The 144,179-nt window shown below is 35.2% G+C and overlaps 1 protein-coding gene and 1 pseudogene across 1 annotated transcript; both read right to left on the bottom strand.

Moving 5' to 3' along the window:
• Positions 1–31,412: 31,412 nt before the first annotated feature.
• On the bottom strand, positions 31,413–95,307 carry Rbbp8 (RB binding protein 8, endonuclease). The gene is made up of 18 exons (XM_077792284.1): positions 95,199–95,307; positions 83,420–83,462; positions 79,157–79,252; positions 70,466–70,578; positions 68,148–68,214; positions 60,682–60,857; positions 58,515–58,619; positions 55,413–55,510; positions 53,530–53,642; positions 51,548–52,430; positions 51,342–51,468; positions 49,004–49,092; positions 47,727–47,841; positions 44,168–44,311; positions 41,724–41,793; positions 39,695–39,791; positions 33,137–33,278; positions 31,413–31,604 (listed from the first exon to the last, which is right to left on the bottom strand). The coding sequence occupies exons 1-18, from the start codon at positions 95,305–95,307 to the stop codon at positions 31,507–31,509; spliced, it is 2,685 nt and encodes an 894-aa protein (XP_077648410.1). The 3' UTR covers positions 31,413–31,506.
• LOC113182217 (acidic leucine-rich nuclear phosphoprotein 32 family member E pseudogene) lies at positions 36,389–37,127 on the bottom strand (annotated as a pseudogene).
• Positions 95,308–144,179: the final 48,872 nt, after the last annotated feature.

Raw genomic sequence — 144,179 nt, forward strand, 5'->3', positions numbered from 1 at the left:
TTTTTATCCATTCATCCACTGAAGGGCATCTAGGTTGGTTCCATAGTTTAGCTATTGTGAATTGTGCTGCTATAAACATTGATGTGGCTGTGTCCCTGTAGTATGCTGTTTTTAAGTCCTTTGGGTATAGACTGAGGAGAGGTTTAGCTGGGTCAAATGGTGGTTCCATTCCCAATTTTCCAAGAAATCTCCATACTGCTTTCCATATCGGCTGCACCAATTTGCACTCCCACCAGCAGTGTACGAGTGTACCTTTTCCCCACACCCTTGCCAAAACTTATTGTTGTAAAAAAATGTTCATCATCACTAGCAATTAGAGAAATGCAAATCAAAACCACTCTAAGATTTCATCTCACTCCTGAGATACCTTATTATGTTTATGCAAATATTCCAAAATCAAAAAACAAGACAAAACAAAAAAATCTAAAGACTGAAATATTTCTGGTCCCCAGCATTTGGAATAAAGGATACTCAACCCATGTTTACCTTTTATTATAAAAGAGTTGAAAAAGCAATGGACATTTAGATTTAGCCAGATTTAGCAGTAACATAACAATTGTGTTTCTGGGGAACAGATCAGAAAAGAATATTTCTGGGCAGAAGTTTCCTTCTTGAACATTCACTTTAAAGGGGTGAACCCAAAGGCTGGTGTCACAAGGGCATACAAACGGTGGCTTTGGAGTTGTGAAAGAGAAACTCTTTGAAAGGAGGGCAGACGTCAGGACATCTGAGGATAGCTGTTGATGATGGAAGATTCATTTAGCTCCACCTATTAAGTCGAAAAAGTTGTTCACTCCCAGGTTGGGAGGAGAGCTATTTGTGATTTTTTTTTTCATTTCCCTTTGCCATGTTTTCAAGTTGTATTACTTTAATAATCATTAAAAAATCTAAAACATGCAACATCACCACTTTTTTCTGCCTATAAATTCTTCTCATTGATGCCTCCACATTCCCATTCAATTTGTCATCACGGCTCTTTTGAAACTGCTTCTCAAAATAATGGCAAAAGGAGAATTCCAAGAATTACTCTGGCCGCAGGTTTTGGTCAGACTGATCGATGTTCTCTGTCCACACAGCCTCGGAGAGCTCCAAGGATTAGATGTTCCAATTGTGCTCGGGTGTGGACAGGTTGCCATGCTTGGTTTGATTGAAAGAGACAGTTGGAATTGTTCTTGGAACGGTTCTGTCCCTGTTTGGAGACAGTCCTTTTGTACGATTCCCCTCATTCTTACACTAAAACACCACAAATACTATGCTTGTTGTTTACAATCTTGTCTCCTTTATTGGATTGTGGAGGAAGAGGAGCAGGAGGGATTTTGTCTTCCTGTTTCAATGCTAGTGGAGAAGGAGCGAATGAATAGGGACCCCAGGACATGGCATCCATGTGAGGGACTTCCCTGAGACCTGGATAGGAAAGGAGAGGAGTGTTTTTACCGATGTACTAAATAGATACATGGATTCAAAAATATATTTTTAAAAACCGTCTTTACTCCAATTCATGTCTCATGGGAGACCATGCAGATGCCACATAGGGTCCCTCTTTACTCAACTGTAGGTAAATATTTGAAGATTATCTATCTTTCAGATCATAGGCATGTACCGTTTGGCACACTTTCTCTGACTTTCAAAACCTACACTTAATGGGCTGGGGATGTGGCTCAAGCAGTAGCGCGCTCGCCTGGCATGCGTGCGGCCCGGGTTCGATCCTCAGCACCACATACCAACAAAGATGTTGTGTCCGCCAACTAAAAAAAAAAAAAAAAAAAAAAACCTACACTTAATATTGTTACCATGAAATAGGCCTCTGGGGTCAGTATCCATGTCTGGAAGAGGATAGGAATATTTTACTATCACTGCAAGTTGCTGGCCTAGCTTCACTTTTGAGAGCTACAATAAGGGTCTAATTACCAAACGAGACCTCCCACTTAGCCCTTGCTTACATCTTAGGACAATGATAGCACACGGTGCTGTTATAGATTATGGGAGGGCAGGGGGTGGGTGCCCCCCAGGCCCTGGGGCAATCCGTTGTTGGTGTCACTAGCTCAGGCTGAAAGGAGGCTAAAAGCTACACAATATCAAAATAATCCTGATCTCTCCTTTTGGATATTTACACTTTGTGATAATGTTATTACTGTCTCAGTAGTTCCAGTTTCAAATCTTCCACCAGGAAGACTTGTTCAGGAGTGGGGGTTCCTGTCCTGTCCAGAGCAGCAAGAATCCTCACCAATGCATTCCTAACCCCACACCTCCTGGGCCCCTATGGACTGGGACACGTCACCTGTCTTTAATGGAATGCACTCTTGTATCCATTTCCAAGTCCTTGAAAGTAAAGCGTATATGATGAGGACCACTGGAGTTTCCTCAGAGACTGGGTCCATTTGAATTCCATCTCATGCCTCTGTTCAGCTCTGGGTTTTGCCTATTTGGAGTCTTGCATCCTGCAAGGAAATCACGACTTTGATAAGCTGCTGGGGTCATCCAAGGGCTGGAACAGATGAGCTCTGTTGTAATCAAGACAGTTTCGGAGAATCCAACCATGTGTTTCAGAAGCCTGGCACCCTTGGGGTGGCTCTATGTTGGCAGGATCACCATGTTCAAGCCCTTAGCTTTGCAAGGTCAGATACTCAGTTTCATTGGATCCCCCAGAGAATCAGGTGTTGATTCTTAGTAGTTAAACTCACAAAAGACTGATGGCTAAACCTACCTCCTAATGTTAGTGAGGATTCAACGAGAGAGTGGATATACAGCTTATTTACCTCTGCCTGGCACATATGGTAAGTGCCCTGTAAAAGCTGACTTTTATTTGACACAGTGACTTGTCAAACAGCATTTGCAGCACAGAATAAATACCAATAACTCTTTACTCTTAATGGCACCTTCCCCTACATTCTGGCATCCATACAAAGCACCGTCTACCAGGCAGTCACCATGTGATAAAATAGGTCACTTCAACAAACTGTTGAAGAATGAAATTTAAGGATGCAATCCTAAGGATGCAGTTGGCCCACATTGTGGAGGCACTCTGGTCACTTTGTCAGCTCAAGATGTGGTCTTGTCTGCTGACTATGTTTGGACCATGTTTATGAGGATGCTTGAAGTGCTTGGCTGCAGCAGATGGCCAATCGTAGGCATTTTATGTTGATTCTTGTCAACTTTCCCCTGTGATATTGACTGAGTAGGTGAGTTTCCCGTTTGTGTGACATCAACCAGCTGTGGTGGCAGAAGCCCAGTACCTACTAGTAATTGCTCACTACCTGGATTCTAGAAATCATCATGGTGCTAGGTTCACATGTGGAACCAGAGAGTTTGGTGGTATTCGCTCTCATACTCATGAGTCTGGAGAAATTCTCCATTCCCAATTTCGGTTGTGCATCAAACTCCAGCACCTTCCTTTGCCTCCTGGTTATCTCCGCTGAGATAACCAAACAAGCCCTTGGGAAACTGGGCCCTGATAAACTGAGACATGAGACTGGTTATCCTTCAGGGGAATATGCAGTAAAGGGCAGGTTGGGAGCACAAAGCTCTGTCCAGGAAGACAACACCTGCCTACAAGGCTGGGGTGGGGATCAGGATGCTAGGGTAGCTGGGGATCAGCAGGAAAGTACATCATACCCCTCGGTAGACTGAAGGGAAATGGGCCCGTTGGAAAGAGGTAGAAATTAGGGAAGAAGCTGAAGTGGACACTGTTCTTTACCAGGGCCCCAGGGTAGATTCTGTCTATGGAAGAGGTTTAATCATGCTTCCTGTCCTGGAATAAGACAGCTGCAATGCATTTGGAAGGAAACGCCAACCAAGACTAGCATGGCTTCACTCCACCCCTCCTTGCTTTCTTTTGGGGAAACCAGAGCTGAGTGTCTGCAAATGGTTAGCCTCTGTGGGTGGGAGGAATTTATCCTTCTCTTCTGAGCCACAGGGCAATTTTTCATCTAGCTGTCTGCAGTAACCGGATAGATGGATGGGTTATAACTCTCTCCATCGTCTCGAGAGACACTCAAGAAATAACAACTTCACTTAGATTCTGACTTGAAAAGAAAGACACAAATTTTCTTATCTTTGAGCCAGGAAATCCATTTGCCATGTTACCAGGGAAGTCCTTCCATAGTCTCGGTGGAATTGATGTTATCTTTGGAGAAGGGGGTGTGGAAAGGGATATAGTGTTGCCAAAGGTGCCCTATTTCTCTGTCATTAAACCCACAGAGGCCATTTGGGTGTCTGTCCCAGGGAGCCAGGTCAAATCCCCAGTCAGAATGTGCTGGAGGGGCTGGAGATGTAATTCAGGAGTAAAGGGCTTGCCTAGCAATGTGCAGGGCCCTGGGTTCAATTCCCAGTCTCAATCCATAGACAGCTGGCTGCATTCCTCAGGGCTCCAGGTGAGGCAGAACATCATGGCGCAAAAGTGTGGCAGAGGGAAGCAGCTCACGTGAAGGTCAGAAAGCACACAGAGAAAGGGGGGAGAGGGGGAGAAGGGGAGAGAATGGGGTCTTCATATATAAAAATATATACCCCAAAGCCACACCTCCAATGCCCACCTCCTCCAGCCACACCCTACCACTCCATTACCACTCAGTTAATCCCTATCAGGGGATTAACTCACTGATTGGGTTAAGACTCCTGTAACTCCATCATTTCTCCTCTTGCACTATCTCACACATGAGCTTTTGGGGGACACCTCACATCCAAACCATAACAGGCAGTTACAAGCATGACCCTGTGGGCGAGGATGATGTGGAAGGGTCCGGCTATACTCTGGATGAAGGTGGTATCAGCCTTGGTGGGACTCTGGTTATCTAAGACCCTTGGGACTCAAGTGTTATCCTCTGATCACTCTAAGTTTCCTCTGATCACTCAAAAAGAAGCCCTTGATCTTCACCTACAGGCAAATTCCCTTTCCTCAATTAACTGTTTCTAAGCAGTTGTTTCTCAGCTCAAACTCTCCCCACCTGACACACACTGCCAGGATGCTGAGACCGGAAGTCTGCTCTCTGCTGCAGTCTGCTGAGACCGGAAGTCTGCTCTCTGCTGCAGTCCCCCTTATCCAAGGCTTCTTCGCTTTCCATGGCTTTATTGACCTGAGGTCAACTGGGATTCAAAAATCCAGTCTCGTGCAATAAGACATTTTGAGGGAGAGGAGTGCAAGCACAGTCACATAACTTTTATTACAGCATATTGTAACTGTTCCAGTTTATTATAATCTCATTCTGTGCCCCTAATTTATATACTAAACTTTATCTCATATATATGGATGTCTCCAACGCAGGTGTTCACAGGGGGTCTTGTAGCATCAACCCCTGGAGGGGACCGACTGTATTTTCCCCTTTACCAGCGGGTTCCCTGCTGGCTGTGTCTATAGTGGGAGCTCCAGGGAGACTGGAGGGGAAGTGGGACTGGCCCTTTCCCACATGGTTGGCTGGGCTGTCATTGTCCTCACAGCAGTGATTCTTCACCTTGGCAACAACAGTTGACTTCAGTAGCTGGAAGTTCCTGTTTCCAGTTTCTGCACCGTGGCTGACCTCAGAGGTGCCGGTCTCAGCGGGGCGCCCCTCCAGCTCCAAATCCCCCTCCAGCTCTAAATCCCCCTCCAGCTCCAAATCCTAGTGGCTGCAGCCTCCTCCATCTCCCCCAGCCCCAGGGTGGTAGCTGCTCCTCAGTTACTCTTCTTTTTGAATTACTTCATGCTTTCCCCTCACATTTTCAGTGTTCCAAAATCCAATTATAAACGATTTTTGTTAATATAACTAATAGAAGTGGCTCTTTTAAGAATTAAGATCTGGAGGGGGAAAGAAGATGGCGGCGAAGGGACTGCATCACCCCAGGGCGCCGCGTCACTAAGTGGGAGAAAGACGATGCAAAACGGTTGAAGGATATCTTTGGGACGTTCAAGTGAAATTGAGGTGCTCCAGAATCTAGTGGACAGATTTCCATCGTGCGAAGTTCGGCTCTGAGAGCTCCATTTCCCCGCACGGAGGGTCGCATAGCCTGACAGGCGATCGCCCCGCGGCTGGAGTCTGTGGCGCGCGCCGGGGAGCGGCAGGGTGCCGGAGCGGGGGAACAGCGATACGGATCCGGGGGGGCTCCCGCCAGTGGTACATCGGAGCCCTTAGCGCTGAGTTCCTGCTTTGAAACAGAGGAGAGAAGAGGCCCAGTTTGGCTCCAGACACCGGTCGGACCACAGTGGAGAACAGCAGCCGCCATTTCGGAGAGATGATGTAATCATCCCCGTGTTCTACTGATCTCGGCCCATTCAACTACGAACAGGTGATATCAGGCTGGTATTTGCCTGCCTCTAGCAGACAGATTTTCTGCTCAGGCTCGGGGCGGGGGTTCTTGTGGAGAATACTCCTAGAGGCTCGTGCCTGGCAAGGCGTGCGCCGGGCACTGAGCAGCTGGATTCGGGTTCCCGGGGCTAACCTGGCCCAGATCTGAGGAAACTGCGGAGACTGCCGGCGGAGGCCAGCTCCAAGTGGAGCGTGCGCTGAGCTTGGGGCGACTGGGTTCTGACTCCCAGAACAGTTTTGGCCTGGGGCTGGGGAACCCGTGGGGTCGCTCCCTGGAGCCAGCTCCCAGCGGAGAGTGTATCAGATCGGAGAGGCGGGGTTCCGGCTACCTAAGCTGCTTTGGCCCAAGGCTAGGGAACCGGCGGTGACTGCTTCTCAATCAGGGTCCGGCGGGGTGTTGTAGGGACAGAGTGGATCTTCCTCCTGCGCCCAGAGCAGGCCAAGTGACCCGCCGGCGTGGTGCCATGACACCCCAAACGCAGCTGGGGCTGAAGAGAGCAGCCGCCCACGCCTAGAATAGGACCAGCGATTCCGCGGTGCAGTAGCCAAGTAACCTCATTTGGAGTAGGGGCTGTGCGGAGCTGCCATCCGAGCAAGCAGGGCAGGCAGACCTGCCGCCAACTGGCAAGACAGGCCAGGTAGCTTGCCAGCGGGGTGGACACGTAACACCGAGGCAGTCGCGTCACACTGGTTGGAGTGGGGGTGGAGCAGGGTCGCCGCCCGGGTCCGGAGGGGGCTCAGCGACCCGTTGGAGAGGTAGTTAGGTACCCCCATTGGGAGTGGGGGCTGTGCAGAACTGCGACCCACCGGCCTAGAGGTCTGCCAGCGCGGTAGACTCGTCACACCAATTGGAGCGGGGCCCAGCTGAGCCGCCACCCACATCCAGATCAGGACCAAGGATCCCAGGGCGTGGTAGTTACGTTACCACAATTGGAGTGGGGGCAGAGCAAAGCCACCACCCGTGCCCGCAGCGGGGGCAGACCTGCGACCGATCAGCGGGGTAGACAGACCACCATAATTAGAGGAGGAGCACAGCCAATACCCGCCCTGCAAGGGAGACTTCCCAACTATACAAGAGCAACATAAATAAATAGGGGGTAAATTTCAAAAACACAACAGTGGCACCAAGCAGAAAGAAACGTCAGCAGTATGAAAAGACAAGGAAAGAAAGGACCACAAGCAATGCAGGTCAACTCAACTTTAGAAGAGGTAATAGCTGCAACAGATGGAATGTCAGATAAAGATATCAGGATTTATATGCTTCAGATGATCTGGAGTCTCAAGGAAGACATGAGACAGCAAAATCAGACAATGAAAGATCACATTGACAAACAAATCCAGGAAGTAAAAGATCAATTTCACAGGGAGATAGAGGTAATAAAAAACAAACAAATAGAAATTCTAGAAATGCAGGAAGCTATAAACCAACTTAAAAACTCAATTGAGAATACTACCAGCAGAGTAGATCACTTAGAAGAGAGAACATCAGACAATGAAGACAAAGTATTTCAACTGGAAAAGAACATAGACAGCTCAGCAAGTCTGCTAAGAAACCATGAGCAGAACATCCAAGAATTATGGGATAATATCAAAAGACCAAATTTAAGAGTCATTGGGATACAGGAAGGCACAGAGCTCCAAACCAAAGGAATAAAAAGTCTTTTCAGTGAAATAATACGAGAAAACTTCCCAGACTTGAAGAATGAGACAGAATCCCAAATCCTAGAAGCCTACAGGACGCCGAATGTGCAAAATCATAAGAGATCCACACCTAGACACATTATAATGAAGATGTCCAACATACAGAATAAGGAGAGAATTTTAAAAGCTGCAAGAGAAAGAAAGCAGATTACATTTAGGGGTAAACCAATCAGGATAACAGCTGATCTCTCAACACAGACTCTGAAAGCTAGAAGATCCTGGAATAACATATTTCAAACACTGAAAGAAAATGGGTTCCAACCAAGAATCGTGTATCTGGCGAAATTAAGCTTCAGATTAGAAGATGAAATTAAAACCTTCCACGATAAACAAAAGTTAAAAGAATTCGCAGCTAGAAAACCATCTCTTCAAAAAATCCTTGGCAAAACATTACAGGAAGAGGAAATGGAAAATAACATTGAAAACCAACAATGGGAGGTAGGACAGTAAAGGGGGGAAAGTAGTCAAAGAGGATAACAAATCAGGTTTAGTAACATCAATAAACAAATATGGATAGAAGAACAAACCATATCTCAATAATAACCCTAAATGTTAATGGCTTAAACTCACCAATTAAGAGACACAGGCTAGTAGAATGGATCAAAAAACAAGACCCAACAATATGCTGTCTACAGGAGATGCATTTGATAGGAAAAGATATACATAGACTGAAGGTGAAAGGTTGGGAAAAATCATATCACTCATATGGACCGCGGAAACAAGCAGGAGTGTCCATACTCATATCTAATAAAATAGATTTCAAGCCAAAGCTAATCAAAAGGGATATAGAAGGACACTTCATACTGCTCAAGGGAACCATACACCAACAAGACATAACAATCATAAATATATATGCCCCAAATAATGGTGCAGCTGTGTTCATCAAGCAAACTCTTCTCAAGTTCAAGAGTCTAATAGACCACCATACAATAATCATGGGAGACTTCAACACACCTCTCTCACCACTGGACAGATCTTCCAAACAAAAGTTAAATAAGGAAACTATAGAACTCAATAACACAATTAACAACCTAGATTTAATTGACATATATAGACTATACCACCCAACATCAAGTAGCTACACTTTTTTCTCAGCAGCACATGGAACCTTCTCAAAAATAGACCATATACTATGTCACAGGGCAACTCTTAGACAATACAAAGGGGTAGAGATAATACCATGCATCTTATCTGATCATAATGGAATGAAACTGAAAATCAATGATAAAAGAAGAAAGGAAAAAGCAAGCATCACCTGGAGAATGAACAATAGGTTGCTGAGTGATCAATGGGTTTTAGAAGACATCAAGGAGGAAATTAAAAAATTCCTAGAGTTAAATGAAAACACAGACACAACATATCGGAATCTATGGGACACATTGAAAGCAGTTCTAAGAGGAAAATTCATTGCTTGGAGTTCATTCCTCAAAAAAAGAAAAAACCAACAAATAAATGATCTCATACTTCATCTCAAAATCCTAGAAAAAGAAGAGCAAAACAACAGCAAAAGAAGTAGAAGGCAAGAAATAATTAAAATCAGAGCTGAAATTAATGAAATTGAAACAAAAGAAACAATTGAAAAAATTGACAAAACTAAAAGCTGGTTCTTTGAAAAAATAAATAAAATTGACAGACCCTTAGCCATGCTAACGAAGAGAAGAAGAGAGAGAACCCAAATTACTAGCATACGGGATGAAAAAGGCAATATCACAACAGACACTTCAGAAATACAGAAGATAATCAGAAATTACTTTGAATCCTTATACTCCAATAAAATAGAAGATACTGAAGGCATAGATAAATTCCTTGAGTCCTATGATCTGCCCAGATTGAGCCAGGAGGATATAGACAACCTAAACAGACCAATAACAATAGAGGAAATAGAAGAAACCATCAAAAGACTACCAACTAAGAAAAGCCCAGGACCGGATGAGTATACAGCAGAGTTTTACAAAACCTTTAAAGAGGAACTAACACCAATACTTTTCAAGCTATTTCAGGAAATAGAAAAAGAGGGAGAACTTCCAAATTCATTCTACGAGGCCAACATCACCCTGATTCCGAAACCAGACAAAGACACATCAAAGAAGGAAAACTACAGACCAATATCTCTAATGAACCTTGACGCAAAAATCCTCAATAAAATTCTGGCGAATCGGATTCAAATACATATCAAAAAAATTATACATCATGATCAAGTAGGATTCATCCCTGGGATGCAAGGCTGGTTTAATATACGGAAATCAATAAATGTTATTCACCACATCAATAGACTTAAAAATAAGAACCATATGATCATCTCAATAGATGCAGAAAAAGCATTCGACAAAGTACAGCATCCCTTTATGTTCAAAACGCTAGAAAAATTAGGGATAACAGGATCATACCTCAACATTGTAAAAGCAATCTATGATAAGCCACAGGCCAGCATCATTCTGAATGGAGAAAAATTGAAGGCATTCCCTCTAAGATCTGGTACAAGACAGGGATGCCCTCTCTCACCACTTCTGTTCAACATAGTCCTCGAAACACTGGCTAGAGCAATTAGACAGACAAAAGAAATTAAAGGCATAAAAATAGGAAAAGAAGAACTTAAATTATCACTATTTGCAGATGATATGATTCTATACCTAGCAGACCCAAAAGGGTCTACAAAGAAGCTATTAGAGCTAATAAATGAATTCAGCAAAGTGGCAGGATATAAGATCAACACGCATAAATCAAAGGCATTCCTGTATATCAGCGACAAATCCTCTGAAACGGAAATGAGGACAACTACTCCATTCACAATATCCCCCCAAAAAATAAAATACTTGGGAATCAACCTAACAAAAGAGGTGAAAGATTTATACAATGAAAATTACAGAACCCTAAAGAAAGACATAGAAGAAGACCTTAGAAGATGGAAAAATATACCCTGCTCATGGATAGGCAGAACTAACATCATCAAAATGGCGATATTACCAAAAGTTCTCTATAAGTTCAATGCAATGCCAATCAAAATCCCAACAGCATATCTTGTAGAAATAGATAAAAGAATCATGAAATTCATATGGAATAATAAAAGACCCAGAATAGCAAAAACAATACTAAGCAGGAAGTGTGAATCAGGCGGTATAGCAATACCAGACTTCAAACTATTCTACAGAGCAATAGTAACAAAAACAGCATGGTACTGGTACCAAAACAGGCGGGTGGACCAATGGTACAGAATAGAGGACACAGTAACCAATCCACAAAACTACAACTATCTTATATTTGATAAAGGGGCTAAAAGCATGCAATGGAGGAAGGATAGCATCTTCAACAAATGGTGCTGGGAAAACTGGAAATCCATTTGCACCAAAATGAATCTGAATCCCTATCTCTCGCCGTGCACAAAAGTTAACTCAAAATGGATCAAGGAGCTTGATATTAAATCAGAGACATGGCATCTGATAGAAGAAAAAGTTGGTTATGATCTACACGCTGTGGGATCGGGCTCCAAATTCCTCAATAGGACACCCATAGCGCTAGAGTTAACAAATAGAATCAACAAATGGGACTTACTCAAACTAAAAAGTTTTTTCTCAGCAAAAGAAACAATAAGAGAGATAAACAGGGAGCCTACATCCTGGGAACAAATCTTTACTCCACACACTTCAGATAGAGCCCTAATAACCAGAATATACAAAGAACTCAAAAAATTAGACAATAAGATAACAAATAACCCAATCAATAAATGGGCCAAGGACCTGAACAGACACTTCTCAGAGGAGGACATACAATCAATCAACAAGTACATGAAAAAATGCTCACCATCGCTAGCAGTCAGAGAAATGCAAATCAAAACTACCCTAAGATACCATCTCACTCCAGTAAGACTGGCAGCCATTAGGAAGTCAAACAACAATAAGTGCTGGAGAGGATGCGGGGAAAAGGGCACTCTTGTTCATTGCTGGTGGGACTGCAAATTGGTGCAGCCAATTTGGAAAGCAGTATGGAGATCTCTCGGAAAGCTGGGAATGGAACCACCATTTGACCCAGCTATTCCCCTTCTCGGTCTATTCCCTAAAGCCCTAACAAGAGCATGCTACAGGGACACTGCTACATCGATGTTCATAGCAGCTCAATTCACGATAGCAAGACTGTGGAACCAGCCTAGATGCCCTTCAATAGATGAATGGATAAAAAAAATGTGGCATTTATATACAATGGAGTATTATTCTGCATTAAAAAATGACAAAATCATAGAATTTGGAGGGAAATGGATGGCATTAGAGCAGATTATGCTAAGTGAAGCTAGTCAATCTTTAAAAAACAAATACCAAATGACTCCTTTGATATAAGGGGAGTTAACAAGGACAGGGTAGGGACGAAGAGCTTGAGAAGAATATTTACATTAAACAGGGATGAGAGGTGGGAGGGAAAGGGAGTGAGAAGGGAAATTGCATGGAAATGGAAGGCGATCCTCAGGGTTATACAAAATGTCATATAAGAGGAAAGGAGGGGTAAGACAAGATAATACAAATGGAAGAAATGATTTACAGTAAAAGGGGTAGAGAGAGAAAAGGGGAGGGGAGGGGAGGGGAGGGGAGGGGAGGGGGGATAGTAGAGAATAGGACAGACAGCAGAATACATCAGACACTAGAAAGGCAATATGTCAATCAATGGAAGGGTAACTGATGTGATACAGCAATTTGTATACGGGGTAAAAGCGGGAGTTCATAATCCACTTGAATCAAACCGTGTAATATGATGTATTAAGAACTATGTAATGTTATGAACGACCAATAAAAAAAAAAAAGAATTCTAAAAAAAAATTATTCTGTTTTAGTGTTTAAATGATTACTTTTAAATATTTACTTTTATATTGGAAATAAACTTTGAAAATTCAAAAAAAAAAAAAAAAAGAATTAAGATCTGGAATAGGTTCTGTGCTGGAGGCTGTGGTTCCTAAACAACATGTGTTTTTCTTTCTCTTTGAGGAAATTCACATGGAATAATTAGCAAACATTGTATAGAACTCTAGCTTGCAAATCATTCTTTTTTTTAAAAAAAAATTTTTAGTTGTAGACACACAATATAACTTTATTTTATTTATTTATTTTTATGTAGTGAGCAGGATCAAATCCAGTGCCTCACATGTGCTTGGCAAATGCTCTACCACTGAGTACAACCCCAGCCCCACAAATCATTCTTTTACATAAAATTTCACTTAATCCTTACATCAGCCTTATAATGTATTATTTCCACTTAGAGATGAAGGAATGCAGCTAATTCACGCTAACTAACTTTTGCAAAATCACAGAACTAACTAGTAAATAGAGAATTTCCTGGACTTGACCCCAGACTTTTCCCAGTTAGCAAAAATAATCAGTGGTTAGGTTAATTGGAATCTGATGTCTCTATCATGTTTCGCTTTGAATTATTCTTCACCATTTAAAGTGAAAGACACTTTGAGGGACCTCAAACCGTTCGCTGACTGTTCTGTCTGTCAGCATAAGAGAGATGGGGAAAGGAGACAATTTGCAAGTCACCAACAGATAGCTTATTGTTTTAGTCAGCTTTGTCCCCCATCTGTTACTAGAAGACCTGACAAGAACAATTGTAGAGGGGGAAAAGTTTACTTGGGGGCTCACAGTTTCAGAGATCTCAGTCCATAGACAGCAGGCTCCATTCCTTGGGGCTCCAGGTGAGACACAACATCGTGGTGGAAGAGTGTGGCAGAGGAAAGCAGCTCACATGACGATTAGAGAGCAGAGAGACTCCACTCTCCAGAGACAAAATATATATCCCAAAGGCACACCCCAAGGGACCCACTTTCTCCAGCCACACCCTACCTGCCTTTGGTCCCCACTCAATTAATCCCATCAAGGGATTAATTCACTGATCATGTTAAGACTTTCATAATCCAATCATTTCTCCTCTGAACCTTCTTGCATCATCTCACACATGAGCTTCTGGGGGACACCTCACATCCAAACTATAACATTTACATATAAGATTCTCTTATGGGCTGGGGATGTGGCTCAAGCGGTAGTGCGCTCGCCTGGCATGAGTGTGGCCGGGGTTTGATCCTCAGCACCATATACCAACAAAGATGTTGTATCTGCCAAAAACTAGAAATAAATAAATAAATATTAAAAAATTTAAAAAAAAAGATTCTCTTATTTTTCAGTTTCCGTTTGGGTTCTTAAGCACCTCGGGTCCAAGAGTCAAAGGACCAGTGCGTCTGCAGCCCACTCTCTCACTGCTGGGGTCTCCCAGTAGATTGGAAGTTGGAGGATGTGGGACCGTACAGAAATCTGTTCCCATAGCCTCAGAAGAGGCAGCAAGAAGAGGCGGGGCTGGGCCCAAGGGGTGAGCATTACAGACACATCTCCTCCTCTCCCTGCTGTGGCCCATAGCTGCAGAGTAGAAGGGCCTCCCCTTCTTCCAGACCTAGAATGTAATCTTATGACATCTTAAAATGAGGTTAGGTAGTGCTGTAGTTGGATCTGCAAAGGTGTTCTGCAAAGGTCCATGTGTTAAAGTCTTTGGTTGCCAGCCTGGCACTAGTGGAAGGTGATGGAACCTTTAAGAATGGGGGTCTAGTTGGAGTAAATTAGGCCACTGGGGGACATTCCCTCAAAGGGGATGTTGTAACCCTGGCTCCTTTTATTCTCTTTTTGCTTCCTGATGACTCTGAGCAGTTTCCCTGGCCATATGTTCCTGCCATGGGCCCAGAGGCCATGGGGCCAAACAACCATGTACTGAATCCTCTGCAGCTCTGAGCCAAAATAAATTTTTTCTCCTTATAAGTTGATTATCTCAGGTATTTTGTTACAGTGATGGAAAACTGACTAGCACAGGCACCTAGTTGCATTTAATGAATGCATGTGCTGAAGCCGTTACATTATTAAATGTGAACAAAATGTATTGGTAATAACCCTGTCTTTAGGGATTCTCCTCCCTCCCTGCTTCTCTTTCTCCTCCTCCCAATTCCCCTTCACTAACCTTATGAGGCAACCTTTGTTTTAAGTTCATGTCAGTTTGATAGGAGTTTCTTTGTGGAGCCTCTATTGGCGATATAGTTGCTATTTCAAGCCATTAAAAAAAAAGCTGTATGTGAGTGGTGGATAATATTTTGAGATATTGAGGTTCCCCCCCCGCAGGCTTTCTGTCTCCATCGATCTCCCACCACTAGGGACATAGAGATAGGTTTCCAAATACACTGTTCTCAGAAGAGGATTGACAAAAGAGACAAATTCTTGGCTCTGAGTTTTAAAAAGGGTCTTTCAGTGTACAGCAAGGAGAAAAGTCCCGAAAGGGAAGGCTGTCCACTGTAAGTCCTGGGTTTTTCAAAGAGATGAGAAGGATTTTATATTCTAAAAATCTGGCCTTGGCGATAGCCAGGAGTGTGTCTGAGCTGGCAGATGGTGAACTTCTTCCAAACTCCCTGATCGGTGACATCACACTGGGAGCTTGCCATCGAAACCACTGGAATCCTTTACACCATGAACACTGGCCAAGGAGAAGCACTTTTTAAACATTTACTAATACATCACAGCTTTTGTCTATAAATCGATTCAAAGCAACAAATAATGATGTAAGAGCCATTTCTATGCTTGTGTAGAGAAAGAGTCTCTATCAGAAGAGCACAGAAGAGTTGCTGGACCAGATGCTTTCTGAGCTGAACTCATGGGGACTGGGGGGATGGGTACAGTAAAACCCCCCAGATTAGGCTGAAGACATGGGGACAGAGGGGCTCGTGTGCCCCTTTCCACCTGCAGCCCTGTGAGAAGATGCAGCTAGCTCTACCAGAGCGCTTTGTGTGAAATGAGCAGAAAGAACAGCAGGGCGGGTGGGGGCTTAGAGATGCCTGGGAGAGATGGCTTCCCCACCGCCCCTTGCCCAAGGCCTGTCTCTCTCCACCCAACGAAGCCAATGAGTTTACAGACTTCCTGGGCACCACCAAGACTGGCAGAGACTGACTCAGGCACACAGAGTGCACAGGCCAGTGGGACTGCTGACCTCTGGTCAGGAATGCAGGGCAAGTGCTACCTGTCAAGACCCCTGGGACCAGCATATTACAGAATAAGACGACAGGAAGCCAATGAGTGTAGAACAGGATTCTCTTAAGACCTGGTTCCCCTGCCACTTAGCCAACTTCTGGGAGAAGATGGACATTTCCCATTGCTGGGTAGAAAGGGCAGCTCAAGAGAGAAGGTCAGTTAAAGGAAGATAAATTTTTCCCCCCCGGAAACTTTTTTTTTGGGGGGGGGCAGTATTAGGCATTGAACCCAGTTCCTCACACATGCTATGCAAGCGCACTACCACTGAGCTCTACCCCAGGAAAAGTAACACTGTAAAATTAAATAGTAAAGCCATTTATGAACTATCCTGTGAGTGTGATTTTGTTGGTTTTTCTTTTGTTGTTGTTGTTGTTTATTTATTCACAGTGGCAAACATGGGAGAACAGAGCAGAGAGGAAATACTTCCTAATTTCACTCCTTGACAATCGTGTGGCAGAGAAGAGCCCGTGAGGGCTAGGGACCACAGCGGTGCTATAATTTGCCATCTATTGTCTCAATGATGAGATTTATCCACTCACTGATGAATCAAATATTGTTTTCAACAAGCCAGCTACTTAACCCAACAGTGACAACTTGCTTTCAAGAACAATATTCATCATATGAAATTAATGCTCCTCGTTAAAACATGATTGATTTCTGTGGTTTTTATATTCCAATGCATTTGTTTTTATGTTTATGTGAGGGTTATAAACATTCAGGCTTTCTGTCTACTTTATGTTTGGACTCTTTAAGTACATAATAAAAATAATTTAAAGCAAGACTCGAGGTTCACAAAGATGAATTTTTCTTTAAGAAGGGTTTAATAGCCATCTTTTTTTCTTTAAAAAGGTACATGAATTAGTTAATGTTTGATGACTAGCTATTGAGGTTTGTAAAAAAAAGACATTTTCTTAATCAGCCCTCTAGAAATTTGCACTGTTTTTATTGTCTCGTTTTATTATAGGGCTTGATGGCTTTCCCTCACGACTTCCTTGCTCTGCTTTTCTCATTAATGAAAAACTGTGTATCGGGTGAGCATTACAAGGATATAACTTAAGATGCATCCTGGGTGGCTCAGGGTAGAGCCCTTGCAACGTGCCCTCTGTTTGGTCCGCGGCCCTGGAAAAATAATCCTGTGAAACTTACCCCTCTCCTCTGGTTGCTGAGATCCTTAAGATGTGGCACTTAATATCAAAGAAACCCAAAGAATGCCCCCAAAAGGCTGAGCCTGCAACAGATTTCCTTTGAGTCCTCTGGTCCCATTTTAAAATTATGCTCTTCTGAGCCAGAAAAAGGAAGAGAAGAAAAATTGGCTATACCCATATTTTATTTATTCATTCATCCATTGATGGACATTGGAGAAAACCATGGAAAATGGTAAGGGAAAAATTGTGTGCTACCAGATTGGGTGGCACATACCTGTCATCCCAGTGATTTGGGAGGTTGAGTCAGGAGGATTCCAAGTTGGAGGCCAGCCTCAGCAAGTTATGATTGTGAGACCCTGTCTCAAAGCAAAAGTAAAAAAGTTTGGAAAGTATCTCAGTGGTAGAGCAACCCTGGGTTCAATCCCCAGTATCAAACACACACACAGACACACACACACACAGAGACACACACACACAGACACACACACACACACACACACGGAAAAAGAAAAAAAAGCAGATTGAGCCTATAGCTCTTACATTATGAAAAACATAAGAAATTTGGGAAATATTCATCTGGTATTTAAAAACTACTATCTAATGCATCAAAAAATTGCTTACATCATTGATGGAGAGTGACATTCCAGCATGTCTTTGTCATTTCTGTCTTCCTTATTAAGTGAAAATACCAAGCCAACATTCATGTGAGAGCTACCCTTGTATATCAATTGCAACCATTATTGGCTGCAAATACAAAAGAATTTCACAAGAATCCATACAATCATTCCCTGAAAATCTATTGGTTGTGTGGAATTTAAAATAAAGAATGCTGTATATTTTTTATAATGTATCAACTATGTAGCTCACTTCCTTTTTATTAGCAAAATTTATAACAGACTTGTAAACAAATGTTTTCATTCATGTATGTTTTCTTCTTGTGGTGGAGTCAGTTGTTGAACGGGGACCCGCATACCCCGGGCAGCCTGATCACCGTCCATACTTACCATTGAGGACACCCACAAGTCTTCTTTAGCAAAGGCCTCAGGGTCAGTGAAAAGCACAGCGTATTTTCCTGCCTTTTAAAACATTGTTGTAAAATACACTTAACATAAAATTTGCCATTTTAAGTGGACATTAGATGTTGTACATTGCACAATGACATTAGATATTCACATTTTTGTGCATGGTAACCTCTGTTCTATTTTTTTTTCTCGTGAATTTGCCTATTCTAGGTACCCCATATAAGTCGAATCATGGGAATCGTGTGTGTGTGTGTGTGTGTGTGTGTGTGTGTGGCCTATTTCTCTTAGTATGATGCCTTTGAGGTTTATCCATGTTGTTGCATGCAAGAATTCCCACCCTTTTTAAGACTGAATAACATTCCATTGAATGAATATACTCATATTTTATCTATTCATTCATCCATTGATGGACATTTGGGTTGCTTCCACCTCTGGCTTTGGTGAATAATGCTCTTATGAATGAATGAGTGCAAATATTTGTTCTTTCCTTCCTTCTTACCAATACTTTTAACTGTGGATCTCCTATAGGACCTATGAGAGCTGGATACGCCAAAATGGAGCCCTGGGACAAGTTTAACTTTTGTTCTCTCTCATGTTCACTGTCTGTGTTAGCTCCCTATTCTCAAATGAGAGGATTGTGCTATGGGAACAGTACACAAAGATGCCAAGTTCAGCTGCAGATATATGATACTGCTGATGCTTTTGCCAATGGCGAGGGTGAAGTACAGTGCGAACTACTACCACAATGCAACCACAACAGTCCCCAGGAACTGGGTGACAGATACCCCAGGGAGGTGTCTGGTGAGCAAACGGTCTTTGATATTGTGAGATGTTGACCTTAAGGGATGAGGGAAACAGCCAAGGGATTAGCCCCTCTCAGGGTCAGGAAATGCCACTGACCCTGAGCAACTAGTTATGTGGATCTGGATCTAAATAAACTTTTTTTTTTTTTAAATGCTGGAAATAATTTATCCTGATGTGCGCCTCATTGCCGAAAATGTTGATCAGCCTTTCCCAGATGGAATGAATTATTTGCCACTAAAAATTCACTTAAAAAATAGCATGCCAATCATCATGTTTCATTGTCAGCTTATCTTCTTCTCAAAAGAGCTGAAAATAAAATGGAACATGGAAAAAAGTTTCCTTTTTTTTTTTTTTTCCCTGAGGGAGAAAAATAGACTTTTTTTTTTTTGACTCCTCTAAGCAAATGGTAGAGCCATGTTCAGCAGGGCAAGGTCACTATGACAAATGTTTTTAGGTGACATCAAAGCTTGGAATGGAATCAAAAACACTGAGATGAAGAGCACTTCCAGATATATTTTTAAATCTTTTGTAAGGCTTAGAAAAGCTTCCTAAGTTGTAGCGTGCTGGCCCTTGTTGATATGCTAAGAACCTTGATAAGGTGCGGGTAGAGGACTGGAAGGTTAGGATTGCTGACCAAGGTTGAGTACTTACACAGCAGCCACCTCTCTACCCTCTGCCCTGTGAATTCCCATCTACCAAGGCCCCCAGTTAGAGGTATTTGCACTTTTTCTCCTTAACTCTTGCCCATAACTCCTGGTTATGGGACTTGTCTGGAAGATCCCAAATCTGAGTACATGCTGGGCACAGTTTCTACAGGGGAAGTCAGTAATAATCCCAGAACTCCTCTCTCAGTTGTGCCCAGGTGATTCCCAGGACTGTCACTGTGGAACAGGGATAGTGCTCTGGACTGAAACTAGTTGCTTCAATCTATGTCTTCACCTGAAGTAGCTCCTACCCCAGCCAACACCCTTGATAACACCCCAGCTAACACCTCCAGGAGCCCAGCTCAATTCACAATAGCTAAACTATGGCACCAACCTAGATGCCCTTCAACAGATGAATGGATAAAGAAAATGTGGTACATATACACAATGGAATATCACTCAGCCTTAAAGAATAATGAGCTGCTATACACATTGATGTGGCTGTGTCACTGTAGTAGGCTGATTTTAAGTCCTTTGGGTATAAACCAAAGAGTGGGATAGCTGGGTCAAAGGGTGGATCCATTCCAAGTTTTCTGAGGTATCTCCATACTGCTTTCCATGTGGTTGCCTCAATTTGCAGTCCCACCAGCAATGTTCATACATACTCATGTGAACCTTTTCCCCTACATCCTTGCCAACATTTATTATTGCTTGTGTTCTTGATAATTGCCATTCGGACTGGAGTGAGATGAAATCTTAGTTTTGATTTTTTCATTTCTCTAATTGCTAGAGATGTTGAACATTTTTCATAGGTTGTTGATTGATTGTATTTCTTCTTCTGTGAAGTGTCTGGTCAGTTCCTTAGCCCATTTATTGGTGGGGTTATTTGGTTTTTTGATGTTAAGTTTTTTGACTTCTTTATATATTCTGGAGATTAGCGCTCCATCTGAGGTGTGTGCGGTAAAGATTTTTTCCCATTCTGTAGGCTCTCTCATCACATTATTGATTGTTTCCTTTGCTGAGAAGAAGCTTTTTAGTTTGAATTTATACCACTTATTGATTCTTGATTTTACTTCTTGTGCTTTAGCAGTCTTGTTCAGGAAGTCAGGTCCTAAGTCAACATGATGAAGATCTGGGCCTATTTTTTCTTCTATAAAACACAGGGTCTCTGTTCTAGTGTGTAAGTCTTTGATCCACTTTGAGTTGACTTTTTGTGCAGGGTGAGAGATAGAGGTTCAGTTTAATTTTGCTACATATGGATTTCCAGTTTTCTTAGCACTATTTTGGTGAAGAGGCTATCTCTTCTCCAATGTATGTTTTTGGCACCTTTATCTAGTATCAGATAACTGTATTTATGTGGGTTTGTCTCTGTCATCTACTTTTTAAAAAATATTTATTTTTTAGTTGTAGTTGGAAACAATACCTTTATTTCACTTATTTATTCTTATGTGGTGCTGAGGATCGAACCCAGGGTTTCCCACATGGGAGGCAAGCGCTCTACCGCTGAGCCACAACCCCAGCCACTCTGTCATCTATTTTGTACCATTGGTCCCACGTGTCTTTTGGAACCAATACCATGCTGTTTTTGTTACTATTGCTCTGTAGTATAGTTTAAGGTTTGGTATTTCGATGCCTCCAGGTTCACTCTTCTTGCTGAAGATTGTTTTGGCTATTATGAGTCTTTTATTTTTCCAAATAAATTTCATGATTGATTTTTCTTGTTCTATGAAGAATGTCATTAGGGTTTTAATAGGAATTGCATTAAACCTGCATAACAGTTTTGGTAGTATGGCCATTTTGACGATATTAATTTTGCCTATCCAAGAGCATGAGAGATCTTTCCATATTCTAAGATCTTCTTCAATTTCTTTTTCTTGTGCTCTGTAGTTTTCATTATAGAGTTCTTTCACCTCTTTTGTTAGATTGATTCCCAATTATTTTATTTTTTTTAGGCTATTGAGAATGGGGTGGTTTTCCTAATGTCTTTTGTATGGATTCATTGCTTATGTATAGAAATGTATTTGGTTTGTGGGTATTTATTTTATATCCTGCTACTTTGCTGAAATCACTGGATATTGATGATCAATCCAATCTCTAGCTTCTCTCCTAAGAATTGGGGTTGAGGTAGGAAATAGAACTGAAGGTCCAACTTCCAATTATGCTTTGTTCTTTCCAGTTAGCAGCCCCCATCCTGAAACTACCTAAATACCAGCTATCTCATTAGTATACCAAAAAATATTATCACTCTGGAAATCCTATGGTCTTAGAAGCTCTAGTGTTGGGAACTAGAGACTAAGGGCAAATATTATGACCAAATAAACAACCCTTCTTTTCCTCCTAACACCAAGGAAATAACAAGGATTTTAAGAGCTTTGTGTGAGGAACTGAAAATGAAGATATGCCTTCTAGTACCACAATATCACAGGTAGAAATTCTAAGGATTTATGGAATTAACTTTATTTTTTTTCTGACCCTGTTTTAAAAACCAGCACTCACCAGGTATCTATAAAGAACCCTTAGTACCTCTGAAAGTGCTGTGGGATAAAGGCTGACTTCCACTTAAAATAAAATTTGCTAGAATACAGATGGACTTCCTATTGGCAAAAGTGAATGAATTTCCACTTAAATATAAACCAATACACAAAGACAAGGAAAGTTTTAAAGGTCAGTTAAAATGTGGAATCTGAAACCACAGCAATGATTTTTTGGGTACCCCGTTTTATTAAAAATCATATCTCTCTCTTGCAATTTGAATCTTTTACCCATGCATGATTATTTAACATCTTGCTTTGGTCATCTGGAAAATATTGGTTTACTGAGGTATTCAGATCTCCTAAATATTGACATATTTATTATATAATAAAACATCACCTTCATTAAAACCATCAATAAGCTCATCAGAAAAGTCTTAAAGTATTGGGGAGCTGTCAAAGTTCATAGTATCAGATACAAGTTTGTGAAAGTTCCAATTTTTACTTTAAAGCTTGAATTTTATCATTTCCTGATTAAGGAGGCTTTCCCCTGGTTTTGATGCAGAGTCAGATGGTGGGGTGCAACAGGGAACATCTCTGGTTACCTAAATTCAGCAGCTCTGTCAGTTAACCTGGCTCCACCTCCACACCACGTGGAACAAATGAGGTGCAGGGGAAGGTACACTGGGGGACAGCTAGCTCTGCTGAGTGGACACCTTGTACCTGAAATGCATACCTCCCTTCCAGCAGAGGTATCAGTGCTCTGGGCGCTGCATCTGCAGAAGGCCAAACTGGCTTTTCTTTCAAGCCCTGAATTATGAAACAGTGTTGAGCACGTTTTGGAAAATCCCTCTGTGTTTTTCTAGATGTGCTCACTTGGTCTTTCACTTGTCATTTGGTCCCAGGAAGACTTTTCTACATCTGCCTCTTGTCCTTGCTGACTTCATTCTGAGCAATTAAGAATGGCCAATTGACATTTAGGAAATAAAATCCAATCTTCAAAAATGACAGCATTTTAAACGACTCTGTCATTAAAAGGAGTGACCGTGTTCTGTATCCCTCCTCCAGGGTTTTAACCTTTAGAAAGCAGGGAGGAGCCAGGGGCTTAGAATGATGGGTTTTGGAGCTCACGTGGTACAACTTCAGAGCTCCTGACTTACCAGTGGACGTGGGCCCTGATGGGTTGTGTCTGTCCTACTGGACTGTCCTGCGAAGGCCAATTATTGTACCATCCCCTACAACCTGCAACATCCCTCCTGTTCTTCTGCCTCCAGACTTTTGGTCATGTGATTCTCTTTCCTGTCTGAAATCACCCTCTTGTGCCTTGCTCCCCTAGAATACCTAAATCTTTTTTTTTTTTTTTTTATTGATTGTTCAAAACATTACAGAGCTCATGATACCTAAATCTTACTGTTTTTCATGGCCCAGCTCTGAGTCTGACTTCTCTGAGAAGTGTTCTTTCTGATTCATCAACATCTCTGCAATACAGATAATGCTGACGAGGACTACCTGTTGCTGAATAGCCTCTGTGTACCAGACACTGTAGTAAGCCCCTATATCATCTCATTTAATCTCCATAATAACCTTGTTACTTGTGGGTATGAAAAGCTCAGAGAATATGAATGCACTACTCATATCATACCCTGAAGTGACAGAACTGGAACTCTAGCCTGGTTTATCTGGCTCTAAAGAGCAGGCTGCTAACTGCTTTTGAGTCTGCCCTCCTCAAAGATGCTAATTATCTAAGCGTAGGAAGCCGATGAAGCTAGATGGGACCTCAAGATCATATCATCCCATCTCTCATTTTACAGATGAGAAACTTAAAGCCCCCAAAGGAAAAAATACTTGACCTGGGTAAAACGGTGAAGTGTTGGCAGAGCCTAGACACATACCAGTTTTCCTGGCTCTGACTCATTTATTATTTATTTACTCAACAAACATGCATTAGGTCCTACTATATTTAAGGTACTTTATTGGGTTGCTGTACCTTCATTGGGTACACTCCTTTTGTAAGATTAAAGTACATCATGCAAATACACAGTAGCATGGAGTTAACTTGAGGCAGATTAACTCAAATTTCATGGCAACTCAGATTAAAGTATTCCTGATTATTTTTGTATACTTATGTTAGAAATTCATAAAGACGTGGAATCAGAAAGGCTGTGCTTCTGAACAGTATTTTTATTTTTTTTTATTTTTTTTTTTAATATTTATTTATTAGTTATTGGCGGACACAACATCTTTGTTTGTATGTGGTGCTGGAGGATCGAACCCGGGCCGCACGCATGCCAGGCGAGCGCGCTACCGCTTGAGCCACATCCCCAGCCCTGAACAGTATTTTTAAATATTTGGTTTAGTTACTTCTAGTTACAGAGTAGGGCACAAATGACATACTATGTATCAAGTATACTATATACTGAAACAGCAAGCGAGGCTTCATTGCATTTGCTACCTTCAGTGTAATTCCAATGGATATTAATGCATAGTTCTTGAAAAATTTTGGCTACTTACATGATGTCAGACATTGCAAATGACTCAACTTGTTCCTCTTAATAGATTTAATAGATTGTTTAATAGATTGTTTTACAATGCAAGATAGATGTTAAGAATATTTCCCACTGGCAACAGTTTATTTTTGTGACTCAACTTAATCTTGATGTTGAATTACCAGATTATTGAAAATAATTTTATTACTAAATTTGGTATAACACTGTGGCTGTCATTTGTAATTCCAAATTTCAAATTTACCTGTTAATCTAAACCTCCAGGCTCAAACTTAAAAAAAAAAAAAAAAAAAAAAAAACAGAACTTGATTATTTCTGGCAAAAATTTTTAATTTTTTTTTTTTTTTTTGGTAGTGGGGATTGAGCCCAGGGGTGCTTAACCACTGAGCCACATCCCCAGCCCTTTGTTTTTTTGAGACAGGATCTAAATTGCTCAGAGCCTAGCTAAGTCGCTGAGGCTAGCTTTGAACCTAGTATCTTTCTGCCTCAGCTTCCCCAGCCGCTGGGATTATAGGTGTGTGCCATAGCACCTGGCAAATTTTGAATCTTTGATACTATGACTCTGTCAAGCAAATGCATGATTGGCTGGACATTTTTATAAAGCTTGTTATCTGTGATTTTTCTTGAGCTTAATGCTAACTTCCTATAAAATCTATTAGTAAAATATCTGATAATATGTTCATTTAAAATACATTTCCATTGTTCTTCATTTTTTTCCCTTAAAATTCCATGTTTTTGTTTGGAACCATTTTCCTTCAATCTTAAGAATTTAGGATAGTATTTTAGGGCAAGACTGCTGGTGATGAATTGTCTCAGCTTTTCTTTGAACATGTCTTTATTAAAATTTTGAAAGCTATGTAGAGTATAAAATTGTAGGATGTCAGTTATTTTCTTTCAGCAATTTAAAGATGTCATTCCATCGTCACCTGGGTTTCAGTTTAAGAAATAGGCCATCTGGTTAATTATTTGAAGGTAATGCATTTTCCCCCCTCTTCTGGCTGTTTTTAAGTTTGCTCTTTATGATTTTCAGCATCTTACTCCTATGTGTCTAGGAATGGTCTGTTTGCATTTCTGCTGCTGGGGTTTTGAAGAAATTCTTGAATTTGTGGGTTGATGTCTTTTGTTGTTTCAAGTCTCCACATTGTTTTCACTATTGCTTCTGCCCATCCTCTCCCTCCCATTATTCATATTAGAAGTTTCCAGGGTGTTCCATGTATTTCCTATGCTCATTTCTCTTTTTCAATCTCTTTAGTTTGCATGTTTTCTTTTGACCTGCATCCCAGCTTACCTATCTTCTATTGTATGTAATCAACTGTTAAAGTTCAATTGAGAACCTAAGTTTGGATTCTGTTTCACTTTTAGCATTTCCTTTTTATTTATTTATTTTTTTATTAGTTGCTCATGACAATACAATGATCTTGACATATCATACATTTGATTTACATGGGGTATGAATTCTCATTTTTCCACATGTACAGGTTGCAGGATAGCATTTCCTTTTAATTTTAAAAAGATTTTAATTCTCTAGTGCAATTCTCCATTTTAAAGTCTACCCTCATATTTTTATTTTCTTGAGTATAGTAATCAGTTAAAGTTCTTCTCTACTAACTCCAATGTCTAGATCACGTGTACAACCTGCTATCTGATCTGCCCCCGAATCGCTGGTTACATGATTATCTCTGGTGCGTCTTAACACTTTTTTTTTATCAAATGCTGGACATCGTGAGGTTTCAGACAGGTTTATATTCCTCCAGAGATGACTCACTTTCTTCTGCTAAGCAGAGGGGGCTGATTGTTTTAATCCAGTTATGGGCAGAGGCTGGGTTGTAGTGTTGGTAAGGTATATATGTAGTCTATCTGTTTAGCCCCGTTGCTGAGTCACAGCCCTCTATATCTTTCAACATGTCTGGTGTGTTTCCCAGCGCATCTCTCTATGGTAAGTCCTGAACTTTATTATTGGTCTCCTCAGCAGTGAAAGCAATTTTTGTAGAACTTTCTTTATTGTGATAAAAATGAACATAAAACTTACCATTTACTCATTTTTTTCACAATACCTTTATTTACTTATTTTTTATGTGGTGCTGAGGATCAAATCCAGTGTCTCACAAGTGCTAGGCAAGCCTCTAGCACTGAGCTACAACTCCAGCCCACATTTACTTTTTAAAAAGTATTTTTTATCAAGGTTTCTTAGCCTCCTTTCCTGTATAACTTCAAAATCCGACAAACATTTTAAGGGGAAAATTGTGAATAAGGCTTCCTAGGTCTCTAGTTTTGTCACTCAAGCATGAGTTGACCAGTTTTTTTGGGTCCTCTGTCTCCTAGTGGCCAACCTCAGTTCTCAGCATCTGGTCCCCAAGGAAAAACAAAATTCAGCTCACCTCTTGGAAGCTTCTTCTCTCTCCCTAAATTTAGGACTGCAAGCCATTGTTGCTTGGCAGCTCTCTAGTGCATTTAAAGAGATGATTTTTGTAATTTATCTGTATTTGCTAGTTGTTCTTGATGGAATATTCATTTACAACAACCGAATCTATCCTATGGGACAGCTGAATATCCTTTGACTTAAATTCAGAGGCTTTCCCTAGCTTACCTACCTTTTTATTTCAAGAATTATTGATTTAGGTTGTGAAAACACTTGGCTGGATCAGTGGAAATACATCTCCCTCAATTTCTAAGTCCATTTTCCACTTTTTTTCTGTCAAATATCTTATCAAGATACATTGATGGCCTAAATTTCATCTTTTATTTGTTCTGTCAATATTTGGAGAAATGTTGACAGTGAAAAAGGTCCAGACATATGAGTGAACAAATGGTTAGAAGGAAAATAAACAGGTTTAAGAAAAAGCAAATCTTTAAGTGGATAATAGAAACACTTGAATGAAGAGAATAACATGTTGGGTAAATACATATTCACTAAGTAATTGCTATTAAATCCTTTACTATTGCTTTTCCCCCTCTTTAACTTCAGAGTTATAGATGAATTCATTCCTATTTTTTCAAGTTTTGCAATTATAAGTGACATGCTGAACAAGGATCTCTCCTCATTTCCAGTGGAAGAATATAGTCCATTGATTCTTACTTTGTAATGTATCTTGTAACCACTGAGTTGACTGTAGTCTCATTTAGAAATTGTGTTATATTCATCTTTGTATTATTAGCTGCTAGTTCTGGTATGAAACACATAATCATGAAGTGGCTATAGTTTCATTTCATGCATCCTAATTTTATTTCTTTTCCATTCCATTGCCACCATCTTGGCTCTGGTGCTTTCTGTACTTGGAATACAATAGATTACTAAATTTTTCTCTTGCATACCCATCCTCCTTGCTCCACCTGCCAAATACATTTTATCTCTCTGATGATTCTATCTAAACTAATTCATTATTACCTAGCTTAAAAATTTTTCTGTCAGAGGATGCTTGAAGCTTTTAATGATTGCTAGTTTTCCCTGTAGTTATAGAAATATTTAATTTGCTTCATACTAATAACTTGGGAACTTGTTAAAAATACAAAAACTCTGGATTACACCTGGATCAAAATTCCCAAAGGAGACTGAGAATCTTTACCTATCAAGCATCCAGGTAATTTTTACTATATTGAATATAGATTCTAACTCCAGCCCTTTGAGACCACGGCAGTCACTAAATTTTTGTCCTTCTATTTATTCATTATAAATTGAGAGGCTAAGTTAAATTATCACTAAGGCTCCTTCTGACAGCATTGTAGCATTTCCAAACTTGGTTTAATTTCCTGATTTATATTATCCCCCCTCACCCCCCCCGCCTTCTCTAGGTTAACTTATCCAAATGCTGTTTGGGTTCTAATCATCTTTTAAGATTTCATTGGCACTCAGCTTAAGCTTCTTTGACCTCTTAGGCATTTTTATATGTGACATCTGCTCTCCCACTGGGTAAAAGGATCTCACCAGTCTCCCTGTATTCCTAAATGCCCAGCATAAGGTGGATATACAATGTTTATTGATTTTTATTTTCTGCTCAAGACCATGAACTCTTGCTTTTGCCATTTGCTTTATTTCAATAAAAGCTATGCTGAAAATCTTTTTAGCCCAATGAGCTTTCTTTATTGAACTGAAGATATCCAACTCATATTCTATTTACCCTATAAATTTTCTTTTGTGATTGCTCATCCTCTAGTTTCCCACTGATTATTTCTCCAAAAGTAGCTCTCTTCTGGCCTCTGCTGGTGTGAAAACAGAAAAATAATTCATGAATTCTTTGCTTGACTGTGTGCTAGAGAACTCAAAGTGTAAATTCACTACCCAACCATTCTAACATCATCAAGTTCAAGAGAAAGACTCTGAAACTGCTACATATGTTGAAAATAGATAAATTAATGGTAGAATTCGAGATGCAATTCAAATGTTTATTTTTGAATGAAAGTTTTCAAAATTAAATTCATGCTTATTATGTTAATGTGCCAGAGACAATGGAGTAAGACCCTTAGAGTGTTTCATTAATGCTGGTAAATAAATGAGTTTGTGCTATTTGATTTAAGTAACACTTCTTTTTTTGTAACAAAATTGTGACTTAAAGACAATCTTCAATTTTGTCCAAAGTTATTATTTTAGAGCATCTGAGAATACCCTGCCTTCATCTTAAAATACACACCTCAGAAGCAGTTTATTTTGAGTTACTAATATACTGGGTGTAGTAGCAGCAGACTTTTCAGATGGACTGTGGGAAAATATTTCACTGCATGAAAGGTTTTTAGGGTGTGTATGTGTTCCATTTGGCTTTTCTCTCAAGGTAACATATTATGTCTTCTACATACATTTGGATACCCGCGATGAACATCTTCAATCTATCTCCTTTGGCAACCTTAGATTTCAAATGATTTAATTTAAGTACCTGTTAATCAAAGGCATGAAAGGTGTTAAGTGCTAATATAGAGGTTCTGCATGTCTCCGAAGTTTAAATCAGAGCTTTTCAACATCAAAAAGCTTACAACCTGGGCTGGGGTTGTGGCTCAGTGGTAGAGTGCTCTCCTTGCATGTGCGAGACCCTGGTTTTGATCCTCAGCACCACATAAAAATAAATAAGTGAAATAAAGGTATTGTGTCCAACTACAACTAAAAAATAAATTAAAAAAAAAGTTTACAACCTGAAATTATATATAACTATATATCATCAGCAAAAATATGTATTTGAATGAATATACAAATACTTTAAAATGTACAAAGCCTCTTTATATACACTATTTTTAAAAGAAAAGTTTGAGAGTGCACTATGTCATAAACTGCCACTTGTATTTAAATGTAATTCAAGTGGTCTAAAAAATGTCTGTTTTGGACTGGGCGAATGGCTTGGTGATACAGTGCTTGCCTAACACGTGTAAGAGCATGGGTTTTTGATCTCTGAAACTTAATTAAAAAAAAAAAGAGCCTATTTCATTACTCCATTTAAGGGTAGAAGTGGTCAACAGCAGATAAAAAGAGAGAACTCAGTTCCAAACACACAGGGTGACTGAAGATAAAATGAAAAATACTAGTTACAAATGGGTCTGAAGTTACAATCAGGTAGACAATCTATTCCTCTCTCTGCTTAGGCTGCCTTCTAAAAAGCAAAATCTACTGAAGGTATACAGTGGAAACCTACATTCTGTGGTGCCCTGTTCAAATCTAGGCATCTCTCCAACTCCTGGCATGGGCACTATTCTATTGGGGATGTGAGCTCTGACTCTGGAAGTAGGCAATTAGGATCTAATTCTAACTTTCTAGTTATCAGAGGTAACCATGTGACAATTATGGCCACTGAGATTTTTAGGAACCCTGAGAAGTAAAGACTGTTTATAAGGTTATTTAGGCTCAGTGAAGCATTCCATTCAGTGTCTCTTCTTATTTCTGCTTACATAAGACTGCCAACATATGGATTAAAGGAACATGCAAAACAGACTCTGGTTAAAAAAATCCCATGAAAAGGTGACCCACATGTGATCAGTTACCTTAATGACTGAGTTACTACCACTGGGAGGATCAGAAAGTTTCTAAATTGGTGTCTATTCTGAGGCCAAATGGAAAGTTCATAACATTAGTCAAACCAGAGAAATAAAATAAATGAACCTGAACACATGGGCAGAGAACTCAATAAAATCAGCTTGAAAAATGCACCAGAAACAAAACAAACTACGATTAAAAGAAAATTTGTGAAGGCTAGAATATTATGAGCAGATTAAAGGATAATGTTAATTTATAGTTTTCTGGTATCTGTGAAATACACTGAAAAGAATGTATTATAGAGTAATATGTCATTTCCATTCAAAAGAAGCTAAAGAGTTAAATGAGGGGCTGGGATTGTGGCTCAGTGCCAAAGAGCTTGCCTAGCTTGTGTGAGGCACTGGGTTTGATTCTCAGCACTGTATGTATCAATACATAAAAAAATAAAGGTCCATTGACAACTAAAAAATTTTTTTAAAAAAAAGAGTTAAGTGGGTTACTAAAATTTAGCCTTTTAAAAAAATGTCACTGGTATGAACTACCAAAGAGCAAATGATTAAGAGAATGAAAATCTGCAATGATTAACATGAAGTCATGCTGAATGTAAATATAAGGTTGATGGAGTAAAAAGAAAACATCTGTGAGGAACAAATCATGGACAACAATCATCATATTTTCAAAACTATAATTACCAAATAAAGTAAATAACAACTCTTAAGTTAGAGTGCAAAATGCACCTTATTATTTTAAAGGTGCAAAAGCAAGAAATATAAACACATCCACCTTTTAAATAGTTGTATGGTAAGGTAATGACATTTAGAAACATTTTTAATAGAAAAATGATTTATAAATCAATTTACAAAAGATCAAAAAATCAATGTTTAATACCAACTTAACTATAAATAACTAATAGGGGAAAAACTGTTCTCTATCCTTCTGTTTTCGCTTCAAAATCTATGTCTTCTGCTCCTTGCCTTTTGGAGAAAAGATTGCGTTGTAAGGCTGCCGTCTTTTTGGACGAGGACAAAGATCAAGATCTTCCTTAATGTAACCTTAAAAACAAATTATAAATTTAGAAAAGTATATTTGCAACATAAATTTATTTCTGTACACACCCCGTAACTATTTGTCTTTATATAATGCCTTTTAAGTTTGTGTGGTTCTTGTGATTTTTTTTAGCTGTGCAACACAATGACTATATTACTTAGCACCAGTCTGCTCATTTATAGTAACAGTAAAAGCTGCTAACATTTATCAAAGCTTTGATATGTTAACTCAGACAACCCTCACATTCCTGTGAAGCAGCTTCCACTATACCTATTTTACTCATGAGGTAATAGAGACCCAGGGAGGATGAATCAATTGATCAAGTTCACAAAGCTAGGAAGTGGAAGAGCTGGAACCTTGCCTAACCTCTAATTCCAGAACCAAAGTTCTTAGGTATGTTCCTATTCTGCCTCCCAGAGGTTGTAAATGGGAACAAAACATGAACTATATTATGGTAAATTCTAGGTGCTTATTAAAAAGATTTTTTTGAATTAGTTGTTTATTAGATGACATGCATTTATACTCTTCAGACCATTAAGACTCTCCCACGGTGTTTCCACTCATGTAATTTTCAGGGAAGGACTGTGCTCTGCCACACTTCTGGACCTTACCAGGGGTACAAACACAGGTTCTAGTCTGATTGTATGATCCAATGTAGTGACCGGGCAGACAGAGATTATATCAAGGAGACTTATTCCAATTTGTTAATGAGGAAAGTGAAAATATGATTAATAGCTGTCTAAGACTTTGCATCTTTTGGAAAAACTATCTCACAGTCATTAGACAATTGTATTGTGAGGACTCCACAGAGTGTATGAACACAAACTAAGATGGGAACATCATTGCTGGGCAATATAATCCTATGGAACCACTGTTGTATATGTGACCCATTGTTGACTGAAAGGTCATTATGCACTACATGGCTGTACTGAGAATGATTAGATTGATAGTCTCAGCCTGAGCACAGAAAAGGGAGTATGCTGACCCAGAGACAGTATAACATGAGGACTTCAGAGCACTACAACTAAATTTGAGAGAAAATTAATATAAACCAAGAAAGTTCAAGTATGAATTTTTTAAACACTGCACTTCTAGTGAGTGATAATGCTGACAAGATAGCAACAAAAATCATTACTCATGATCTTTTACTGGCAGTTTTAAAGATGTGTACATTCTTAAATGTAAGTGCCATATTTGAAGGAGCCAGCAGCATGTCAATAATCTAACAAACATCTTTTTTTTTAAACTCAGATACAGTTTTTAAACACCTGGCATTCTGGATTAAGTGAGGTTTCAAAATATAAACTTTGTAACAGATTCTTTTATTAAAAAGTCTCTGATTCAAGTAATCATAAATTATGTCTGATCTCAATTAAACTATCAGAGGAGTTGAAGGCAAGTCTTTTATCTTTACAAATTTATTATTATGGTACATAACTAGTACTTAATTTGCAGCAGAAAAAGGTTTATGTCCAGACTTAGGTATATACAATATTAAAACAATTAATTCCAAAAGTTTTACAATCTATACTCTCACCTCTTTCCATACAAGTCTGTGTGGAAGGAAAACCAACTTCCCAGAAATTCTCTGGTGTGTTGGGTGGAATGTAGCGAAATCGGTGTCTTGAGCAGGCAGCTAACTTCTTCTCTCGTTCTTCTGCTGGCATATCTGCATAATACTAATAACAAAAATTGGAAAGTGTTTTCAATTAGGAATAAAAAAAAAGAGTGTCATGCTAATTTATCATAAACTAGAAGCCAAACATGTCACTGTTTGAAATATTAAGTATTCTAAGGAAACTTAATACTCACTGATAATAATATCAGTAATTAAAACTTGTAGTATTATTACAGCAATCAGTGCTGGTAATGGTCTGTAAAATGTTCGCTTCACAAGTCAGAAAAGGAGCTTGCATTACAATATAAATTAATATACTACCTATTTCATCAATAACAACTTGCAATAAAAAACAAAAAATGTATCTGGCTCAATAATCCAACTCATTCTCATGAAAATGGCCTCTTATTGTCCTTATACAAAATTTTTACGGACTTGAGGTACTACATTGACTTGTTTACAGGTGTCCTACCCTGTATTTTCCTTTAATGCAAAAAAAAAAAAAAAAGAGCCATTTGAACTTTACCATGTGCTTCACGGCATGTTAATTTGTGTACAAACTCTTCTTTCTGCCAGACCAGTAAAAAATTAGAGGTCTACAGTTTTCTCAACTGTTATTTAATACAACATGTGTTTATTTATTTATTTATTTATTTATTTTAAAAGAGAGAGTGAGAGAGGAGAGAGGGGGAGAGAGAGAGAGAGATTAGTTCTCGGCGGACACAACATCTTTGTTGGTATGTGGTGCTGAGGATCAAACCCGGGCCGCACGCATGCCAGGCGAGCGCGCTACCACTTGAGCCACATCCCCAGCCCACAACATGTGTTTAAAAGAAATTTATTTTTATCTCTATAGAGTTTTTTTTAAAGATAACAAATCTTCAACTTATGTGAAGCAATTCTGTTTCAAAAACTTTTAAGTTACAGCAGTCACAGGAAAAACAGGGAATAGTCAGAAACAATCAAAGAATGATCATGAGTACTGCTTTTTGATTTGTTTTTAACACTGTCATGGCTTTATTAAAAAACACAGTTGCACAAAAGTATAAACCTCAAAGTTTAAGGACAGATTCTTAAAGAACTTAACACACTATATACATATTAGAATTCAAAGAGCATTAAAATAGGACCCCAAACTTCTACAAAATATAACCCCCCTTACTTATTTGCATGAAAATACCACCCACAAAGCTAAATAAGTTCTTAAAAGTTATCTGGAGGTTCACTGTGTGTTGTTTTCAAACCAAAGAACTCTAATTTTGATTGGATAATAAGATGACTGATAAGAAAGTCAATACATAGATTTCATTTTAAAAATAAGTATTTTATAATCTGGCATAGTATTGTAATAAGAATTCTTAGAGACTAAAGAAGGGCATATCAATTGTTAACAATTAGGAGAAAAATGTTAATCTTTTGTACTTTCTGACCCCCCTACTAAATTTATTCCAAGTGTTTTATTTCAGTCAGTTGTGCAACTTTTTAGTTTCTCCACAAATAACCTTTAAAATGCCAAGTCATACATTCTAAACTAAAAAAAAAAAAAAGACAAAAAAACAAAACAAAACAAAAACAAGCAGCAGCAGTACTACATTCAGTAATTTAAATGTGTCCCAGTAGAGAAGAATAGCTTCAATTAGTTTACTGACACTTTTAAAAACCTGCATTATAAATATTCAAAACAAAGAAAAAATTTTTAGATAGTCAAGCTAAACCAAGAAATAACCTTGAAAATGGAGACTCCATGACAAAAACAGAGATGTACTTGTCTATTCATTATATTTTATTTAGTAACCATGTAAGTAAGCACACACCTGTACTTATTCCAAATATTCTTCTATTTTAATGGACAGTCACTTGAAAATAAGTCTTAATTTTAATATTTAATCTCAAATATTTTTCCAACTACCTACAATATTCCAATTAAATGTTATATCTGGTAATGTTTTAAAACTATAGGAACAACTAAAGGTTCTACTCAGAAAAATTATAAATACTGCACAGGGTTGGTACCCAAATAATTTGGGATGCAAACTTAAAAATTAACTTAAACGTCTCATTAATTATCAACAGGCAATGACAATGATGCTAATTCAAAAATCCTCCCCTGCTTCTTTACTTTCTTCATCCTACTTATATGGTCTTACGTGTTGTCAGTCAAGAAAGATTTACAATAAGCAGAGCTTGCTGCCTAAAATTGAATCAATAACATTATTTGTATCTCAGAAAATTCTCAGTTTCTTCTACTCTGTTTAAAACCCAGAGAGATCTGAAAAGGTGGTTGAGGTATAAAACTAAAGGTTTTCTGGGTATCCAGAAGTTCCCAGCTTTCTTTTGGGATATAGAGAGAGGAGTCAACAAGAAGGGAAGGTGATCATAAAGAAATTGATGAGAAGAGAAAAAAATGCATACCTAAAACAAAAGAAAATAAACAACCACTGGTATGTCATGATCTGCAGCCTACAGAAAGGGCTCAGCTGCGTGTCTCACTTAGTATAGGCAATTTTTCCTTCAAAAATAAAATCCTATCAATCACCACAAAATCCATGAATTATATTACTGACTAGAACCTTCCCCAAATCCATAAACTATCTTGCTGAATAGAACCTTTGTTATTCTGCTTCTACTTTCCAACTTAACTCATGTGACAAAAAAACCCACCCAAATATCCTTAGCTATTTTAAAAAAAGTCAATGCCTTCAAAATAAAGATCCCTGGATCATCTCTTAAAAAAAAAAAAAAAACCCAACTTATTCAAGACACTGTCATTTCATATTACAGATGACTGTAATTTCAGTTAATTTATAAATAACTTTAAAAATCTTATGAATGAAACGCACCAAACTTCACTTGTAAAAGCAATCATGTTTTTAGACTAAAAATTACTAATACAATGAACCTGAACTAGAAAAATTAAGCTTCTAAATATAATTGCTAGAGAATGTCTTAATGGGGGGAGTGTCAATGAAATTTTTTCTCTACATACAACATGATCATTAACAGACTAGTAAATCTTAACTGGAATGATAAGGCAAAAATAGTAAAACCACACTTTTCTATAAGATGTTACACAATATCTTCTTTAGGGATAGCTATCGTACATGAAAAAACAAAGATGTGATCACTCTACTGCAAACCCAGGAACGCTGAGGAATCTGGTCTTAGAATGATCTAGTTATCTTCTTCCTCTCCATCATCTTCAGCATCTCGTTTCCTCTTCTCCCCCCCCTTGAGACTTTCTTCTTCCTTTTCCTCCTCCTCCCTTCTTCCATATAATCATTATCTTCATCCTGAATTTCTTCTCTGTCAAGTAAGAAAAGCCCACTTCTTCTTCCTCTCCCAATTCTGATCCTGATTCATCATCTTCATCCTCCTCTTCCTCATATCCTTCAGGTGGACCAGCTTCATCTTCCTCCTCATCTCCATTCTCCTCCTCCTCCTCTTCAGAGTCAGGTGCTTCATTATCCTCCTGATTAAATCCATCTAAGAATGTGATTTGTTGCAGCTATTCAAAAATACTTTTTCTGTAATCTTCCAGATTTGTGATCTCACAGTTAAACAAGTCAAGACTTTCAAATTTTTAAGATTTTGCAGAGCTTCTACCGTACTGAGATCTTTGTTTCCACTCAGATTGAGGTAGGTAATATTTGGACATTTTTCTGTCAGAACTTCCAAGCCTCCAAAAATTACTGTCACTAAGTTCCAACTTTCAAAGTTTGTTTAAGCTGGGAAGTTGGGCCAATAAACTTAATTCCACAATAGCCATACTCAGAAACTCTAGTTCTTTAAAAGTGTCATTCAGGTCTTCAATTTCCCCATCGACACACAGGCAATTATCAAGAACTAACTCTGTCACCTCCCCTGGGGCTCGGTTCCTTAACTCCATGTTAATCCTCTTCTTTATCTCCATGTCCTCCTCCTGCTCTTCTGCTCCTCCTTTCCCCTTTCCTGCTTTTCCCACTACCCCCAACCCTAAAATTTTAAAAGATTTGAAAATGAATGAAAAGAAATGCAAATTTAAATGCCCACTCCCACCAGACAGATGTGGGGGAGAAAGAAAAGAATAGCAAATGGAGTCCAAGGAGTTGGAACTCTAACTCGGCTGCCCCCACCTCCTTGTCCACACACCTGCGTGCGTCTACACACGCATGCATGCACACACACACATATATACACACACCAGCAGTTCCTTCCCCTTCAATGGCTGCTCAGAGCATCTCTAGAGTTTTTTTTTAAATAAAGATTGACACTTAAATGCTGTAGGATTCATGAATTCCCCCTTTATATTGTATTTTCAATTAGGATCAAAGGCACACTATTTTTTGCAACCATGATCATAAAGAATTTGAACTTCTCACAGACCTGGATAAAACTTGTATGTTAAACTATACAGGTCTTCAAGCTCTAGACCTCAAGAAAACAAAGCAGTAGTTTACAGCTTAACAAAACACAGGTGGTAGTCATACACTCTAGTCAAATACTTGAGGAGATGAAAATCTACATGATAATTTACCAAAGGTATCTACTGAAAGTGATAGACTTAGGGGTAGAAGTTAAGTTGAAAGCTCTTTTTTTTTTTTTTTTTTTTTTTACACATTTTAATTTTACACAGATTAAAGGCTTCAAGAGAGTCTCCGTAACTTTTTTTTTTAAATATTTACTTATTTTTAGTTGGACAGCATACCTTTATTTGTTTATTTTTATGTGGTGCTGAGGATTAAACCCAGTGTCTCACACGTGCAAGGCAAGCACTCTGCCACTGAGCTACAGCCTCAGCCATGGAACACTTTTTTTTGAGCATGTTTTTCATCATTCTCATTGCTGTACAGCTTTTATTACCCGAGTCTAGGCTTTGGAATGAGATGACCTTACATAATTAAAGCTTATTCAAAATAGTGATTTCACTATTTTGAACTATGATCATAAAGAATTTGAACTTCATGCAAACATGGGTAAAATTTTTGTGTCAAAACTATAGGGTTGGGGTTGTGGTTCAGTGGAACAGCACTTGCCTGACATGGGTGAGGCACTAGGTTTGTTTCCCAGCTAAATTAAACAAAGATTCATCAACAACTAAATATGTTAAAAAAAAGAAAAACAAAAACAAAATAAAACTATAGTATTCCCACTATGATTGCATATTTTCATCAAGTGCTTACCTGCATGGCAATATATTTATTTATTTATTTATTTATTTTTTTTTTTAAGAGAGGAGGGAGGGAGAGAGAGAGAGAGAGAGAGACAGAGAGAGAATTTTTTTAATATTTATTTTTTAGTTTTCAGCGGACACAACATCTTTGTTTGTTTGTGGTGCCGAGGATCGAACCCGGGCAGCACGCATGCCAGGTGAGCGTGCTACCGCTTGAGCCACATCCCCAGCCCCATGGCAATATATTTATACTTTCACATGTAATTTTAATGTGCTTGCTCACCAAATTTTTTAGCTTGTTTTGGTTTGGATCACTTTTTTAATTTTTTGAGATAGGGTCTACTAAGTTGAGGGAGTGGATCACAAACTCCTAAATTCAAGTGATCCTCTTGATTGGTACTAAAAGGTGTGTGGTACAGTTCCTGGCTGTGGTTTGGATCTTAAATGTCCCCCAAAAGCTCATGTGAAAGGTTGGTCCCCATATGACATTGATACTAGGAGGTGGTGGAACTTTTAGGAAGGTAGGAGCTAGCTGGAGGATGAAGGTCACTGGGGATGCATGTTCTTTAAGGATGTAACAGACCCCCTAGTCCTTTCCCCTCTCTCTCTGCTTCCTGTCTTGTTATAGCTCAAAACAAAAGGGCCAGTGACTACGGATTAAAACTATGAGCCAAAATAAACCTTTTTTTCCTCCTAAGTTGTTTACCTCAGGCAATTTGTCTCAGTGATGAAGAGCTGACACATAGTCATTAAAAAGGAAATTTAAATGGGGAAGTAAATTGCTGGGGGCAGCCATCTGACAGCTACTACATAGTGAGAAAAGAAATAGAAAACAGTATATTTTAATAAAACTACAACCTGCTTGGGACTATTATTTAATTAACACTAACTACTTAAACATCCTTCTAAGAATGAAGCAAAGCTTATTCATCACATTTTGTACAGCGAAAAAAGCTTATTATGTAACTAATCTTCTGCAAGTGCTGGTGAAAGGAATAATGTTATAGTAAAAATTTCCTATTGAAATCAAAAATTTCCCTGAATAGTACATGTATATGAACCTTTCAAAATAAATACAGAGAAAAAAAAAATGGTACCAATGTTTTAAACTGGTCATAAGAACTAAGGCTTAGGCCTCGGATTTGTTTAAGAGAAATTGAGGGCTTTCATTTTCATTCATTCTCTCAGGTCATAGCTCACATATATATATTTATTTCTTCTATTATTCCTGGCTCAAACATGGTTTCTGGATATAAATATAATTTGTATCTGTGATTTTTAAATCATGCACTTATAACCTATAAAAGAGTGGTTACATTAGTACTTACAATTTCACATTCTTTACATGTGTGTCCAAGCAACTTTCTTCTCTCTTCTTTCTTCCGAACTACCTCAATATGAGGGAAATTTTGTAAGCTAGTGTCTCTGGGGGAACAAAATAAACTGAATTTAATATTAACTCATTTGCTACTGCAAAAATCTTTGGCTTAAGATTTAAATTAACAAAGGTTTAAGCACAGAGGAGAAATAATCCCCAAACACTAATTCATTATATTTGAGATGCACATTCAGTATATTAGAAAAACAATGACATACATGCCTATTATATGTCAAGTCCATTTGTGGATATTTCTTTGTAAGTGAAGGAGAACTATTACTTCTTATTTGTCTCTGACAGAAAATAGTAAGCTAAAGCTAGAAGGTAAAATATAACTAATTAAAAAGCTAATAACTATATTGTTAAACTCAAATTTCAGGGCTAACCTATTCCTCCCTGAAGAACAGATTTATCCATTTGTATGCCATTTGCAATTGTGTACAAAAGAAATATAACCTTTTGCTGCCTCTACTTATCCTGAGTTCTTCAAAATATTGGGCACAATTAAAATTTGTACTTCTCTTGAATGGCCAGGATCCTATTGTGAACCACTAAAAACTTAGGAAGGGTCCAAGCCAGTGAGGTATAGGTATAGGTATGCAGAAAAATTAACACTTAAAAGACAGTAAATGAAGAGTTGGTAATTGCACATATATTAAATTTTAGCTGCTGTTTTTACAAGTAAATGAAGTTACAGGTCCTTTTTGTTTTTGTTTGGCAGTACTAAGGATTGACCCCAGGGGTGTTCTACACCAGCTCTTTTTATATTTTATTTTTAGAGTGTCTAAGTTGCCCTGGATGATCTTGAACTTGCAATCCTCCTGTCTCAGTCTCCCCAGTAGCTGGGATGACAGAGATGTGACACGCACCTGGCTTCCTGTTGTGTTTTAACCTAAAAACTCTCAACTCTGAAGCAATCCAACAATTTAAAAAGAAAGATCAAGAAAGGATGATTAAAAAATATTGCTACAAATATATATATTTTTTTCAAAGAGTTTCATGAAATTGTAAACTTATACAGAACTTATCTTGGCTCTATCCTTTCCTTTGAATATTAGCTATTCTATTTTTGAAGTAATTGCAATGTACTAGGGAATCTACTATTAAACTGCCATCAGGAGCAAGACCTTACATAAAGCATCATTTAGAAGGATACTAAGTTTTTTGTCCCTGACACAACACAATGCATTTTGCCGGGTTTGCTAGAATTCTCAGTGGGGAAAGTAACCAAGTTAAATTGATATCTTTATCATCTTTTCTTTATGTATATCTTATGTATCTGGCTATTTAGTAGCTTCAGAATAAATAAAAATACATTTTTTAAAAATTAGTGCGCCTCTAAAATGACAATTATTACTCTATAGTTCGACTTTCAGATATCTATCCCAAAGATACATAAGTAAAAATACAAAAAGGAGGAGTGCAAAGCTATTCATAGTAGCAATTATGTGTGCTAGCATGACTGTAAACAAAGTGTCCATTGCTAGGGATAAAACATGAAGTTACTGCACAGCAAAACAAAAACAAAAACAAAACAAAAACTGTAACTACCTTCTTTTAAAAAATGAGTGATAGCCGGGCATGGTGACGCACACCTGTAATCCCAGCACCTAGGGAGGCTGGAGGCAGGAGGATTTCGAGTTCAAAGCCAACCTCAGTAATTTAGCGAGGTGCTAAGCAACTCAGTGAGACACTGTCTCTAAACAAAATACAAAAAGGTCTGGGGATATGGCTCAGTGGTCAAGTGCTCCCAAGTTCAATCCCCAGTACCAAAAAACAAACAAAAAAAGTTTGGTGCTAGTAAAAATTCCTACATTCGTAAAGTTTGTTATTTTTATTCTTGAGTCCTTTTTGGTTATATAATTAAGTAAATGATTGTATTTTAATTAAAATGACAATTTAAGAGCTTAGAGATATTCCAACAAAGAGCTCTGTTGTACTTCTAATCTCCTTGCTTGTAGTAGTAAAGACTCACTTACCTTTGATCATCTTTAAAATATGGTTCCACAAATGCTCTCTGCTTGACCTTATCTTGTTTATCAACATGTGCTATAAACAAAACAAGCATGTAACAAAATGAGTGTAGAATTTAATGAGAAATAATTAGCTTGTTCAGAAAGAAATATGACATGTATCAAAGCTTCCCTTTTTACTGAGTTTCGTACTCTAGACCCCTGGGCAACTCATTTAAATTTTCTATCACTACTTTTTCTTTTTCATTCACATAATGAAAATGGTGCTGATTGAACCACATCTCAGTTACTAAACACCTACATCTCAGAAAGTATTTTAAAAGAACTACTCAGATATTCATTATTATCATCTGGCAAGAAAGAATAATAGAAGGTTGCTTTTAGTACATCTCACTTACTTGTCCTGTTTATTTTTCATAATGTGTCTTTAAAGTAGGTTATAACTATAAAATAGAGCATTTGATCAGAAAATGGGGACAAAATTTAAGAACTAGAACTCAGAACATGGGATCTGAATTTCAAGATGTCTAGACTCAAATTAGTACAACTGTTATCTAATCTGAAACAGAATTTACTCAGCATTGTGTTAAGTTCTGGACACATAAGGTACAACAAGAAAGACCTCATCTCTTGTCCTTATGGAGTCTACATTACAGTGAGAGAAACAGAACTTAAGAAAGAAAGTGGACAGTTAACATTAAGCAGGTGAATGAACAGTTAAGGCTTACCTGAGAAAGAACACAGAGGTAGTAACTGATAAATGAAAAGTTAGCCATGAAAAGAGGTGGGGTGGGGATGTTACAGGTAATGGTCTGGAAATAGGGAAAAGTATGGTATGTTACGGTACTATGAGAAGGCTAGTATAGTTGAGATTTAGTGAAGAAAGGGAAGGTCTGGGAGAGATGAGGCTGGAGAGGTGGGCAGATATCAGAACACGATGGGCCTCAAAGTCTAAGAGAAGGAGTTTCAATTTCCCACAGTGATTTTTCTCTCATTAAATAACTGTTATGCCTGTTTTAAAACTACATTATTATATGGTATGTTTGTTTATCATTTGTATTTTTCTAGCTCAACAAAATGGAGATTCATCCATGTTGTTGGGTCTAATAGTTTCTTTCCTACTAGGTAAGTAATATTCCATTCATGTGTTGATAATTGGGTTGTTTCCAGTTTTGAGCTATTTTAAATAGTATGGTTAAAAACATTTTAAACACATTATTTTGTATATTTTATATTTTCTTGGGTAATCCATCTAGGATTCAAATTGCTGGGTGATGGATAGATATATAAAATGAACAAACCTCTATGAAGCTATTAAAAAAAATTGCTTCCCAAACCATTTTCAAAAGTAGTCTTAACAATTTTATATTTCTATCCTCTGTATGTGGAAGTTTCAGCTGCTCTTCAACCTTTCCAATATTAGGCATTACTAGTCTTTTTAATAATCTCAGTGGGTGTGAAGCGGTATTCGTTCGGCTATTCAAATATCTTCTAATCACTGATGAATTTTAAAGTAAAAAGAATACAATCCAGTCTATATTTAAAGTAAATCCTTCTTGATATTCTGTAGAGGAGAAACAACTGATACAAAAGACAAGTTAGAAGGTCTATGATAAAATAGGTGAGACAGTAGTGGTTTGCTGCCAAGGGGGAGAGAAGTGAAGAGAAGAGAGAGTTAGTACTGCTACCTATGGTATTAGACAAGGTGAGGTTAAATATGAGATGCCCCCACTTCTATCTTTAGCAATGAAGTAGAGAGGTACTATGGTTAATGAGATCTGGAGAAGCAAATGAAGAGGAAATTCGGGTAGAAAAATAAAGATTTCTAATTTGACTATATTAAGTTAAAGATGCTTATCAGATGTCAAATAGTCAGCTGGATTCAATAGGATTTCAGAAGAGAGGGGACTTGGACAAGTATAATGAAGATACAGAAACATGTGCACTTGGCTTCCAGAACAGTACATCTGTCTTTCCCTTTTACCACACAATCTAAAGCTTTTTCTCACTTTCCTTTGTTGGTTCTTTGTTTCTCTGAGATATTAAAGTTGCCATGTTGTAGAGGTCAGAACCCTAAATGTTTCTTTTTTCTATTTGTTTTTTAATATCAAAGTGATTTCACTCATTTCATGGCTTTAAACACCATCTACTTGCTGATGACCTTCTGCCCCCAGATTGTTTATTCTGGATTTCTTGTCCATACTCTAAGTACATGCCAACTGCCTTCTAGATACTTTCACTTGCATGCCTAATTAAGTATTCAGCTATTACCTCAAAAAAAATGGTCTTTCTTATGAAGGAAGACCAAATAGGACTTTGTAATATAGGGTTGAGAAAATTAAATAAATGGACAATAATGCATTATTAAGCCTTGGTTAATTAGCTTTATGAGTTGCTTACTGAACTCAGTTTAGCGGAGAAGCCATAATTTAAAGAGAAAACAGCCTTACTATTTGGTTTCTTTGTGGCAGCAGACAATTCCTCCTCTTCATCTTCCATCTGGGAGAAATTATCTGTCAAACAAGATTTGTATTCTTCATGTGTTGTCTGATCAAACATATCTTCCAAGCTATCGTTCATTTTATTTTCTCCATCTGTGTTAAAAAAAAAAAAGCACTGGCTTAGAACAAAACTAGCTTTCTGCTTTCCATGTAGACCAAGGAGAAACCTATAATAACTGCCACAAAATAATGTAATGAGGCCTTTAGGGACTCTTGTTACATGTGGATTACAGGCTTTACTTTGAAGAGTGTTCTTTTTATGAAGAGATGTATGAAGAACTTATAGATTCAAGTGTATAAGATGGTTCTAAGAATGTTACCTGTAAACTTTGTTTAAAGTGAATATAAATTGGTTAAAAACTGTAATGTATATAATGACATGCTTAAAAACAATTCTTTAAAACATAACTATTAAAATATAGGTTCTAAGCAGAGTTGTGAAGTATTCTTTAAGTGAACAGACATAAATAAGTGATGTTTGTGAACATGTGTTAAAAATGTGATCCTAAAAATAATAGTTACAAGCAGTGATATTAAGGGTTAACTCAGTGACTGTAAGTGATTAACAAACTATAATGTATACATTGGGATATTTAAAGGCATTTCTTAAATCATGATTCTTATGGTGAGGCTTAAATTATACTTGGTGCATGAGGCAAAAATAAACTCTCATGTCCTGGTAGTTATCTGAGTATTTACAATGGTTTTTAATATCCTTTACTCATGTGAAGAAAATGCTAGTTTTTGTTACTGACATAACCAGCTTACAAACATCAAAGCCTCTTCCCCGTATCAGTTCATGTACAATTCATATAAACCAAAAGGAGTCTTACCAAAGAAGCTGTGAGGAATAAAAAATACAACAAAATAAATGACAAAAAGCACCAAGTTTAAACAAAAATTGTATAAACAGTGGACATTAAAACCTATCGAATTCTTACTTGTTTTTCTAATGAAGTAGGAAAAACAGTATTTTCTCGTATCACCATTAGCACTTGATTGTTTAAATTTATAGAAATAATAATCCAATGCCCAATTTGATAAATAGAAGTGCTAAGTTCATCTTTCGAGTTCTAACTACATTTCCCATTACATAATTACATTTTATTTATTTATTTAGGTACCCTGTATTGAACTCAGGGGCACTTAACCACTAAGCCACATCCTAGCCCTATTTTGTATTTTATTTAGAGACAGGGTCTCACTGTGTTGCTTAGTTCCTCACTTTTGCTGAGGCTTGTTTTGAACTCGGGATCCTCCTATCTCTGCATCTCGGAGCTGCTGGGATTACAGGTATGCATCACAGCACCTTGCTCATAATTACATTTTAAAATACATTAGAATTTAAGAAAAACCAGAAACATATTTAGCGGGCTAACAAATGTGACAAAACAAATCAGGCATGGTGATACACACCTATGATCGAAGCAACTTCAGAGGTTGAGGCAGGAAGATCTGAAGTTTGAGGTCACCCTTAGCAACTTAGAGCCTCAGTGAAAAAATGCCCATGCTCAATCCCTAGTACCAAAACAAAACCCCAAAAACAAAACAAAACAAAAGCAAAAACAAAACTGACAGAATACTGGTCAGATGAGATTACTCTACTACCTCTCCGAATCATACTGTGCTATCACTCTCACCTTGCCTTTTCTCCTTGACTTACCATCATCTATCATACCATGTATTTCATCTACCATACTATATATCTGCTTGTTTCTTTCCCATTAGAATATAAGTTCCATGAGATAGGTATTTTTTCTTTTTTTTATTTTAAGTTCCTAAAATACTTCCTGGTATGGAATTTTTGCTTGTTATTATTGAGTGATTAAATATTTATTTTAATGCTAAGGGGTGTATCTGTTAATTAAAATATTATTTTCATGGGTCAGGTGCTATAATAATAATACACATCCCTAAAGCATTCTGTATATGCTGTTAGTAAATCACAATGTTAAATTGCTGACTTATTTTGTTGTTGGTGGTGGTCTGACTTCTGACTGCAAAATACTTAAGAAAGCATAACTTTACTGATCTATCTCAGCACCTAGTAAGTCTAACACAGAATAGAGATATAAAAAACATTTTTCTGAATTACAATGTTAGCAGTAATTTAAAAAGCTATTTCAATAATAACAATTCTAAGTGTTAAAAAGGTTTTACATATTATGGGCAGATTCCCCCCTACCAAAATAGGGTTTCAATAATGTCTCCTATCTCACATAACTATTCTTACAACAAGCCATCTGTTTAATCATATCTAAAGACTGAAGATTTGGGCTGGAGATGTGGCTCAAGCAGTAGCACGCTCGCCTGGCATGTGTGCGGCCCGGATTCGATCCTCAGCACCACATACAAATAAAGATGTTGTGTCCGACGAATACTAAAAAATAAATATTAAAAAAATTCTCTCTCTCTCTCTCTCTCTCTCTTAAAAAAAAAAAGACTGAAGATTTAAAAAAAAAGTGATGATGATCCCATATGTAATTCAAATTTAAAAAAATAACAATAAATTCTATGTTTTAAAAAAATAAAGAACAAAGATTCAAGGCAAGGAATACTGAAATATCACTCACTGCATTTGGGGCAGCAAATAAAAAGTCAATTTAAGAGAAGCTAAGCAAGACTAGCTTTTTTTTTTTTAAAGGCCCTAAGAAGGTAGACTATAAAGTCTAGCAGAAGGAATGTATCACCTGCCTGAATGTCTAACAGGTGATCACTGAAAAATGCCTCCACTTTTAGTATTATATCCCCAGGTGTCAAGCTCTAACTCTTCAATACATAAGGATGATAAATGACAACTGTCAGCAGTCTATGTGTTCTCACATCATATGCTAAAGTAGTGCTAACTAGAACCATTCCATTGTTCTTTCTCTCCTCTTGTGGAAAATCAAACTTCTTGGTGAAGGATTAACAGTTTCTTACTACAAAGGTAGGTAGACCCTGATTTGACTAAATCCGTTGTCTATAAAAGCTATTATGATAGATTAACTCAGCATATATACTCTTTCTCTTGCCATTTAGCGATTCTACACTAATGTCTTACTAGATTTTTCCTTTTTTATTAAATTGATTTAGAAAATCATAAAACACAGTACTCTTAGGATCCCTTTTGCACTTTTTATGAAAAACTATCTAATGATCAGATTTTCTTTTCTTAAAAGATCAAACAATGAATATTTTAGTCTTGTGGAGCCAAATGGGCTCTGCACCAAGTACTTAATTCTTTCCTTGAATAGAATAAGCAATCACAAGCAACACACAAATGAGGCTGTGCTCCAACTAAATTTCATGTACAAAACTGGCAGTTGAATTTTTTCTGAAATAAAATTATTTTAATTAAAGATTTTTTCCCCTAAAATACTGAAGCTAAGTTTTACTAAAGAGAAACATAAAATTAAAAGAGCAGGAAAAAACCCTAGTTTATGATAAAGAGGGCACTTCGCTAAACCAGTACAATGATATGACTAAACTTCATTCCAAATTTTATTACAATAAAAAAAAATCTTACTTGGACTTTTTTCTCCTTTTTGTTCTTGCTTCTTCATTTTTAAAAGCACGGTTTCACTGACCAATGTACAGTCCATGTCTACTGTCTCTCCTCCTAATCTTGACTGACTGCCATCCTGAATAAATATTTTAAAAATCCAAGATTTTAATGATTATTCCTTTATGGTTTTATATTTACTTTTTACCAAAAAATTTTGGCAAAACATATGTAATATAAATGTTTACTATTCCTGAGAACTGTTATAATTTTTATTCTTTAGGAACAGAGATCTAGATTTTATTGCCTGTAAAATATTTTAGCTTCAATATATAACCATCTTCTCTCAAACACAGGAAAAGAGGGCTGCTGCTATGGGAAAGAAGGCTTATTTACCAATGAACTCTTTGGAGTTTTTCCTGTCTTCTTCCCCAGGCAGCCTCACTATAATAAACATCATTGTAGGCCAAGAATGACAATTTCAATAATCAAATTTGATTTATTAATGTGTACATATTATCTTAGCAACTGTTAAAATTTTTGTTATTACTATACTACCAAGTGAAAAAATTCTCAATCTATGCAGAACCTAAATATAAGGCAAAACAATTTTAAAAAAAGTAATCAATGGGAAAAATAAACTTTTTCTTATTGGTATGTTACTCTAAAGCTAGTCAAGACATATAATGAATTCTTTGATAAAAATAAATTATTTTAGCTGGGTACGGTGGCACATGCCAGTAATCCCAGCAACCTGAGAGGCTGAGGCAGGATGATCTCAAAGCCAGCCTTAGCAACTTAGCAAGACCCTACCTCAAAATAAAAAATAAAAAGGGTTCTGGATTTAATTCCTGGTACAGGGAATGGGGGGCATTTAAAATATTTAACTTATATATTTAAAATATATAACTAAGAGGAAGAGGGGAGGGAAAAGGGAAATACATGGGAAAGATTTGACCAAATTGCATTATTTTACTGTGAGCATATATGAATATGTAACAGCAAATCCCATCATTATGTACAGCTCTAATATACCAATAAAAATATGCAAAAAGATATAAGTAGAATTTTGCATTATTTTTTAAAACTATATTAATGGTTTTCAGAAAAGGCCTTTAAAGTCAGAAAGTATTATTACCCTTTCAAAAATAATATAAAGTTGGAAGAATAAACATCTTTATTTGTTTTCTGAATAAATAAATAAAGGTTTTAAGAATTAGCTATCTCAGGTCACAGGAGAGGAGGTTTATAGCTCATTAGAATATGAACCAAATGGGCTTTGGTTTTATTGTTTAACTTACCTTTGTATCTATTACAGTAACATCCATTTTATACTGAGAAAGGTCTGCTCCTGGATCTATACTCCACTGGATATTTTCAAAGGATGCATCTTAGATATGGAGAAATGATATGCTATTAGTGAGAACATGGAGAAACTGGAACCCATAATATTGATGGGAATGTGAAATGGTTTAGCTGCTTTGGAAAATAGGCAGTCCCTGCAAACTGGTGCAGCCAATATGAAAAGCAGTATGGAGATTCCTTGGAAAACTTGGAATGGAACCACCATTTGACCCAACTATCATTCTTCTCTATACCCAAAAAACTTAAAAACAGCATACTACTGGGACACAGCCACATCAATGTTTATAGCAGCACAATTCACAATAGCTAAACTGTGAAACCAATCTAGATGCCCTTCAATAGATGAATGGATTTTAAAAATGTGGCATAGATACACAATGGAATATTACTCAGCAATAAAAGAGAATAAAATCATGGCATTTGCAGGTAAATGGATGGAGTTAGAGAAGATAATGCTAAGTGAAGTTAGCCAATCCCTGAAAAACAAATGGCGAATATTTTTTCTGACATAAGGAGGCTGACTCATAGTGGGGTAGGGGAGGGGGAGCATGGGAGGAATAGAAGAACTCTAGATAGGGCAGAGAGGTGGGAGGGGAAGGGAGAAGGCAGGGGGTTAGGAATGATGGAGGAATGTGATGGACAACATTATCCAAAGTACATGCATGAAGACACAAATTGGTGTGAACATACTTTATATACAGAGATATGAAAAATTGTGTTCCAAAAGTGTAATAAGAATTGTAATGCATTCCACTATCATGTATTTAAAAAATAAAAGCAATTTAAAAAGAAAAAGAAAATAGGCAGTCCCTCAAAAGTTTAAATATGGACTTGGCATATAGTTCAATAATTTCATTCCTAGTAATAACCCAGGGAAAAATTAAAAACATCTACCCTAAATCTTGTACATAAATGTTCACAGTATATTATATTCATAATAGCAAAAAAGAAACAAATTTCTATAAACTGATAAATAAATGAAACATAGTATACAATGAAATATTATTCAGAAATAAAAAGAAAACATTGGTAAATACTATGATATGGATGAAAATTGAAAATAGTATGCCATGTGAAAAAAGTCAGACACAAAAGATTATATACTGACTGGTTTCACTTATAGGAAACCCCTAGAACAGTTAAATGGAGACTAAAAGTATATCAGTGGTACCTAGGATTGGGAGCAGAAAGAGAGATGGTGATTAATGTGTCCTAAACCTAGGTGACAGTGATAGATGTACAACTCTGAGAATATGCTAAAACCAATGAAGTGAACATTTTCATGGGTGATTTTTATGGTATGTGATATATATATATATATTTCAATAATTTTTTAAAAAGTAGGAGCCATGTTAATGTTCTCTGTATTATTCCAAGTTTAGTATTTGCTTAGCAAGCAAATCAATAAAAATTTTTTAAAAGTTAAAATGATAACATTGTCTGGAGAGGTTTTCAACATATTGTATGCAGACATAAGAAATGACAACTACATCAATTGCAGCTGCAGAGTGTGTAGTAGTTTCCAAGTAGAATGAGAAAATTTAAATAGGTCCATTATAAATTCCCCACAGCTAAAATAGTAAATGTGAAAGAAACATTTTCATACAGAGTATGAAACTCTTGCTGGAAGAGCAAGTAAAGAATGTGCTTCAGGAGAAAATAAAAGTCCAGAATGAAGGAAGAAGTTGTCACTGAAGGATAATAGTTAATAAAAAAAAATACTGCATGTAAACTACAGAAATGTTTGCTACCTTAATAACAAATCCCCAGACCCCCAAGAGGACTCCTTTAACAAGTAGAATTATGGAAAGATTTATCTAAATATTAGGGCAAATAACACTTTCAAACAGGAAGTCTTCAAACCTATATAAATGTAAATATTCACATATTTACATGTAAATGCAAAGAAAAAGGACAGATTATCAGGGTGAGGAACAAGGTTTGGATGATAAAAATTCTAATTTATATTTTTTAGAATTCTGTATAGTTTAGATTTTTAAAGCTTTTGTAAAGGAAATAAGAAATAACTATGTAAAATAATCCACAAAATCACTTAGAAAAGCAGATATTTAACTCTTGATTCATTTTTTTTCAAAAAGCACAACAGCAGAAAAATCAAAGGTAAAATTAAACCAATGAGAATCATCCTGTAAGCAAAAACATGCAAGAAGAAAAAAGATTATTTTTCTTAAAACAATTTAATTTATTCAAATAATTCAAATGATATTCTTGCCATTTAAAAAAGACTAGACATCCTATTTATAACATCCATACCTTGGTTGTTTTGCAGAGACTTTGTCTTAGCAATTCTACAGGGATTTAACTGAAGGACTGATGCAAGTTCACATGCTCCTTGGACTGGCTGGGTTTTAATTTTTATTGGCTCATGAGAACCAGCACCCTAAACAGAAATAACCATTAGCATCTAAATGAAATCAAACAACCATTTTTATAAAAATCCTAACACATTTAATACAAACCTTCATGTCATCAAAAAGATTTTCTGTCTCCAAACTTTCACGTGGACATAGAGGGATTTTGAATACAGGATTTTCTTCTTTTATCTGTAATGGTGTTTTGTTGTCTGGTGAGGATTTATTCAAGGACTGGAGGATGCACTCCTGTAAACAGGGCTCCTCTGAAGAATCTTTGGGTAATATTCGGCTCCCATCCAAGGCCTTATGGCCTGAGGAAGAGCCTTTTGGAATGGGCTTAAAAGCCTCATAGAGAGTCACTTGCTTAAATCTGTTTTTAAAGGTCTCCTTTGCTTGGCTTTTCTCTTGACGCTGAATAGCTGAAAACCGATCAGAGAGATCCAGAGGTTTATCCATCATATTGTCTCCATGCACTGAAAACTGACTATCCATTGGAAATGGAAAAGCATTTTCTTTATCAAAAGAGGCTTGTGGGCAGCTTACTTCATGCTCATTTTCTTCCTCAGTTTTCTTCCTTTTTGATGTTCTGCCTTCCAAAGATTTCAGGGGCACCAAATGTTTATCAGTAATATCTTTAATGTGATCAGTGTCATCCATTTTACCTATGGATTCACTTATATTTTTATTTATAAGTATCTGTCTATTAGAAGATGACTGGCAAATGACCTTGTTTACTTCAGACCCAAGATTATGTGTAAAAAGAGCACTATCTTCAGATTTTGATCTAGGCTTCTCTGATCTAGAAATAGAAGTGTTACTAAAAGGGACTGTTTTCAGATGATTTTTTTTCCCAGTATCTAAAAGAGAAGGGGATAAACCTGTATTCAAACACAAACTACTTTTCACATTAGAAGTAGCTCCAAATACAGGAGATGACACCCGAGTAGTTAATTCTTCTTGAGGAGTCTTTGAAGTAGAATCTGAAAATCTAAATAAATAAAGAATGATAAAACTTGATTCTTATTAAAGAAATAGGGTAAAAAATTAAAAGACAGGCATAAGAGAACACCTTTGCTAATACAGAAGAGATAGTAAAATATTTTCTACATATCAGATGCAGATAATGATTAACCAAAATTTAAGATACAGTACCACTGTTGCTTTATTTCCATTTGGCAGACAAAAGTAGAGGAAAATGATACAGAAAACATGTTTTAATACCCTAATATTCTTGCCCATAAGTTTTTTTAAGTAATTAAATAACTTCATTATATAAAATATTTAACAAATTAAAAAAAGAATCTTTTATTTTTGTAGTGCTGGAGATTGAACCCAATGCCTCCTGCTTGCTAAGCAAAAGCACTCTGCTGATAAACTACACCTCTAGCTCCCAAATCCTTATACTATAGAATTAGACATAAATTAAGACCCACCCTTTCTCTAGCAAAGGAGATAGTTGTAGAAAGGTCATTAGATTTAATTTTGAAAATGTAGGATAGATATCCTGGGTTTAGTACTTAATAATTAAGTGACCTTAAATAAGACATTTAATAACAATCTCTTGGAGCTACATTTTTGTCATCTGCCCCACATTCCCCAGAAAAAGGGGTGGGTGAGTATATAATAAAACTTTCCTTAATGACTTACTTTGTTAGCAGACTAAATATAATAAGTCTATCTAAAAACTAAACAAAAAAATTGCTATGGTCATTACAGTTATTGTTAGAATGGATATAAAAATGAGATGCAACACAATCTTGGAAAGTTCATCCAAACTTTCAGATACATTCTGTATAGCATTCAGTGCTTGGAAATATAAACACAGAAGGGATAACTGAGTCTTTTAAAAGGGTAGAATAACAAGGTTGGAAGCTCTTAAACACTATTTGCTGATGTACAAAAAGGATCTAAAAATAATATCCACCTCTCTGTTGTAATGCACAAAAGCTCTCAATAGGTCATTAAGTGGAGAGACATTTTAAAAAATGAAAATAGAGGCAGAATAGCAAACTAAATGCTGATGGAGAGAGAGGGTTTAATTAACTGGTTTAATTATAATGGAACTTCACCAAAGTGCCCCAAGTTACCTTAAACTATCTTCATTATTTCTTGCAGATTCCTCAAAAGGCTGTTCCTTATGATCTCCTTCTAAACAGTGGTAGAGCTCATCACCAAGAGGGCTCAGGGGAGCTTGAGATTCCTTCAATGGTAAAATAAGCAGCATACTCACACAAAAATGGAATATTATACATCCTTAATGAGGGATAGAGTACTGAGTAAATGCTATGATGTGGATGAACCTCAAAACTATGCTATAGGAAAGAAGCCAGATTCAAAAGACATATAGTGTATAATTTCATATTTACACAAAAATATCCAGAATAGGTAAATCCATAGGGACAGAGAGTAAATTGGTGACTGCCACAGGGTATAAGGTGGGGGTGAATGAAGACTGAATGTTTCAGAGGTATGGGGTTTTCTTCTGGAGGAAAAAATGGTTTGGAACTAGACAGAGGTGGCAGTTGTATAATATGGTGTATATTTCTTATAATATAAATGTCCCTGAATTATATCCTGTAACATGATTAATTTTACATTATGTGAATTTCATCACAATAAAAATGAAGCATATTAAGTTTAAAGAGAAAGAGCATTAAGATGTTAAAATTTTATAAAAGTACATTGTATTACTGGTATATAAAACTCCAATTCCAAAAAAACGCACTAAGATGGGAAGAGAATACAGATGAATTTAAAAGGATCCTTTAGAGAACAGTGCTTCTTATTCTTTAACATGCATACAAGTCGACTAGGGATCTTATTAAAATGCAAGTTCAGTAGGTCTAAGGTTCTGTATCTCTAACAAACTTCAAAAGTGATGCAGATGTTGTTGGGCTGTACATCATATTCTGAGCAAGTTTTTTTTTTTTTTTTTTAATTTTCATACGAGGGATTGAACCCAGAGAGACTTAACCACCAAGCCACATCGCCCACACTTTTATATATTTTATTAGTGACAGGGTCTTGCAGAGTTGCTTAGGCTGGGTTTGAACTCATGATCCTCCTGCCTCAGCATCATGAGTCACATGATTACAGGCATACACCACCACAGCTGCAGCAAATTGTTCGATGTCAGCTCCCTTAACATATCTGGTGTCTAAGCTACTGACTTGCTAGGTTTATGGATAGGAGGAAATTAAAAACCATTAAGACACATTTAATTTTCAAAGAGTTTTAAAAAATCCACTATCATTTGAGAATACATCTAAAAAAGAGCAAAAACTCAAATGTAATGAAAAATCAATTCAATTTTCAGAAATTCAACAGTAAGACAACTTTATGACTATGTACACATTTACTAACTAAAGCAGAGAAAATTAATTTAAAGTTGTGTCAAAACAGAACTTCTTACAACTGAAGAATTCAAGTTTTCTACCTTCTAGGGATCAATTAAGAAAAGAAAAAAGATGTAAACCTGCCTGATGTAAGGAAGTATTCAAATAATGAAAACAACAGGGGCCAATCCCTGACCAATCCCTAAGAAATCGATTGGCAGTTCTTGGTAGTCCTGAGAATTCAATCTTTTTCCAAACCAAGATGCAGTTTAAAAAATGCCAAAAAGACCCAACAAATTCTGAAACCATCCTGAAGGTTTAGGTCTTCTCTTGGATACAGTGAGGGTGGGAAGAAAGCATAAAAGAGGGGACTAGAGAGAGGATTGACAAAATAAGTCCTTTAAGCCATTATCATTACCCTGTAATTTTGATTTGATCCATATCCTAAGAATTCTGAAGACTCAGGACTCTCTGGGGGAGATAATATAAAAGGACCTTTCTAACATTAGTTTTGTTCTAGGCCTTTATTCAATAATCTTTGGATAAAGTAATTTTCCTCTGGCTCAATTCTTTAAGAGTAGATCTAAACGGACATATCAAATAACATATTATTAACAAACTAAACCATTACTTACAGATTCTTCTTGAACACTAAGTCCAAGTGTTTCAGCAACAACTGTAGCCAAATTAAAAGATGATTTATCAGTGGAATAACTGCTTGTTCCACGTGTTTCTAAATAAGAGAAAAACAAACCAATTACTCAGTTTCAGAAATTACATGTAAAAAATTATAAAAAAGTAGGAAAAAATCTCAGAGAACCTATTTATAAGATGGCACTGGAGCCAGACATGGTGGTGCACACCTATAATCCCAGGAGGCTGAGGAAGGAGGACTACAAGTTTAAGGCTACCCTCCATAACTAAGCGAGGCTCTATGCAACTTAATGAGACCCTGACTCAAAATAAAAACTAAAAAGGGCTGGGGATGTGGTTCAGTGGTAAAGCACCTCTGGGTTCAATCCTCAGTACTTGGAGGTGCAGGGGGGAAATAGTGGACAAATTTTAAAATACTGTTCAAGAAAGCTCAAAAGTATCTACTATAAATAACAATAAGTTGCTGGCATTTTGCATCCACACTTGCTAAACCTTTCCAGTTTTCCATTTTTTCCTAAATGGAGTACATAGATTGCTTTTATTGACATTGTAAAAAAAATCATAAAGTGGATTTGTAATTAAACCATGTTTATAGTATGTTTTGTGAATATAGTGGAGGTTCTTAGCACTGCATGTTTTTCAAGTTTTAAGCTAATGCATATTTATATAGGAATCATCTACATTCAATCATTTTATAAAGTTTTGTATATTTAGAGTTTCTGTACATAGTAAGTATTTATGGAGTACCTATTATGCACTGGGTATGTTTAAGCACTAGATGAAAAGAAAAAGCTCTTGTTCTCAAGAACCATATGGACTACAGTTGAAAGGTAAAAAGAGAACTGCAGTAGATGTGATAAACATAATAAAGGTACACACAAAAGGTGACTCAAACATAGGACTCCTAAATCATCCTTGGGGAAATCAAGGCAAACTACATAAAGTAATGTCTACTGACCCTTAGGAGAAAGAGGAGTGTGGCAGGTTAACTAGATGTGGGTCAGAAAGTAGGATTCTAGGTATGCTTGAGGTCCCAGATATTTGAAACAAAATTGCTTGTTCAGGGAACTGCATGTGGTTTAATTGCTAGAAGTGAATCACACAAGATGAAAGTAGTAGGAGAGGAGCCTAGCTAGGATAGTTAGGGATCAGATTATGCTAAGTAGTTTAGAATTTCTCCTATAAACAATGAAGAGACATCCAAGAATTTTAAACGGAGGACAGAAGCAATACCAGGGTTAAAAATGTAATGAACAAGAAGTAATCACTAATAGGCAGAAAGACTCATTAGATTACTAAAACAGTCTTGGTGTGAGATACTGATGGTCTAAAACAGTACCATGGTGGTACAGAAAACTATGTAAAACAGATATGCAGGAGCCGGAATCAGTAAGACTTAGAAGCCACATAGAACATAAGATGAAGAAGCAGGAATATAAAATGACTTAGAACTCTTCAACTTAGATAACTCAAAAGAAATGTGTATAGTATTGTTCACTGAGGTTGTAAATAAAAGGATGAAAAGTAGGTCTGACAGGAAAGCTTCCATTTTGGACATGCTGAAGATGAAAGATATTCAGAGAGAGATGCTCAGCAGCAGGGGTATATAGTAGTTTGGAATCCAGAAGAAGAGTATTGGACAAAGACATAAATTTGGGATTTATTAGCATATAGGTTAGTAGTAGATATTGATTGTATTATTAGAGAGCCTTCTGGAAAGATTAAAAAAAAAAAAAGACATGAGCAGGTCTAGGACTACCTATATTGGGAAACAGAAAACACAACTTTTGCCTCTCTCCAGTTAACCTAAAGGATCTCACTTTTGGTCCTATCTTATGGGCAGCTCCTTCTCTGGCTACTTTGTTCGTTCCTTCTCATTTGCATAATCTCTAAATCAATACAGCTGCAATACCTGAAAGGAGTGAAAAATGGCTTTCTTATACTTTTTATGTATAAAGTACAAATGAAATGTAAAGAGTACATAAATGGAATACATAGCATTTTTGCAATATTAAAATTGTGTGGAGGTGAGGTGGGGGTGTAGCTCAGTGGTACAGCATTTTCCTAGCATGCATAAGACCCTGGGTTGAATCCCCACAACCCTCCCCCCCAAAAAAAAGTCATGGGGGGAGTGATTTGGGGAAGTAAAAGGCTCACTGGACAGGTGGAATGAATATGTGAACAGTTAAGAATCATTGCTTTACATAATGGAATTCCTCTAGGCTCAGTATTCAACTTCTCTATCTATGTTGACTTGCTTGGAAATCTCATCATGTCTCATGGTTTTGAAAATTATGCTGAAAACTTCCATACATACCTTCACCCTGAATTTCCCTAAATGCAAATTTACATCCACTCCCCATCCCAAATCTTTATCTGAATATTTATTCTATATTTCAAACAGAATATTACAAAAAAATAAAATCCTGAATTTTAACCTTTCCTATCCCTTACCCTGCAAACCTGCTGCTCTCAGTCACTTCTACCTCAGTAGCAACTCTATTCCTCCTGTTGTTCAAAGGATTTTCCCCTGTTCTTTCAACTATACAGGTTTCCTTAAAGTTTCTCAAGCAAACCAAATGGTACTTTCTTTGCCTGGGATGTTGTTCTCTCAGGTATCCACATGCCTCCCTCAGTCTCCCCTGAAGTGTCACTTAATGAGTGAGGCTTTCTAATATCCCTTTTACCTGCTTCATTTCTCTTCAGCACACTTGACTCTACACCTGACATGTATTTATTCTTTTTCTTTCCCAACTAAATTATAAATTCCACAAGGACAAGGGCTTGTTTTGTTCAGTGCTTGACATATAGTAGATACTTATACATTTTTTAAATAAATGAGTAAACCATAATAAAGCCTTCCTTATATCATTAGCAATTTATACTAATATGGATAAGAATATTAATATAAATTAATACTAGGATAACATTATTTTCTAATATGAAAAGACTTCTAGGCAACTAATAACATAAACATAAATTGTATAAAAATACTCTTGAAATAGTCTAATTCTAACTTTTGGTGACTCTTGTCTACCAATAATCACAAATTTTAAACTTATAAAGTAATCTCAGTATCTTACTAGTCACTGGAGCTTGACTTTGATCACAAGTATCAGCTACTAGAATTTCACTTTCATTAGGCTTATGTGGAGGGTGAGTTGAAGTCTTGGAGATTTTTCTTAATTCTAAGGGGGGAAAAACAGGAACAATTATGTAACAAACAAAATTATTATCAAAATATTACTCTGATAATCTAATATTATCCTGTAGTTAAATGTATACAAACACTATTTTATTGACATAATTCTCATATTTTAAGAAAAAGTAAGTTTCTTTAGTTTTATTAAGAACAAAGCTGAAAGGCAGTGGTGGGAACAAGGACTTGAAGAGACAAGTTTCTTCTGACCTAAGATGCCTAAGGCATAACATTTTAATGTTTCTTTTTTTCCTGTATCTGTTACAAATCAGATTAATTTAAAATGTATATTACATTTTACACTACTTTAATTTTCTAGAAGGAAACCCTGGAACATATCAGAAATATTTCAACTGATTTAATTCAAAGAAAACCAAAAGGATAAAAGTAAAGAAAAACATAGCCTAAATGTAACTTGAAAATCATTTTAAAAAGCACTGTGTATCTAAGATAAACAAGCAAACATGATCAGAACAAGACTAATTAGTCATTAAATCACTTAAAACTTATTTTTTAAAAATTTTGCATGGCTCAAAAGCTACTATATTGGGGCTGGGGTTGTGGCTCAGGGGTAGAGCGCTTGCCTAGCACATGTAATGCCCTGGGTTCAATCCTCAGCACCACATAAAAATAAATAAATAAAATAAAGGTATTGTGTCCAACCACAACTAAAAAATAAATCTTTAAAAAAAAAAGCTACTATATCTTTAAAACCAAAATTTCAGATTCCAAAGAAAAAATGATCAGAAAAAGGATACAGCAAAAAATTTTAAATAGTTATATGTTGCTCTCATACAATGAAGAAATAAACTAGAAACAATAATGTGAGATACAAAAGATGTTCTAGTAAAGAAATTTTTGTGGTTTGATTTCTGGATATTCATATAGATGAACCTAAACATGATCTAAATTATATAGATGATTATCTGTCTATAATGATTCATGTTCTAATAGCAGACAAAAAGGCCAATGACTACTCCTTCTAAAATATAATATCTAGATCCTGTTTTAATTTAGCTGCTAATTGTAGGTAGAATTTTTAACAGTTCTTTGGCTTTCCACTAGATGGTGATGCAAACACAAATAAAATACAGAAAAGCTGTCAATTTTCCAATTTCAAAGAATAAATATCTACTTATTCTTTCAAAAGCATAGCTACCATCAATAATGTATTTGCACTATACAAATATCTCCAGAACTTCATATATTACCTTCCTCCAATGCTTTCCTTGTTACAAGCAGTTTAGGTAAAAACTTAAAATCTTTACCATTTTTTTTAATTAAATGGTAATCACTGTATCAAGTCATATGACAAATTTAATGGCTATATAAAAAGGTAGTTTCAAAGAATTTTACAGAAATGGTAAACTGGGCTGGAATTAAAATCTGTCACTGATAATTCACAAAACATATACATTATAAAGTCATTTAATTACCACCAACTGCTACAGATTACAACAAAAATAACGAGTTAAAAATAGCTCCAAATGGTAGCAGTACCTGTGGGCAATTCTTCGAAAGTATGGAAGTTTAGAGCAAGGAAGACCTGTATGTTAATTGTGACTTATCTACTTATATGACAATTGACTTTGAGTGCATTTTTAACTTCTCTAACATCTCTTTCTCATCAATAAAAGGAGTTAACAGCTATCCCATAAGCTATTGTGATAATTAACATATAGTAATAATGTATGCAAATCAATCAGCATATTAATATATTCAAAACAGGAGATGGAAATTAATATTCTTTTCCTCTTTCCTTCCATCCCAGATATGTGCACATTAGAATATTTTTAAAATAAAAAGAAACTTTCCTATATTTATAAAATGCTGAGTATTTACATATTCAGACAAGGAACACATCTACTCATAATACATGCAGAAAATGCCCCGTCACTTTATTAGTGGAAGTTAAACTCAACAAGTGTACCATGGGTTACTAAAACAATGACTATCTTTCTTCATTAGACTGAATAATGTAAAAACAACAGACAAATATTTTTTTTTTTTTTAACAAAACCAGGTAACTAAGAAACAACTCTAACCTTTACCATTTGTACAAACAGAATACTCCTGTTTATTCTGTGCTTTTTCCATGTATCGGACATGGAGATTCTCCTTTCTTCGTAGCCGGTTAATGCCAGAAAATGAGAAGGCTGTTATTGGTGAACCTGGAATAACATTTTCCTCAGATGCAAGTTCAGCTGCTTGATGTTGTTGATCCTTCCTAGAGGAAGATGACAATTGAAAGAAAACAAATTCAACAAATATTTATTAAAACGTCTACAATATAGTGTGGAGCTATAGCAGAACACAAGTGGAAGACACAAGAGATGTGTGTAATGCCTTGCATCTAATATTCCAAATCCAAGGATTAGAGAAGCATGCAAATAACTATAAAACCAAGTGGGGAATATTATCATGAGAAGTGAAACAGAAAATGTAGTCATTGGCACCTGAGATGAAATTAGAAGTATTTCAAAAGGCAAAGAAGTTCAGTAGAGGATCCATGCTGTTTTGAGTAAAGGCACACAGTACTGTATATGTGTTGGATAAGAGCAAGCAAGAATTATAGGAAAGGAAACTGTGAGTAAATGTGCATGTAATTGAGAAAGCAAAAGAAAAAGAAATAAGGTTTTAGAGTATAAAAGTAATATGACAAGTTTATAGCAGTGTACCAGAATGACTGGTATAGAAGGAAGCAAGGTACTCAATTAGACAGTAAATTTAACAGTCCAAGCAAGGGCTTCTGTGGTTTGAATCAGAATACTGGAAATACATATAGAAAGGAAAGAACCAATTTTAAACACTCTGGTGGTAGAATCAACACTACTTGGCAAACTACAGATGGGATAACAATACTGACACTGATAACTGCCAACCTTTGCTGTGTACTTAAATCACCAGAAACTACTCTAAGTGCTGCATGCCATCACTTTAATTATCACAATTGTGTCTCATGAGATATTACTATTACTCATTTTACCATGGTAATGAAGAAAAAGAAGTCAGGTCACTTAAGTCAAATCGTAAGTAACAGAGACAATATTTAAATTTTGGCAGACTCTAGAGGCCCTTATCGTCAAGTATTCAAGTGTTGTTCTTCACTATCAAATAGTTAACCTTTTTAAAGTATTCTACACCATGAGTCTAATGGTAGGCTGCAAAATTTGAGTTTCTATCTCAGCTTCTGATTTATATCAGTCACAAGAGTCCTATTAAAATTTAAGTCAGGGCTGGGGTTGTGGTTCAGTGGTAGAGTGCTTACATGGCATGGGTAAGGCACTGGGTTAGATTCTCAGCAGCACATAAAAATAAATAAATAAAGGTATCATGTTCATCTATAACTAAAAAAAAATTTTAAAAATTTAAGTCATGTCAATTAAGTCAGATTAAAACCGTGCCACATGTCCCATTTCACTAAAAACACAAACCAAAGCCTCTGATTAATCCCTAAGACCCTATAGGATCTGTTTATCTAGCCCATATTAACTCCTGCTACATAATCTTCCTTGAGTTTCCTCAAACATCACTAAGTATAATCCTACTTTGGGCTCTTTGTTCTAGCTGTTCTTTGCTCTACTCTTCTCCAGGTATCCACATGGCTAATTATCTCATCTTTCTATCTTTGCTGGAATTTTAATAATTAAAAGTGCACCTCCCTTCCCACACAACCTTTTCCTATTTCATGTTATTCTGCTTTATTTACTTTATCTATAGTAAATATGCTTTCTAACAAAGTATGTAATTTAATATGTCTCTGCTCACTTGTTAGAATATAAGCTTTAAGAGGGTAAGGCTCTCTGGTTTACTGATGAATTACAAATACCTACAATGGTAGTCAAGTAGTATGTACTGCACAAAGATTTGTTGAATGAATAAATACAAGACTTTCCCAGATGCTACTCAAGAAATAAATTTATGCTGATGTGTATGTTCTTGTCAACTCAATTCAGGACCAATGGTACTTAAAAGACTGAGTTTGCATTGAATTGTGGTTTCTGAGTAAAATTAAGTCAACTGACTTTCCAATGTCAGACCACTACTGACTTTACTAGCCCCATTCTTATCAGTTTGTCAGTCATTTAATCTTTACATGACCAAAGTAGCCTGTTCTATTAATTTGTGATATTGTTTCAAACAAAACACATGAGAGTTTGGAAGACAAAGATTAATGTTTTCTAACAAAGATTTATATTTTAATTCCCTGGACAATATAAATATTACTTGTGGTCTATAATCCTATATATAGTCTATGCTAAAAAACAATTTTTAGAGATAATATCTAATTTAAAAAATTTTACTTTTAATTGATAAATAATGACTATAAAGTATTTTGGGGGAGGGCAGGGCTAGGGATTGAACCCAGAGCCTTGTGTATGTGAGGCAAGCACTCTACCAACTGAGCTATATCTCCAGCCCCCATGACTATAAGTATTCATGGAGTATAATCTGATGTTTTGTAATGCTTACATCGTGAAATGATTAAATCAAGCTAATCAAATTTATCACTTCACAGATTTATGTAACAATATTTAAATTGTACTTTTCTAGGAATTTCAAAATATAAAATATTGTATTATTTATTACAGTAATCTTATAATAGATTAATAATTAATTTTTAATCTCTTCCTGCAGTTCTATCCTTATTCTGGAAAAACAGAGTACACTAAAGTCATATGAGAAAGCCTTACAAATTAATGGAGTGTGAAATCTGTCTGGCCTACCTTTAACTAATCACGTCATAGTGTACTTTCCTATTAGTCATAAAAATTCAACCTGAAACACGAATGAGTCATGAGAAGAAACTGATTTCCTGGCAATGTCAATCTACAAGTAGCTGGGACCACAAAAGGAGAAAACAAACAAACAAACACCTAAAAGACAAAAACCAAAACTAGCTCCAACTAGAAGTGCCCAAACTAAATAAATAAATGCTGGTTTTATCCTCCTTTGTCATAGTAAAGGGGAGAAAAAAAGAAAAAAAAAACAAAAAACTTCTATGTCTTAACCAAATATTATTCTTTAAAATACTAAGTCTCTGATTTTCTGAGAAAAGTTAGGAGTTTCTGTCATAGCTTTTGGCTAAACTAATTGTGCACAGTTGTTATCATTTTTTCACTTTTATTTCTGAGGGCTTGAGAATAAATGTTTTTTTGTTTTATTTGTAGGCCTCCTCATAAATTCTATCAAATCTGTTTTAGTTGTTCCTTTCCCCAAAGATCTATAAAGGATCCAAGGTTTCTCTTCATGGGGAGTCCGCAATTTTTAACATTCAACTTTTCTTTCTCCACTCTGAAGAACTTATAATTCCAGTTAAAACATAATTTAAATATAAGGAAGCAAGGTTAAAACTATCACCTTCATTTAAATGTTCTAATTTTCCAAAAGGGAAGAGGATTCCCTGAAACTAGTGAGCCTTATACAGATCCCTGAGAACCTTATAATTTTATATCTTATGAATAATTAAAGTAAAATTAATTTTTAGAAGTAGTACTATTAGATAAGTTGTCTACGGAATGTTTTATCATATAATCAAGGTCTCAAGAATGTATCAGACAATGATTTCCTTGATATTCTCTGAATGCAAACAAAAAGAAGAAATATAAACACAGTATCAATAAAGACAGATTCCTAACTGACACAAATTATTATTTGCAGTACTGAGGATTGGATCCAGGGACTCTTAACCATTGAGCCACATCCCCAGCACTTGTTATTTTTTATTTTATTTTAAGACAAAGCCTCACTAAATTGATGAGGATAGTCTCCAACTTGAAATCCTCTTGCCTCAGCCTACCAAGTTGCTGGAATTACAGATGTGTACCACTGTGCCTGGCTATACAAATTATTATTATTGAAGAAAATCCTCATAGCTTCATGTTCAGGTGTTTTGTTCAACATCAATGACCTTGATGAAAGGCATTAATGGAATATTCACAAGTTTGTGGAATATACAAGCTTAGCATAAAAACTAACCTTAGAACAGCAGCAAAAGTCAGCAAATGAAAGACCCCCTCTCACATACTCCAAGGCTAGAATTATGGGCCAAATCTAATAAGATACAACAGAGCAGGACTAAATGCTAGGTATCAGTCTTATTGAATCGATTAAGAAGAGAGATAACCTGTGCTTTGTCATCTACAGGTCAACACTCTGTAGGTAACCTTCTGAAGCAGTTTTAACAATACTGTAGAAAGGGTATATAAAGCCTGAAGGTAGACGTGGGTTCACTTACAAGTCAAGCTGAATGTTATTTAATCTTCCTGAACCTTGGCTTCCTTGTCTATAAAATGGGTATTTTCCTGTTTTCTTTTTAAATGAAGGTATAAAAAGCAAATAATATACACAAAGATATAACCCAGTGCCTAGAAAATTAGTAGGTATTTAATAAATAGTGCTAGTACTTAAAAATGAAGGAGCAGATTAAATGATACGAGGTGTCTTTGACAAATTATTAAGTCCTATGTTTAAAACTAAAACAGCAAATTCACAAGTAGAGGACAATAAGATAGTAACTTAAAGGTATGAGTTAACTGAAAACTCCATAAGCAACCATGAGCAATATGTTATGTTTGGGTAATATCAATATAGGTTAAAAAAAAGTGTGGGGGGTATATTGGCCAATACTGGTGTACTGGTCAGACTTATATATCTATATCATCAAATTCTTAAATAAGATACTGATAACTAAAACATTAAAAAAAATAGCAGTTTGATAAGTCCTGAAGTAGTGCCACATGAAAAACAGTTAATGAAGAGCAGATATTTACTTTAGAGAAGACAAGACTCGGAAGAACCACGATTGGTGTCTTCATGTTTCAAAAGTGTAGTAAAGTAGAAGAGAGTAAAATCAGAATCAATAAATATAATTTGTAAATAAGGTGATTCTACACAAGCATGGGAAAACTATCATCTTGCTAAAATTAAACAGACTCAGGAAATGGTGAACTTGTACTAAAGGTATTTCAACAATGGTTACTTGTTAAAGAAGTTATAACAGGAATTTTATTATAGAGATGAGGGTTAAATGAAATGAATTCTACAGTCCTTTGAAATCTTGTGTAGATTCCTTAACTTTCACTAATGCATCACATTTATTTTCCAATACAAAGAATCATGACCTCAATACAAAGCTTAATTATTTGTTTCCTGTGACTGGAAGAGCTCACTCTTTGTCTTTATTTTTCAACTTTATAACAGCAAATTTTTATTGAATAATTTCTTACTGTAGTGTCACTTAACTATAGTGACACTTAAGTGTCACTCTACCATATAGATGACATAGAAGACACTGAAACCAGCTCAGGAAGGGCTGGGGATGTAGCTTAGTTGTAAAGCATTTGCCTACACATGTGAGGTCCTGGGTTTGATCCCCACCACTAGAGCTTGGGAAGGAAGTCAAGCAGGTTAGAATTACTACACTTAATAAGAAGTCAATATTTTTTTCTAAAGTTCAGTGAAATTTCAAGCACTAGTAGCATAACATTACAGTGGTTTAAATAGTCAGAGGAAGTGAGGTTGCCTTTACAAGATTATCCTTGCTATTTTTCAAAAACTGCTAACCATAAAGAAATCTGAGGCAAGTCAGTGGTAAAATTGGCTCAGGAGAATCACAACTATCTTAAATTTCATGAAAGATCTGAAAGATACATCCTACACTGTTCTGACTAAGCATATTAAATAAAATATATGTGCTTTGAACTTGTCTATATAATTTGTTTTTATTGTAGCCTTTACTGAATCTACTTCTTTTGTAAATATATCAATTCACTTCAACAGGAAAATTTGTGCATTTAAGAACAATAAAAATAAATTCTAAATAATTAAGATTCATATTTCTATCAAGCAAACGACAATCCAGTTTCAATACGATTTATACACTTTGGTTTTGGAGGCATTTCTGTATTAACTTTTATATACGTAGTATCTTATCTCTGCTATCATAAATATCAAGGTTGAGAAGTTCAAAATACCACAAGCTACATGTACTAAATCACTTCACATAGATTAATGTAGGTCACCAATCACTTATCTGAAATCCTTGGAACCAGACAGGATTCAGAATTTAGATTTTTAAAAATAAAATATAACACAGAACATATATAGGTTTTTATACAACACTTCCAGTGCAATTTGAGGCACTGTCCAGTAATCAAATACACTGGTATTTTCATAGCAAAACATACAAATACTTACAAAGTGAGATAAATAAAAACTACAAATAGCATTCTAGTACTTGAGATAAACTTAAGTTGTGAATAACATTTTAAAAAAAAAAAGAACCTTTTGGGTTTTGGAATCATTGAAAAACTGTGGGTCTGTCCTAGTCTTTTTTCATCACCGAGCATCAGTAAAATTAGAAAGTGTTGACATTTTCATACACACATTTCATAGCTTTAGTCTGATTCCATAGCCTTCCTTCATCATCTATCATCCCCCTCAAAATTCCCTTTGGCTACCAGTGTTCAGTGGACTAATATGAAAGAAACAGCAAAATTCTATTGGACATCTAATACCTAAAAGCATACTGATAAGAATGTTATTTCCTCCTGTGAAACATGTTTATACACAGATAATAACTATTCCAAGTAAAAAAATATATATATCTTACATCTTCATAGTTTTGGGTATCAAAGTGTTTGTGTTTATTTAAAAGCAATAGAATCTTTAAGAACCCTATAACACCATCGGTACTATCCCAGATTTTAAGTTTTAAAAAACACTGTAAGAGTTTGGTGCTATGGTGTCCCATTAGTTCTAGCAATTTTGGGGGAAATGAGGCAGGAGGATGGCTTGAGACCAGAAGTTCAAGGAGAGCATGGGCAACACAGAGAAACCCTGATCACATCAGGGGAAAAAAAAAATTTAAGACAGGGTAGCACAGAAATGAAAAAAGAAAAAAAAAAGGTGTTTAAATCAGAAGACATGGGTATAAGTGGTGGTCTTATTACATAGTAGTTAAGAAATCACAGGCAAGTTATTTGACATTGCATTTTAGTTTCCCCATTTGTAAAGTAAGGATAATAAAACTATTCTGCAGAATCAGAGAAAAGATTAGAAATAATAAACATAAAACACAGAAGAGCAACTGGAATATGAGAGATAAGTTATTTTTAAAGAGAAATGGGTGAGAATAGAAGAAGACAGAAGTTCTAACAGGCCAAAGAACTCAGTAAGAGGAAATACTTATTCAGTCTGCTTTATGAAGCTCTGAGATACAGTTGGAAGAGGGTAACAAAATATTTGATATTTATAAATTATAAAATGTTTTAATTAAAATGTTGATACTTTTTCACTGTACACTCACACACTAACCAAAGAGAAGAAACACATTTTTATACATATCCCCCAAACATAAAAATGTAGCGATATCTTTATTTTTTAAATTGTAGAGGACCAAGTTTTAAGAATGAAATCTGCAACTCTTAAGATACTTTCACAGTTTCTAGAGCTAAGTAAAATAAAGAAAATTGGAGGAAAATATTTTCTGTTAAAATTTAGGAAAAATACTTACTCAATCTTTTGCTGCAGTTGTTCAGAAAGCTTTTTATTTTCTTCCTGAAGAGAATTCTTTTCATTCACTTAAAAACAATGTGAAAAAAGCATATAATACAGTTATATTAATATTCATGTCAGGATTTTTATTAATTATTTTTTTTAGTTGTAGTTGGACACAATACCTTTATTTTATTTATTTTTTATATGGTGCTGAGGATTGAACCCAGGGCCTCGCACGTGCTAGGCAAACGCTCTACCGCTGAGCCACAGGCTTTTAAAATAAGATCCACAATTATGAAGAAATGAGAATTTCTAATTTTAAATCATATTATTCTAGTTTGATGCTACTGTGCAAAAGTAATTTGTTACCAGGTAGATATTACTACCTTTCATATTGTGCCATTTCCATGTGATTAATAAATTTATGTAACACTTGTTACAAAAGAGAATACTTTATGTACTAGAGATAGAGTCTAATACAATAAAGATAAGAAAAAATTCCATGTGGTCACTCAGTCCTACTAATTTCAAATACCAATTTAGGAAGAGTCACTTATCTTAAAATAAATTTGATCATAAAAACAACAAAAACTGCCAGAATGGTGATATATGCCTACAAGTCCAGCTACTTGGTAGGTTAAGGAAGGAGTATCACAAGTTCAAGGCCAGCCTGAACAATGCCTTGAGACCCTGGCTCAAAACATAAATATAAAGGACTGGAGGTGTAGCTCACTGGTACGGTGCTTGCCTAGTACATTCAGGTCTGGAGTTTGATTCTTAGTACAAAATAAAATTAAAAAAAAATCCTCCAAAAGAACTTCTCAAGTATACATCTCAGAAAGGATATCATATCAGACAAAGGTGCCAAAAACATACAATGGAGAAAAGCTAGCCCCTTCAACAAATGGTGCTGAGAAAACTAGCAATCTATGTTTAACAAAATGATCTCTCACCCTGCACAAAATTCAAAGTTGGTCAAGGACCTATGCATTAAACCAGAGACCCCAAGCCTTCTAGAAGAAAAAGTAGACCCAAATCTCCATCACGTTGGCATAGGATTGAACTTCTCAACAAGACTTCTAAGGTACCAGAAACAAAATCAAGAATCAATAAATGAAATGGTATCAAACTAAAAAGCTTCTTCACAGCAAAGGAAACAATCAAGAATGTGAACAGAGAGCCTACAGAATGGAAGAAAATCTTTGCTACCTACAGATAGAGGATTAATCTCCAGTATATAGAGATATAGAGAGAACTAAAAAACTTAACCCCCCCCCCAAAAAAAACCAACCAAATAACTCAATCAATAAATAGGGAAGGAACTGAACAGACATGTCACAGAAGAAATATGAATGGTTGACAAATATATGAAAAAATATTCAACATCTCTAGCAATAAGAGAAATGAAAATTAAAACTACATTGAGATTCTATCTCACTCAAATCAGAATGGCAATTACCAAGAATACAAGTAACAATAAATGTTGGTGAGGATGCTGGTGGGACTGCAAAATAGTGCAATTGCTCTGGAAGGCAGAATGAAGATTCCTCAGAAAACCTGGAATGGAACCACCATTTGACTCAGTTATCTTACCCCTTGGCATATACCCAAAGGACTAAAATCAGCATACTATAGTGACACTGACACATCAATGTTTATAGTAGCTCAATTCACAATAGCTAAGCTACAGAACCGACCCAGTTGTCCTTCAAGAGATGAATGGATAAAGAAAATATGGTATATATACACAATGGAATATTATTCGGCTATAAAGAAGAATGAAATTATGGCATTTGTGGGTAAATGGATGGAAATGGAGGCTATCATGCCAAGTAAAATAAGACAATCCCAAAAAACCAAAGGCCGAATGTTCTCTCTGACATGTGGATGCTTATTCACAATGGGCAGGAGGGGTGGGAGTATGTGGAGTTGAGGTTCACCAGATTGAATAGGGCAAGTAAAGGGAAGGGAAGTGGGGATGGGAATAGGAAAGGCAGTAGAATGAATCAAACATAACTTTCCTATGTTTATATATAAATACATGACCCGTGTAAATCTACATCCTGTACAACCACAAGAATGGGAAGTTATATTCCATGTATGTATAATATATCAAAATATATTCCACTGTGTATATAACTAAAAAGAAAACAATAAAAACCTGGGTTGCAACCTTTTAATCAAGAAATTAGACAAATGAAGGAAAAAAGGAGGAAAATATTAAAAATAAGAAAAAATGTATGGACACAATTAATTTGATTACAACCAATTTACTAATAAGTTTTTAACAAGAATACATTATACTTTAAATTATAATAAATAAAAGAAACTCACTGAGTTCTGTAATAAGTTTAAGATTCTGCTGTCGGATATTTTCAAATTCTTGCTGCTTTTTCCGCATATGTTCTTCAGTTACTGCACAGCGATCACATAATCCTGCTCTTAATCTATGAAGCAAAAACAAAATATTTTTCATCTACCAAAAATTATTTCCTTTTATAGGTTAAATTACCCTATTTGAGATGTTTGGGACCCTTTAGATTTGCTTCTTGTTTTAGTTTTTTGGGGAGTATTTGCAGACTTTACCAGTTACAGGTCCCTAATCTGAAAAACTAACATTTGAAATGTCTCCCAAATTGAACTCTTTTGGTATGCTGACATGACACTGAAAAAGTTTGGGGTTTCAGAGCATTCTGAATTCTGGATTTTTGGATTATATTATTTGCATTTCAAGATTGGTTTACTTTGTGAAGAGTTAAAGAAATTATCTGGCAAATATAATGAAAATCAACTATTTTAATGAAGTATTAGACTTTTAGCATATCCTTACAAATGCTAAAAATCTGCTACAGCACGATTTTCTACAACTGTATTTCTGAGTGAAATTTTGCAAAATTGCTAATTTTAAGCCCTACCCAAGAGAACTTTTAATTGAAGAAACCAACCTTGTTTTTATTACAGTCAAAATATGAACCATATCCAGCACTAACAGGCCAAATTACAGCTTAAGCAACTTTGCATGTTTTTCTCACTACAGTATATGGCACACAGGCAGTGCTCAACAATATTTTTTTTTGTTGAATAAATATTAAAGGTCAAGGAATATAAAGGAAAAATAGTCACCTTCGTATATCCCTTTCAACATTCAAAGAAACCAGTATTTGCAAAAATCCATAATATACAAAAAAGATTATAAAATAGCTTTTACTAATTATTTGAGTGCTAAAGAGGGAAATACATATATCACATAGGTGTGGAGGATATAGAAAAAATTGTATTTCTAAAGTTAATAATAATAATAATTATCCTGTAGGTAACAATGGGATTTTCTTCTTAGTGTTTTTCTATAGAGTTCTAATTTTTTCAATTTCATTATTTATATAATAAAAAGTGGTTAAAAAGAAACACACACCCTACATTAGAAATTCAGAATATATACTTAGCATAATTTCAATTCAATAACCTAAGTCAATAGCATAATAAGTATTCAGCTATCTATGGAAGTCACCACATGGTGGTGTATATCATAAATTTTAAAAAGTTAATATACAACTAAAACAAAGAAGAAACTTGGACATTTTATATAAAAGTAAAGCTCATATCAATATTGAATGTAAAAAAAATAAGACATTATAGGATGCATTAATAGGATTACAACTTTTAGAACGAGGGAAAAAAGAGGCAGACAGCTTACTTAATGGGAGTAATTCTGAAGGTAGGGATTTGAATATCAGGACCACCCTGTATGAACATCAAACTAAAGATGAAAGAGAGCCAGGTTTGGTGGCCTGTAATCCCAGTAGCTTGGGCTGAGGCAGGAGGATCACAAATTCAAAACTAGCCTCAGCAAGAGGCATTAAGAAACTCAATGAGACCCTGTCTCTAAATAAAATACAAAAAAGGCCTGGGAATGTGGCTCAGTGGTTGAGTGCCTTGGAGTTCAATCCACGATATCCCTCCGGCTCCAGAAAAATAGAGAATACCTATATTTACTTTTGTTCCTCCCCAGAGTCTCACAAAAATACAGAGTGCTTTTTTCAGGTTTCTTTTTTCTATTTCTCCTGAGTATGTGTTTCCATATAACTTTGTTATTTAAAATATAAAGATATAATAAATGTATTTTTCTGGGTGGTTAAAAAAATATACATATATATTTTGTATTTCCTTTTTATGGCAATCGTGTTTTCACTTCATACGTGTAAAGTGTTTGTGTAGAGAAACTAAACTGAGAACACTGACTTCTAAGCAAATGGTAAGAAAAGTCTAGAGTTGTACTGTCTCGTAAGGTAGTCATAGCCACATATTGCTATTTCAATCACAGTAAGTCATATTCATCTTATAAATTGAGTCCTTACACTCAAGTGCTCAACAGTCACATGTATCTAGTTGCTATCATACTGGCAAAAGCAAATATAGAACATTTCCATTATTACAGAAAATAGGATGGCACTGATTTATACTCAATGTGGTTTACATTGTAAAATTCCCAAAAGGTGCAAAAATTGGTACCCAGACTGATTGATTTAAAGCATGTTTTAAGAAATTATCACACCAACACATTCTTTCCCATAATCTGATAGATTATTTCCTCTCCATGCCGGTAGCAGAATGGAGGTTGAATCTTTAGAGTCTAAAACAGTTTCTGGCCTGAGAGACATGAGGTACACTTAAAGACAGGAGTACAGTAATGAATACAGAAATAGCCAAATTCTCACACTCCTACTTAGGCCTTTGTCATCTACTTGACATCTAAAATACTGGTAACAATGTATAACAGCCATGTTATACATTCTAGGAAGTAGAGTAAGGAGTCTTTGCTAGATAATCTGAGGACTCAAACAATATTTAAAAGATATTGACGCTGGGGATGTGGCTCAGGCGGTAGCGCGCTTGCCTGGCATGCGTGCGGCCCGGGTTCGATCCTCAGTACCACATACCAACAAAGATGTTGTGTCCGCCAAGAACTAAAAATAAATAAATATTAAATTTCTCTCTCTTTATTTAAAAAAAAATAAAAATAAAAGATATTGACAACAGTAGGGTATCATCAATGAAACAGACTGGCCAGATGACCCATCACTCTACGGATTTAGAGCTTTCAATTAACTTGTATCCTCTTCTCTTTAATATCAACAAACAGTATCAAGAGACATCTGAGCACAAAAACAATCAGGACATTAAGAAAAGAAAAAGGAAATTTAGAAAAGACACAAGCTATGCCAAGAAACAGAAAACCACCACCATCACCTCCACTAAACTATAAAGAATACTCTACAAAGATTAAAAAAAAATCTCAAAAAACAATGAAATGAAAACAGGACTGCCACAAAAAAGAAATACTCTGAAAACAAAATATATCTTTTTTTACCACCCAGAAAAATACATTTATTACATCTTTATATTTTAAATAAAAAGGTATGATTACAAAATTATATGGAAACACATACTCGTGACAACAGGGGAAATAGCAAAAAGAATACCTGAAAAAAGCACTCTGCAATTGATCTCTTCGAATCATTTTTGAGATCTCATTGCATCTATCTCTCTGCATATATTTTTTGAATTACTCAAATGCCAAGTTGCTGAGTGACAACCAGTATTATAAACAAGTTAGTTATGTGCTTTTTTAAAAAGACATTAGGATTTAAGAATATTAGAAAAAGCAAACTCTATAAATAGAATGTAGGAGATTATCCTAGAAGGTCAAATAAATAGGAATTCCAGAAAAAGCAAAAGGGTTGGGGCAGAAATTAAAGAATATTGACTTGTTTTCAGAAGGAAAACAAATTAAAAAGAAAAAAGATTTTATACAAGGGTCAGAAATTAGAAAAGTATAGGATTGAATACCAACATTAGAAAAAGTAGCAATTCAGAATTCTGAAAGAAAATTAACCTAAATTAACTTCATACTTTTCAACTATCAATTCAGCAAAAAATTTAAGACACAAAAAAATCTCAAATAATTTGCCTGTCATTAATATTTTTAATGCAAGTTATGGCATTATTAATGTATGTGTGTAGTAAAGAATCTCAATCTTTTAGAGATATATTTTGATATATTTACATAAAAGGATTTAATGTCTGGATTATGCTTCAAAATAATGACTAATAAGGGATTAGTGGAAATATAGATGAACTAAGAATGATTACAGCTGGACATGGTTGTGCGCACGTATAATACCAGTGACTCTGGAGGCTGAAGCAGGAGGACTGCAAGTTTGAGGCCAGCCTCATCAACTTAGTAAGGCTCTATCTCAAAATAAAAAAGGGCTAAAAATGTGGCTCAGTGGTAGATTGCCCCTGGGTTCAAAACCTAATCCCACTGAAGAAAAATAAAAACAAAAAGAAAAGAATAACCACAGTTAATAATTGTTGAAGCTGGATGATGATACAGTGGAGCTGGCTATCTTATTATGTCCTATGTTTAATTTTCTAAAATAATCTTTTAATTTTCCACACATCTGCCTCAGAAATCTATTGGAGGAGGTTCTCCTTCAAAATACAGAAAAATAAATCAGGAAAGGGGAAGTTATAGGACTCCTGAAGCCATAAAGAAGTAAGAGAAACCTCTGATGACTACAATGTGCCAAGTAAAGAAGAGTCCATGTTAGAACAGATCAGAGGGTCCAGGGAAGATTTGTTCAAAAAGGTAAAATGACAAACATCTGATCCATCTGCACAACCTGATAAATTTAGATAACTGAAGGAACACTGCAGTTGAATTAGTGGTTGGTAGGCAAAAACCTAAGCATGTGAAAAAAAGATTCATTATAAACATGGACAGTAAAAATGTTTATGGGAAGGAAAAATTAATCACAATTTACAATACTTCTGAACTGCATTTACACAGTTCATATATAATAAAAGTGAATAGTGTTCTAACCAAAATCATTATAAACTATATTAGGAAGTGAGAAATGGAAATGTTATCCAGAGTAGAGAAAAAAGAAAAAAAAAATCTAAGCAAGAAAAAATTTTAAATGACAATACAAATCTTTTTAAAAAGAGATCTTGAGGTAAAGAGCAAAATAAAACGTAGAGTTCAAAATGACTGCTTTTGAAGAAAGGGAAAAACAGTTGTTTTTTCTTTTATCCTAACCTTGAAAAAACTATTTAAATCTTTAAACTATGAGCTTATATGACTTTAAACAAACAAAAATGATTGAAGGAAATAAAGACAGTAGAAAAAATAACTGGGGGCACCTGGGCAGCTGTCTTCAAATATCAGAAAAATCAATCATGTAAAAAGAGATTTATGGATCTAAGGGGCAAAAACTAGGACCAAGTGGAGAAATTACATGGACAGATTTTCATCTAGTATATAGAAAACCTTCCGACTATTTAAGATGGAATGTGCAACCTAAGCAGGTAGTGATTTCATTTGTCACTGAACATGTTTAAGCATAGAAAAGACGATCACCCAGAAATTGGGAAGGTAATTAAAACACATGTTGAACCCATCAGGATAATGGTCCCCAAATCTGACTATATCTCAAAACCATCAGGATAGCTTTAAAAGGGAGGGAAGAAAAATACTGACAAATTTCACCTAGGACCAAATACATTAGAATCAGCAGGGATGGGTCCTAGAAATCTGCTCAGAAGCTCCTCTCCACACATACTTCAAAGCCTTTACAATAAGGCACCCTCTTTCTCCTTCCTATGCTCTTTCAATATCTTATTCCTAAATTGAGCGGTTTTGTCAACTTACACTCTACTCCACATACACACAACACTTTCTACCAACTAAACCAAAAGCTTATATAACTTTAATAAACAAAAAATTATTAGCTTTGTTAGAATTGTTCCCGTTTACCAAGAAATCTTTATAATTTTTTAAAATTATGTCCCTGATGACAACACAATTCATGTTAATCATCAATGACCATATTTGTAAGAATCACATATATGATTATTTTATATAAAGTAATAAGTAGCTCAACAATTCATCTTTTAGGACATACCCATAATATTTACATTCTAGAATATTTCTTATGAATCAACTTTATTTTTCTCTTACACTTATGACATTTTCCCTTAATTATATGTATGTGATTATATTATTCATTAATTTCATTTCAAAATAGTAAAAAGGACATTATAAAATATTTTATAAAGGGGAGTTGCAATTTGAGGATTGAGAATTACTAGTCTAAAAACAGGACTATGCCCTACTCTTACAGCCATCTGTTAGTGGAAATGAGAGCTGATAAGTTTTACTTTGAATTGCAGCATATTAAATCTCATCAAAATTCAAGAAACCAAAGTTCTTAACCGGAAGACCACATGAGGTTTATTTAATTTTTGGTTTTTCTTTTGCAGTGCATGGGATTAAATACAGGGCCTCATGTATGCTCTACCACTGAGTTAGAGCCCCAGCTTACCACATGAGTTATTTTTTCAAAAGTTTCTCAGAAAATTCTGATGGTCACACATGTACAGCAACTGACAAATTAAACAAGACTATAAAACATATTTTAACCTTGATATTCTATTATTAGTAAAGTAAGTTACTCTGAAGAACCAAGAGAAAAGTTAGAGGAAAATTTGGAAGAAGGATGAAGTTGGATGTTTATCATTTTTCCTTGACCCTTATCTTTTACCATATTCAAAATTTAATTTAAAACAGATCAGACCTAAATGTAAAAGTTACATCTAAAAAATCTACTAGAAGAAGACGGGGGGGGGGGGGACTTTTATGACAATGAATCTGATAGTGTTTTTATTTATTTATTTATTTTGTGTGTGTGTGTGTGTGTATGACACCAGCACAACCAACAGAAGAAAAATAATTATTTACTAAATGAAGATACATCTTAAAGCGTGCCTAGAAGGAAATATCAGATTTGTAAGACAGAAAACACCATATGTACAAAGAAATTCACCACTGTCAAATTAATACTATGCAATGAATCATATGCCTACCTAAGAATGTAAAAGTGAATGGAAAGAAAAGGAAGAGAATATTTAGGATAAGAAACAGCAAGGAAGCATGGAATGCACATGAAATTAATGACAACAGGTAAAACAGAATAAAAAAGAATCCAGTTCTAAAAAAGTCCTGCAGAATTAAAAAAAAAAATCCCAACAATTTTAGTAATTCAAAATTTTAACTGAACAAAGGGAAATAATTTAGAAAAGACTTCAACAGGAAGGGTGGAGGTATGACCCACTGACATTTCTTTCTAGAAAGGGCCCAGGAAAGGAAAACCCACTCAGGAAGGGAGTGCAAGGTACAAAGGATAACTGACATGGAAGTTCAAACAAAACTATACAGTGAAAACCTCTTTTTAACAACTGAAAAAGGAGGGCTTCAGGGGCTAAGATGAAGAACACTATCTTGGGGAAGAAATGAAGAGCCAACTGCATCAGCCAGTTAGAGCAAAATATAAAGACAACTATTTTTTTCGGAGTATTAACTTTGTGTCCTAAACTTGTTAAGACCAACTACATAGGAAGGACAACTAGAAATTAATATTATCAATCTCTTACATAAAATTATCTATTTCCTATTGTGAGGAATAAAATCACTGGGTCCACCTTCGTGCACTGAAGTCCTTCACCAATTCGCACAGGTGAACACACTACACAACTTATGGTCAGATCTGGCTGATGTATAAGCTCAACAGGGATACTATGGCTCTAATATTCCACATCACCCTAGCCAAAGCTTCCTTAAAAAGCAGTCGAAGACCTGCCCTCTAACGTCTCTTCCTTACTGTGATAGGGACAGATGCTTGGAGGTCTGACAGCTTTCCCAACCTCTTCCAATTCCCACCTCATTTACAGGTGTTCCTCTCAAAAAATTAATGTCCAAAGTCATCTTGGCATTTGCTTCTCAGAGAACTAAGATTAGCTGGATGTAGTCGTGCATGCCCATAATCCCAGTAGCTCAAGAGACTAACGCAGGAAGAGCACAAGTTCAAAGTCAGCCCCAGCAACTTAGAGAGACCCTAAGCAACTTAGGGAGACTCTGTCTCAAAAGAAAAAAATTAAAAAAGGGCTAGAGATGTAGCTCAGTGGTGGGCGGGGGAAGAGAGAGGGAAAACTCAGAATAATAGACTAATATATTTAGTTATGATGCCCATCTTAAATTTGTCTTTACACAGGAATCAAGGAACAGCAAGTGTTCCTATCTGTTGGCATAGAAGTGTTCCTTCTTGTTATGGGAAAGAAAAAAACTTGTGTAATTAATAATTTCTTATTTAGTACTGGATTGGGGAAGGGTTAAAAGGAGGTAAACCTTAATTAGAATGAGCAAGGACTCAGGTGAGTCCTCTTCTATTCTCTTCCTATACTTAAGATGTCCTTAGGAGACCCACTGAGATCCATATTTACATATACAACCACCTACCTGACCTCTCCTTTTGTATAGAGTAGGTGCTATTGGTACTCACATCCTTTTGTCATACCTGCCTCTTAACCCTCCAATGGCTTCCATCACAATTAAAAATAAAAAACTATAAACATAAAAATTTTTTTATTAGAAATATTTTAAAATATGGGGTTTGATCAATAGTACCATTAAAAAGAACACAAACAAACAAACAAAAACTCCTAAAATCAAAGAAGTCTATGTGGGGAGGTTAAGTAATTGATTATATTATCCCAGTAATATTTAGAAAGAACTCCTAACATTGCCTGTAAGTGAAGAAATATGTAAGGAAGAAAAAAAATGGTCGGGGTGGGGGAATAAAGAAGGCAAGAATAGAATTGTGAAACAGTTTCTACCTAATTAGAAGTAAAAATGGAATTAAAGCTTCAAATGAATTAGAACACCACCACCCTTAAGTTCGCTTTACATCAAGCACTAAAGAAAGATACCATTTAAAGGTTAAGCTAAGATGGTTGTTACAATTAATGAAAAACAAGCCTGTAAGAATATATCCCTAAAGCCATAAAGGACTTATTCAAAGATGACAGAAGACTAGGAAAAGATCACTTTCAATCCAGAACTGATTACAAATTAAAATCAATGCACTCTCTCTTTTAAGGGGAAAATCACATCTTAAGTACAGGACTCACCGATCTTCTAAAACTTTAATGGTTTCATGAAGGACTTTCTGTTGCTCTCTCAGCTGCTGATTTTTGGTGAAGAATTCTTCCAGTCTTTGTGCATCTCTAAAAGTCAAGAAATAAGTAAGCTTTTCAAAGAAAGACACTCTAAAAAGATAATTGTGACTTTAGAAGTCCACAGTTTAGCCTCACAAATACATATTTGAATTTCTTGTATCAAAATAAGTTGAGGTCAAATACACACATGTAACTTAGTTTTCTCCATTTCAATCCCCAGTACTATCCCCTTCTTCGCCTGACCTCCTTTCTCTACTCTATTGGTCTTTCTTCTTTTATTATTTATTTACTTAGAATAGGCAATATTTTTGTGGAAGGAAGAATCATATGATTTGGAATCACCTATATGTGTATTTACGTATGTATTTGAATTCTAGCTTCACACTGTGTCCTTAATTTAGATTCAGTAGCAAATAACTCAGTCCTTATTATTTCTGAGGTGTTGCTCTGGAGGCTGGGGACAGCACTACTGTTATTATATCATGGGCCTTACATTTAATTGTCAAAGGCTGAGAGTGAAACATAACAGTTGCAGACTAAGTGCATGAAGAAAACAAAATTTAATGATGTAACTGAGTGACCACAGGAATTGAAATGAAGAGATATTGATGAGTAGCCAGGAGTGACCTTTCTGAGACAGTCCTATTTAAATGAGACCTGAATAACAAAAAAGAACCAGTTATCTGAGGAAACAGAGACAAAAGGAGATAGAATAGATAAATTATCAAAAGTCTAAGGTAAAAATGAGTATGAAATATTTGAGGAACATAAAGTCTACTGTTATTGTAGGTTAATGAGTAAAGGAGATGAGTGACAGGATATAAGATTGAAAAGTTGGGCAGCAACTAGATTACGTAGGGACTTGGGCAACTAAAAAAATATTTAAAAAATACATGGACTTACTGGTTTATATTATTTTGTCACCATTTGTTAATGTAAGTAACAGCTCTACTCATACTGTCTCTATTCCAATTATGGGAGATTTTCTATTTGTGATAAGAAATAAAAAGTATGAAACTGCTGCACAATTTTTTTCTAGGTAATTCTTTAAATTTCTTAATCAAAAGAGTAATTTAAAAGAAAACAAGGGTTTATTTGTAGATGAGTTGTTTATTTCATAGCAGCTGGAAAGGAAATTTTTCTTTGTAAGTGCCCTATAGCTGGATGGCTGAATTATGGTAGCTGTCATATTTTATTATTTATTTCTTCAGAGAAAAATAAAGAAGCTATTGTTTTTCTTTAAATAATGGCTGATAAATAAGATTGTTGGATTCACTAATTGACCATGAAGAGAGTCATTACAGTTGATAAACAATAAATATAAGATAGGTAAATCCAAGTTCCTGATCCCACTATGTAAAGACCTAACTCACTCTGGGGAGGATAAAATAAAGCACCCCTTTAATTCTCTGATCACTGAGGGAATTTAGCAACTCACCCCTGCTTCCAAATTGTATAACCCCATGCCACCTGAGGCATACAGGTACAGAGTAACAACAATATGCATTAAAAGGATCAAATGACTCTTTACATAGAGAAGGCATTATATCAGATACTGAATAACCAATTGTGTTTCCATTGTTTAATTTTCAGAGATGTCATTGGTGATTTTTGAAAAAGTAATATTCAACATTCACTTACAAATTTAAGAAGTTTATTCATGTGGCTGTTTGGTTATAGGTGTGGATAATACATTTTGTATAAAAAGTCTACTATAAAAAGTACACTTAAAATAAGCAGACTAGATCATTTCTAAGAATTTCTAAACATTCAATCTACAGGGAAATGATTCTGACTCAAGCTAATATATTTGTAATATATTAACACAATTTATATTTTTAAAATTATTTATCTAATAAAGTTTATAGAAATTTATTATTTAAAATAGTTATGTTTGGGCTGGGGATGTGGCTGAAGCGGTAGCGCGCTCGCCTGGCATGTGTGCGGCCTGGGTTTGATCCTCAGCACCACATACAAAGATGTTGTGTCCGCCGAAAACTAAAACAATAAATAAAAAAAATAAATAAAATAAAATAAATAAAATAGTTATGTTTTAGAAAATAAAATTACTAGGCCTACGTGAAGGATCTGTTTTAATAAAGCTAATCTTCAAAAACATTTTGTAAATGTAGCTTGAAATATATAAATATCAAACAGTAATTTCTGGGTTTTAGTATTGCTTCTTAGAAGTAATCAACATTTTGACTCTAAAGGAGGTCATTCCATCAATAGTTGTTAATCCATCATTTACAAGATCATTAACTTCACAAAGATCCAAGGTATAATATAAAGAAATCATTGTTTAATAATCAACTCTGAAACATTAAACCTTTGGTGTGAGAAAAGGTCAGCACAAACAAGAATTCCTATACAGTGTTGCCATACATACAAAGAGAAGACTTGTAGAATAACTCCAACACACTGTGATTCAGCTGTTTTATTTGGTATATATTAAAGCATCATACCAAGTCACTGATACATCTTTTGATTAACAGTATTTATTAAAACTATCAACCAGATGGCCTATGTCAAAAATGAAGAACTCAGATGTCATTGCTTCTAGGCTTTTTCAATGAATCAAGTCTAGGAAATATGTGTATATTTTTATTTACATTAACAACTATCTGTTTATTTATCTACATATTAAAAACCATGAGTTCATACTGGTAACTCCAATTCCTACCAAGCAGTACAGGGTTTACTCAAGTCCTCCCCCTTTCTGTATGTGCTAGCTCCTTCCTCCTGACAATGAGAATCCTAGCACTCATTATCAACAATTTACTTATTTATTTGCTCCATTCTGGAATACAAATAAAGCCATGTCAAAATCTTCACTAGACTAATCCAATCATGTTAGTTCAATTCCTTTGCAGCTACTGTTCAGGTATGACCAGGCAAGTTAAAAGAACTCTGCTGGGGTCTGTTCTTGTAAACTTATATAATTAGTTAAAAAAAAAAAAAAAGATACAAAGATGTTCTGCAGGTGATGATTAGAATGATGATGGACATCTTGCTGTTTTATCAAGAATAAAAGGGAAAACTGAACACTAACACTGTCACAGAAGACATGCAGAATCTTGAGTATTTTGAGTCATTAACTAAGCAATGCTAGAATGCCCTTTTTTAGTGGCTTTCTAGGTGAAAGAATACATTTTCCTTCCTGTAAATGTCACTTATGATTGGTTTTGTTTTTTGCAGGAAGAAAATAATATTTATCTAATAAGATATACATCCTACATTACTACTCCAAAAAGACTTATTAATTTTCTGTGTAAGTAGAGAAAGATGTCAATTTTGGGAACTAAACCCAGCACCATCACAGAAAAAAATGGGTTATCCTACAGTTAAGGTTTAAAGCAACATCTTTAAGTAGAAATATGTATACTTTCAACAGTACAAAACATTTAAAAGTTTCACTAATTAAGAATAAAAAATTATTACTTTTAAAACAAAACATTTAAGTTTAAAGATTTTATGTTTCAGAAGTATAAAGACTTTCTATGTGTGAAGAAAAAATTACTAATTTTCATGCAGGACAGAAAACAATTGGATGTATGCTGGTAGGTGACTAGTAACTCTAATTTTCAGTTAATGCCTTGGAAGTGTTAGAAACATGAAGTAACTGAAGCCCACAGGTATATACTATAAGAAAGATGTGAAATCATGTCATAATAATATTGATGTTTGTTATACTACTGATACTGTACCATGCCATCTGTTTTGCTTTCCTGAATGTGAAAACACTAAAAAACCACAAGTAAAAATCTGCTAACACAGAAAATCAGACGTGATTCAGAGCTTAATATCAGAACAATTCACGACATCCTAGGGTAATTCCAAACTACTTAAAAGGGGTCTCACAATACCCATTTTTTTGAGTTTAGAAATCCCAGAATTAATCTGTTCCCCATCTTGTAGTATTTTGAATTCTAGGTGTTAACATTGCTGGGGAAATATTGTTGACAGATTAAAATGAATTTACAGATTAGATCAGTTCTCGTCCAAATACTCTTATAAAAAAACTAATTTAAAATTAGAATGTATGTTTACATAGTAAAACTATACCTAAAATCAGTTATTGTCTTTATTTTAAAACTTAAAAAGGGAAATCACTGTCAGTTGATCTAAGTAAAGCAAATCTTTTAAATAAGATTGAGGTTAAACAGGATTAAATACTTTACAAATAAGACATCAGTATTACATACTGATACTTACAAAATTCGTTCCTTTTTCAGTTTAGTTACTTTTACTTGTAAACCTAAAAAATAATAAAAGAAAAAAAGCCTTAGTATTTTATTTATACATATTGTTATTTTTAAGGCAATTATCAAAGTTCCTTTTCAAATGCTACACTATTAAGACCCTTCAGTCTGGCCTCTGAGTAATGAACCAGGTCCCACTTGTTTGAAAAGATTGAGTACATTCACTTTACTTGTGCCCTGGGGTCACAAAAGTATATTTGTAACATTATTGCTTTTAGTCTATTATATGACAGCCACATAGTATGAAATTTTCCCCACCTAAAGTGAGTTATTTCCTTTCTAATAGCAGGGGCAAACATATAATTAGAAGTTCACTATAAATGAAGGGCTATGTTCTGACATAGCCTATGTATTTGCTAACAGCAATAATGCTTATGTAGGCTCGTCTTTTGGGATTAAACTAGATTGCAGCAGGAAGTCCTAGAAGGGGAACAAAAATGTTTATAGAAATATACTTAACAAAGGGCAGAGTATAACAAATATCTTGAGATATTTGTATTTTTAGTTTTAATTAAGTCTGACATGAAAAAGAAGACCACTGTATTATTCGTAACAGCCAAACATAATGTCTTTCAATAAGTAAGTCAAGAAAACCAACAAAAAAACTGTAGTGCATCCACGTACTACAGTGAACAATAAAAAGGAGTGAACTAATGACATTTGGAAAAATTTGGCCAGTTCTCAAGAAAATTATGTTGATTTAAACCAGCCAATTTCAAAAGGTAATGTTTTATGTTTCCACTTACATAACATTTTTGAGATGACAAAATTATAGATATGAAGAAGAGATTACGGATGGCCAAAAGTCAGAGGGGTGGGGTTGGAGCAAGGTGGCTGGGGATTTTAAAAAGTAGTATGATGAATCCCTGGTGGTAACAAGAGAATCTACATGCTACTGAATAGCACAGAACTAAATACACACACATACACTACTGAGTTAATGTAAAATTGGTTGAATCTGAGTAAGGCTGGTAGACTGCAACAATATTAATTTCTTGGTTGTGAAAATGTACTATAATAAAACAAGGTGCTATCACTGGGGAAAAATGAATAAAGGGTACATAGATTTCTTTGTACTATTTCTTAAAACTACAGGTAAATCTGTAATTGGCTTAATTTTTTTTAAAAAGGGAAAAATATTACTTGCCTTAGATTTATAGAAAACAGTTAAAATATAAACCATAACAATAAAGGGAAAATTTATCTTTACAAAAGGTTTAGAGAAAAAAATGATGTGGTCTTTTGGTTTTTTAAATAAATCCTTTCCATCTGTCAAATTCCTATCCTAAAAAAGCTTCTTTTTCTTAGGTAATGATGACAAACTTATGAGACCTGAAAAGTACTCGGTAAAACATCAAATCGTTCTTGCAGAATTAAGAACTTGTGCATCAGCAGTTTTTCTTTTCTTACTCCCTTCCGAAATATGGGAAAATTCACTTATTCACAGATTTTCTAGTTTTAAATTCAGGCTGACTTTTAAAACTCAGGTCTGCTTTTAGAAGTGAAATGTGTAGCCAAAGATGAAATGGATTCTTGCCATGACCATCTTAAGAAAAGAAACAATGAGATAGAAAATCCATATAAACTTCAAAAGAAAATTCTTGGGAAATATGGAAAGACTACTCTTTTATCTTGTAAGCATTCAACACCTGTGAAGCATTTGTTCTGTCACGCAGATCAGTCCTGAAACAGGTTTATGTGTGTGCCAGTGTGTGTGTTTAAATTTTAGCATTTGCTATTTGTCAAGTCAATTAGGCATCTACAATTAGAACCCCTATAAAGTGTGCTTTAATCCTGCTCCACACCCATCGGAAGGAATGAGGCTATACAACAATACGGCTCCTGTATGAACAGGTAGTCTGTTCAACAAAGTATTTGGGACTATAACACTGGCAACCTGAGACACCTATTGAGGAAACTGCTCAAAAGACCAAGCACCACACTACAATTAACCCTACATCTATTCTTATATGAATTTTGGAGGAAATGAAATAATTAAAGTCATGTACATGTAGTTATCAGTAAACAAGTTTAAGAAATAAGACAAGAGCTCAATTTGCTACACACAAACAAAAATCACTGTTATATTGTTTTAGTTCTCTACCCAGAACAAACCATATATGGTTCATGCACTTTCACTTTGAGTTTCTTTTGGTTTTGAATTATAAATGATAAAACTATTATCACCTTTCTGTACAAATAGTAGTTTTATATATAGATCAAATAATTTAACTTCTACCAAAAATACTATTACTAACATTTTTATAATTGTCTAATTATTTCAATTCCAAAATGGAATCTCCTTATCTTTATGAAATCTGCCATATTTAAGGTGTGCTAATATTGCTTAATATTTAATTATCAAAAAGTAGGTAAAATAATATTTGTGGGTTTCACTGAATTTATAGATGTGAATGCAAATTAAAAAATAAGAGATGTGAGAGTAACAGAGTATTCTTAACAAATAGGACACACTGATGTTATAAAGCCAACTTACATACAATTCATTTCATTATTAATTTATGTAATCTTCTTTTGGAATTCTGATGAAACATGAAATAAATGAAACAATCCAAAAATGAACTAAAAAATATGTACCCTGTTACATTACAACTGCCATACCATTTCTTCAAAGGGGTTCTAATTCTGCCCCCTAAAACCTGCCTCATTTTCTGTGAAAGTGATTACCATACATTATCCAGATGTTAATGGCAGAACCAGGCTTGGATGAGACAGCTAATTAAAACAGTGGTGTTTTTAAAAAATACTCTAAATTCTGTTTGATTGCCTGTGCTTTTAATAGTAAACCTGATACTGAAGAGACTTGAAAGGGAAAAAAAAAATGTATACCTAAAAATACAACTGAGACTTTTAAAGAATTCTGAAATTTCTATTAAATCCTATTAAAAAAAGATAAAGCCTATTGAAAAATGTTAATTCTGAATTCAAAGCATAAAAAGACTGTATGCTAATAGCATTTGTCATAAAAGGAACACAAGATACTAGAATGAACAATCATGAAAGGATACCATTATCCTAAAGATAAAAGACATAAAAAAGTTAGTTACAACTGTCTCCAGAATTTTTATCCCCAGATGATTTGGTTTGTATAATGCTGTTCACAGAATATGGGGGATTTTGTATATTTTTCCCATGGTTTTAAAAGAAATGCATGAAGCTTACATGATTAGTACACATACTGTCTTGTATATGGCATATTTTTGCTACCATTTATTATGTTTTGGATAAATGAGGCACCACCCCAAAACTCTACATGTAGCAGGGTATTCAGATGCATGTAAGTTCCTATAGGTAGATTTCCTTGGCTATATAAATAAAAATTATGTATCTCAGGTACTACCATTCATAACATTTCTCCTTTGTCTTTACTGACATGAAGCTTTCAAAGTAATGAGTCAATTCTGATCCCTATATATATACTTCAAAACCTGCAATGTCCAGACAAGTCTATGTTTGATGTCTTGCAAATAGCGTCTTATACTGGTTTTTCCAAGTGGATCCCCCACCTTCTTTAAAAAAAGCTAAGTACCTTCAGGCATGTCTTTGATGTTATCACATAGTCAGAGGATCTAATTTTATATGAAACTATGTGGAACACATTGACAACGGATTAGTACTAAAAATTTTTTTTTAAAAAGTCCTTCATATTGCAAATTTGCAGTGGTCCAAACCAAAGTAGTTTTAAATGACATAACCATTTTTTAAAAAATAGCAATTATTCATTTAATACCTTCAAGAATCCCTAAGTGATTTGAAACTGGGGAAAGTGGCCTTATCAATATATTATACCAAAGATTACCTTCTCTTATGCGTTCAAACATATATTCAATAACTACCATTCATAAAACATGGACATTAACCCTAAACACCAACAACTCTTGCATTCTTCTCATGGTTTTTAAGAGTACACAAACTAACTTTCCTGGAAATATGATGACTGTTGAGCACAGCCACAAGGAGTATACAAATTAAAAGAATCATCAATTATTTAACATTTGTGAGTTAGACTATGTAATATTTGTCAGATTCTATAATTTGATGATTGTGGCTTAATGTACTTATTATAAAGTATATTCTATATTCCTGATGTTTCCTCATCATAAAATAGCAGTCTCTTAAAGACTGTACAATACTAAAGTACATGAGGAAAAATCCAACAAATATTTTGTTCCCATTAAATTTAAAGCTGAAAAATAAAATGGGTTTAGTTTTAAACAGGAATGTTAGTCAGCTTTTCATTATTATAACAAAATGCCTTAAATACTCAACTTTTAAAGAGAAAAGGTTGATTCGGGCTCACAGTTTTGAAGGTTCCATTCCAAGATCAAGTGGACTCATTGCTTTGTACCTCTGGTGAGCATGCCATCAATGGCAGGGAGTGCATGGCCACAGAGCAAAAGTAAAGCAGGAAGGGGCCAGGGTTTCACAATCCCCTTCAAGACTATGTCCTCAATGGCCTAAGGATAGTAAGACCCACCTCCTAAAGGTTCCATCACTTCAGAATAGTATCGCCTTGGGGACTGAACCTTTAACACATGGACCTTTGGGGAACACATATCCAACTACAGCAATGGGTATACGTAAAAAAGAGATAATTATGTTTAATATAAAAAAACACAGTTTAGATAATGAAACCATATGAAAAATAAGCCAGATACAAAACAGTATATACAATGACCTCAACAATATAAAAATCTATTGCATTTTAGGAAAAGAGGGGGTTAGTGGTAGAGGTTGGTGGTATATGCAAGGACCTGGGTTTAATCCTAACACTGCAAAAGAACAGAAAATCTAAGAAAGAAAAAAACAAAAAGTACAAATGTTATATTTGTAGAGTGGTAATTTATTTTTCCTTTCCCAACTCTGTAGAATAGTACCTAAAAATTCTTAAAAACTAAAGTAAATGAGTAGTAAAATATTCCCAAGTTTAGACACAAAGTTTAATAATTTTTGTGTCTTTTTGTCCTTGTCGTTTTGGTAAGGGGGAATGAACCCAGGGGCACTTAACCACTGAGCCACATCCCCAGCCCTTTTTATTTTTGGAGACAGGGTTTTGATAAGTTGCTTAGGGCCTCATTAAATCACTGAGGCTGGCTTTGAATTTTATAATCCTCCTGCCTCAGCCTCTGGAGCTGCTGGGATTACAGGCAATGTGCCACCATGTCCTGCTTGTCATGAGTTTTTAAATACTAAAGTTCAAGAATATGTTCCACTGATCCAGCTACAGACTATGCAATTCATTTAGATACCACTTCCTGACTCTTACGATGTGCCAAAGTATCTTTACACACAAGGATGTAAAGAATCTAAGATAGGAACTCTGCATAATAAAAATTTCATGATCTTCTTAATACCAGTTATAAAACTTCAAAAATTAATTATATGAAGGATAAATAATTTAGCATTATGTTTGATAATGGCAGAATGTTAATTCCTCTCTATCAAATGTTTAATAAAAACTTAAGTACGTCTGCTCCGATTTAAATTGTATTTGCTTCATTTCCAGGTCACAACAAACAAAAAATTTTATAATATGTAGAAGAAACTAAAAAGTTTAAACATGAAGCTGTTCTTATGAGAAAAATCTACATTTTTGTTTTTTAAATTTTGACTTGTGTTCTTACTGTTCTGAGGCCAGTCTCAAACTTGCAATCCTCCTGCCTCAGCCTCCTGAGCTGCTGGGATTCAGGCAAGCACCATGCACCTGGATGTGATACTAGTATTATAAACCAAAAGGACAATATTGCTATTCAACAGAAGTTGGAGAATTTATTTCTTCTTAGTTCTAAAAGTAACACATGCAGTTTATTACATCACTGTTATCAAGATATGCCTTATTTCTGCTATTTCACTGTATGTTTATATTGTATATTTTCCTAAAGAAAATGAATACAACTGCTCCCAAACCCCTGTGTCTTCTTCACTGTTGTATCTTCAGTAACTGCTACCAAGCCTAGCAATATATAATTCAGTAGTTATCCACTAAATGAATAACAAGACAGTACAAAAAGAATCCTTCCTCAATGATTTACACTAGACTTTCTGGGTACAGGAGGGGTGAGGAGGAATAATGTAGTCAAATGAAGGGTGGCGTTAACGTTAAATACTCATATTTCTCCCTGGACATATGCCACAAGCATAGTTTATTTTAAAATTAGATCTAATAACCAACTGGGATTCTAAACCTTTAAATATTAATGTCAACTAATCTGCCTTGCACATAAACAGCTCTTAGAGATTCACAGGAAAAAAGGGTAAAACCAAAAAAAATAATTAATAAAGTATGTAAACATGTCATAGAAAAATGAATACAAGTCACCCTTAAACTAAGATGTTTAATTTCACTCATAAGAGAAATACAAACTAAGACTACACTGAAGAAAATAGATACATTAATCAAATATAAATGTGAAAATGTTTAGATACATATTATAAATAAATACAGATAGACATCTGAGATAACTGAGGAAATGCAAACACTATCATCTAATCTATGTTAGATGATACTAAAGAATTTGTTTTGGGAGCCCGGAGTGTAGCTCAGCGGGAGATCATGTGCTTAGCAGAGTATGTGCTTAACAGTGCAAAGCCAACACCCACTATGACCAAAAAACAAAACAAAAACCCAAATTGTTTTCTTAATGTGATAATGGCATCTTGTGTTTAAGAGTCTACAAGACATACATACTGAAGTATTTATAGATGAAATTATGATAGGGACTTCAAAATAATTGAGTGGAAAAGGAATAGAGAAGGATGTAGAATACATGTAAAACAAGATAAATTGTTTTGATGGCCATGTATTGATAATAGTTGTTGAGTGATGAGTACATTGTTTTCTTGACTTTTGTATACATGTAAAATTTCCTCAAATAAAAAACAATCTTAAACCTTTTGTAAAAAAAAGAAAACTTCAGAAAACTTTGGAAGAAAACACTCAGAAACTAAGAAGTGGTTATTTGTTTGAGTTTTGACATTTTTAGAAAAAGCTAAAATTTCAAAAAATTTAATGGAAAAATACCAATAATAACCTCATTCCATCAATATCTGGTTTCCTAAATGAACAATTGTGTACCTGAATGCATCAGCAATGTTATATGCTAGAAGAGGGCTATAACAGGAACATGGATCAGCATAATCAATGAAAAAGCATAAAAGAGCACTAAAATATGCAAATGAAATAAATAAGAGGTAGCTAAACTCTAACTCACCATAAATTAAAATGTATACAAATGAAGACTTTTAGTAAAGTTGCAGAATACAAAATCACCATGAAAAAATCAGTTATATGCTGGACATGGTGGTACACTCCTATGATCCAGCAACCCAGGAGGTTGAGCCAGGAGGGTCCTGAGTCTGAAGCTAGCCTGGAGAACTTTGCAAGGCCCTGCCTCAAAATAAAATAAAAAGGCTGGGGATGTAGCTCAGTGTTAGTGTCCTTAGGTTCAATACCTACTAGCCCCCCCACATATACCCAAAAAAAGTCAATTATGTTTCTATTAACTAACAATGAACAATCTGAAAAGTAAATTAAAGAATTTTATTTATTATAGCATCAAAAAGAATAAAATACTTAGGAATAACTTAGCAGTAAGCTTCACCAAGGAGACAAAGGACTTATATATGGAAAACTACAAAATTTTGCTGAAAGAAATTATAGAAGACACTAATAAATGAAATGACATCCTATGTTCATGAAGTGAAAAAGAATACTATTAAGACACCAACATTCTTCAAAGTGATCTACAGAGTCAATGTCATTCCTATCAAAATCCCAATGTTGTTTCTTGTAGATGAAGAAAAATCTGTACTAAAATTCACAAGTAATCTTAGGGGATCTGAATAGCCACAACAATTTTGAAAAAGAACAAAACTGAAGATCTTAACACTTTTTGATCTCAAAACTTGCTACAAAGCTACAATAATCAAAACACTGTGGTTATTTCCATAAAGAAAGACCAGTAGACTACAATGGAGAAGCCAGAAATAAATCCTGTATAGGGTCAAGTGATTTCAAGGATGCAAGATCATTCAAAGGGAAAAGGACAGTCTTTTCAACAAATGGTGTTAAGAAGACTGGATATCCACATGCAAGATTGTAGCTGGGCATTTATACCATATGTAAAATTTAACTTAAAATGGATCAAATGCTTACATGTAATAGTTAAAACTATAAAACTCTATGAAGAAAACATGAGATGAAAGCTTTATAACATGGATTTGTTAATTATTTCTTGGATACGACAGAGAAAACAGAAAGGACCACAATGAACTACCACTTCACACCCATTAGGGTGGCCACCCAAAAGAACTGAGAGCATGGTCTCAAAGAGATACTTGTTTTATGTTATTCACAACGGTTCAAAGATGGAAGTAATTCAAATGGCTATTGCCAGATGAATACATAAGCAAAAAGTATATACATATAATGGGATAATATTTGCCTTAAAAATTCTAACACTTACTCAACATGAATGAACCTACAAATCATTATGTTATGTGAAATAACTAGTCTTGAAAGGACAATGATTATATGGTTCCACTTATATAAGGTATCTAGAGTAATCAAATTCATAGATAATACAATAGAATGTTGGTTGCCAGGGGCTTGGGGGAAGAGAAAAATGGGAAGTTGTTGCTTAATGGGAACAGTTAGTTTTGCAAAATGAAAAGAGTTCTGGCAACAGTTGGTGCTGATGGTTTCACAAAAACAGGAATATACTTGATGCTACTGAAATGTACACTTTAGAATGGTTAAATGACAAATAGGATGTTATGTTAAATTTTACCACATTTTTAAAAAGTAAGTACCCTCCTTGTTGCTACCAAAGGAGAGTTAGAAACTAAGAATTTTATGTTTTCTTCTAGAAATCCTACAGAGTGTCTCTCTCTCTCTCTCTCTCTCTCTCTCTCTCTCTCTCTCTCTCTCAACAGACATAAAGGGAATAATAAAAAGTAATCAGGGGCTGGGGTTGTGGCTCAGTAGTAGAGTGCTTGCCTAGCATGTGTGAGGCACTGGGTTCAATCCTCAGTATCACATATAAATAAAGGTCTATCAACAAGTAATAAATATATATTTTTTAAAAAGTAATCAGTATGTGAAAGTTCTGTTAAAAGATTTTTGGAGCATCCCATCATCCATAGCTAGGATAATACACAGCAGGCACTGAAAAACACATTATGGATACTGATTCCGAATGACAGCAACAACTAACATATATTGTTTATCATGTGTGACATTCCTCCAAATACTCTACATCTATTACGTTATTTAATATAATGAAGCATATATTATTAGTATGTTTATTTTATACATGAGGAATATGAGGCATTATAAAGTTAAATAAATTGAACAAAGTCACTATCTCTATTCAAATTAGATTACAGAAATGACTTTTAATCACTAGTAGTCTAGATGCAGAATTCATGGACTAAGACACTATATCTCATGCCTCTTTCTTAACCTATCAAATACACTCACAATCAGTAGAGGTAGGCACTCAAGATGGAAGTTTTAGAGTTAATCCTAAAGGCACGATGTCAAGCACTACAACATAGCATACAGAGCTAATCTATCTTTCTAAGTATCATATCCTATTCATTTCTTCAAACTTCCACCCCTTTCCTCTTTGAGCTGTATCAAGCCACCTTTTATTCCTTGACTAATATGAAGTTCTTATCTCCAAACTTTTGCATATGCTATTCACTGTATTAAGAAAATTCCCTCTCCTCTACCATCTTTATTGCCTCATTAGTTAAACTTACCCAATTGTGAAGTCTGTCTGACAGTAACCCCCACCACACATGCACACATGCACACACTCCTGGTTCTTTATGTTCTCAGATGACATGGTACACTATATTAAATTCTAAATTAGAAATTTCCTTAAAACTAGGAATATCTATGATTTGTGCTTATTCATAAATTTTGGCATATAGTAAGCATCTAATACAATGGGCACAATGATGCATACCTGTGATCTCAGAAATTCAAGAGGCTGAGGACACAGGAATATAGTAAGTTCAAGGCCAGCCTTAGTAATTTAGGGAGACTTTATCTCAAAATTAAAAAATTTAAAATAACTAGGGATGTAACGTAGCTCAGTGGTAAAGTATTCCTGAGTTCAATCCCTATGACAATCCCCCACCAAATGATTTTAAAAAACAGTAAACACCCAATATGCCCTTCTAGATTAAGTGTCTCCAGGTATATTGGGGCTTCCAAAGTTGTTTTTAGGACTTACATTTCAGAATCCATTAATTAATAACGAGGCTATCATCATGCAATTCTATCAGAAGCTAAATTTGCCATATGAAAGTTCAAACATAGACCCACAGACTGTAATTCAGATTTAGGTGGGTCACATTTTACATTAAGTACTGCAGTACTAAACCCACGGTTGCAATATGTAACCAAGAAACAATTTTAGGTGGGCACAGTGGTATACACCTGTAAATCCAGCTACTGGAGAGGCTGAGGCAGGAGGATTACAAGTTTGACAACTTAGTGAGACCATGCCGTAAAATAAATAAATAATTAAATAAATAAATAATGAGAGAGAGAGAGAAAGAAAAATAAAAGGTCTGGGGATAAAGCTCAATGGTAAAGTGCCCCTGGGTTCAATTCCCCAGTACTAAAAAAAAAAAAAAAAAAAGGAAATAACTGCGACACTACAAAGCATTTCTCATACACAAGATCAGTGTACTAAACATAAATATTCCAGAATTAAAGTATATCAAAGTTTGATATCAAATCTTGAGCTTAGCATTAATATAAGTTTCCTTTTATATAATCATCCTAGCTACAATTGCTCAATCCTATATAGTCACTGTATTTCATACATAAGCCTTTTTTTTTAGTTCTTATTTTATTGTATGGTAATTGGTTTTTAAAAATTTATTATTTTAAAAAAATTTTCTAGTTGTAGATGGACACAATATCTTTGTTTTATTTATTTATTTTTATGTGTTGCTGAGGATTGAACCCAGTGCCTCACACATGCTAGGCATGTGCTATCACTGAGCTACCACCGCAGCGCCCCCCTGTAATTATTTGTTTAAATGACTACCTCTACTGGATTGCAGGTAAACTACTACTATTTCAGTGCTTAGCAGCAAAAAAAAAACTTCCAAAGGTTGTCAAAAGACTTAAGCCCAATAATACTTTTTGTATCTGTAAATAATCCTGCAAATAATTTTACAGTAGAGAATTAAGTTCAGAGGTTACATAACTTGGCTGAGATCCCACAGCAAGTAGGCAAATGAAATTCAAATTCAAATCCAGGTCTTCAGTAAATAAATTCTAATTCTTTTTCACCACCCATTTCATGTTACCATAAACAACTACAAGCTGTTTAAGAACTATGTCCTATAGTAGCAGCTGTAGAATTTTAACAATTCACCCATAAGAATGAATCTCAGAAAAATTAAAACAGTAAATGCTGCTGAAAGATGGAATATTTGAACTTAAAGAAGATCATTTCTCAGAGGTGGGGTTGTGGCTCAGTAGTAGAGTGCTTGCCTCACTGTGTGAGGCACTGGGTTTGACTCTCAGCATTCCATATAAATAAATAAATAAAATAAAGTTTCATCAATAACTAAAAAAAAAATTTAAAAAGGTAATTTCTTCTTTCTATAAATACATAAAACTATCATACAAAGTTACTATTATAGTCTCAATAAAATGTTGCTGTAAGTATTTAAGATGTCACCTTGTACTTCTTTATCATGATATTCTTTTAGTTTTGTCCAAAGTTCCTTAAAGTCATTAGATATATCTGCAGAATTCGGGCTTCCACAACTGCTTCCAGAGATGTTCATCTTGCTTAACAGGTTCCACACTTCTATTTGCTTAATGTTTTCTGACCTTTTTTGTTACATTATATAGGTGTGAAGTTGTCTTTAGACAGCTGAAATACCTGAAACGACAGATTGCAACATAAATAAACTTTGTTGTTCACCTTTATGTAATTTGAAATCAGGATGAAACACAAGCTCAGTTGTTTTAAAAGTGCTCCTTATTTACCCACAATCAATCATTTTGAGAATTTGGGAAGGGTTGGTGGGGTGTGAGGAAATAAGATAAACCTCTTGATTTTAGTTATTTGGCCTTTACATAGGGGAAATATCTTATTGCACCCACAGAGAAGTAATTACTTATGTTCTGTTAAACTAAAAGGACTGATACTGACAGGTCTGTACTCATTCAGTCAGTATTGATTTACCATTATAAAAGAATTTATTGCTTTCTTAACTTTTGAATTGATGTGGAGTACAAAACTATACCAAGAAACCATTAAAAAAGTAAAATGATGCCAGGCACTTTGGTGCACACCTTCAATCCAATCAACTCTGGAGACTGAGGCAGGAAGATCTCAAGTTCAAGGCCCAACTCAGCAAAGAAGGAAGACACTGTCTCAAAAAAAAAAAAAAAAAAAAAAGAAAGAAAGAAAGAAAGAAGAAAAGAAGGAAAAAAGGAAAGAAAGAAGAAAAAGAAAAAAGAAAGAGGGCTGAGATGTTGCTAGTGGTAAAGCACCTCTGGGTTCAATCTCAATACCAAGGGAGGGGGGAAAAAAGTAAAATGATAAATAAATTTACTAAATTCAAATCTGGCTCCTTAGTGAATGCTATACAGTTGCTAACAAATGCCCAAACTGATTTAAGTGTCCCTGGCTAACAATTTATTGAGGTATCTAATGAAGAAGCTAAAATAAAATCTCTAAAGGAAACAAGAATATTGTGAAACTACTTGGAAACCTATAAATACTACAGAAATAAATATATAGTTTTATCAAGCTTTTAAAAACTGATATTGGACTTTTAAAAAACAATTAGCAAAAACTAGCCAGATCCCAGTGGCGCACATGTATTATCCCAGTAGCTTGAGAGGCTGAGACAGGAGGATGGAGAGTTCAAAGCCCGCCTCAGCAAAAGTGAGGCACTAAGTAACTCAGTAAGACCCTGTCTCTAAATAAAACATAAAATAGGGCGGGGGATATGGCCCAGTGCCCAAAATTCAATTAAAAAATTAGCAAAAACTGAACATATACTGTATTTCAGATATTAGGGAGTTATAAATTTTCTCAGGTTTAATAATGATAGTCACTAAAAACGCCTTATCTGCCAAAGAAATATATACTGAAGTGTGTATAGATTAAGCAATATATTCTTTGCGATTGGCATGAAAATATTCCTACTAATACAAATAATGGGTGCTGGGTGGAAAAATGAAATAAAAAATGCTAAACTTTCACAATTATTGATGCTGAACGATGGGTATGTATATGAGAGGGTTCATAATTGTACTGTCTCTAGTGTATACTCATTTCCATGTTAAAGTTTTAAAAAATGGGATTAGGTAAACTACATTAATACAGCTATTTCCAAAGAAGCTGGTATTCTACTATCTTTTAACCAGAAAAGATAAATTACGAGGCTTACATTATTGCCAATAAAAACCACCAATTATTATGTGTATAAAAGCAAAAGGCTAAGTTAGTTTACATTTATTATACTTAATCTTCAGAACAACTCTATAAAACAGCCACAATTATAAATTTCATTTTAGAGTTGAGGAAACAGGTGTAACAGTCAAGTCGTGAGCCCAAAAAATACCTAGGTAGCAGGAAAAGCAACAACAAAAAAGTAAAAATAAGCTAACTGTTCCAATTAAGTGAACAGTTTAAAGGTTTAATTGAAACTTTTAAATTGCACAGTATTAGTTTAAACCCAATGAATTTAAGCGTCCTTAAGAAACAAACTAAAACAATCAAATGCTTTAAACACACACACTCTTTCTTTATCAAAAGCAAACTTGCAAATCATGGCTCAGGAAACCCTTTCCTCCTCCCTGCCCACTCAGCACTTCTGGCTGACATCTCTCTGGTAGCACTGAACCGTTACTGCTGCACAGTGAGCCTTGATCTCTCAGAACGTACATCTTGCCACCCGAATTGCACTACGGGCTCCAAGACTAGTGATAATTCATTCCTGTGTGTTCCCTAGCACTGTAAACCAGCACACTGAAGGCATCCAATAAGATATTTACTGTCGCAACACACGTCCTTTCACACCGGTGAGGCAAGAGGAACTGCCCAAGGCACTTGCAGGAGTGCAGCGGTTCTCACTCCCCTCCCGGTCTCCACCAGCCTCTCCTCAGCACCGCGTACAATCCGCGCGCGCTCTTCTGGGGAAAATGCGCCCAAGGCCGGCGCGGGAATCGCGCCCGGCGCGGTCGGCGCATGCGCGCGGGCGTGCCGGGCGCTGGGAGGCGCGTCCTCAGCCCGCGCGGGAGAACAAGAACCACACAGAATGCTAGCTGGGGGCATCTCCACAGAGTTCAGACTCAGCCCAGCCTACGTCCTCACAACCCGAGTGCCTGTGGTACTCTCCAAACCCCGAGAGCCAAACTCCTACGACGAGCGCGCAACTCCAGACCGGAAATAGCCCCTAGGACTCGGCACTCAGGGTGGGGGGAAAGAAGATTCCTCGTACTCACAGCTTCCAGGACAGCCTCGAAATTCTCGAGAGCCCCAGGACAGGAGCAGATGCCCTCTGGGGTTGTAAAGGGACAGCAGCTCCCTGTTCCCCGTCGCCCCCTTCTTTCACCAGACTGGCAGACCCTGGTCCAGGGCTGGGGGAAGGCCGGAGGGCGGCCGGCCCGGCTTGGAAGCGGCCGGCCCCGCCCAGCCCGGGAGCCCAGCGACGTCACGCAACGTCACGTGACGTCACGCGGGAGTTCCCGCGGCGGCACGCCCTTTCCTCCTCGCTGGCTCAGTCGCGGAGTCTGAAGGAGGGGTTTAGCTGGAGGGTAGAGGGTTGCCTGCGAGCAGAAGGGACCGGCCTCAAGAGCTTGGCGTCCGCGACAGCGTTTTGGAGGTGCCCTGAGGAAAACTAAAACTGTTCTGTGTGGGGAGCCCCAGCCGTTGGTGTCTGTGAACGCTGTCTTCTCTGTGCATGTGACAAAAGCATATTTCAAGGAAAGCGTGTGGGAGGAGGGTACCAAACCCAGAGTTCAGAATCAGCTGGTGTGGGAGTGGACGCAGATCAGTCTCACCTAGTAGCCTGATAGTCATTATCTACGGGACTGGTTAGTAACGTCCTATTTCAAAATGCTTTTTATTTTGCTGAAGTTCAATGGGAAGTTTCTGGTAAACCTGAAATGAGAGGGAATCAGAAGCGACAGCATTCATTATTCGTTGGGGCAACACGTTGCTAGATAATTGTTTTAAAAAATCAAAATTTCCTGTCGCAGTTGTCTGATATTCAAACGGATAGTATATTTTTCTATTTATCTTGATTTTTTTTATTTTGGAGTACTGGAAGTTGAACTCAGGGTCTCCTTACTACTGAGCTACATCCCCAGCCCCTCACCCCTTTTGAGACAGGGTCTCTCTGATTTGCTGAGGCTGACCTTGAACTTGCTATCTTCCTGCTTCAGACTCCCTGGTCGCTGGCATTATAGGCATACAGTACCACACACTCAGCTATCTTAATTTCTGCATGTAGCATTTTTTTGACCATTTAGTTCTACAAATCAAGTTGAAAATAAACTATAAATCACTTTATCTTTGGAATACGTTTCTGTTATATTTTCAAGACCTGGGAAGAAGACAATAACTTTTAAGGTGTAATTCTTCAAAAATTATAAATACAAAGCATAAAGGCAATTTTCCCATTCATCCGAGATTTCAAGAATGAATATCATAATTTCCTCTTTGATATTGGACATATAAAAGCTGGTATCTTTAAAGAAGACGCTGAACCTTCCTTGCCCTATTGTAAGAACTTTTTCATTTTCAACTTTATAAGACTTAATTCATAATGTTTTTAAAAAATGAGCCAGCTGCAGTGGCTTTAAGCCCAGCAACTCAGGAGGCTTAGGCAGGAAGACTGCAAGTTCAAAGCCAGCCTCAGCAACTTAGACCCTAAGCAACTCAGGGAGACCTTGTCTCAAAATAAAATATTAAAAAGGACTGGGGATGTGGCTCAGTGGTTAAGTGTTCTTGGGTTCAATCCCCAGTACCACCTCCCCCCCAAAAAGATTGAAAAATTAACTATGCCATTTTTAGTACAACATAATTGGCAGAGTTAAAACTTGTATAAATGTTTATAATAGAAATTGGAGTTTTAATATGTGGAAAAAACTGTAATCAGGTTGTCATATCAAACAGCATATCTAAAGGACATAGTATTTGTCAGCACAGACGGTGGATGTCTATAATCCCAATGAATCTGGAGGCTGAGGCAAGGGAATGGAAAGTTCCAGGCCAGCCTTAGCAACTTATGCCAGGCCCTAAACAACTTAGACCCCTTTCAAAATAATAGGGCCGGGGATGTGGCTCAGTGATAATGGGCCCCTGGGTTCAATCTTTATTATCAAAAACAAAACAAAAATAGTATTTGTGGTCCAAAGAAAAATTATCTGAACAGAATGACCTAACCTGTTCTTAAGACTTTTGCCTATGACTCACTAATCCATTTATGCAAATAGAATCCAAAGATTTCATCCTTGACACTATTCTCCCTTAACCCTTGTACCCAATCCTTTACCAAATCCTTTCAAACATTTAAATCCATCCCTTTTATCACTACCTCCATAATCTTAGCTTCCATTAACTTTTACCTAATCTACTACTATTCTACTTTCCATATCTACCCAATCTACTAACCAACCTAAACCAGTCTCTTCTCTGGAAAATTGTTGAGTATCAATTCTCTATGTATATATTTAATTTTTATTGTATACATGTATTGCTGAAAAATCGTATATAGTCTAATGAGGAGAGTACAGGCTCTGAAGCCAGACTGCGTGGGTTTGAATCCTGCTAATATCCTCAGTGTCATTGGACTGTTTGCTTAACCTCTCTCATTTTTCCTGTCTGTAAAATGAAAATAATAAAAGTACCAATCTCATAGGGAATGAAGATTAAGTGATATAACATGTAAAGTGCTTAGTACACTGTTCAGATATATAATTAGTATATGTTCAATAAAAACTAGCCATTAGTAGGGGTTGGGACTGTAGCTCAGTGGCAGAGTGTTGCCTAGCATGTGTGGAGGCACCACATAAAAAAATAAACAAAGGCATGATGTCCATCTACAACTGCATTTTTTCATGTACTTGTTGATTGATTGTATGTCCTCCTCTGAGAAGTGTCTGTTCAAGTCCTTGGCCCATTTGTTGATTGGGCTATTTGTTTTCTTATTGTTTAATTTTTTGAGTTCTTTGTATATTCTGGATATTAGGGCTCCATCTGAAGTGTGAGGAGTAAATATTTGTTCCCAGGATGTAGGCTCCAAATACTGGCCAGAGCAATTAGATGAAAGAAATTAAAGGCATAAAAATAGGAAAAGAAGAACTTAAATTATCATTATTTGCGGATGACATGATTCTATACCTAGAAGACCCAAAAGGGTCTACAAAAAAACTACTAGAACTAATAAATGAATTCAGCAAAGTGGCAGGATATAAAATCAACATGCATAAATCAAAGGCATTTCTGTATATCGGCGACAAAACTTCTGAAATGGAAATGAGGAAAAACACTCCATTTACAATATCCTCAAAAAAAAAATAAAATACTTGGGAATCAACCTAACAAAAGAGGTGAAAGATTTATACAATGAAAACTACAGAACCCTAAAAAGAGAAGTAGAAGAAGATCTTAGAAGATGGAAAAATATACCCTGTTCATGGATAGGCAGAACTAACATCATCAAAATGGCGATATTACCAAAAGCTCTCTATAGGTTTAACGCAATTCCAATCAAAATCCCAACGGCATTTCTTGTAGAAATAGAGAAAGCAATCATGAAATTCATATGGAAAAATAAAAGATCCAGAATAGCAAAAGCAATTCTAAGCAGGAAGAGCAAATCAGGCAGTATAGCGATACCAGATTTCAAACTATATTACAGAGCAATAGAAACAAAACTAGCATGGTACTGGTACCAAAACAGGCAGGTGGACCAATGGTACAGAATAGAGGACACAGAGACTAATCCACAAAGCTACAACTATCTTATATTTGATAAAGGAGCTAAAAGCATGCAATGGAGGAAGGATAGCATCTTCAACAAATGGTGTTGGGAAAACTGGAAATCTATATGCAACAAAATGAAACTGAATCCCCTCCTCTCACCAAGCACAAAAGTTAACTCAAAGTGGATCAAGGAGCTAGATATCAAATCAGAGACTCTGTGTCTGATAGAAGAAAAAGTTGGCTCCGATCTACATATTGTGGGGTCGGGCTCCAAATTCGGACACCCATAGCACAAGAGTTAATAACAAGAATCAACAAATGGGACTTACTTAAACTGAAAAGTTTTTTCTCAGCAAGAGAAACAATAAGAGAGGTAAATAGGGAGCCTACATCATGGGAACAAATTTTTACTCCTCACACTTCAGATAGAGCCCTAATATCCAGAGTATACAAAGAACTCAAAAAATTAGACAATAAGATAACAAATAACCCAATCAACAAATGGGCCAAGGACCTGAACAGACACTTCTCAGAGGAGGACATACAATCAATCAACAAGTACATGAAAAAATGCTCACCATCTCTAGCAATCAGAGAAATGCAAATCAAAACCACCCTAAGATACCATCTCACTCCAGGAAGATTGGCAGCCATTATGAAGTCAAACAACAACAAGTGCTGGCGAGGATGTGGGGAAAAGGGTACTCTTGTACATTGCTGGTGGGACTGCAAACTGGTGCGGCCAATTTGGAAAGCAGTATGGAGATTCCTGGGAAAGCTGGGAATGGAACCACCATTTGACCCAGCTATTGCCCTTCTCGGACTATTCCCTGAAGACCTTAAAAGAGCGTACTACAGGGATACTGCCACATCGATGTTCATAGCAACACAATTCACAATTGCTAGACTGTGGAACCAACCCAGATGCCCTTCAATAGATGAATGGATAAAAAAATGTGGCATTTATACACCATGGAGTATTATGCAGCACTAAAAAATGACAAAATCATGGAATTTGCAGGGAAATGGATGGCACTAGAGCAGATTATGCTTAGTGAAGCTAGCCAATCCCTAAAAAACAAATACCAAATGTCTTCTTTGATATAATGAGAGCAACTAAGAACAGAGCAGGGAGGAAGAGCAGGAAGAAAAGATTAACATTAAACAGAGACATGAGGTGGGAGGGAAAGGGAGAGAAAAGGGAAATTGCATGGAAATGGAGGGAGACCCTCATTGTTATACAAAATTACATATAAGAGGTTGTGAGGGGAATGGGAAAATAAACAAGGAGAGAAATGAATTACAGTAGATGGGGTAGATAGAGAAGATGGGAGGGGAGGGGAGGGAGGATAGTAGAGGATAGGAAAGGTAGCAGAATGCAACAGTTACTAATAGGGCATTATGTAAAAATGTGGATGTGTAACCGATGTGATTCTGCAATCTGTATTTGGGGTAAAAATGGGAGTTCATAACCCACTTGAATCTAATGTATGAAATATGATATGTCAAGAGCTTTGTAATGTTTTGAACAACCAATTAAAAAAAGAAATCTGGAATTCATGTAGATTTTAAAATCATCTAGCTTTAGCTATTTCAAAAATGAAATTGTTGATTCTACAGTCTATGTTTAACTCCTACAGCTAGGTAGCCAAGTATGATGAAGGGGAAATCACCAGGTTAGACTTTTAGATAACACTAAAATTACATGTTTTCAAACCTCACTCAGGACGTAAGTTAATCCCTAAAATAGCCTTTGTTTAGCTCCTTCTATTTCCTTTGCTGTCTTCCATCTTTCACTATTTTCTTCAAGTCTTCCTATGTGGTATTTTCACTTTTAACCAAAACCTAGTACAGATTAAACCAGACAATTGAACTCAGGCAGTGAGATCTTCCTAAACTTTGTTTTCCCTTTCTCAACCCTGTGAATTAGGCAGGACCACATTGCAGATAAAAATATAACCCACATCGAATTGCTTCATCACCTCCTTTGCATCCACCTTGGTCTAATCCACCAGCAAACTTTTATAAATCAATAGTCTCCATTTAAAAAAAGTTAAACAATTATCTTTCTTTTTTCACTCTTTTCCCTTTCAGAATATTATCCTATGGTGGTCAGGCTGGTCCTTTAAAATGTGCCAGAACATCACATTCCCCTGCTCAAAACATTCCAGGGTCTTCCCATAACATTACAATAAGATCTAAAGCCCTTTCCAAGGAGTCAGGACAAGTCAGTCACTATAGTCTACTGATGTTACTTCCTAAATATATTTTGAGTAAGTTCTTTCCTTTTCATCCTCTTTCTTATTGCCCTACTTTAGGTCCTGTTTTTTGCTTAGAAGACAGCCTTTCTGCTTCCAATCTTGTTCGCATTAATTGAGTCTCCACACAGCTGAGATCTAAACCATTATTTCTGATCTTATCACTCTGCTTAAAACCCTTCAGTGACTCTCTATTGCCTAAAGGTTAAAATTCAATCCCTTTAAAGTATCACAGAAGCCTTTCTTAGTTCTGCATACTCTCTATGCATAACTTGCTCTTTCCCTTTATCAACAGAAAAGCCCCTTTATTCTCTCCTCCTCATTTCTATTTCTTTGTGTTGGTTCATCCAATCCTTTTTTTTCTTTCACATTTCAACTTATTCTTTAAGACAGCTCAAGTTGTACCACTTCCAGTAGAGTAACCTAATATCTCTCTACGCCTCCTTCCTATCCACTCCCACAAATGGCCCTCCTCATTCATCTATATCCCTCAATACATGTATTCTATCAGTGCACTTAATGCCATTATGTTGTCATTATTTTCATAAGACTTTTATCTTCTCCAAGCAGACTATGGGCTCCTTGATGCCAGAGACTGTACTTTTTTTTTCTTCTCAGTTTTCTCAGTTCTTAAGCATCCCATATAGCCACAGATATAATTTTGTTTTCTAGTGAGCACATTTTAAAATGAGGAACAAAACAGGTGAAATTAGCAATATATTTATTTTACTCAATTTACCTAAAATATTATTTTTATTAAAAATTAATAAGACTTTTTACATTCATTTTTGACTTACTAAGTCTTTGAAGTTCAATGTATATTTTGCCTTTATGGCACATCTCAATTTGGATTAGCTATATTTCAGTGCTCAAAGACACATGTGGCTAGTGGATACTGTATTGGAGAGCACTGGCCTATGCTGAATATTGAGTGAAAAAAAATGAGGTTATGTGATATATCTAAAGAACCAAGATGGAGCTGGGAATAAGACATGGTATCATATTCTCAGTCTAATGCTATTAGATGCCCACTTGTGTTGGGCATTTCCCATCTCTCTTCACTTCCCTTATCGTTGCCTCCTTCCTTTCCTAGCATTGAGTGCTTATATCTTATTGCTCAAAACTTAAGTGATTAAACCCATAATGATTATTTACATAATACTTTCCAGCACATCTAACATGAACATACAATATTGGTAAATTGGGGTGAGCTGTTATACCTTTAGTCAGAACTATTTTAAGTATAGGTCAAAAGGTTAGTTTGAGAGATGAAAGAAAATTCTGTTAACTGTCAATATTTATGTCAACTTAAAAGAGCACCTGATTTAATTTTTTAAAAATTGTTTATAGGAGTTAGTAAGTAGTGTTTGTGGGTGATAGTATACATCTATCAGGGATCTTGCTTCAAGTGTCAAAATGCTTGGTTATGATTTAATAGTACCAAGATTCCAGTTAGGTTGAACAAGTTTTATAATTGTTTTAAAAGATATATTTGACATTGATAGAGGGTGTCAGTATCAGTTTTTATTTTGTCATTGTCTTAGGTGTTCATTTAAATGTCTGTTAATCATAGACATTAAAGATTATACATTACTTTTCAACTAGAAAGAATAGTCTCATGTCTGTCTGGTAAGTTTCCAAATTAGATAAAGAAGCTTTATTTAATAAACTATGTAGGTATAACTACACTGGACTGAATTTCCTTCTTCATTTCCCTCTATAGGCTATTAAAGTAGTTCCATTTGTTTTTAAACATCTTTCATTTCACGTTAGTAATGGGCAAACTTTCACTGGATATATAAATTGTTCAATTTAGCATATTTCACTGTGCTTGATGAAGGTCCCTATATTGGTTGCCTAGGTTTAAGTGATAATGGACTGATTAATAATGTTATTAATATATTATTTGAAAAATAATTTATCATTAATGGACAGAGACATCTAGTTATTTCAGGTCATCTATTTATAATGCAGAGAATGTTTCAAATATTTCACATCTATGCATACTCTATAGGTTTTTGAAGCCCAGAGACTTTTTTTTAACTGGTTAGTTAGCCTTTACACCTTCTAACACTTGTACTTATAAGAACTTAACTGCTGAAGAGATAAAAAACTTAAGAGCCAGTGAATGTTTGCCTAGCATGTGCAGGGCCCTGGGTTCTGTACCCAGCCCTGAAAAAGAAAGAAAGAAAAGAGGAAAAGAACTTATGAACGATCACATGCTATGGAGATAGCTTCATGGTGAAGTGCCTTCCTAATATGCATAAAGCCCTGGATTTTGATCCCAGTACTAGAAAGGAAGAAATAAAGGAAGGAAGAAAAAGAAGATCACTAAGACTGTATAGTAGAAACATTTATTTTGGGAATCTTGAAAAATATGAATTTTTACCTTTTTATACAGTAAAAATGTACTATACTGCACTGCCCTGTGTACATATGTATAATGCTACCATGATGGAAGTTGTGAGAATATTTATCTACCATCATGTAAATGGAAAACATTATGAAGGGTTAACTGTAGAAACAAGTCACCAACATGTGGAGTCTACTTATTAAAGCATTCCTTAGTAAGTTCACAAGAGCCAACACATTTAATATCCATTGCTTTATCCACTTTAAAAATGGCAATTTTTCCTTCTGTGAATTTATGAATTTGTCCACTTCTTGGAAATAATTGTGATCCTTAGTGTACCTATGCATCACAAATCACAGATGTATCTTCAAACACGCTGTTTTACTTTGTCTTTTTTTTCCATCTTTCCCTATTCTAATTATGCTTGAGAAAAATAGACTTTGTTTAAAATATTGGCTTTTTGCTTTTCCTAATCCATATGTTAGTGTAAAGTTAAGAAAACTTTAATAGTTTATTACTTTTCCAAAGATAAATGCAAAAATTCAAAATATTTTGTGTTCAGTTAGATAGCTATGAGTTCTCTTATTCCTCCTTAAAGCTCAGTAGGGTAACTACAGTTTACAACAATTTTTTATATAGTTTATAAAGAAGTACAAGGCAGGTTAGAGGTGTGGCTCAGAGGTAGAGTGTATGCTTTGCATACTTGAGGACCTGGGTTCCATCTTCAGGATTCCCCTCCACAAAAAAGAACTAGGAGAGAGGAGTTTGAAGGTCCCCAGCACAAAGGGTAAATGTTCAATAAGATAAAAATGCTGATTATCCTGATTTGATTATTATTGGCTAATCCTTTCAGATAATCATCTCCTCTAATAATAATACAAATTTTGCATTTTAGCACTTGCCTGTAATCCCAGCAATTTGGGAGGTAAGACAAGAGAATCACCAGTTCAAGGCCAGCCTCAGCAATTTAGCAAGGCCCTAAGGAGCTTAGTGAGACCCTGTCTCAAAAAATAAAAAGTGATGGGAATGCTGTTCAGTGATAAAATGCCCCTGGGTTCAACCCCTAGTACTAAAAAAAAAAAAAAGAAAGAAAGAAAAAGAAAAAAAATTGTATCTCCTCTAAAGGAAACAGTATGTTTTAGCCATTACTTTTTCAGTTTTGCTTCTTATAACCAGAAGTATTAAAAATTTATAGTGAAATTATGTTGTAATTTACTTCACATTAATTGTGACTGTTTTTATGGGCTACATAGGATACTAAGACTGAAACAGACCTTCCCACGTCTAGTAGACATTTTATGTAAGGTGACCATATGACCAGGTTTACCAGCTATAGTTCTGGTTAATGCCTGTTTTACTAGTTTAATTATTAAATAGGGGTCCCTTTTACTTTAAAAATATGTCCTGGTTTGGGTGATAAATCATATGGTCAGAAGAAATTTGAGATATAAACTAATAAAAAGGGAAGATTTAAATACTTTTTTGTAGTCAGCACTTTTTCCTTCTCATCTATGTACAGATCTATCTAAACTCTCTTTAGCTTATTAAAGAATTATACTCTTTGATTTACTAAAGTACTCTGAAATTCCTGTGAGTTGAGAAGTGGTTTGTTTACTACTGATAGGAAATTAATTCAAGAGCATTAACAATGATAAAATACAAAGTACTTTTCCCATTTATCTTCTTTTTCAACCTAAAAAAAATTGTCAAAAAGATACAATAGTACAGTTTTCATCTTTCCACAGACATTGTAAAATTAGGTAGCTTGACTAGCATTATATGTATATATCATATATATATGTATTTGTTTCACATATATGAAAAGTATATGTCTATATACATATATTAATATATTTTATCATGTATATAATATATGTACATACATATATCTGTATACCATGCTGTTTTTAAATAATAGAATCTATATAAAGCTTAGTTTATTTTTTAATTTAGAAAATAGTTTAGAAAAAATAATTAGTTTGTGCATTTTGACAGAAAATTATTCTTATTTGAAGGTTAATTTGCAGCTCCAGTATACTTTTCTATTTACTTCAGAAAGTTTCACACTGTAAAAGGTTACGAAAAGGACTTGTAAATGTGACAGAATTTAATTAGTCTCACAACTGAGAAGAAGAAAATAAAGCAGGCTTTCTTAATCAGAGTTGGAGTGAAGCACCTATTATGAACAATTCCAGTTCATTTTTTAGACTTTTTTGCACTAATAATTTTTTTCTAAGTAATTTTGGTACACATGATGTTTTACTTACTGTACACTAGTATGTATATTTGAGAAATTGTTATAAACTAATTTCTAATGGAAATAGCAAAAATGTTTATACAAGCTTTCCCAGCCCTGAGTTGTGGATTCTTTCATGTTCCAAGTTTAAAATTGAATAGATTGAAGGGTGAATTATGTTGCAATATCAGAAAGTACCAAAGTAAGGAGTGTTCAAAAAAAATGTAATTGTATTCTATAATCAATGTAGCCTTAGGACACTAGGGAAAGAGCTGGGAGATAGGACTATGGCTTAAATTCTGGCCCTATCTCTAATTATCTGCATGTTTCCTAGACAAGTCTTATTTCCCCAACTGAAAGATGACAATATTTATTTTACCCAAAGGGGTTGTTGTAAGGATGAAATAATATATGTGAAATTTCTTAAAGAAGACTTAAGTTTGAAGCAGCTTGCCTTTTGGGAGCAGAGTGACAGAGGCTTTCCAGGCAGGAGTGTGCAAAGTTCTGCTGAGGGAGGGGGCAGGCAATCATTGTGAGCTCTAGAAACTGCAAATATATTATAATGTATTTATATAGGTTGATATTGGGAAAGTGGCATTGAGTTCTAATTTTTAAAATTCTAATCCTATTGAGTAAATAATGTAACTTCTCTTTGATTTGGTTGTTTATCAAAAAAATGAAGATAATATATACATTGGGTATTTCACAAAATCATTGATAAGATTGGATGAGATGTATATATGTACCCTGACAATGTAAGAATCTTGTGTAATAGATTTAAGGCTAATAGGAGACATGTCTCCAATCACTAACTTGTAATTATAGTGAAATGTTGAATTGGTATGCAAATGGTGAGAGATTTATAATAAAAGAAGGGACTAACTAAGTGCTTTTACATGATTTACATGATCAAATTTAGGTAAAGCAGGTGGTATTAAATGGTGGTTTTTATTATTAAATTCTTTTTAGATGTACATGACAGTAGAGTGTACATACATAGAGTACAACTTAACTCTACTTAGGATCTCATTCTTGTATATGTTATGGAGTTTCACTGGTGATATGATCATATATGAACAGAGGAAAGTTATGTTCCATTCATTCTACTCTTTCCTGTTCCCAATACCCTCTTTCCTCACTCCCCTTTGAATATGATGGTTTTAAATATTTCCATTCTATTCCAAAGGATTTAAAAATCATCTAGCCCAAAAGCAAAGTTGTATAAACAGGAGGAACTAATTCATTCATTTATTTCAGAGATTAGTGCTTGTAAGAAATCCTTAATATAATAGCGATATGTCATCTTTCCAGCTTCAAATCCAAGAAAGGGAATGTTGGAATAAATGTTAATATTATGATCTGAGCTAATATAGTAAAGACCTGAATATATTTTGTTTCTCTTTTTGAAAATATTATCTGTTATGTTTGGGCTTTGTTCAGCCACATGTGTCCCCACTTTTTCCCATTTCCTATGTAATCTTCATTTCAATTTTTCTTTATTCATTAGCTACTTTATTTATCTTTATTCATTAGCTACTTTATTGATTTGTTAAAATACTCAGCTTTCTCCCAGAATTCAAGTTAAGTGAAAAAATGATAGTCTTTGTTAGATTTCCTTTTTACTTGCATCTATTTCTCCTTCACTTTCTCTAAAGTAGGCTTAGGCATTATACAGATATGGTATTTACTTAATTAAAGCACATGACTTGATGTTTAGTTATTCCATTTTTAATCTGCTTGACTAGAGCCTTCGTATAATGCATTCTTCAAAATCAAGCTCCAGGATCACATTTTAGGTTTTAATGAATTACTTCTTGTAACCAGACCCTTTTGGAGACAGTCCAAGATAAACTTGTACTATTCAAAATTCTGTGTTTCACTAAAATGAGAAATGTCTCTTGAGGGTCTAATGTAGTCCATTTGTTTTTACTATAATTTTACCATTGTAAACTTAAAGACTTTGGGTCAATGCTGGGCATAAAAGTATTCATATAGTACATACTAATTAATTGTTCATTTTGTTGCTGTTTGTCCCTTTAAAAATTGGCAACCAAATTCAGGAAATGAATTGTAGTTTATTAGATAATACCTTTCTCACAGAAGATAAAGTTTCAGTGCAACTTGGGTTTTGTGGGAATGGATCAAATCCATCAGACAAAAGTAGGGTAAAGTTCCTTATTTTCCACTTGACATTGCTATACTGATTTCTCAGAAAATTTATTTTAGTTCTCTTGAATATAAGAATTATATGGTAAGCCTAAAGAAAAAGCAGTTTGACTCTATATTTGTCCCATAATAATGATATATTGCATACTTCTTAGGCCCTGTGAGTCTCAGCCATTGCAGTGGCAACCAGTTTCATGCAGGCGAAACCTGACAGCCCTTCACCTGACTTTCTGGCCCAGGACCTTTTCTGAAGCTAGTGAAAACAAGTGCATAACTTGAAAGTGTAAGAAAGGGCAACCCTTAACTGAAGGAAGTCAGAATTGATAGAGAATTGCTTCTCTCATGGGTCCTATGGCAGGCAATTCTGAAGTTGTTTCACAACTCCTCATACTGAGCTTGAGCATTGATTTACTCATAGTAGGCAATGAATTCAAGAATGCACCCTTGGGGCTAAGGGTAGTAGCTCAGTGGTGGAGTGTTTACCTGGCATGGGCAAGGACCTGGGTTCAATTTCCCAAACTGTAAACAAAGCAAAAATCCCCACTTTTAATTCCTTCCTTCACTGTTTTCTTCTCCTAACTCTCAACTCCTATTTCTAGTATGATTTCCCAAATAAAAACTTGTACGTAAGCCAAAGGACTTGGGTTCTATTTTCCATGGAGAACCTAGACTAAGAGATAAAGAGTTGTTATTAGTGGAAAATTAAATTTGGGAAATTTTCATGTATGGACGGGACAGTCAGATTAATGGTGTGCCAGTGTTTGTAAGGATAGTATTGCTGGTAATATGGCATAATCCTTAGAGCATCTAGAAATCCTTGGCCAACTGATTTGATGTCATCTAAGATAATAGATACAAATAGTCTTTGAGAAACTAAGATAAAGACACACATAGGGCATTTGAATTATCCCTGTTAACTTCATTCCACTAATATACTAGAATAAAGATTATAGAAATCTAAATTTTAAAAAAGTACTTAAACCTTTTAGTCATATTGATATATTGCTCTTAGTATTAGGCTTCTTTGAAGTGAATGTTTAATTGGATTGGGATTATATGAATTTCTGATTTTTAAAATTTAAAATGGTTAAAATATTCTTCAGGTCCTGGGGTTGTGGCTCAGTGGTTAAGTGCTTGCCTAGCATGCACGAGGCACTGACTTCGATCCTCAGCACCACATAAATGTAAAATAAAGATATTGTGTCCACCTAAAACTAAAAAATAAATATTACAAAAAATCCTCTAGTATTAAATCTTAATGCCTCCCAAGATTGTTGATTTAATTTTTATCTTTCTGACAAAAATGCATATATTCTAAGGTAAGCATTGACTTCTCTTATTGAAGATATTCTTAATGAGGTAAGAAGGATATTGACATTTGCTGAGCACCTACTGTGTTCTAAAAACTGCCAGGTGTTTTAAGATAATATAATTAAACAATTCACCCCTTCTTTCCTTCCTTCCCTCCTTCCCTCCCTCCCTCTTTCCTTCCTTCCTTCCTTTTTTCTTTCTTTCTTTCATGCTGTGGATTAAACCCAGGGTCTTACACATGCTAGGCATGTACTCTACAACTGAGCTATGTCCCCAGGCCTAATATAACAACTCTTAATGAATGGTTTTAGTTTCCTTAATTCACAGATAGAGAAAAGAGATTTTAGATAGTTAAATGATTCCCAAGTGCAAACTGGTTTGTAGCATAACCAATGTTCAAACCCATGTCATTTTGGTTCAAATGCCCACATCCTTTTCAATATACTCTCCTTCCTTTGTATTATAAAAGTAAGAAACAAACAAACAAACAAAAAGGGATGATTTTTCAGAGTCCACTTGGACTGAACTAAAGTTAGAAAATTTAGAAGTATTGCAAAATTAGGATTTATGTGTAAAAAGATAAAGAGATTAGGAAAATTAATTTAGTACCAGGAATCAGAACTTAAAATTTTGAGCCTTTTACTCTCAAACTTTTTGTAGTCCCAAGTACCAACAATTCCTCAGGTTAAAAATGTGTAAAGTATTTTCTGAGCACTTGTATGCAAAGCACTTTTTAAGAGAATACTCTTAAATACAGGTTTTGTCATCTCTAAGGTGAGTTTTGAATGTCACGATTCTGGTCTGTATAACCTATTGAAATTTTCTATTGGTTCATGCTAAATTTTAGGAATTCTAAATTCTTAGGCAAATACTAAATTCTTACCTACATAAAAATGACTAAAACAAGATAAAAATGTAAAGTTTAATACATATCAAGAAAACAAAAAGTAGGCTGGGGTTGTAGCTCACTGGTATAGCTTTTACACATGCATACATGAGGTGTTGGGTTCAACCCTAAGCACCACATAAAAATAAATAAATAAAACAAAAGTATTGTGTTCATGTACAACTAAAAAAAGTATTTTAAAAAAAGGAAAGTAAAAAGTTGAGATGATTTAAAGCAATGCCACGTCAGAGGCCCTATTATCAATTGGAAAAAACTTGTAGGATGGTATTAAGAGATTAGGGTTTGAAGAGATAATCACCTTTCTTACCAATGGCCATCCCATAAATTCAACCACTGTGCCAAAAATGTTTGTTGGCAATAATGATAAATATTGAAGTATTAAAGCAATGTCTTAGTCACCAAAAATTCACTAACATAACTATCCAAGTTTATCTTTTTACAATAGAAAACATTTAGATTTCATGTGGTATTCAGGAGAGTACATGCAAGGTAGTGAAAGAACTACTAGTCTGGGCTGGTGTTCAGGAAACCTGGATGTTCTGGCCTGAGCTCTACCCTTAGATTATACAGTAGTGACTTAGCTACATTTTCTTGGCTTCATTCCTCAACTCAAAATGAAGAGTTGGATTCATGAGTTATTAAGGATACTTTGAGCTCAAAAAATGTCATGATTGTAAGTGCTTTTAGTAGGATGAAGATTTTTAATAAAGGAGAAGTTGTTAGAAAGCTAGCATTGTTGACAAGAAGAATTGTGTGGCTAGGAACAGAAAGAAAAATAATGCATTTTAATTTGGTTAGTAAATTCATATAGCTTTAATTTTAATCAAAAAAGTGTATTAATATTTTAAAGGAATCCATTTAAAGAAAATACATGTCATTCAATTAAGTCATTTAATAGGTCTTAGTATATTTGAAAATGAAAATCCCATTAAATGAAAACTATAGAATCCCCTTCAAAAAATATAGAGTTAGGCTTAAAATTTTACTCATGGATTTTATATGAAATGTATCTTGATCCTATAAGATTTCCTCGAAACTACAAATGTAAAAGGTTCAATTAACTATTTATCTTTACACAGTTAAGTCCTGTATTTTAAACACAGTATGCTTTAAAATTTTTAATTACTGTATACAATATATGCAGCAGAAACATCAACAATGTACTCTATTGATGCATATGTAGCTCTTACTTGAAAATTGATTGAAAAGAGAAAAATCCAATCAATTGTAAATTTGACCCATGTTTCCAAAAGCTTGTCATAATACAATTTATGCTGAAGAAAATTAATTTTGGTTTGCTGAATCAGCACATTCCATTTGCAGATACATTACATAGCTTTTAGAAGTTTAGTTGAATTACCAGAAGTTTAATGCAGAACCCTCTGGAAGTAGGATTAAGAAGTATCCAAAGATTTTCCTTGTAAAAAATGAAATCTCATCTGAACATTTATTTTCATCTTTAAATTAATATCCTAAAGAAACATAGAAGCTTTGAGTATGAACATAATGACAAAGTGGGTACACTAGGAACAATGAAAAGGATGCATCAGCCTTGCTCAGTTCAAGGCTAAGTTCTATTAAGAAGATCTACAGATAATGCTTGACAGGAAATATTCAGTGTAAATCTGTTTACAATTTTTAAATTCCCAGATAAATTTGTATGTGAGCAGTTATGTTAAATTAAATGCCCCCAAAGACACGTACATTCGATTCATCCTAATATTGATAACTAAGGGGAAATTTTATTATGTAAAAATGAATCTAAAGGGATCGGTAACTTTCATTTTAAATGACTCATACTATTAAAATAAATTAATTAGATCCACAAAAGAAAGAGATAAAACAAATACTTTAAAATATAAATGGAAGGAAGACCCAAGTATTCTTTAACCTAAAAAGGTTTTCAGACCTAATAGGCATGACAAAACCTGTCTTCATTCCTTTCTATTCAGCTCAGCAAGTGCTTTTGAGCTCCAATAGTTAATCAGTTACCAGATTCCACAATCTTTGTTTTTCACACTCCTCAATTCTTGCTGTGAATTGTTCCTCTAATATACTTAGGATTACCAAGCAGGGCAATACTTTTTTCTTTTACCTTAAAAAGGCAGTTATTCTTTTATACACAACTCAATATACTATGTAAAATTGCACCATATAGCAACAGCCTGTAAAACATAATAGTATGTTATCATAGAAGTATATGGCTTAAAATGAATCATTAGTATTTGAAATATTTAGCAAAATTATTCAATCCAACTTTTTAAATGACAATAGCCATAACCAAGTTATAAAAAGTACAGAAAAAGTATATTGTATACCAAATAACTATCCAAACAAATCCATGAACATATGTGCAAGTTTTATAAACAATATTCAATCAGATTTACAGAAAAGGTAGAATGCAAGTATTATCATGTTAAAAATCAGTATCTTCTTAAACATCATTTAATTTAACCTTCCAAAACTGCATAAAAATTGAGAAATATAAAAGATATATTAACTTACCCTTCAATTTATTTAGAAAACCTCTGCTCTTGGTCAAAAGCAGAAGGTGTTTCACTCCTCACTTTCCCTAAGGCTATGAACATAAATGTTAAATCAGTGGACGCCACCTCTCTGGACCACACTAAGTTTGCTAGACACTCCAGTTATGTGGAAGAGTTCTGCTGCATCTAAGCTATATACTGTGTGCAATGGATAACCTAATATGCCTTTCATTTAACTGGCTGGGCAGGTTTCTACCTTCTGTGGAACATGGAATCAAACCAGAATATGTTGGCATAACAGGCCAGTCAAACCGGTTCTTCTGTAGATCCAGAACCCGTCTGACCAGTCTGCATCAAAGGCTAGCCCAACATGCTGCAGCTGCTCAGCTTTGCTAAGCTTGTACTGGGTGAGTTATCCCCACCTCCCGTCAACTCCCAACAAACTACTCGGAATGTTGTAGCCTCCAGCAAAATAATTCAGAGTTCTGATGGGAGGGGTAGATCTGTGTCAGGTATAGCAAGAGTCCATTGTTGTAAGTCTCTCCTGGTAGATACAAATAAATAAGTGGTCTATTGTCCTGAAAGGTAGGTAATCCTTCTTAAAATGTGTTCTAGGATTTTGTGCTGTCGGAACTCTCTAGAAATAGATTATCTACAATGGAGAAGAATACCATAATTCCTGAACTTTTCCCACTAGTCCATTTAGCTTTGTTTTCCTAACTTAGCCTTGAGGGGAGAGGTTAATATTCCCCACAAGGTTGCCCAGAGAAGCATTGCCCAAGGAAGCATTTCTAGGGGGAGAGAAATAAAGTGTAGTTTGACCAAACATTTGCCTGGGTGAGTTATCTTCCTTGTTCTCAAATGATCCTCACACCATTCCAGTATAAATTAGAAAAGCTACTTCTACAAAACAGGGACAATTTAGAAAGGTTTCACTTTGGATATTCAACAGTTCAATACAAATTATTGATATCTATTGTATCTCAAGAATAATGTATTACATTGACAATGGTGAAAAAGAAAAATTTAGTAAGAGTTGAGAGTTATGTCAGTTTCCAATTAAGATGTCTAGTAAGTTTTTGGAAGGGAGAAGTAAGTAACACAAGATTACATTTTGATAGAAATTGATTTATATTAAGAGATCAAGTGAAGTTTGTTCTTATTCTTTTGTAATAGTTGTATATTTAGAAGCAGTCTTTCCTAGGTACCTACACAGTGAATCTGAAAATTTCTCTGTAAGAATCATCTGAGGTGATAAGAACATAGATTGCTAAGCCTTAGCCTCTAGAGATTCTGATTGAATAGATCTGAAATATTGCCTAAGCACTTCCGGTGATTCTAATGCAGTTGTCATGGGGACCAAAGATCCAGACTCCATGCTTGGGTTCTTTCTATTTCTGTGCCTGATAATAGAACACATATGCACTAAAAGTATGACTGTAAGTATGGGGAAACTTCACAAAGGAGATGGTTTAGAGATTTCTTTTTTCACTATAACCAAAGATTACTATCTGCAGGATAACAAAAGGATGTACAATACAAAGACTGCCTTTGATTTAGTACAGTAATAAATATAAGTATCTGAGGACACCATTACTCAAAACTTGATTAATATTAGATTATTTTTCAGAGCAAGTGTCAGCACATTTTTTATAAATTTTTTAGAGTATGTGGGCCAGATTTTCTTTATTTCAACTATGCAGTTGTAACATTGTAGCATAAAAGCAGACTTAGACAATAGTCAAGAAATGGGCATGGCAGTATTCTAATAAAACTTTATAAAAACAGGTGGCAGGCTAGATTTGACCAGTGGGCCATAGTTTGATGAACCTTGTGAAAATTTTAACAAGATTGCATATTTGGTTGGGAAAAGGGACTTTGGAGTCAGAAAGACATGGGTTCTATCCCAGTTCTGTTCCATACTAGCTTTGTCAGTTGAATCAAGCATCAGTTTTATTTATATAATGGGGATTAAAACAATATCACTTACCCCCTCAGTTGTAAAATTCAAATAACATAGTTTATATGAGCATCTGTCTGAAAAGCTAGTACACAGTAAGGACTCTATAAAATGTCAGCTAAAAATAAACATGTTCAAACATGGTAGTTGAGTATAGGTGTTTATTTTCATTATTTCTTGAAATCCTACTAAAATGGCAGAAAAGAACAAAAACAGCATAAATCTTGAGGACCAAAAGAATAAGAGAGGTAGATAAAGAGTTGTCCATGAAGTTTTAGAAGAAGGAAAGAGGATAAGTGGTGAATAGAGAAAGAGAACGTCTGACTACTTACTTTAATAAAAGCAAGTCTATCTCTGCTGCTAGAAAACTTTAAAAATTGAACAAGGACCTCTAAAAGTCATGGGGTATAAAGTGACCTTAAAATGGGAGGGTTGGTTGAAAAAAGTCTGTTTAGGAGCAGTTTGCTTTGCAGGTCCCTTCTCCAAACCAGAAACCTGGAGAATGCACTTTCTTCAGCCTTGGCTGGAGAGAGGTAGGATTTGTTGATTCATGGTAGGGGAGATTGTCCCACATTGGTACTAGATTTGGAAATACCAGACAGAGCTGATGGTGAGTGCTAAGTATCATACTGAAAATTTTAAAAATTGCATTATTTTCCTATTGTTTCTGTAACAAATTACCCCCAATTTTGTGGCTTAAGAAAATACAAATATAGCATCTTACAATTCTGGAGATCAGAAGTCCAAAATGGGACTCAATGGGCTAAACTCAAAGCCTCATTTCTTTATGGAGGCTTCAGGGGAGAAAATCTGCCCTTTTGCCATTTCTAGCTTCTAGTAGATACCTACATTTCTTGACCCATAGTTTCATTTCATCTTCAAAGCCAGCAATGACTGGTTAAGTCTTTTTAATATTCGCCATTCTGACCATGACTCTACTGCTCTCCTCTTCCATATTTAAGTGCAACTTGACAAACCAAGATAATCTCTGTATTTTAAGTACAATTTATTAGTTACCTTAATTCCATCTACAGTGGGCTGGGGATGTAGCTCAGTGGTAGAGTGCTTGCCTAGCGTGTGTGAGGTCCTGGGTTTAATCCCCAGTGCGGCAGAAACAAAAAGAATTAATTCCATCTGCTGTCTAAATTCTCTGCCACATAAAATAACATATTCACAAGTTCCCAGGATGAGGATATGTGGATATCTTTGAGAGGCCATTATTCTGCCTAAAATGGAGTCTAGGTTAAAGTCTATTGGTTGGTGAGATACTCAGGTTTATTCTTCTGCTTGACTTCTGAATGCTAATAATTAGGTTTGTTTTCTTCACTCATGAGAACCAGAGAATTTCTCTGTAGAAACTCTTTGGACCCTGATTACCCTAATCAGCTGGGGCTGATTTTATGTATGTAGGGAATCTCTGAAGAGATTTTTTATTGTAACAACTAGGGAGATATGTAGAAGTTGCTACTGGCATCTGGTGAGTAAGGGCCAGGGATGCTGCTAAATGTGTTACAAAATACAAAAGATAGCTCACTTCCCACTCCAATAAATAATTATTCATTTTGAAATTTCAGTGGTGCCAAGGTTGAGAAATTCTATTCTCATGTTAAATCTTCCAGTCAGTATCACTCTAACATAAATCAATAAGTCCTAGCTAGGCTTACAGAGTTCTAAACCAGTGTCTTCTTGGCATGGGGGAGGAGGGTACTAGGGATTGAACGCAAGAGTGCTTTACCACTGGGCTGTATCCCCTTTTAATTTTTTATCTTGAAACAGAGTCTCATTAAGTTGTTTAGGGCTTCACTAAGTTGCTGAGGCTACCCTTGTAATCTTTCTACCTCAGCCTCCCAAGTTGCTGAGATTATAAGCATGTACCACCATACCTGGCACAAATCAGAAACAGATAAAAAGAACTTAGAGAAAACAGTAAATGCAGAGAGCAGAATAATATTTTAAAGTTCATAATATTACTGTCTTCAAAGAAATTAGAGTGGTTGCTGATTGCACAGAATGAGAATGGAAAGGCAATGTAAAAGTGGAACTTTTAGAATCTAAAAAGGAGATACTAGAAAATAAAAATATAATAGCAAAAATAAAGTCAGCAGAAGGAGTTGGAGGATAAAGTTGAGAAAATTCCATAAAGAGAAATAGAAAGGTAAAAAGAGGAAACAAGCCATTCTGACGGTGTATTTCTGTAGTTACAGCTACTCAGAAACTGAAGCAGGTGGGGCACTTGAACCTAGGAGTTAAGAGGTCAGCCTGGGCAATATCAAGAGACCCTGTCCAAAGAGATAAAAAATAAAAATGGGGGAGGCATAGAAGATAACATATTTTTTTTAAATCAGAGAATAAATTGCAGAAGTCCAATAACTGACAAAAGCAGTTTCAGGAAAGAACACATAAATGGAAAATTATCAAATAGTTTTGATTTTTTTCACCAGAAACAAAGAACCCAAGTTTCTGATTGAAAAGGAAGACAAGTACCCACCAAATAAATGAAGAGAGGCTATCAAACAGACAAATCATGGAATTCAGAATACCATGGATTAATAAAAATTCCAAATATTTCCAGAGAAAAAAAGGAGAAAACACACACAAACACATACACATATACAGAACATCAGTCACATAGAAAGTAGCAGGATTCAATAAAACAAATGACACTAATTAATAGCAACACATGAAACTAGAAATCAATGGATTGATCTCCAAAATTCTGTGAGAATATTATTTATAAAACAAGAATTCTGTATTTATTCAACCTTGCAATCAAAAGTAAAAGTAGAATAAATATAGTTTTGGGTACATAAGGCCCTTCAAACTGTTATCTTTTCTTAAGAAATTACTAGAAGATGTGCTTTAAAATAAAGGCTAAATTAAGAAAGCTGAAAACATGAAATCCAGGATAATCTCTGCTTCTTTTCTTTACTTGAAGTTCCACATGGTCACAGTTCTAGTTCCAAAATCTCCATAGTGTTACTAATTATGAGTACATTACTGAAGAATCTGATTTATACACACAGAAGAGAGAAGATTGGATATAGAAGTATGTTTGGCTATTGAGCATCTAACTAATTGGATGTTCTTGTGTCAAGTATTCATGATACAAATCTGGCGAGTAGGCCTCAGAGCTGTGATGCTATATATGGGAAAGTTCTCAGGTAAAGTGACAGTGGGAAGAGAAAGCAATGAAATACATATAACATTTTATTACATGTGTAGATGACCCTGTATTCCATATCTATCCAATTGTATTTTTAGATCTCAGACATTGTTTAAAAATCTTTGAGCATTTATAGGTCATAAGCACTTTGTCTCCAACAACTAATGATGGTAAAAACAACAAACAGCTATTATTTATTGATCAATGCCAGGCCTCATCCTAAACACTTTTCACATATCTAATTTTTACAATGTCCCTAATGGAGAACTAGTTATTACTGTATTTTCTACTTTACAGATTAGGGAATAAAATCCATAGAAATAAAGTGATTTACTGAAAGCAAAGTAACTGTTTAGTGGTCAGCCTATTTTAAGAGACCTGTGCACTCTGATTCCTAAATCCAGGGTATTAATCTTTATGTTAAAGTAGAAAGACTACCAATGGAAAGGATAGATTCTATCAGCATTTGTAATTAGAGATTGCTGTGGTTTGAATATGGTTTCAGTGTGTCTCTCAAGGGTCATATGTTGTGAGCTTGGTCCTCAGTGTGGCATTATTAAGAGGTGGGGGCTGGGTACCTGCCGATGGAAGGAATAAACTAGCTCTTGTGGGACCACAGTCTCTCTCTGGCTTCCTGTCTTGCCCTATGATGATACCTTTCTGTACATGCTTTCACCATTGTGACAGCATCTGCACTGATGCCTTTATCAGAGCCCAGTCAGGTATCATACCCTTGAACCGTGATCTAAATAATCCTCTATACTGTTTATATAGTACCCAGCCTGAAGTATCTCATTTTAGTAACAGAAAACTAATACAGAGACCAAGGTCTACTTTTGATTTTTGTTCTTTCTCTAGCAAACTCTTTCCTTAAAGGTTGATTTAATTTACATGTTACTTTCATTAAACAACCTCATAATAATCTAAGAGGGTATTTTAATTCCAAATAAATAGCTTATTACCCAAATGAATCTTAATAGGTAGAGCTTGAGACATATAAGTGGTTTTTTGTTGTATTTACTTCCCTGCTTCTCATCTAGAAATGGAAGTTCTATCAACATGTGACTATCCAATATCCATTCCTTTCTCACATATATACCTACGTACCTGTAATTCTCACTTTTCAAAAGAGTCATTTCCAGAGGAACACATAAGGTTTGGCATAATTAATTTTTCAATTAATTTCAATTAATTTTTAAATTACTGAAAAATATTAAACATATGTTATACCATCAATTCTATTGCTTTTACAATTACTTCGAGTAATTATAATAAATATTATTAGATTTTATTTAAAAAGATTTTTGAAAATGCAAGAGTTTACTTTTTATTTTTAACCTAGATGTTCCCAAGGAAAGTTCTTTTTCTGATTTTACTTGATAGTTTTATACAGCAATCTTAAACTTGTCATATGATAAGAAAAAATATAGTCTACTCTGAACCAGAATTATATTTCTACTTTATAAGGCAAGCCAAACAACATCAGGTTAGCTATTTTCCACAATGTAGTTAAGCTGACTTATCCTGAAAGATTTGGAAATATTTTCTAATTGATTCAAGGTTAATAGAAAATGAGGTTAATGTTCACAGATCATAAAATGAGGAAGGCAATCAAACTGGTACAAGTACAAACTTGCACCAACAGAAGAAGTATGCACAAACATTTATATCTGCCAATTTTCATGAGTAAAGTTTTGCAATATACTACCCAATAGCTAGTAAAACCTGATCACTATAAAATTAAGAGCACATTTTACCTGAATAAGATCAAATCAAGAAACCTTATTCTGAGATTTTCTCAATTACTCTTAGGTTATATAAATGTGGGTTAGTTTTTTATTCAACGTTCTAACCCTCAGTTGCTTCACTTATTAAGTGGAGAGAATTTGATTGGTTATATTCTAAATATTTATTCAGCTCAAAATGTGTTCTTTGGGGCAAGTGAATAACTTTTTCAAAATGTAGGAGCAAAGCAAATAAACTAGTGAAGAAAACATTTTACAAAAGAGTAATATTTTAAATGTGAGACAATTTGGGGTTGGATTCTAGAGAAGTTGATGCTAAGACATGCAGGTACAAGTGATTTGGTAAAAATGTGCTCCTCTATGAAACCAGCAGGATATTTGGGGAGGCAGGACCAGAAAGGAGAATAAGAAAAGCAAGGATATGATTTTACTATCAGCTCAGTCCTAAGGAGCTCCAGGTTTTAAATTACAATGAAAAAGTTTATTGTACTTGGAGGCAAGGACCTGGGGCTTCCACAATCTACCAACCAGTCACTGGCTAACTTGCCAACCAAAAGAGATTAAAACTTCCAGGCATTTTTTACTTTCAGCATCTATGTATGATGTAGTATAACTCAAGAGTAGTTCTTTGAAGAAGGTTGAGGTGCTGTAAGGTAAAACTCTAAGACTTTTGCTTTTAGCCAAGATGGAGTTACAAGAACCAGATTTATCCTACCACCTGAAATAACAAAAACAAAATGTATAAAACAATATTTTCCAAGTCATTGTACATTGGCCAGTAAAGAACAGTTATCCCTAAGAGAGGGTAAACAAACAACCCCTATAAATACTCCAGCTTACTACCTGGAGTATTTCCGAGCTGGGTTGACATGGGTAGAGTTCAGTGATCTTACAGAGATTATATTTTGGAAGAAATTGCAAGACTCAATTATATGATGCCCTCAATAAACAAATTTTAGATATATGAACCAAGTAGGTTAAAAATAAAAGCATCAAAAAGATGTCTACACTAACACTAACCAGAAGGTACTGATAATGGTTATTCTAATATCAGGCAAAATAGAGTTTATATCTGAGTTATATCACTAGTGAGTAAATCAGCGAATCTGAGTATATAAGAGTAAAAAGGGTCATTTTCAAAATGATAAAGGAGTCAATTCATTAATGGGATCTAATAACACATCTATGCATCTAATAATATAAATTAAAAATATGTAAAGTGAAAGCTGATAGTAAGGAGATTAGGAAAAATCCATAACTATACCACTTTATCATAGCTAGAGATTTCAACACCCTACTCTTTTAACAATTAATACTTACTTTATCAGTAGGAAGAAAATCAGTAAAATCATGGAAGGCTTAACACCATCAACTTACTGGATATAATTGACATTTGTAGATCATTCCATTAAAAAAAAATAACACACATTCGTTTTGGGTATACATGGAACATTTATCAAGTTAGACTTGTATTTTCATACATAAAACATGTCTTAAGTTTAAACACGTTTAAGTCATACAAAATATATTTTCTGACCACAATAGAATTATTTTACAAACCAATAACAGAATTATGTGAGAAATCCCCAAATATTTGAAAACCAAATAACTCATGCATCAATGATGAAATCAAACAGAAAAGTATTTTTCACTAAGAGATAGTAAAAATACAACATTAAAATATGTGAGTGTTGCTAAAGCAGTATTTAGAGAAATTTATAATACTAAATGTCCATTTTGGAAAAAAAGAGATGTCAAATCAGCCCCCAGTGTAAGAAACTAGGGGGAAAAAGAAGAAAATAAAAATCAGAATAAAAACCAATGAACTTGCAGCCAGAAAAAAACAACAGACAAAAATTACTGCAACCAAAAATTTCTTTGACCAAATTAGTAAAACTTATAAACATCCAGCCAGACTAATCAAAAATTAAATAAATAAAGGGTGGGGAGAAAACATAAATTCCAAATTATTAGGCATGAGGAAAGTGATATTACTACAGATGGAACAGATAGTAAAAGTATAATATAGAACTATCATGAACCACTTTATGCCAATACAGTCAAATTTTTAGATGAAATGCAGTTAAGTTCAAAGAAACAAACTATAAAAGCTTATTGAAAAAGATATAGCTTTTTGCTAATAAAATTTTTTTATTTGTAATTAAAAACCTAACTATAAAGAATGCGAAGCCAGGAGATTCACTGAGGATGGTTTTAGTGGTTAATTCTTACAAACACCCTAAGAAGAAACACATCAGTTTTATGCAAACTTTTCTATAAAATCTAAGAGGGGAACTACTTCCCAACTCATTTTACAAGGTCAGCATTATTTTGGCACCAAAACCATATGAAAATATTACAAGGAAAGAAAACAACAGATTTATGTTCTTCATGAAATAGTTGTAAAATTCTAAGCAAAATTTTAGAAAATTGAACCCAACAACATATAAGAAAGATACTACATCACAACCAGGTGGAGTTTTATTCTTGGAATGTAAGGTTTGTTTAACATTTTAAAATTAACAAATTTATTAGATTTAACAAAGTATGAAACCAGGAACCAAATGATCATCTGAAGACATGGAAAAAAAATCTGGACAAAATCTAACATCCATTTCTGATCAAAATTATTTGTGTTGGGGTATCTGAGGTGGCACACACCTTTAATTCCAGTTACTTGGGAGACTGGATTACAACTTTGAAGTCAGCCTGGGCAACTTAATGGGATCTGTTCTCAAAAACAAACAACAATGAAAGGACTGGGGGTGTAGCTCAGTGGTACAACATCCCTGGGTTCAGTACAGAAAAAAAAAATGTAAACTAGGAGTGAAAGAGAACTTTCTCATGGTAAATTACATCTATGAAAAACCTATAGCTGAAATAATGGTTAATGGCTGAAAGATTTTCTCCTAAGTTCATAAACAAGGCAAAGAATGCCTATCAGAGCCATTTGAATATCAGTAGAGATTTTAACTAGTACAGTAAGGCAAGATAAACAATAAAAATCATACAGATTGTAAAGGAAGAAGTAAAACTATCTTTATTTGCAGAAAATGTGAATGTCTACCTAGAAAATACTGTGGAATCTACAAAAAAAATATTCTAGAAATGATAAGTGAGTTTGGTTTTGGGATATAAGATCAATATATAAAAAACATAACCAAAAATAATTGCAATGAATAATTTAACATTAATATTTACATAAACAATACTATTTCTATATCAAACAATATCAAACATAATATGACAAATCTTAAAAAAATATGCTTGGAAACCAAATTTTTTACAGTTTTTATAACAAAAAATTATAACATAGTGCTGACAAAACGGGGAATGGTCACACTCCTCTGTAATTCTAGCTACTTGAGAGGCTAAGCCAGGAGGATTATAAGTTTGAGACCAGCCCAGGCTACATAGTGAGACCCTATCTCAGGGGAGAATTTTTTTAAAAAAAGGAAAAAAAAAGAACAAACAAAATAAATAATATTGCTGATGGGAATTATAGAATGACCAATTAAATAGAGAGATATACAGGGTTTATGGATTGGAAGACTCAATATTAAGATGTCATTTCTCCCCAAATAAATCTATAGACTTAATGCAGTTCTAATAACAATATAGCATTTAAAAAATAATATTCTAAAATTTATCTTGAAATGCCAAGAACCTAGAATAACCAGAACAACTTTGAAAAACAAAAGTAAAGTTGGAAAATTTGTAGTACTTGTAAATATTTAACAACCAGCTCTCTGGAAGTATTTTTGTGGTATAAATATACCATGTAATGTCAAGTTACTAATATGACATCTCACTGAACACAGAATTGGGAAGAGGTGCACAATACCAGCTCTTGTAAATAAGTGCAAGCTAGCTTCAGCATATTGCTTATTACACTACATGATTTTAACATTTAATATAAACCTATAGTAATCAAAATGATGTAGTATGGGCACAAAGTTAGATAATAAACATAAAATAAGAAAAATGAAAGAGTTCATAGACACACATATATATGACCAATTGATTTTTGACAAAGGTGCAAAGGTACTTCAATAGAGAAAGGAGAGTCTTTTTTTATAATTGTGTTAGAAAAATTGTATATTCATACTTGTATATTTCATAAATCAAACAAATGTTAAGTAGATTATGAATCTAAATAAAATGCATAAAACATTAAAGTTTCTAAGAGGAAACAAGAAGATCTTTGTGACCTGGAATTATATGAAGTTTCTTAGATATGATACCAAAAAATGTGATCCAAAAAAGATTCATAAATTTGACTTGACCAAAGTTGAGAACTTCTGCTCTCTAGAAGACATTTTTTTAAGAGAGAGAGAGAGAGAGAGAGAGAGAGAGGAGAGAGAGAATTTGTTTTTAATATTTATTTATTTAGTTAGTTTTTGGCGGATACAACATCTTTGTATGTGGTGCTGAGGATCGAACCAGGGCCGCATGCATGCCAGGCAAATGCACTACCGCTTGAGCCACATCTCCAGCCCCTAGAAGACATTTTAAGAAAATGAAAAGATAAGCCAAAGAATGTGTAAATATTTAACAACAAGCTCTCTGGTTGCAAATCACATATCAGATGAAGGACTTGTACCAGAAATACATTAAAACCCTTAAAACTTAATAACATAATAAACATAAAAATAGGCAAAATATTTGAGCAGACATATCAGCAAAGAAGATATGTGATGGTAAGTAAGCACATTCAGAGATGCTTGAACTTTCTAATCATTAGGGAAATATAAATCAAAACTACAATGAGCTATCACTGTATGTCCAATAGGATGTATACAATTGAGAAGCCTGACAATACCCAGCTTGGGTCAAGATGTGGAGTAACTAGAATTCTCAGACACTGTTGGGGGTGGAAATATCAAATGGTACAGCCATTCTGGAAAACAGTTTGGCGTTTTTTTAAAAGCCATTCAATCCTAGGTATTAATTCAGGAGAAATAAAAATGCATTTGCTTTCTGATTTCTCATAAAAATAAAACCTAGGTAAAAACCATTAAAATAATGCAGAAATAACATTTAAAAAAATTTGGACTTTGGTTCTTTTCTGTCAATTTGGTATTGATACTGTGATTTTTCAGTTTACTCAAAATAAGAGAATCAAAATATTTTGTTTATGAGGTCATACCCTAGTTTGGATGTTGAATGTCCCCGCCAAATCCCATGAGTTAAAGTCTTGGTCCCCAGGGTGGTGCTGTTGGGAGGTAGTGGAACCTTTAAGACCTGAGGCCTAATAAGAGACCTGTAAGGCATTGGGAGTGTCCTCTTGAAGGGGCTTGTGGAACCCCACCCCTTTCCTCTTTCTTTTTTGCTTCCTGGCCATAAAATGAGTGATTTTGCTTTACCACATGCTCTGACCATGATGTGCTTTCTCACCAGAAGTCCAAAGCAATAGGACTAACTGATCATGGACTGGAACTTTCAAAACTGAGCCAAAACAAACCTTTTCTCTTTATAAGTTGATTATTTCAGGTACTTGTTATAGTGACAGAAAACTCAAAACAGTTCAAAGATGTTTAAAGATGTTAGGTAAAATATATAGCATCCTCATGAAAGTAGCATGTAGAACCTGGTGCTATAAGTATCAAATGATTTTTTTTAATAAAATACCTTTATTTTATTTATTTATTTTTATGTGGTGCTGAGGATTGAACCCAGGCCCTTGCATGTGCTAGGCAAATGCTCTACTACTGAGTCACAACCTCAGCCCCCAAGAATCCAGTGATTTTTGTAAATCAAAATATATTATGGACATTGTTCCACCAGGCGACCAGCAAGCTGGTTTCATTAAAGAGGTTCGTGGCATAGAAGTTAACTAGTGAGATCAAAATAGAACACACAGACTCAATTACCTTTCTCTATGACCAGGTCTAGACGGCTCTCACCTCTCTGGCTCTCACTTCGAACCACCCGGTAGGGCAGCAAGGCTTACTCAGGGCTAGCAGGAGAGAGAGAGAGAGCACACCAGGGAGTGGCCTTTTATTGGGGAACAAGAAATAAAGGGGAAAATTCCATCCAATGAACATCAAGGGGGACAGCATTCCAAGGTCAGGGTCAGTGATTGGCCTCAGGGTCAGTGGTCAGTCACACCCCCACACGGACAGGCTCTTGCACCTGGAGAGGGTGGGGATAGCTTCAAAACAGTTTGGCCAGAACGCCTCACACCAATCCGGGAGGTGCCCAATCACGTTCGAGAATGGCTTCCCACACATTGTTTTATATATAAATTAGTAATGTGGTTAAATAATTTTGTGGGGGCAGGGAACAATATTATTTCTCAAGAATTATGAGCAAATGTAGCATACTAACTATAACTTTTATGGCTTTAGATAAACTCAACTTAATTTTTACAAAATAATCCTTTTAATGGAGAATTTATGATTATAATAATTTTGTTTCAAATTTTTGAACTACCTAAATCATTTTACTAATTATTTTGAGTTTATGTTTCCTATATGAAATGACAAAATAAGAAAGGCCTAGTTGACTATTTTTCTGTTTTATTTCATCATAAATGGGATGGTATCAAACTGAAAAGATTCTTCACAGCAGGAAACAATCAAGAACATGAACATAGAGCCTACAGAGTGGGAGCAAATCTTTACCACCTGCACCTCAGATAGAGCATTAATCTCCAGGATATACAAAGAACTCAAAAAACTTAACACCAAAACAAACAAACAGACAAAGAATCCAATCAACAAATGGGCAAAGGAAATGAATAGGTACTCACAGAAGAAGAAACATGAATGGTCAAAAAGTATATGAAAAGAAAGGGATACACATAGGAAAAGAAGAACTCAAATTGGCACCATTTGCTGATGATATGATTCTATACCTAAAGGACTCTAAAAGTTCCACCAGAAAACTTCTAGAACTAGTAAATGAATTCAGCGAAGTATCAGGATATAAAATCAATACCCATAAATCAAAGGCATTTCTGTATATCAGTGACAAATCTTCAGAAAGGGAAATAAGGAAAACTATCCCATTTACAATAGCCTCAAAAAAAAATCTTGGGAATCAACAAAAAAGGTGAAAGATCTATATAATGAAAATTTCAGAACCCTAAAGAAAGAAGTCAGAGAAGACCTTAGAAGATGGAAAGATTTACCTTGCTCTTGGATAGGCAGAATTAATATTATCAAAATGGTCATACTTCTAAAAGCAATATACAGATTTAATGCAATTCTGATCAGATCCCAATGACATTCCTGATAGAAATAGAAAAAGCAATCATGAAATTCATCTGGAAAAATAAGAGACCCAGAATAGCTAAAGCAATCCTTAACAGGAAGAGTGAAGCAAGTGGCATCACTGTACCAGACCTTAAACTATACTACAGAGCAACAGTAACAAAAACAGCATGGTATTGGTACCAAAACAGACTGGTAGACCAATGGTACAGAATAGAGGCCACAGACAAACCCACAAAATTACAATTATATTAGACACAGGTGCCAAAAACACGCATTGCAGAAAAGATAGCCTCTTCAACAAATGGTGCTGGGAAAACTGGAAATCCATATGCAACAAATCGAAATTAAATCTCTCTCTCACCATGCATAAAACTCAAAATGGATCAAGGACTTAGGAATACAACCAGAGACTCTGTGTCTAATAAAAGAAAAAGTAGGCCCTAATCTCCATCATGTGGGATTAGGCTCCAACTTCTTTAATAAGACTCCTTTGGCACAAGAATTAAAATAAAAAAATCAATAAATGGTGTGGACTCAAACTAAAAAGTTTCTTCTCAGCAAAATAAACAATCTGTGTGGTGAATAGAGAGCCTACATCTTGGGAGTGAATCTTTACCCCTCACATATCAGATAGAGCACTAATCTCTAGGGTATATAAAGAACTCAAAAAGTTAAACACCAAAACAAAACAAAACAAAAAAAACAAATAACCTAATCAATAAATGGGCCAAGGACCTGAATAGACACTTCTCAGAAGAGGATATATAATCAATCAATCAACAAATATATGAAAAAATTTTCATCATCGCTAGCAATTAGAGAAATGCAAATCAAAACCACTCTAAGATTTCATCTCACTCCATTCGGAATGGAAGCTATTATGAAGACAAATAACAATAAGTGTTGGTGAGGATGTGAGGAAAAAGGTACATTCATACACTGCTGGTGGGACTGCAAATTGGTGTAGCCAATATGGAAAGCAGTATGAAGATTTCTTGGAAAATTGGGAATGGAACCACCATTTGACCCAGCTGTCCTCCCCTCGGTCTATACCCAAAGGATTTAAAAACAACACACTACAGGGACACAGCCACATCAATGTTTATAGCAGCACAATTCACAATATTTAAATGTCACTTATTAACCACTACCTAATACTGTGTGAGTATTCTGGGAGTACTAACTTTGGAAAATGAGACAGCATTATTACTTGATGTATTGAGTAATATATTGTATTGTAATATCATTGTCTTCCCTGTGATAACAGTCAGTGTGATTAACATGTCCAATAACTATCTACCAGGTTTTGCTCTTTATTCATTGTCCTCCTTTATATGTATTTTATATAAACCTTAGTTAAAATTCTTTTAGTTACAAATGAAACTAATTTGAGCCACTTTAAACCAAAAAAGGCAAGGGATTTATTTTGAGGTTATAAAGTAATCCTAAAAGGAATACAGGGATATAAGTATTTCAAAGCAGGGAGTCATTCTGGCCAAATGAGGTATTATAATCAGGAAATAGCTTCATTATTCTCATTTTCTCTCCTTGGGGCACCTGGCCTTTATTTCTCAATCTAGCTGCAAGTCTATTTCATTTTTCTTTTTTTGCATACGCAATGTCAACTAATATACTCCATCACTTTGAGATTTAGGTAATATTTGTGAGGTATATTTCATGCTCAGTGGGACTCTGGGGGCTTCTGCAAAGATTTTCGCAAGTTTCTGAGTTAGAAGTCAATGAGGTAAGTGGGAAGGGGAATGCCAGGCTGAGGCTCTCATAGTCACCACCTCTGGCTCTGGGTCCCTATTTCCATATGTAGTAGACTTCATTGAAAGTTTGGGAGTTTATATCATAGTGATATAACCAACATGGTCTGTTAGGGATACTTTTAGAACATCTTGAGAAATTTCCTTTGGCCCTTCATCCAAAAAGTTCTTAACTTTAAAGTTCCACTCTAAACTTGTATTTTATTTTCTTCTTGTGCTGCTGGGGATTGAACCCAGGGTTTCTTACATGCCAGGACATATTTACCACTAAACTACATCCCAGTCCATTAACTTTAAACTTTCTTATGAACCTTTTTCTCCTTTTCTTATGAGGGAAAAAAATATTTTATGTGCCACAAGGAGTAGTTTTACTATTTCCTTTATTTTTGTGGCTTCTGGTACCTGTGCCTCAGGGTTTACATTCTATCCTAAGCAACTCAAACAGGGACATATCTCTTTCTGGTTGTTTTGGCTTTCCATGGTTGCCATAACAAAGCACCACAGACTGGATGGTCTAAAAAACAAAACAAAAAAATCTTTTCTTACAGTTCTGGAGGCTTAAAGTATGAGATCAAATTATCATTAGGCTTGTTTTGGATATTATGAAAAAGGTCTATTCTAGGCCTCTCTGCATGGCATGTGGATGGATTCTTCCTGTGTATTTACATAATTTCTCTATACATGACTGTGTCAAAATTTACTCATCTTCATAAGGATATCAGTCATTTTGATTAGGACTTATGGTATTGATTTCAATTTAACTTAATTATCTCTTTAAAGATCTACTCCAAATACAGTTGCATTCTAAGATACGAAAGGATAGGACTTCAACATGAGAATTTTAGGGAGGGACATAATTTAACCAGTAGTACTGGTATTTTTTGTTGAGATAATGTAATTTTTACCTTTGTTATTTTTGCTTCTCATTGTTTATGGTAGGGACGGGCGTCCTCCTGTAGCAACTTAGTTTAAGCAAACAACCTTAGCTGATCAGAATTGGATCCCAATTGCAAATACCTAGATGAGAGTCAGACAGACAGAGGTTATATATATTTATTCCAGAACACTCAGTTTGGGCCAGGAATCAGGTTAGTTTATATAATAAAGCTGATAGGATACATATTGTTGACTAGAGAGAATTTCCATTGAAATGAAAACAGGACCTTATTAGTCAACTTAAGCATTTCTACCACTAAAAAACCAGAATAAGTTAAAAATTATTTAGAATTAGAAAGAAGAGCACTATGGTATATTTTCTCATTTTAATGAATAGAACTAACTTTAATAGCAGAATATCCCCTTCATAATTCATTATTTAGAAAATGTTGTGATTGATCTAGACTTTTTAAAGAGAAAGAAAGAACTTGAAATGGTTATATCTGTATTTAATGTTGAAGTAATTGGTGTACTTAAACTTTTAATATGAAGTCACAGAATTACAAAGCAAGATGAACTTACGGTTAAATATTGTAACTTGCTTTGTTCAGGATTACCCAAGTACTGTATAGGTGTTAATGAATTCTTTGACTTGAGGAGACATGCAGTAGAAATTGCATCACTTTTGGTTCTCTTTGCTGCTGTAAGCAGTGATTTTTTTCCACTCATAGTTTTTTCCTTTAAATTGCTACTTGGTGCCAAATTAAAAGATATGAATTCATAAATAGATTTATTTGACATGTATGCAGTAATAACTAGACTCACCAAGGAAAAGTAACCTCAGCTACCTTTACAAAAGTTAATATTTTATATTTCTTTTACTCAATTGAGACTTGTGTCACTGCAACTTATTTTTTTGTGTGTGTGACACATGTTCAAGAGTATCATGACCAGTATTCTTCCATTAGCTGAAAACATGGCTGGAGGTTATATTTTCTAAGTAACAACATTCCATTACTTCTGGCTTGGAGGGTAGGGTTAAACTTTATATCCATTTTTTCCCCTTAGCATTAGAATACAGTTGTTAGGATGTGGGGGAAAAGGTACACTCACATTGCTGGTGGGACTAAAAATTGTTGCAACTGCTCTGGAAAGCTGTACGGATAATCCTCAGAAAGCTTGGAATGGAACCACCATTTGACCCGGTTATTCCATTTCTTGGAATATACCCAAAGGACTTAAAATCAGCATACTAAAGTGATGCAGCCACATCAATATTTATAGCAGCTCCACTCACAGTAGTTAAACTATAGAACCAACCTAGATTTTCTTCAACAGATGAATGGATTAAAAATGTGGCATATACATACAATGGAATATTACTCAGTCTTAGAGAAAAATGAAATTATGGCATTTGCTGGTAAATGGATGGAGCTGGAGGATATCATACTAAGTGAAATAAGCCAGTCCCCCCAAACCAAAGGCCAAATGTTTTCTCTGATATGCAGATGTAAATTGCAATAAGGGGGGCAGTGGCTAGGGAAGAATAGAGTTACTTTGGATTAGGTAGAGGGGAATGAGGGAGGGGAAGCGGTATCAGGATAGGAAGGATAACTGAATGAATCTGACATTATTACCTTATGTACATATATGACTACATTACCTGTGTGATTCTACATATACAACCAGAAAAATGAGAAATTATACTCCATGTAAGTGTGATGTGTCAAAATGCATTCTACTGTCATGTATAACCAATTAGAACAACAACAAAAAAGAATGGAGAAAAAGGAAGAAAAGAGTAAATGGTAGTTCTTGGATTTGATCATTGCACCATGGTTACGTAAAATGTTAACATTAGAAGCAGCTAAGTGAAGGGCATATGGGAATTCTCCATACTATCTTTGCAACCTTTCTATAAATCTAAAATTGTTTCACAATAAAAAGTTAGGAAAAGTTAAAAAGAAAGAAAAGAATATGGTTGTTAAGAGTTTGGGTTTCAAAATGAGAAAGACCTGGGTTCTTACAGTACATGGTTTAACCATGTACTAATTGTAAGATATTGGGTGTTACTGGGCTTCTGAGCTTAGTTTCTTCATCTGAAAAGAGGGATAATAAGATTATTATAAGGATTAAGTGGAACAATATTTGCAATGTGCTTAGTAAGATCGTGGAATATAGCCAATGTTTAAAAAGTAATAGCAATAATTATTAATATCCTGATTATTATTTTCAATGCAGGCCTGGGGAAACAAAGTGGTATGGGTCTTTGTCTTCAAGAAACTCAAAACTAAGAGTATGGGACTCAAAAAGTATTACTCTAGAGGGCTGGGAGGAGGGAACTGGGAACATGTGGATCAAACGGGACAAAATTTCAGCTACAGGGGAGGAATAAATTCAAGAGACATATGGTATGTCATTGTAATCATAATTAGTAACATTATATTACATACCTAAAAATTTCCAAGTGTCTAGATTCTAAGTGTTCTCGTGACAAAAACAAAAATAAAAATCTGGGTGTGAGGTAAGGCATATATTACATAATTTGATTTAGCCATTCCACAAAGTATACATATTTTAAAACATGTTGTATTTGATAAATACATACATATATATGCATGTATTTATATATTATAGTCAATTAAAATATATCACTGTAAATGTGTCTTTATATTGGAAAGGCATTTAGTACTTGATAATTATTGGTATTTCCATTAAGTGCTATGTTATTCTTTTCAAAATTACCTATAAAGTTTATTCTTAATTTGGATTTTAAGAACTTTACACCTAGAGCAAAGTATTATGAAAGACTAATTAATACTGTAGGCATGGCATTCTGTGCCCTGTTCTTAGTTCTGTGCCAGATTCATGTGCTGCCAGGCTCTTTCCTAGGTACCAGGGAGAAGACAGCTAGGTGCTCGTCTTATCTGAATGATGGAGCATATTCAACCTAGATGATTGGTTTTAGTCATAGATTGGAGGCTTATAGGAGTAGGTAGATGTGAGGTACAAACTCAGGAAATCTGTCTAATTGTCTTAGTTACTGAGAGAGGGTTATTACAATCTTCAATGTAACTTGTAGATTTCTCTATTTTTTCCCTTTTTTCTGTCAATTTTATTTAATGAATTTTGAAGCTCTTGTTAGGCACATTCATACATAAATTGTTACATCTTTCTAATGGGTTGTTTTCATCATTAAGAAATTTCCTGCTTTATCCTTTGTAATATTCTTTTTCTTGAGTCTGACTTTGTCTGATATTAATATAGTCATACCAGATTTTCATGCTATATGTTTTCCCATTCTTTTATATTCAGCCCCTTTGTGTCTTTATATTTTTTCTCAGTTCTTCAATGTGTATAATTTTTATTTATCTGTCTTCACATTCTTCACTATTTCAGTTGCCATCTCAAATATGCTGTTATACTTATCTATTGGATTTTTCATTTTAACTATTACGTAGTTTTGAGCTTGGGATTTACATTTAGTTCATTTTTTAAAAACAACAACTGTATGGTAAATAATTCATGTAATACAATTCATCCATTTAAAGTGTACAATTAAATGAACTTTTACTATATAAACAGATATATGCAATAATTACCATATTAATTTTAGAACATTTTTAGAACATATCATCTCAGAAAGAAACCCTGACTGGGGATATGGTTCAGTGATAGAATACTTGTTTAGCATATGTGAGGTCCTGGGTTCAATCCCAGCCCTGCAAAAGCAAAAACCTAAAATACCTGTACCTTTAGTTGTCATTCCTAACCTTTACCCAAGCCCTATATATCCACTAATCTACTTTCCATCTCTATGGATTTACCTATTCTGGACTTTCATACAAATGGAATCATATAATAGATTTTTTTTTGTGTGTGTGTGTGCTTGATTTTTTGTTTTTTGCCTAGGAAGATATTTTCAGTGTTTATCCATATTTTACTTATTTATCTGAACTTCATTATTTTATATTGCTAAATAATATCCGATTATATAGATACAGGATAAACATTTTGTTTATCCTTTTTTTAAATTGACAGGCATTAGGTTGTTTCCATCTTTATTATGAATAACGCTGCTATAAAAATTTTTGCACAAGTTATTGTGTGAACATAATTTTTGTTTCTCCTAAGTAAATGCCTTGGTATGGAATTACAAGGTCATATGGTAGCTCTATGTTTATTTGATTGGGGACTGCAGAATCAGTTTCCAAAATGGCAATACCATCTTACATTTTCTCTAGCAGTCAACCAGTCCTCTGATTTTCCCACATCTTCATCAACACTTACCAGACTTTTTGATTTTTTACATTCTAGTGGGTATGAAGAAGTATCTCATTATAATTGTATTTGATTTTCCTTAATGTCTAATAAGTATCTTTTTAAGTACATATACTTATGTATCTTCTTTAGTATCTATATATTCAGATCCTTTGACCATTTTTAATTGGGATATTTGTGTTCTTTTATTGAGTTATAAGAGTTCTCTATATATTCTCAATATATATATCCTTATTAGATATATGTTTTGCAAATCGTATAATCTCCCATGTTGTGAGTTGTCTTTTCAGCTTTTTATTGGTGAATTTTAATCATACATAATAGTGGAGATCATTGTGACATATTCATACATGCATATAACATAATTTGTTCAATTTTGTTCCCCAGTACCTCCCCTTTTCACTTTATTAATAGTTTCCTTTGAAGAAAAAAGTTTGATTCTGATGATGTACAGTTTGTTTATTTTTCTTTCATTGCTCATTGGGTATCATGCCTAGGAATTCATCATATAATCCAAAGCAATGGATTTAATTTTTTAATAGTTTTGCATTTCTTTGCTGAGTTTTACCACTTATTCATTTATTAAGATATCATTTTATTGGAAAACATTTTCCTTTAGATTGCTGAATATGTTTATAATAGCTTCTGAAAGTCTTCAGTAACTTCAACATCTGAGTTATCTCTGAGTTGATTTATATGGACTATCTAGGTTGTTCTAGATTATAGGCCACTTCTCATATTTGTTCCTCTACTCAGAATTTCATAAGGTTATGGGCTGGGGATGTGTCTTAGTGGGTTCAATCTCTGGTACAAAAAAAAAATCAAGATATTTGCTAAGCTATGTTCTTATCTAGAGCTCCAGGTCCTCTTCCAAGCACATGTGGTTGTGACAGAGTTCAGTTCCTTGTGTCTGTATGATTGAAATCCCATTTTATCTTGCTGCCTGTCAACCAAGAGCCATTCTCAGCTCCCAAAGGCCTCTTGCAGTCCATATAAAACCATATATAAATGGCTTGTGTGATTAAGTCAGACTCACCTGGAAAACTTTCTTATCTAAGGTCAATTGACTTGGATATCTACAAAGTTCTTTTATAGTAGCATGTAGATTAGTGTTTGAATAACTGGGCAAATGTATACATACTTAAGGTCTGGGAATCTTAGGGTCATTTCAAATTCTGTTTACCACAATTAGTTTTGCTACATCAGTTTTTCCTTTCTTTTTTGATACTGGGGATTGAACCCAGAGGTATTTTACCACATCCCCATTCCTTTATATTTTTTATTTTATACAGGGTCTTGCTAAATTGCTTAGGGCCTTGCCAAATTGCTGAGGCTGGCCACAGCCTCCTGAGTCTCTAAGATTATAGGTGTGTGCCACTTCAGCTAGCTATGTCAGCTTTTAATTTTGTTATTGAGTACATAGTATATATTTTCCTATAATATTACTTCCAACCTTTCTGTGCTCTAAGGTTTTAAATGTATTTTATTAAGAATACTTAATTGGATTTAAGAAGTAATAATTTTGGAGCCTCTATCTTATATCTGGTAAATTTACTAACTTAGTGATTATTGACATATTTTGAATTATTTTTATAGTCTTATTTTGCACTTCATTTATTCTAGTTTTTCTTTTTATGTACTGCTTCTCACTTTCCTTTAGTTGGTTTGATTGATTTTGTTTTTCTTTTTCTCCTCCTTTACTGGTTTGATAATTAATATCAGTGGTTTTCTTAAAACTTATGAATTTATTAATGAATCTAAAGCTAATATCTCTGTCCTTTGGATAAATAAATCAGGAACCTTAGAATTATTTTAATTCTAATTATCTTCCTCCAATCTTAGAGAAAAGATGGATTGTTTATATATAAATGACAGTCTTATGACAGATTTCTCATCAGCATCAACAGAATACAGCAATGAAATAATATTGTTTAAGAACTGAGATAAATTGTGTGCTTAAAAGTCACAGATGCTTCCTGAAAGAACACTAAATTATATGCTTCATAAGAAGAAATGAGTGGGATATAAGAAATAATATAAATAAAGAGACTAGTCAATACACTGTTAAATTTTGTAAACATGAATGAACTATAAAAACTAATGCTAAAAATAATTCTGTGGGACAATTAATTCCCTATGTTTACAAATGGAGCTAAGAGGGTGGAGAAGCTGAGTATCAAATTTGCATGAGGTCTTGCAATTTAGGAGAATGTCCTCTTGGTCAGAAATAGCATGAGGCTCAAAAAGCAATACTAACAAACTGTGTTCATTCTTTGAGTTAATTTGTGATCCAGAGAGTTTTCACCTCTCTGAGTTCCTGAATGTGTAAGGAAAATTTACTCAGGTTTCATCCTTTGGTTGAAAGAAAACAGTAAGTTTTGACAGTTTATCTTATTTGAAATCCTAGTTGTGCAGGGTGATTCTTCAGTCACTAGTACAATTATATGAATTTTGAGAAATATTAAATAACTGATGTTCATATAACTGTATTAAGAAACCAAAGGCCAAAAGATAAACCAAAGTGAATGAACAAAATTGCTCTCAGTAAACAGGAAAAGAGTTCTTTTGTATTTGGGGATAAATTCTAAACAATAAAACACAGGAGGTTTTTTTTTTTTTTTTTTTTTAAGATCACCTGATTTGTTTTTTAACCAGGCTTACAAGCTACAATGTAATCTTTTAAAATTATAGGTAATTACAAAAAGGCACATTAAACCTCAGTTAATCACAGTTGTTTCAAAAATATGTCCCTTCTCTTAACAAAGCAGTAACCCAGCCAGAACTTGGATAAACTGGCATTTCCCTAGATCACATGTTTCATTCCTAAACACAATGCCCCTTGTGTTTCTTTCAGGTGTCCATATTTTCTCTGAAAAATAGATCTCCCCTTCCAAAGCCTGAGCATTATCTGCTCTTTGTTTGAAAATAAGTGCATTGTTCATGTGTGGACTAGTAGTGCAGGTGTTTTACCACTCTTCCCAGTCAGGTTGATCCTTAAGCCTTCCATGAAGTCAGTTCAGTTTAGTTAAATCTCCAACATCCACTTTTCATTGTCATTTCCCTTTATGGTTATAATATACACCCTACCCAATGCAACACGATCATCTTTCATCCTATTATGTTTACATTTTTAATTAATACTTCCAGAAATGTCAACATTTTGCTTCTTTCTCAGTGAAGCCTAAACTCCAGGGCAAGGCCAAAATTTAGATCAAGCATTAGCAATCCAGGTTGCTTTCATTTTTTTTTTTTAAATTCCAACTACTGCTTAATGTACCCAGATTTGCTCCTGTCTCTACAAAGTGCTATCTGAAAGCTTTGCATGAAATTAAACTCCCTGAAGTGTAACCAAACTGAATAAAGCCACAGAAGCGTGTATTGAAGCAACTCTTCCTGAGTGGGGCATGTGAAACACTGACATTCTTAACACAGCAAGGATAGGTATTGGGTGTCAGGTAACTGATTCTCTCTTCTAAAGTATAGGGTTTCAACCCCTCATTTTATTTTCAAACAAGCACTTTCATGCTATTCTTTAGAGAATGAAGAGGGTATAATCTTAGATCACTAGGCAAGCTATAGCTGAGAAAGGGAAAGGGGTGGAGGAACAGAATTACTTAAATACTTCATTTTTCAGGGCAAAGATTGTAATTGATATTACTTATCAAAGTATTTATTTCTTCCTAGCTTTGTAACATGAAGTTTCAAGCAATTTATTATTGTCATTCATGTCTCTAGATTTTTTTTGCTTAATCCCTCTTTTCTGTCCTTTACTGTACTGAAGTGTGCTTCAGTAAAATGTAGTGTATTGTTTTAGGTTTCATTATTTTTATTGCTTTTATGGCTAAGAGTTTTTAAAATTTCATCTTCCCATTGTAAATTTAGAAAGTTTATATGAAGACAGTGAATAATTAGTAGAGAACCTAACTCTTATTTTTCTAATTGCAATTTACTTAACACAAGAATGTGCTCAATGCTTTGTTGATTAAATGAAAAATGTAGGGCTGGAGTTATGGCTTAATGGTACAGTGCTTGCCTAGCATGTGTCAAGCATTGGGTTTGATTCTCAGCCCCATATAAATAAATAACATAAAGTCCACTGACAATTTAAAAAATTTTAAAAAGAGCAATTAAAAAAAGGAGAATGTAACACATTTATTCGTACTGCATATTTTTTTGTTCAATTTACCAAGCATAACAAATATTGACTTAATTGTGAAACATAAGAGTTATAAGAGTTCCTATACACTGTTGTAACTTCATCTTCAAAACAAGTGCACATTTCTTTAGTTGCTTATAAAAGTCATTTTCTATGAATTAATAATCAATTTAAAATTTGGGTTATTTTCTTTTTTTTTTTTTCATTCTGGGGATTGAACCCAGGGATGTTTTACCGCTGAGCCACATCCCCAGCCCTTGCTATTTTATTTTGCAATGGGGTCTTGCTAAATTATTGAGGCCGGCTTTGATCTTGTGATCCTCCTACCTCAGCTTCCCTAGTAGCTGGGATTACAGGTGTGCACCACTGTGCCTGGCTCAAAATTTATTTCACTTTATATTTTATAACTGATAATTTTATAGGAAACTTTAAACTGAGATTGATATTCATATTTATACTAGTAAATCTCTATAACACCATGGTTCATATGCATTTTTTTTTTTTTTTTTTGTACCGGGGATTGAACCCAGGGGCACTTAACCACTAAGCCAATCCCAGCCTTTTACTTTTGTATGTTATTTAGAGACAGGGTCTCACTGAGTTGCTTAGTGCCTTGCTAAGTTGAGGCAGGCTTTGAATTCATGATCCTCCTGCCTTAGTCTCCTAAGCCACTGGGATTACAGGCGTGTACCACCATGCCCAGCTGGTTCATATGCATTATAAGATAGAAGTCAGCACAAGGAGGTGCCATGCCTCTGGCCTTAAAGCAAGTATTAATTGATGCATTTCAATGTTTAGAAATTTTGATATTAATGACTGAAGTGCATTTGTAAAACATAATCACAATATGGAAACTATGCTCAAGCATCATCTCTTGAGACTTCCTGTAACTATGTTTGGAAACAGACCATATATGTATGCTTGAGCCAGTGATTTCAAAACTCCTATTTCCTGTCCCTTGGGGAATCTATAGAAAGGTCTATCCACAACATACATGGGAAATAGCACTCTGAATACCCATGCTTGAGATAGAGAAAGGGAAAAATACTCTACTTTTTCAATATCTTGTAGTTAAAATTTGCAAATCAATTTATTCAGATTTTTTTTTTTTAGAGAGAGAGAGAGAATTTTTTTCTAACATTTATTTTTTAGTTTTCGGCGGACACAACATCTTTATTGGTATGTGGTGCTGAGGATTGAACCCGGGCCGCACACATGCCAGGCAAGTGCGCTACCGCTTGAGCCACATCTCCAGCCCTATTCAGAATTTCTAAAGAGTTTTTCCAACTTTTTTTTTGTGTGAGGGGGCTACCAGGGATTGAACTCAGGGGCATTTCACCACTGAGCCACACCCCCCAGCACTGTTTTGTATTTTATTTAGATACAGGGTTTTATTTAGGGTCTCATTGAATTGTTTATCACCTCGATTTTGCTGAGGCTGACTTTGAACTCATGATCCTCCTGCCTCAGCCTCCCTAGCTGCTGGGATTACAGGCATGCACCATCACCCCTGAGAAGTTTTTCAACTTTAATTAAGAAATAATTTGCACATAATAAACTGCATCATTTAAAGCATACAATTTGAAGAATTTGAATAAGTTTTTATGCCCCTGTGAAACCAGCACCACAATCAAACTACAGAACCTCCTCCTCCAATTCTGTATGTTCCTTTTTTGGGGGGGATACCAGGGATTGAACCCAGGGGTGGGGGTGTTTAACCACTGAGCCACATCCCCAGCCCTTTTTGTATTTTATTTAGAGACAGTGTCTCACTGAGTTGCTAAGTACCTGCTAATCTGCTAAGGCTGGCTTTTAACTCAGCCTCCCAAGTTGCTGGGATTACAGGCATGCACTACTGTATATTCCTTTTTAATTCTTCCCACCATTCTTTATCTTCTATACTCTGTATCTTTTCTCTATCCTTAGTATCTATGGAGTTGCTTTTCATTTGTGTTTTATACAAATGGAATCATAATATTTAATACTTTATGTCTGACTTCTTTGATGCCACATAATGATTTAAGGACTTATCCATATATTTCAGCATGTTTCAATAGTCTTCCTTTTTTAATATTTTTATTTGCAGTTCGACACAATACCTTTATTTTTATTTTTTATGTGGTGCTGAGGATCAAACCCAGGGCTTTGCACATGCGAGGCGAGTGCTCTATCGCTGAGCCACAGTCCCAGCCCAATAGTCTTTTTTTTTTTCTTTTTCAAATTTATTTATTTATTTATTTTTATTTTTTTAGTCTTCCTTTTATATTGTGGAGTAGTTAGTATTTCATTGTATGGATATACCACATTTTGTTTATCCATTAACCTGTTAATAGACATTTGAGTCATTGGGGTTCATTCAACGAATCCTTATTGAGTACATATTATCATCCAGGCAAATGTTAAAAACAAAAAAGGGAGACCACTATGAATAAATTAAACAAAATACTGGTACAAAAGGAGCTTACTCAGGGAGACAGAGAATATTATATATAGAGAAATACATAAAGTATGCTTGGTGAGAAAAATGAAGTAGGTTGAGAGAGAAAGGAGGGGGATGTATGCCTTACCTCTAAGCAAGGGTGGCAAGGTGGAAATATAGCTCTCGACAGAGAGGGACAGATATTTCTGCAGGCCTAGAGACTCCAGAAGTATCAAAGATTTCAAGGCTTTTAAGTGAGTCTATCCATACATCCCCAGACACAAACAAGGCTTTGACCATGACATTCTTCCCCACCAGGGCCCTGACTGACACATTGCAAGATTGAGAATTTACTTTTCTCGGGAACTCTGCTATTCTTGTGATTAAATGCTGATTCCAGTGCTGATTCTTTTGTCTTCGATCTACAGGAGCTAAGTCTCTATTTACTGCCAAGGAAGATCTCTGAGTTTCCAATTTTGCTTTCCCTGTAAATAACAATTATTCTTAGCCTGTGATTGTATTTTTCTAGTTCATCAATGATAATCAGCAATAAATTTTGATTTCATTGTCCTTATAATTAGTACTTCTACAAAAACACGAGGTGTTACAAATGCCAGTACATTTCCTTTCCACTGGTGTTCCATTGCAGTTCACCACATCTAAAAGTTCTAACAATCGTACTACTTCAGCAAGTCAGGCACTTTCAGTGCTTCACTTACCAGCAGTGATGTGGTCCTCATTCAGCTAAGTGGATGATAATCCAGCTCTAAAACCTCATTTAGAGTCTGCTTCCTTGGACCATTCTGGCCAGTTGAGTTACCTAGGAAATAGATTTTGAGCTCCTGCAGGAAGTTATTAGTGAGTGCTTTCAGGATCAACATCATTGAAGGGATTAAGGAAGTAGGATTGGGCTTTGGGAATAGTTGAACTGCAATGAAGTTGCACCAAAGGATTCAGCCAATCCTATGGAGAACTCTGGAGCTAGATGACTCTTTAAAGTGTTTCTTTCCCAAACATTACAGATTTGGTAAAATTCTAGTTAGGTTGAGTCTTGCTTGCCTCCACTTGGTCACCTTTGTATGGATCCAATGGTTGCTTTGTTTTGCTTTTTTTTTTTTTCCTGGCTTTTTTTTTTCTTTATCTTTTTTATGGTTTTTAGCTGATTTTCACGAAGAGAGTCAGTACTTGGAACTGTGCCACCAATGAAAGGAAATCCCAAGGAAGTACATTTCTTTACCGAGCTGGGTCACACCATCCTTTGGGCCCTCTGCTGGAAAAGTAAAATCAATTCTCAAATAATTGCCTTTTTAATTGTATCCTCTAATATTGTAGATGTAGGACAGTACTGTACCATACTCTGTGAATGTCAATCCTCTTGTACCTGCTTTATGATACGTAGTAG

The sequence above is a fragment of the Urocitellus parryii genome, chromosome 13 (assembly GCF_045843805.1).
Source record: "Urocitellus parryii isolate mUroPar1 chromosome 13, mUroPar1.hap1, whole genome shotgun sequence".
NCBI lineage: Eukaryota > Metazoa > Chordata > Mammalia > Rodentia > Sciuridae > Urocitellus > Urocitellus parryii.

Coding starts and splice junctions, on each gene's coding strand:
- Rbbp8 (XM_077792284.1), bottom strand. CDS start 95,307: ATGAACATCTCTGGAAGCAGTTGTGGAAGCCCGAATTCTGCAGATATA. Junction 79,253..83,419: donor CTGAAAAAGGAACGAATTTT/GTAAGTATCAGT, acceptor CTTGACTTTTAG/AGATGCACAAAGACTGGAAG. Junction 70,579..79,156: donor ATTAAAGTTTTAGAAGATCG/GTGAGTCCTGTA, acceptor TTTGCTTCATAG/ATTAAGAGCAGGATTATGTG.